The following is a 144,179-nucleotide window of genomic DNA, read 5'->3' on the forward strand; positions in this document are numbered from 1 at the left end:
AAGCATAGACATAGTGAGCATTTCATTATAATAGATTACTAATGAGCATAGCAAGAGTGCTTGGATGGAGAGAGCAACAAAAAGAATAACACCTAATTAGATAGGCATGAACAATACTTCAATAGAGAGAGAAATTAAGCTATTGACAACCGTTGAGGACCGGATTTATGGAGCCGGTCCCCCCTCCAAAAGGCTTTGTATTATAGGTTTCCCCCATCAAGGGAGACATTTTACAATACAATTCTTTGTGTTCCTTCAATAGCTAGCTAGTGCAATGAAGATGGAAGCTTCAAGCACTAAGCAAACATTTGTAAAACACAACATCAATTCCCTCACGGTCTCACACCCAAGACCTCAAACACCTTCGAAGATGGTGAAAGCTAGCGGGGTATGAGAGTAGATTGAGAGGAAGAAGGAGTAGTCTTACGAGAAAGAAGTATATCTCCGCACATAATCACTCGTAATAGCTTAGCATAGATTAGTAATTATCATGGTAGAGGAGATGAGCATGCATTGAAGCTTGGCTCTTGATTGGATTTGCATCACAAAGCCAAGAGTTGTTGGTGTAGGCCTCCCTTCTCCAAGCTTGGAGTAGATGATGAGCTTTCCATTAAACCTTGAGAGAGAGAGAGAGAGAGAGAGAGAGAGAGAGAGAGAGTCTTCTTGCTTCACACATGATACCGTGTGAGTGTGTGTGTGTGTGTGTGTGTGTGTGTGTGTGTGTGATAATGCCTTGTCAAATTTAGCCCCCTCTATCTCTTGGTCGACCCCTCTTGGAATTTACTCTTGCTGGCACCCCATTGGACCCTGCAAAGTTTAGCCAATGAAAATTGAGAAGCATAAGCGATAGCCTTGTGACATGTGTCCCCCTTTCCCCTTTTGTGAGAGCTTTAGGTAATTAAATAAATCAACTAATCTATCATTGGACCCCTTTGTCTTCTGGCCAATAGGAATCAGGCAAGCTATTGGGCTGTTGAATGCTCATTGGATCCCTTGGGAGACTGGCCAATAGTCTTCTAGAGAGATTAATTATTATTGGTTCTTTTATTAAGTGTTTTTAAATGAATTAAACTAAAAGTACTCTAGCCTAATCCCATTGGTCCACCTCTATGGCCATCCAATAGGATTTGAATGCATCTTGGGGGCAACTGGGCTAGGGAGCTGACATGTGTCCACTATGTCCATTGTGTAAAGCGGCTTGCATGAGTGTGTGTGTGTGTGTGTGTTTGTTTCTCTCTCATCCCCTAGTAATAGGGCTCACCCCTCCTATTTAGGAGCTTGCAAAGACTTTTTGTACACTCTCAAGCATCCAATTTTCCTAATTTTCCTAAGCATTGACCATTGGACTTAACCTTTGGCTATTGGTAAAAATGTTTTGGAAGCTTTGCTTAGCATGTGTTTATGCTAAATGTGGTTTCCTATTGAAAGCACAAAATTCCCTCACATTTTTAGCACGAGTACTTAGATCTAAAAACGTTTTTCTCCCACCCACAATGTGGGCTCTCCATTACTACTCTCATCACCACAATTCCTAAGCATCAAGAGCACTTATCAACCCATTGCTCTCCTCATTTTGAAGTGCTCATTGCAAGGTTTCCATAGGTTTCCATAGAGCCTTCAAGCTCTACAATCCAAACACAAGAGCACCATTAATCCTATCTTCAATGTTACCTATTATTAGGTGTGTGTGTGTGTGTGTGTGTGTGTGTGTGTGTGGTGGGGGGGGGGGGGGGGGGGGGGGGGGAACCTACTAACTTACGTTTGACATTTTATTTTTAGGAGCTCCTACAAGCAAACAAGCTTGCTTTGTTGGCTAGCACGCTATAAATAGTGTGTTGAATCGGTGGGATCTACGGCTCAAGTCGACTTCTCTATTTCAGGCAAGCTGGGTGGACCCAAATTTGCCATCAAATTCAAATTTTTAGAGGCTAGTCAGATCTGTAAGAGCCTGCTTCCGTGTGCACAGGAATTTTGGGCCACAATCGAACGCCAAATCATATGAAGAATGGGTAGTTAGCACTTTTGGGTCTATAGGTGATTTTCTTGCATTGTCGCACATTGCAAGGGATACCCAACACGCCTCTTGCCTATTGGCCCCACTTCCCACGGGCCTCAAGTGATCCAAGTAAGCAGCCAGTCCCACGAGCAGCTTTAAGCATCCCATCAAGGGAGGTTTCCCACCTGCAGAAAGAGCTAAAAGAGCACTAAAAGGTGGCCTTGCCACTCCTTGGCGGCCTGTCACACCCGCGAAGCGCACTAAAGATGTAAAGAATGAGGATGCAAGAGAGATACACAAGACAAGCACAAAGCACACAGAGATGGAAAGCTTCTTCTTCTTCATAGAAAAGAGAGTACAAAATGACTAAGTGCTAAAGCTGAAAAGTAGCACATATGTACATGCGGTCACTAAGTGTGAACTCGCTAGAAGCATACTAGGCTGGCACTATAAGTGTAGTCCAACTGTAGAATCACCGGCAGAGATCCTCCGTGTCAGTCACCTAACGCGCCAGTGAGTAAATGCCGTAAGCAGCCAAGACGCGTAGTGGATGCCAGCTCAAGGTGTAGAGCTCGACATCTCAACAAAAGAGCGGTAGAAGATCACAAAGGCTATCAAAGTCTCTTCAAGGACATTTTAAAATGGCTTCCTTTGAGCCTCAAAGTAGCATCATAATTCTAAGAGCCTCTGACTTCAATTCTCATACAGGAATTCAAAGGCAACTTTGGGCTTCAACCTGGAAAAGCATCAATAGCTTCAAGCATCCAAGAGAGACAATTTCAAACCTCAAAAAGCTTCCCCAAGCAAATCAAAGATGATATGTTATAAAATCTTTATCTAACCAACTCAAACGATTTCTCATATTAAATTGATCATTTAATGTGGGAGAATAAACGGGAACAAGGGTTAGGATATAGACATGTGCTTACATATCTCTCTCAACACGGGGCCAATGGTAAAGAGGCCCAAATGAGAAATGGTATGTCAAAGAGCAAGGCTAACCAATGGAACTTAAAGACCTTAGGGTTATCTTCATTGAAGACCTCCAATAGTTAGTGTTAAAATTCCTTTGACCCTAGGTAACCTAGGGTTGTGCTTGAGGTGTGAACCCGGCCCAAGCTTGAGGTGCATGTCATGCCTGATGACTGAGATTCATGAAATTCTTGACGTGCTTGATGATTGAGATACTTGAGGTGTCATAAAATTCAAATCATATCCCTACAAAGAGGAGGCAAGCCATGCAAGTAGGGGGGTGGTTGCTTGACCACTCTCTCCCAAAGGGCACCTACTCTCTCCCAAAGGGCACCTCTTGGTCAAGAGCAAGTGGGACACATGTCAAGCCCCTAGCTAGGCTACCCTCAAGGAGTATCCAACGCCTATTGGTTGGCCTCCCAAGGGGTCCAATGATACTTAAGTAGATTTAATTAATTTCTTTTGCATTTATCCATCCCTCTCTCTCAAAGGGAAATGGGGGACACTTCTCCCAAGGCTAGCATGCTTGCTTGATATGAACCCTACATCTGATTGGTCAGGCTTGCAGAGGTCCAATGAGCTTCAAGCTTGTGCTAGAAGAGGGGGTCAACCAAATCAAGTAGGGGGCATTCTTGAGGGGTATACTCTCCCACACACACTCTCATGGTGTGAAGTGCAAACTACAAGAGATCCATCTCCTTCTCCAAGCTAGTCGAGAAGTTGAGAGCCTACACCAACACTCTTGGCTATGGAATGCAAATACAACCAAGAGCCATGCTTCAATGATTAAGCTTGCCATCTTATCCATCTTAATTACTATGCTATTATGTATGCTAGCAACAAGAGTGATGATAAGTGAGGAACTGTTTCTTTCTCCTATGGAATGTTTCTTCTTCCTCTTCCCTACCCTCATTCCCCACTAGCTCTATCCATCTTCGAAGGTGTTTGAGGCCTTGGGACTGAGGCTTGGTATAGTTAATGCTTTCTAAAAACTTTGTGTTATGCTGGTGATGCATGAAGCTTTTCATCTTCATTGCATCACCTAGGTCACAAGGAACACAAAGATAGTATTGTACCAAGTGTCTCTTAATGGGAGAAACATAATACAAATTCCTTTTGGAGGGGGGACCGGCTCCACATAAATCCGGTCCTCAACTGTTGTCATGTTCTCTAAATTCTCTCTCTTGAAAAAGTATTTTTAATTCCAAGTTAATAAATGCTATGTTTATGTTGCTGCCATCAATTAAGTTCACCCTCTATGCTCACAAAGTAATTTCACAAAAGTACTTTCTCTAATTTTCGCTACTCTCAAAGTTAATAGGCCATTTCCATTGCATCAGAGCATTTGGTTTCTCTTTTCTTGCTTAAGAAGAGAGGTCCTTAAGTAGCCTATATATGGTTGATTTTGTTAATTATATTAGGGCAAGTGGGACTGGGATCTATTATCGATTTTGTTGAGCCCACTATGTGAAATATGGTGCACACCTTGGGAGCTTTGGACTTAATAATGGGGTCTTTTAGACTTGCCTACGGCTTTACCATTATTGAGCCATAATAAGTCTAAAAGGAGCTAGCCCTCGGCAACTCTGTAATATTAGACTCACTCCACTACTCTCTATAATTAACCAATTTGAGCCGTGGGTGTAGATGAGGGCTTCAAGGAGTCGTCTAAGCTACGCCATGTAGTTGTGCACTTCCAAAAATCAGCTCGTCAATGGTGGGATATCCTTCGTGGCAACGGAGAAGCCCCAAAGACATGGAAAACTCTATGCGTTTCCATCATGAAGCAATTTCTTGCAAGCGATGCAAAGGACAAAGTCCTCACCGAATGGCGCAGTTTGAAGCTGCTCTCCCATGAGTCTATCCACAAATATGTAGACAAGTTTTGGGATTTACATCTCAAGGCTATTGTCTTTCAAAAGATAGACTTCGCCAAGCAAAAGCAACAATTTTTTGTGGGATTCCTTGAAGAGATAGCCGAATACGTCAACTCTCAACAGCCTGGCTCTATCACCAAAATAATCCACCACACTATGGTTGCTTCACACATCAATTTCCAACAAGGGGCTAGAAGGAATGTCAAGCCCATGGAAAACAAGGACAAAAATGATGCAAAGGGGAAACCCAATGCCCCAAGTTCTTCCCAAGGCAATTCCAACAATAACAACAACAATCGGTCCAAGGAGAAGGGAGTTTACAAAGGTATAAACAAACTCTCTCATGAAGATCTTGAAGCTCTTTGCAAGGACCTTAAGTGTTTTAAGTGTGGAGAGCAAGGACATGGCTATCGTTCTTGCCCCAAGAAAAATGCTCACAATGAGACTCCTAGGGATTCCACCATCGAAGCTCCAAAAGAGGATGCTCATTGCAAAGGTGCACCTCTCTCCTATGCTTGGGGTAAGATAAGGGAGCATGATGCCTTCATCTTGTTTCATCCTGGCTCTACTCACAACTTGGCATATCAATGGAGTTGGCCACCCAGTTGGGCATTCAAGCTTTCGAGATGGGAGATGATGTAACGACCGACACTGCTGTCAAGGGACAACAAGCCTCCGCTACTCCCTTGATTGGGAAGATGAGACTCCATGTTCAAATCTATGTCAACAAAGAATACTTTTTCATCTCTCCTCTCCAACATGAGGATGCTATCATAGTGGCACCATGGTTCAACCACATGGCTGCCAACATGAAGTTCCCTGAAAGGAGAATCTACTTCACCTACAGAGGAAAGAACATGTATATAGATGCTAGTGAATTTGTTCGTACTATACCACTTGTAAATTCACCTGCTTTTGATAAACCAATGAACAACTCAGTTTCTAGGTACATGATTTTTGTCAAAGAGTCCCTAAAAGGTCCTAATGTTTCATTAAATGTAAATGGTAGGAATCAAGAAGAGTTAGGCTTGTGTAATTTTCTAAAGGGATTCCAAGATGTGTTCATCCATGATATCCCTATGGACGTACCTCCAAAACGAGGGGACGACGACCATCAAATTGAGCTCCTACCAGGAGCTAACAAGCCTCCTTATCGAGTTTCTCAATCTCAACAAGAGGAGATCATGAGGCAAGTCCAAGAATTGGTAGACAAAGGTATGGTGAGCCTTACCTCCTCTCCCTTTTGTTCTCCAATCCTTTTAGCGCAAAAGAAATATAGTACATACCGTATGTGTGTGGACTATTGAGCACTAAACCATATCACTATCAAGAATAGATTTCTCACTATCAAAAATAGCTACAAGGCTCTACCTACTTCAGTAGGATTGACCTTAAAAGTGGCTATCAACAAATAAGGATAGTGGATGAAGATATCCTAAAGACCGCATTTCGCACAACATTTGGTCTTTGTCATAAATCTAATATCTAATATCTAACCAACCCAAATGATTCTCTCATATTAAACTGATCACTTAATGTGGGAGAGTAAACGGGAACAGGGGTTAAGATATAGACATGTGCTTATAGATCTATCTCAACATGGGGCAAATGGTAAAGGGGCCCAAATGAGAGATGGTCTATCAAAGAGCAAGGCTAACCAATGGAGCATAAGACCTTAGGGTTAGCTTCATTGAAGACCTCCAATAATGTGTGTAAAAGTCCTTTGACCTTAGGTAAGCTAGGGCTGACCTTGAGGCGCGGGAACCCGACCCAGCTTGAGGTGCTTGTCCTGCTTGTCATGCTTGATGACTAAGGTGCTTGAGATGCTTGAGGTGCTTGACATGCTTGAGATGCTAGGGTTGCATTTAAGGTGAGAACCTAGCCCAAGCTTAAAGTCCTTAACGGCCAAGCTTGAGGTGGGAACTGGGCCTATGTATGAGGGGCTTGTGGTGTCAAAAAGTCAAATATTAAATCCCTACAAGGAGGGGGCGATCCCTACATGAGGGGGGATGAGAGAGAACACCCACACACTCACACAAGGCAGGCATGGTATAAAGAAAGCAAGAGGGACACTTGTCAAGTTCCTCCTCATGTTGCCCTCATGGTGTGCCTGAAGCCTATCGGTTGGCCACCCAAGGGGTCCAATAATAATTTAGGAGATTTAATTAATTGATTTAGCATTTATCTAGCCCTCTCTCTCAAAGGGAAAAGGGGGACACTTGTCTCAAGGCTACCCTTGCTGCTTGTAATGCCTCCTGCTTGTGATTGGCTAGGCCTGGAGGGGTCCAATGAGCTTCAAGCATGAGCTACAAGGGGGGGTCGACCCAAGCAAGCTAGGGGGTTGCTTAGGGGGTATACTCACTCACACACACTCACAAACACTCTCATTGTGTGCTATGAATAGTGCAAGAGCTCTCTCTCCTTCTCCAAGCAAGTAGAGGTTGAGAGCCTACACCAACACTCTTGGATATGGAGTGCAAATTCAACCAAGAGCCATGCTTCAATGCTTAAGCTTGCCATCTTCTTCTTCTTCTTCATTACTATGCTATTATGTATGCTAGCAACAAGAGTTATGATAAGTGAGTAACTAATTCTTTCTCCTACGAAATGTTTCTTCTTCCTCTTCCCTACCCTCATTCCTTGCTAGCTCTCTCCACCTTCGAAGGTGTTTGAGGTCTTGGGACTGAGGCTTGGGATAGTTAAATCTTTCTTCAAGTTTATGTTATGTTTGTGATGCATGAAGCTTTCCATCTTCATTGCATCACCTAGGTCACAAGGAACACAAAGATTGTATTGTAACAAGTCTCTCTCAATGGGAGAAATCATAATACAAATGCCTATTGGAGGGGGGACCGGCTCCACATAAATCCGGTCCTCAACTATTGTCATGTTCTCTAAATTCTCTCTCTTGCAAAAGTATTGTTCATGCCAAGTTAACTAATTGCTATGATTATGTTGCTATCTTCAATTATGTTCACCCGCTATGCTCACAAAGTCATTTCTCAAAAGTACTCTCATTAGTTTCCGCTACTCTCAAATTAAATAGGCCAATTCTATTACATTGGTATCAAAGCATTTGGTTTCTCTTTTCTTGCTCAAGAAGAGAGGTCCTTAAGTAGCCTATAAATGGTTGATGTTGTTAATTATATTAGAGTAAGTGGAACTGGGATCTATTATCGGTTTTGTTGAGCCCACTATGTGGGGGATGGTGCACACCTCGGGAGCTTTGGACTTAATAATGGAGTCTTTTTAAACTTGCCTACGGCTTTACCATTATTGAGCCATAAGAAGTCTGAAAGGAGCTAGCCCTTGGCAACTCTTCTATGTTAGACCTACTCCTCTACTCTCTATAATTAACCACTTCGAGCCGTGGGTGTAGATACTTAAGAGACGATTTTCAAAGGCTAAGAGGAGTGGCAACTAAGGTTTTGAATTGCCAAAGCATACACTAAATACATACATAAATTTTGTTAACATGGCTGACAATAATCAAGAGAGTAGAATGAACATTGATAGCTTTGATTTTGCACATGAATGTGCTAATGATGATGCTCCCATGTTTGTGAATTATCTCGTCACTAGGTTGCAGCAAGCTATGGGCAACCCTGCTTTGCAAGCCGAAGTTACTCAACAACTTCGTGCTTATGGAATTTCCCTTCCTCTCCAAGAGGAGAGAGAGCTTAGGAGGCCTCTTGAAGAGACCCCCAAAAGAAGACTCTCTCCCATTCGAGAGGAGGAATCCAAAGAGCAAGAAAACAATGAAAGCTTAAGTTCCTTTGAAGATGTGGTTCCACGAAGACGGCGGTCTAGACGATCGCCCACTCCTCCCAAGAGGAAAAGATCAACACATAGTCCTTCTCCTCATCACTATGAAAGGCAAGAGAGGAAACAAAGGAAGAAAAGGGCTAGGAAGAGGTCACCCTCTTCTCCTTCTTCTTCACCTTCCTCCTCTTCCGATGAAAGTTATGGCTATTCTCCTAGAGAATACAAGAGGGCAGGACATCGCAAATCATTTCCTGCATGGCGAAGGTCACAAAAGCTAAAGAAGTTCAAGGAGGAGGAAAGAGTATCTCTTTTCTCACCTATTGAGGCGGTCCGGGGCGGGCAACAAGAAGAGTGGCCTCTAGACACCCTTCAAGGCTCCCGTGCTGCTCAATGGGGCTGGGGCACAACACAACACAAACCAAAACAACAAACCCACCGCCAAATCCCAACTACACAAGGGGCACCACCTAGTTTAAGAGCGAACTAGGACGCAAAAGAGGAGAATCGTTATAGCAACCCACAAACAAGCAAGGAATTTACACTAACCCTAACACCAATGGAATACTCTCACACACTAAAACACGAGAGAGAGAGAGAGAGAGAGAGAGAGAGAGAGAGAGAGAGAGAGAGAGAGAGAGAGAGATAGAGAGAGAGATAGTGCTCGGGCTGCTTTGAAACGTATCGGCAATGATCAAGCAAACACAACTATATATTTAAGAAAGGGAGAGAAAGGGGGAGGGGGTGCTTGTTGCATTAATACCTTCTTACAAATCTGTCATGACAAATCAAAGTGAGATTAGTACTTGTTCAACATAGCTTGCGTAAATTTCACCACAACACATCACAAGAAAAGCCACCCCAATCACTGTCTTAAGGCCAGGGGAGTCCTCTCCACCCTGTCGCCCTCTTACAGTATGTGGGATTTATGGCTAGATTGATGACAACACCAGAGACAAGCTATCAAGAACTTAACAAAAAAAACACCAAGACACTTACACATCATTGTTGTCCATTACTTCACGTTGGAAGGGAGACAAAGTATCCAAGCTTAGTCCAAATCCACCCTCCTTGATTCAGCGAATGTTGGGCTTACACTAGTAGGAGAAATGATAGATTTCCTACTCTCAATTGAATGATCACTCTCTCTCTTACAATGGCATAGATTTCCCTTGCTAATCCCCTATTACAATGCATGCACATGCATAAGACAATGAGCTTCCACTCAAGAGCTCCTTCTAGAGAGGTTGAGCTTGGCTTCTCAAGCTATAGCATAGTGCTCTTGCTTATGGCTCCCCCCTTTTATGCTAGCTACACCCTCCTTTTATAGCAATTTTGAAGGCTAGGGCTACTCCTCTAACCATGGTTGGGTTAGATTTTCAGCAATTTATCTAATTTCTTTTGCTTGGAATTATCAAGAAGTTGGTGGGGAAAGAGAGAGGAGAGAAATGGAGGTAATAGGACTTTTCATAGTGGGTTAGTGTTAGTAGAGTTAGTATTAATTTACAAATGGAATTGAATATTTACAATGGGAGTATCCATGTAGGATACAAATAAGGAAGAAAAAATCTTAAGAGGTAAGAGAAGGTGGATTTCTTACAAGGTTGATGCTCCAAGTGTTTTGAGTAGGGCCAATTTTGACGCTTGTTGACGGTCCACTAGCTTTGACGGTACATTTTTTCTCCACTCTTGACCTTCCTTGAGAGACAAGGTAATTGAAGCTGAGTAATCAACCACCATGATGCTGTCTTTTAAGAGAAGAGGCTGAATTTTGTGGTTTTTTGATAGATATGGGTAATTTGGAGGAGGAGAAATGAGACTAGGTGGTCAATTTTGGAATGGAATTGTGTGTGGGAGGTATGAGTTCACCATGGTTTCTCTTATTCTTCAAGGTTGAGGAGAAGGTGAGTAGTGTGCAGAGAGGAGTGGTGAGAGAGATGGGGATGATGAGTGGAGAAGTGTGTGTGAAAGAGGAAAATGATAAAGTGGAAGAGAGAGTGTGGCTGCATAGCATGGGAAAACTGGGGTCCACTAAAAAAATCATAGCTCACAGCTGGTAGCTCCAAAAATCATGAAAAAATTTGGGGTGATTATTCAGAGCGTGGGCTACATTTTCTCTTTTGACCACCGCTCCAAATTCGGAGTGGAGATAGGTGCCAAAATTCTCACCAAAAAGCCTGTTTTTTAGACCTGCAAAAGTCTTTTAGTGGTCCCCTCCTTTGTTGAATTTGTACAATGCATCCAAGAGTGAGCCCCTCCTTTGTCATATTATAATACAAAGCATTCAAGTTGCCCTTGACCCATGCATGGAGGAGGATTATTGGTGAAATAAGAAATATATACATGGTGGGACTAGTGTATGGACTATTCATGGACTTTAGCTCAATGAACACATGGTGTTAGAATAATGAGTAAAAATAATAATAAAAATATGGAGGAGTTATGGATATGGAAAGATATTGGAATCATATGATATGGTCTCTCCTTGAATTATTTTGGGTGAAAGAGGAAAATGTATGCAAGTAAATAATATAATAAAAGTAACCAATGAGTAGAAATCAATTTTTTGTTTTCACGAGGGTGAGGGTGAAAATGTGGGAGTGATTTGTATAAAGGAAAAAAATGAGGTTAGAATATGTACATATTGGCAAAAAATATACTTATGGTGTAAGAGGATGAAAGAAGGTGTACATAGGTTTAATAAAACACACACCTAAGTAGAAATATTTAAATAAAATACCAAAATAATTATAAAAAATCCCTATATTTAGGCCATATATACAATGAAATATTTACACACAAAGAGGCCATAATATACTTTTATTTTTTTATGTTTTTTATTTTTTTTGGCTCACCTAGCCCAGTGACTAGCTAGCTGAGGGTTTTTAAGAAGATATGGGAAAAGTCCCGTGACTCACGCACGCCTATGTACAGTGAAATGGTAGGGATAGCCACAGTGTTTGGGTGATTTTGGTAGGGTGAGGTAACTCACTGTGGCAATTACAAAGAGCCGAAAAAACGGCTATCATTAGCCCTCCCCCTGGATGATGGTATATTCATGTACCATCATAGAGCATCTTTTCCAAAGAGAGTGCTTCAGAGTCCTTGACGAGATCTTCATTGTTTAGCCCCTCAGAATTTTGGCTGGAGTTACACTCATGCTTCATGTAACAATACTTACATAAGACAGCGGCCTTTGGAAAGATCTTTGGTAGATCCTTTGGTAGAAGGCGACTCAAATAGGGCTTCAAGCGATACCCGTTTACTTTCCTGGAGTGCTCTTTACCATTCAAGTCCATAAGCTGATAGTAACTTGAATTGAAAGCCTTCTTGACTATGTATGGCCCTTGCCATCTTGTTTCAAACTTGGCATCAAAACGATTGTCAAGTCGATTGTCATACCTTAGCACAAGCTCTCCTTCCTTGATGCCTTTGTCCTTCAGTTTCTTGTCGTGCGTTTCTTTCGCTTGTGTGGCTTTCCTCTTGTAGCACTCATATGCTGCTTCTCTTTTCCACTCAAGCTCCACTAACGTAAGAAGTCGATCCATCCATACCTCTTGATCATCTTGTGCTCCTTTGCCATGAAGTCGCATTGTTGGAATGTTGAGCTCGATAGGCTGCAAAGCCTCTTGACCATAGACCAAGTGAAATGGTGTGAACTCCGTGGCTTCCCTATATGTGGTTCGATATGCCCACAAGGCACCATCCAAGAAGTCATCCCATAATTTTGTCTTGTTTTGCACCATCTTTCTAATGATTCCTGCAATGACACCATTAGCCTTCTCCACCAAACCATTTGACTGTGGGTAGTATGGTGTGCTATGACGATGTAGAATGTGAAGCTCTTCACAAACTTCTGTGAGCAAGCCCTTCCTAAACCCTGGACCATTATCAGAAACAATTCCAAAGGTGTGCCAAATCTGCAACAAATGTGAGTGTACACAAACTTGCTAACTGTCCTCTCATTCACTCTTGCCACACTTTGAGCTTCCACCCACCTAGTCATATAGTCTACAGCCACTAGAATGTAGAGTTTACCATTTTTTGTCCTAGGCAGAGGACCCATAGCATCAATGCCCCACTTTTCAAAGGGTCCATTTGCAAGCATTATTTGCCTCGGGCCATGCACCAACCTTCTATTTCCATTTATCTGACAATTGTGACAGCTTTTACACCAATGTTGAACATCCACATGCAAGCTTGGCCAAACATACCCCGCAAGCAAAATCTTCTTCACAGTTGATTCTTGGGAAAAATGACCACCACATGCCTCTTCATGCAAACCTTTTAGAATGGCTGGAATTTCCTCGATAGTTGGTACTCTTCTGCACACTTGATCCTTCCCTTTTGATAGAGGGAGCCTTCTAGGAAGAGATAGAAACTTGCCTTCTTCATGAGTCTCCTCTTCTGAGCCTTCGTGAAGTCTTGTGGAAACTCACCCTCCAAAATGTAGCCGATAATGGGAGCCAATGACTCCAATCCCTGGTATCTCGGTTGCTTGACAGCTGCTGCCACCATGATGACCTGCACTTCTCTCTCAACACATGTAACTGCTTGTTGTGCAAGTAAATCGGCATCTTCATTTTGTTTCCTCGGAATATGATATAGTTGCACTTCTTCAAACTGATTAAACATCTTACGAATGGCATGAACTTTTGTCCTTAAGCTTTCATTCTTGCATGCCCAAATGCCTAAAATCTGTTTAACAATGAGAAGTGCATCTCCCTTTACCATGAGACGTTTTATCCCTTGGCCAATGCACATCTTCAAACCATGAAGTAGTGTGTCGTATTCTGCTTCATTGTTGCTAGTTGAACCTGGTAGATTGACCTTCTCTTTCATGACCACCTCTCCACTTGGGTTGAGCAACACTAGCCCTCCCCCTGCTTTTCCTGTGGCTCGTCGAAAAGCTCCATCAAAGAACAAGGTAAAAGCATTGGGAATACTTTTTGGTGGTGGCAATGGTAGGGTCTTTACTTGAGGCACCTTAATTTCCTTCTCATGTACCCTATAAGTGAGAATCCCTGCCAATTGTGCACGCACACTATCTTCTACCTTGAAAGAGTATTGGAACTCTTGCAACTCCATAATCCACTTTGAGATCCTAGTACTAAGATTCATTTGAGATGACACCCAAGGGAACAAATTTTCTGCAGTGAGAATTACAAAAGGTTTTGGTAGTAAGTAGGATCTAAACTTTCTCACCGCAAACATGAGAGAAAGCATCATGAGTTCTGCTTCTGTGTAGTCTCTCTCCAAAGCATTCATGACCCTACTAGCAAAGTAGATGGGTCGCATCCTTGTACTGTGGGGATCTTGTTGTAGCAACACAGCACCAATTGTTTCCCTTCCAACACTAGAGCTAACAAAGAATGTGTACTCCCAACAAGGAGGCATGAGTGTTGGTAGCTCTGACAAAATGACTTTAATGTTACAAAAATACTCTTCAAGCTCATCAGACCATGCAAATTCTACTTGTTGTGTCAACTTTTGCAAAGGATGAAGCAACTCCGAGGCTAAGTGAATGAAGCGTGACATATACTTCACCTTCTAAATGAAAGAGATGACCTCCTTAAGACTCTTCGGTGATGGGAGCTCAATAAGAGCCTTTGCCTTTGAAGGATCCACCTCAATGCCTTTATAGGAAACCTTGTGACCAAGCAAGATCACTTCATCCTCAGCTATGTGACACTTGTCGGGGTTGAGTTGACCTCCCATGTCATAGAGCTTCTTTAAACATTCTTCTACCCTTTGTAGATGCAATGATTTTGAGCTATAAATGCAAAAATCATCAATAAAAACCCTAATGGACTTTCCAAGGAATGCTTGAAACACCATGTTCATGAAGCGTTGGAAAGTTGCAGGAGCATTTGTCAGACCAAATGGCATGACTCTAAAAGCATAACAACCCCAAGGAGTGATAAAGGTTGTTTTCAATTGATCCTCCAGTGCAATCCCTATTTGAAAGTAACCTGAGTAACCATCACACACAGTGTACTTCTCATGACCAGCTACCTCATTTAGTATCTCATCCTGGAATGGGAGGGGAAAGTGATCTCTCTTTGTTGCCTCATTGAGGGGACGGTAATCCACACACACCCTCCACTTGCCGTTCTTCTTAGGAGTGACAACAACAGGAGAGACCCACTCTGAATTCTCCACTGGATAAATGAACCCTGCTGCTAGAAGCTTTCTTACCTCCTTGAGTAAAGCCTGCTCCTTGATGACTCCTAGCCTTCGTAGCTTCTGAGCCTTAGGTGTGGCCTCTGGCTTCAACTCAATTTTGTGTTGAACAGCATCTACTCCACGCACATCGGTGTAGTCTTTAGCAAAAAGCCTAGGAAACTTCCTTAGCACACATTTGAACTCCTCTCTTTCATCCTTTGTAAGTGTTGTTGATAGCATACCTTCCAGCATCCCTTCATCTTGATCACCTTCGTTCTCTTGAGGACCTACCTCCTCCAAGCCTTGACAAGAGGTCTCTTGGTTGCTTGGCTTAAACCTTCCCCCATGACTTCGATGGAAGACTCCTCTTCAGTAATGCTGCCGCTACTTTCTTCTTCTGAAGTGCTATCGGTCCAACCTTCTTCCGTCTCACTTTGAGATGATTCTTCATGGAGCTCCTCTTGGCGTTGCTCCTTCATGTCAAAGACAACCTTCTTGTGATTGTCATTCCTGCAAATTAGCTTTCCACTCTCCCAATCCTGCAAAGCTCGCATTTTCATTAGCCATGGTCTTCCTAGGATAAATGGGTAACCATTTCCCTTGGTAGACATGACATAGAAATCCACTGCCTTCTTAATGCCAAAGGCCTCCACAAAAACATTTTTACAAATGCCTACGCACCTAGCCTTGCTATTGTTTGCCATCTTGACCCTAATTTCAGGTGTCTCATGGATGTGCATGCCTAGTCTTTCCATGAGCCCCTCTGTCATGATGCAAATTTCTGCACCCCCATCCACTAGACCTTTCCTAACCAATCTTCCTTTGATCTAACAATCTAGCACAGGTGTAATATCCTCGTTCATTTCAACATGTGAAATTTTTACGACAGGAACACTCTCTTTTACCTTTCTCCTAGTGCTAACTGCCCTTGTTAAATCCCTCCTAACTTGTGGACATAATGCAAGAAATTGAGGCCATGAAATATCAGGACCCTTACCTCTCATGTCTTCCAACAAGTTGTACGGAGCCATACCATGTCCAAGAGGGAAGTCTTGGAGATTGATACGACGTCGAGTCCTCTTAGCTTCCTTGGTCTCTTTTGCCTTCTTGCCTTGTCCATGGTCACTCTGTGATGTGACTCCTTCTTTCTCTTTACCTTTTCCTCGGCCACGCTTAATTCCATTGGCTTCCATGTCAACCTCATTTGAATTTTTCACCTCTACCACATGCACATTTGGATCTGGCAAAGGTGGAACTCCTTCTACCCCTTGTGGAGGTGGTCTTGGTCCATTTGGCCTTTGTAGAAGCCTTGGTTGTTGACCAGTTCCTTCACCTGCATTCATCACTGGGTAATTCAAGTTAGGCCTCCCTGGCTCCCCACGGGGCCAAGGACAATTATACATCCCATGTCCAGACTCTCCGCAATTCCAACATTGCAAGATTCTCCTAAGTCGTGGATCTCGCTCTTCAGACTTCTTTGCTTGTCCCTTTGGACCTACAGCTTGTGCAAGGTGAATTGACAGGCTGCTTAAAGATTCGTTTAACTTCTCAATTACTTCCGCCGTTACCTCAGGAAGCTCCCTCGATGTTGATGCTTGTGACTTACCTTTGGGTCTAAGACCTTCTATTGGAACCTCTCCCCTTAAGCACTTGAGTTTCCTATACTTCTCAGCAGCCCTAGTTTCAGCTGCATCAAAAGTAGCAGGTGCACCCGCTTCAACTTTTACCTTAAGGTCAGGAAAGAGTCCGGCTATGAACCTCTCCTTCTTTAAAAATTCTGCACCATCACCAGGGTTAGCAACATTTCGTATCCATAGAGCCCAAAGACGTAGAAACTCTTGCTTGTACAAGTAGTAGTCATCTAAGTCTTTTTGCTTATGAGAAACAATGTCTTGCCATAGTTTTTGAGTGTTTTGGGGATCAAAGAAGTATCTCTTAAAACGATTCAAAACTTCTGTGTAATTCCCCTTAACTTCCTCAGGCAAAGAGTCAAACCAAGTACTAGCATCTTTCCTAAGGACCACCTCAAACATTTCTACACGTTCTTGATCGGTTACTATCCTCTTGATACGGCAAGACATCTTGAAATTTGCTAAAAATAATTCTGCATCCTCTCCAGGCTCTCCAAAGAAAAGAGGATATCCAGACATTTGGCGTTGGCTCTCCATTATTATGAAAGATTACAATACGAGTTACAATAAGGGATACAATAGAGATCTAGAACCACTCGCCTGCAAATGAAGAAGTGAGAAAATACCACTCTAGGTTTTCTTCTTCAGCTATCCAAGCTTCAATAAGGTCTCGATTTGTTTGATCAAAACAAAAGGGTAGACTATTGATGAGCTCTAAGAAGGGTTGAAATTCTTCAAAGCTAAGGCGATAAACAGAAATCTCTAGAACTTCATTTTCTGGATCCAAAAGAGCAACCACGTCCCAAGTGATAAATTGCACTTGCTCTACAATTCCCAATGCACAAGCGGTTTGTATAAAAACTAGATCTTCATGCTCGTCGAAGGCCGTGAGAAAGTAGCAATTGACTAGGAGCTCCTTTCCTTCGAGTTCCACACAGTCGGAGTGAGGCAACCTTCTCACAATTTCATAAAGAACATCCTCATCAAGTCCAATCAAGTTTGCAAGATTTAAAGACTCCACTTGTGCTACAAAATTCCTGGACAAAAACTCCTTAGGATTATGGTTAAATCATTCAAAAGCATAAAGAGATTTACAATGTCTCTATGAACAAAGTGTCATAGAAAGTAGAGAAGGATGAGAATTTATACAAATTTGCAATCTTCTCTATGCTCTCTTTATTAAGACAAGCTCTGAATAGCTCCCTATCTCCTTTGTTGAAAGCGAAAGGAAGACTATTAATAAGACGCAAATGAGGGAAAAATTCACCAAATGTGAGTCTATGAAGCATGAACTCTGGCCGCAAGTTTCCTGAAGAGTCTTCCTCAATGGTGAAATGCACTCGCCAAACGCCAAATTTCACTCTATTTACCAATCTTAGGGCACACACTAGTTGGATGAATGCGCGGTCTTCCTTAGTGCCCAACAACAACAGGAAAATGGAATCCACGCGTAGGACCTTCCGTCTTAACTTCACCACCATCTTGTTATGAGGGAGACGCCTTACTACTTGCTCCTGCAACTCAATTGGTAATAGAACTAGATCTCTAAGGATTGAACTTTCACTGCACACACATTCCCAGTTAGAATAAATGATCGTTTTTTTGTTTCTTGTAACAACTTGGACAAAGAAAAAACAAACATACACACTACTTTGCCGGGCTGTACTTCATTTTAAAATAAAATGAACACATGTACATCAAAAGAAGTGTGGTAGTTGATGAGAGGTAGAATGACAGGGTTTGGTGATGCAAGAATTTCTCCTGCCCTTTGGGCACCAAACATGAACACCATTCGTTGTTGAAAATGGATCTTTCTACTAATTGCAACGTTTATTCTAATGTGTGGAGTAAAATGAAAGGGAAAAACCTCTATTCCTGGGCCATTATCCATGGCATATGCATGTCCTAATGCTTAAAACAAAACAAAAATATAGACGTCCAAACTAAGGTCGTACCTAATGAGAGGCAAAATAAAAAGATTTACTGAAGCGTTTATCTCGGCCAACCTAAGAGGACCTAAAATTCTACGAATGACACGTTGAAATTGCAACTTAGTACTAACAATTATGTGTACCTTTTGCCTTGCAATGGGAATGAAGGGATCATACAAAGCTTCGTGATTCATGCAAACTACTTGACTATGCTAAAGGTTGATTCTACACAAAAATACACAAGCCGTCCTCCGTGCAGGCACCAATTTGAGGTGGTCCGGGGCGGGCAACAAGAAGAGTGGCCTCTAGACACCCTTCAAGGCTCCCGTGCTGCTCAATGGGGCTGGGGCACAACACAACACAAACCAAAACAACAAACCCACCGCCAAATCCCAACTACACAAGGGGCACCACCTAGTTTAAGAGCGAACTAGGACGCAAAAGAGGAGAATCGTTAGAGCAACCCACAAACAAGCAAGGAATTTACACTAACCCTAACACCTATGGAATACTCTCACACACTAAAACACGAGAGAGAGAGAGAGAGAGAGAGAGAGAGATAGAGAGAGAGAGAGAGAGATAGTGCTCGGGCTGCTTTGAAACGTATCGGCAATGATCAAGCAAACACAACTATATATTTAAGAAAGGGAGAGAAAGGGGGAGGGGGTGCTTGTTGCATTAATACCTTCTTACAAATCTGTCATGACAAATCAAAGTGAGATTAGTACTTGTTCAACATAGCTTGCGTAAATTTCACCACAACACATCACAAGAAAAGCCACCCCAATCACTGTCTTAAGGCCAGGGGAGTCCTCTCCACCCTGTCGCCCTCTTACAGTATGTGGGATTTATGGCTAGATTGATGACAACACCACAGACAAGCTATCAAGAACTTAACAAAAAAAAACACCAAGACACTTACACATCATTGTTGTCCATTACTTCACGTTGGAAGGGAGACAAAGTATCCAAGCTTAGTCCAAATCCACCCTCCTTGATTCAGCAAATGTTGGGCTTACACTAGTAGGAGAAATGATAGATTTCCTACTCTCAATTGAATGATCACTCTCTCTCTTACAATGGCATAGATTTCCCTTGCTAATCCCCTATTACAACGCATGCACATGCATAAGACAATGAGCTTCCACTCAAGAGCTCCTTCTAGAGAGGTTGAGCTTGGCTTCTCAAGCTATAGCATAGTGCTCTTGCTTATGGCTCCCCCCTTTTATGCTAGCTACACCCTCCTTTTATAGCAATTTTGAAGGCTAGGGTTACTCCTCTAACCATGGTTGGGTTAGATTTTCAGCAATTTATCTAATTTCTTTTGCTTGGAATTATCAAGAAGTTGGTGGGGAAAGAGAGAGGAGAGAAATGGAGGTGATAGGACTTTTCATAGTGGGTTAGTGTTAGTAGAGTTAGTATTAATTTACAAATGGAATTGAATATTTACAATGGGAGTATCCATGTAGGATACAAATAAGGAAGAAAAACTCTTAAGAGGTAAGAGAAGGTGGATTTCTTACAAGGTTGATGCTCCAAGTGTCTTGAGTAGGGCCAATTTTGACTCTTGTTGACGGTCCACTAGCTTTGACGGTACATTTTTTCTCCACTCTTGACCTTCCTTGAGAGACAAGGTAATTGAAGCTGAGTAATCAACCACCATGATGCTGTCTTTTAAGAGAAGAGGCTGAATTTTGTGGTTTTTTGATAGATATGGGTAATTTGGAGGAGGAGAAATGAGACTAGGTGGTCAATTTTGGAATGGAATTGTGTGTGGGAGGTATGAGTTCACCATGGTTTCTCTTATTCTTCAAGGTTGAGGAGAAGGTGAGTAGTGTGCAGAGAGGAGTGGTGAGAGAGATGGGGATGATGAGTGGAGAAGTGTGTGTGAAAGAGGAAAATGATAAAGTGGAAGAGAGAGTGTGGCTGCATAGCATGGGAAAACTGGGGTCCACTAAAAAAATCATAGCTCACAGCTGGTAGCTCCAAAAATCATGAAAAAATTTGGGGTGATTATTCAGAGCGTGGGCTACATTTTCTCTTTTGACCACCGCTCCAAATTCGGAGTGGAGATAGGTGCCAAAATTCTCACCAAAAAGCATGTTTTTTAGGCCTGCAAAAGTCTTTTAGTGGTCCCCTCCTTTGTTGAATTTGTACAATGCATCCAAGAGTGAGCCCCTCCTTTGTCATAATATAATACAAAGCATTCAAGTTGCCCTTGACCCATGCATGGAGGAGGATTATTGGTGAAATAAGAAATATATACATGGTGGGACTAGTGTATGGACTATTCATGGACTTTAGCTCAATGAACACATGGTGTTAGAATAATGAGTAAAAATAATAATAAAAATATGGAGGAGTTATGGATATGGAAAGATATTGGAATCATATGATATGGTCCCTCCTTGAATTATTTTGGGTGAAAGAGGAAAATGTATGCAAGTAAATAATATAATAAAAGTAACCAATGAGTAGAAATCAATTTTTTGTTTTCACGAGGGTGAGGGTGAAAATGTGGGAGTGATTTGTATAAAGGAAAAAAATGAGGTTAGAATATGTACATATTGGCAAAAAATATACTTATGGTGTAAGAGGATGAAAGAAGGTGTACATAGGTTTAATAAAACACACACCTAAGTAGAAATATTTAAATAAAATACCAAAATAGTTATAAAAAATCCCTATATTTAGGCCATATATACAATGAAATATTTACACACAAAGAGGCCATAATATACTTTTATTTTTTTTATTTTTTTTGGCTCACCTAGCCCAGTGACTAGCTAGCTGAGGGTTTTTAAGAAGATATGGGAAAAGTCCCGTGACTCACGCACGCCTATGTACAGTGAAATGGTAGGGATAGCCACAGTGTTTGGGTGATTTTGGTAGGGTGAGGTAACTCACTGTGGCAATTACAAAGAGCCGAAAAAACGGCTATCACTATGATGGCACCTTTGGTGCTACGGACAAAGTGTTGGCCTTCATCCAACAATTTGATGCGGCCTTTGGAGATGAGGGCTTCACATTATCCTCCAAGCTACGCCATGTAGCTATGCACTTCCAAAAATCAGCTTGTCAATGGTGGGCTAGCCTTCGTGGAAATGGTGAAGCCCCAAAGACATGGAAAACTCTACGAGTTTCCATCATGAAGCAATTCCTTGCAAGCGATGCAAAGGACAAAGTGCTTACCGAATGGCGCATCTTGAAGCTCCTCTCCCATGAGTCTATCCACAAATATGTAGACAAGTTTTGTGATTTACATCTCAAGGCTACTGTCTTTCAAAAGATAGACTTTGCCGAGCAAAGGCATAAATTCTGTGTGGGATTACCTGAAGAGATGGCCGAATACATCAACTCTCAACGGCCCGGTACTATTAGCGAAGTAATCCATCACACCATGGTTGCTTCACGCATCAATTTCCATCAAGGGGCTAGACGTAATGTCAAGCCCATGGAAAACAAAGACAAAAATGATGCAAAGGGAAAAACCAATGTTGAAAATACTTCCCAAGTCAATTCCAACAACAACAACAATTGGTCCAAGGAGAAGGGAGTTTACAAAGGTAAAAAGAAACTCTCTCCTGAAGAGCTTGAAGCTTTTCGCAAGGACCATAAGTGTTTCAAGTGTGGGGAGCAAGGACATGGCTATCGTTCTTGCCCCAAGAAGAATACTCGCGATGAGACTCCTAGGGCTTCCACCATCAAAGCTCCAAAAGAGGATGCTCATTGCAAAGGATCATCACTTTCCTATGCTTGGGGAAAGGTAAGAGAGCATGATGCCTTCATCTTGTTTGACCCTGGCTCTACTCTCAATTTCATATCAATAGAGTTGGCCACCAAGTTGGGCATTCAAGCTTTTGAGATGGGAGATATAGTAGTGGCTGATGCAGCTTTCAAGGGACACAAGCCTCCGTTACTCCCTTGATTGGGAAGTTGAGGCTTCATGTCCAAAGCTATGTCGACAAAGAAGACTTCTTCATCTCTCCTCTCCAACATGAGGATGTTATCCTAGGGGCACCATGGTTTGATCGCATGGCTGCCAACATGAAGTTCCCTGAAAGGAAAATCTACTTCACCTACAAGGGAAAGAACATGTATATAGATGCTAGTGAGCGTGGTCGCACTATTCCACTTGTAAATCCTCTTGCTTTTGATAAGTCAATGAAGAGCTCAGTTTCTACGTACATGATTTTTTTCAAAGAGTCTCTAAAAGATACTAATGTTTCATCAAATGTAAATGGTAGGAATCAAGAAGAGTTAGAATTGTCTAATTTCCTAAAAGGATTCCAAGATGTGTTCATCGATGATATCTCTATGCACTTACCTCCAAAACAAGGGGATGATGACCATCGCATTGAGCTCCTTCCTGGAAGCTCACCACCTAACAAGCCTCCTTATCGAGTCTCACAAGCTCAACAAGAGGAGACGACATCCCTGTGTCCCAAGATTTGATTTCTATGCTTATTCTTGAGGAGAAGAACCTTGGTTTTGACACATCTTCTTCTCGTGGTAGAAATAGGTCTGAACAGGCCTTCTATTCTAACTCCAACAGAGGTAGAGGTCGTGGTCGAGGCCCAAGTGGTTGCAGGGGACAATCTCGAGAAGGTCAATCAAATCAAAACAATACAGGTGGCAGGGGAAGCCAGTCTCAAGGCAGGGGGAGCCAAAGAGGTCGTGGTGCAGGATCAAGCAGGAAACAACCTATTGTAGATAGTAGAGAATGTTGGACTTGTGGTGAAAAAGGTCACATGTCACGTGACTGTCCAAAGGGAAAAGCAAGTGAAAAGAGAGAACAGGGCAACTATGCATCTACTAGCAGAGATGCAGATGACAGCAGAAGCGAGCGCATGTTTTTTATGCAGCATGTAATGAATACAATGATTGCAGAGAATTCCACCGAAGATGATGTTTGGTATGTGGATTCAGGTGTCTCTAATCTCATGACGTCTCGTGGAGAGTGGTTTAGAGATATGCGCAAACCAGACGTGTCAGGCTATGTGCAGACAGGAGATGACACAGCTCACCCCATTGCTCATGTAGGGGACATACCTCTAAATACAAAGAATGGGAAATCAAAGTACTTAGCAGAGGTACTTCATGTCCCAAACATTACAAAGAATCTTGTTTCTGTTGGACAAATGGTTGAGCAGGGTTTGCAGGTTCGCTTCAATCCGAATGGCTGTTATGTAGAAGATTTCCAGAATGGCTGTAAGCTGATCACAGAGGGTAAATGTGTGGGCAGAATGTTTACGCTGAATGTAGACATGCCTGAGGTAAAAGCTGCATTATTTGCACAGGGCACAGGTGTTGTGGCTGATGTTGACATTTGGCACAAACGCATTGGCCATGTCAATGAACAGAGATTGCGCAGCATGCAATCAAAATAGATTGTAAAAGGTTTGCCCAAATTCAAGGTGGATGGTATGCATAAAGTGTGTGCAGCATGCCAGTTTGAAAAGCAATCAAAGGGCTCATTTCCACATGAGCACAATGTATGTAAAAAGCCACTTGAGGTAGTGCACACAGATGTTTGGGGTCCAACCTATACTGCAAGTATACATGGTTGCAGGTATTATGTCTCTTTCATTGATGACCATACAAGGAAAGTATGCGTCTACTTCATGCGTAACAAAAATGAAGTGTTTGGTCACTTTCAGGACTTCAAAGTCATGTTTGAGAAGGAGACAGATATGCAAATCAAGACATTGAGGTCAGATGGAGGGGGAGAGTACTTCTCCAATGATTTTTTGCGAAGGCATGGTATACGCAGACAGTTTACATGCAAATATACTCCACAGCAGAATGGGGTTGCTGAAAGGAAAAACAGGCACATTGCAGAGGTTGCACGTGCATTGATGAATGAGAAGATCATGACTCATCATTTCTGGGCTGAAGCTGTAAATACAGCTGTGTACATTATGAACAGGACACCTACAGCTGCGGTGCATGATGTAACACCTAGGAAAAGTTTACAGGTACACAGCTTGATTTGGCACACTTGAAAGTGTTTGGTTGCATAGCTTACGTGCATATACCAGATGAGTTGCGTAGGAAATTGGATCCTAAAGCAGAGAAATGTATTCTTGTGGGATATTCCCTTGAACAAAAGGGGTACATGTGCTACGATCCTACTACACGAGAATTACAAGTGAGCAGAGATGTAGTATTTGATGAGATGAGCAGTTGGCACAGTAATGCACATGGCACTATTGGGGCTGATGTAAAAGATGATGTGGTTGTACAAAATGTGAGGCCACAATCATAGGTTTTGAGTGGACCACAAGAGTCCTCTTCTCGTGTCTGTGTTGAGAAGCCATGGAATGGTAGACTATGTACGCAGGTTCCTCCACCAGCAGGTACAGAGAATGTATCACAAAAAGAAAAGGAAAAGGTTGATGAACCTCCCTTTATGGCTGATGCATCATCAGGTTTTTCACATATAGACACGGATTCAGATGGTTCTGAACAAAGTCTTGATGAGGAACTTGGAATTCCGGTTGTCAGGACACCTAGTGTAAGGAAAGTACAAGAAGATGCTAGAGGGCAAAGGAGTCACCCAAGACCGTGCAGATCTAACAGAGTCAGAAATCCAGTTCAGAAATTGACTTATGATGGGTATCTAGCGCATCACCAAGCCTACATGGCTAAGGTGATACAGGATGTGGAGCCCACATATTTTGAGGATGCAGTTGGAAATGTGCATTGGGATGATGCAATGAATGAAGAGATGGCTGCATTGGAAGCAAACGACACATGGGAGTTGGTGCCATTGCCAAGTGGCAAGAAAGCTATTGGCTGTAAATGGGTGTATAAAACCAAGCATAAGGCTGATGGTAACATTGAGCGTCACAAGGCAAGGCTGGTCGCAAAGGGTTATGCACAGACGTATGGCATAGACTATGAGGAGACCTTTGCTCCAGTGGCAAAGATGACGACTGTGAGAGCTGTCATAGTAGTGGCTTCATCTAGAGGATGGATTATGCATCAAATGGATGTAAAGAATGTCTTCTTGAATGGTGAGTTCAAGAGGAAGTGTATATGGATCAGCCACCTGGTTATGTCGATCCAGGTTACCCAGATTATGTATGCAGGCTTCTCAAAGCTTTGTATGGTTTGAAGCAGGGCTCTAGAGCATGGTATGACAGGATTGCCAAGTATCTTTTCAGTATTGGTTTTGGGAGAGCTCATGATGATCATTCACTCTATGTACGTGAGAGTGATATGGGGATTGTGGTCATTACCATATATGTAGATGACCTTATTATTGTGGGTGACAATGCTATGGAGATTGACTATGTGAAGGGTCTTCTCAAACAGGAGTTTGAAATGAAAGATTTGGGCGAGTTGCGCTACTTTCTTGGCATTGAGGTGATCATGACTCCAGAGGGTGTATGGCTGTCATAGAGACAATATGCTTTGGACATGTTGTCAAAGTATGGTATGGCTGATTGTAAGCCAATTTCTATTCCCTTGGATGTGAATGCAAAGCTGAGTGCAGAGAAGGGTGATGTTGTTGAGGATGTCAAGATGTACAGGAAGATTGTGGGTAGTCTCATCTACTTAACTATCACGAGGCCAGACTTGAGCTACACAGTAGGCTTGGAGAGTCAGTTCATGCAGCTTTCGAGAAAGCCACATTTGGATGGAGTACGACGCACACTTCGGTATGTGCAAGGGACTCTTGACTACACATTGTTCTATGTAGCAGATGCACCATTAGCATTGTATGGGTATACAGATGTAGATTGGGCAGGTAGCATTGTTGATAGGAGATCTACGAGTGGCTTCATGTTCTCTTTTGGGAGTGTTGCTATTATTTGGAGCAGTAAAAAGCAGCCTACGATTGCTTTATCAAGCACAGAGGCCGAGTACAGAGGTGCAGCAGTTGCGGCGTGCGAGGTAGCTTGGCTACACACATTACTTGAGGACTTGGGAGTGCAAGTGGACCAGCAGATTGTCATCCATTGTGACAACCTCAGCAGCATGCAGTTGGCAAGGAACCCAATGTTCCATGCCAGGACCAAGCACATAGAGGTCCATTACCACTACGTTCGAGAGCGAGTGTTGGCGGGCGACATCGACTTGGTCTACGTCAGCACAGAGGAGCAGATAGTGGATATCTTTACCAAGGCCCTCGGAGCTGAAAAGCTTCGACGTTTCCGGACTATGCTTGGACTCTGCGACATGCAGAGCTCGAGGGGGAGTGTTGAGATGTCGAGTTCTACATCTTGAGCTGGCATCCACTACGGGTCTTGGCTGCTTACGGCATTTACTCACTGGCGCGTTAGGTGACCGACACGGAGGATCTCTGCCAGTGATTCTACAGCTAGACTACACTTATAGTGCCAGCCTAGTACTCTTCTAGCGAGTTCACACTTAGTGACCGCATGTACATATGTGCTACTTTTCAGCTTTAGCACTTAGTCATTTTGTACTCTCTTTTCTGAGCGAAGAAGAAGAAGAAGCTTTCCATCTCTGTGTGCTTTGTGCTTGTCTTGTGTAGCTCTCTTGCATCCTCATTCTTTACAAGATAGAGACCCTAGAATGACCAACAATTTTTGGAAAGGTCTTTTTGAAAATCTAGGTACCAAATTGAATTTCTCTTCGGCCTATCACTCGTAAATGGATGGACAAAGTGAGATAGCCAATCTTACGATACTCAATCTACTAAAGACTTATGTTATCGAAGTAGATCAACGCTCACAATGGGAAAAGTATTTACCTCTTGTAGCGTATGCCTACATTAATACTGTACACACTTCTATGGGAAAAGCACCTTTTCAAATAATTGAGGGAAGACCTAAACGTCCCTTGCCCTTAAAGTACCATGAAAAGATCTTCGATGTCGATAGTATCGCCGTGACCTACAAGAATCTTTTCAAAAAGCTCTATTGCATGGTCATCATCCCCTCATTTTGGAGGTAGCTCACTCAGGATGTCGTTAATGAAAACATCTTGGAATCCACTTAGGAAATTAGAAAACTCTAATTCCTCTTGATTCCCTAAATATTGCTACTTGTGAAAACATTGGAATCATTTATAGATTCTCCAGCAAAAATCATAAAAATAGAGATTTTCATTGACTTATCAAAAGGAAGCATATTTACCAGGGATATGGTGTTCCTCAACTCATTAGCATCTATGTACATTCTATTTTTTATGTAGGTGAAGTAGATTCTCCTTTCAGGGAACTTCATGTTCGCAGCCATGCGGTTGAACTATGCTGTCCTGACGATGACATTCTCGTGTTTGAGAGGAGAGATGAAGAAATTCTCTTTGTCCACATAGCTTTGGACATTCAATTTTCCAATTAAGGGAGTAACTGAGACGTCTTGTCCCTTGATAGCTCCATCGGTTTTCAATGCATCTCCCATCTCGTGGGCTTGTATGCCTAGCTTGGTGATCAACTTTGTGGATATGAAGGTGTGAGTTGAACCAGGGTCAAACAAAATAAAGGCATCGTGCTGTTGCATCCTTTACCAAACATAGAAAAGAGGTGATCCTTTGCAATGAGAATCCTCTTCTGGAGCTTGAATCATGGAAGCTCTAGGAGTCTCATTGTGGGTATTTCTTTTGTGGCAACAATGGTAGCCATGTCCTTGCTCCCCACACTTAAAGCATTTGTGGTCCTTATGAAAATATTCTAGCTCTTTAGGAGAGAGTTTATATTTACCTTTGTAAACTCCCTTTTCCTTGGACCGATTGTTGTTGGAATTTCCTTGGGAAGAGTTTTGGGCATTGTTCTTTCCCTTTGCTTCATTTCGGTCCCTAGTTTTTGTGGACATAAAATTCCTTTTAGCCCCTTGTTGGAAATTGATTTGTGAAGTGACCATAATATGGTGAATCATTTCAATGATAGTCCTAGGCCTTGAGAGTTGACATACTTGGCCATATCTTCATATAGTCTTGCACAAAATTATTGATTTTGCTAAGCGAAGTATATCTTTTGAAAGACAGTAGGCTTGAGATGCAAATCCCAAAACTTGTCCACATATTTGTGGATAGACTCATGAGAGAGAAGCTTCAAAGTCCACCATTCAATAAGCCCTTTGTTCTTTGCATCACTTGCAAGGAATTGCTTCATGATGGAAACTCGTAGAGTTTTCCATGTCTTTGGGGCTTCGCCATTGCCACGAAGGCTAGCCCACCATTGAAGATTACATTTTTGGAAGTTCATAGCTACATGATGTAGCTTGGAGGAATTTGTGAAGCCCTCCTCTCCAATGGTCGCAATCCAATTGTTGGATGAAGGCCAATATTTTGTCGGTAGCACCATGGTTCCATCATAGGTAAGAAAAGAGATACTCTATCCTCCCTCTTTGAACTTCTTGAGATTTTGTGACCTCCTCCATGAAGGGTAAGATTTGCGATGTCCTTCCCTCTTGTATTGTCTAGGAGAATAGCCATAGCTTTTGTCGGAAGAGGAGGAAGGCGAAGAATTATAATAAGAGGGTGACCTCTTTCTTGCCCTTTTCTTCTTTTGTTTCCTCTCTTCCCTTTTGGAGTGACAAGGAGAAGGACAATGGGTTAACTATTTCTTCTTGGGAGGAGTTGGCGATCATCTAGACCGCCGCCTTCAAATCATGGAGCCACATCTGCTGAGGAACTTAGGGATTCATTACTTTCTTGTTCTTTGGATTCCTCCTCTCATATGGGAGAGAGTCTTGTTTTGGGGGTCTCATCAAGAGTCCTCCTAATCTCTCTCTCCTCTTGGAGAGGAATGGAAATACCATAAGCACGAATTTGTTGAGTAACTTCGGCTTGCAAAGTAGGGTTGCCCATAGCTTGTTGCAACCTAGTAACAAGATAATTAACAAACATGGATGCATCATCATTAGCACCTTATGTGCAAAATTAAAGTTGTCAATATTGATTCTTCTCTCTTGGTTATTGTCATCCATGCTAATTAAACTTAAAAATAATTTACTTTGTGCTTTGGTATCCTCAAAATTCTCAGTCACTACTCTTCTTTACCTTTGAAAATTAGTTTTCAAGCAGCGACACCCGTGGTTTAGACAATGTTGATTGCAAAGACTAGTGGAGAGGGTCTAACATTGCTCGGTTGATTATAGTTCCTACTGAGCTTGCTAGTAGCTCAATAATAGTTAAGCCAATGGCAAGCCCCAAGAGACTCCATTATTAAGACTATAGTTCCCAACGGTGTACCTCAAATTAAGTCTTTCTCAACCAAGATAATAGATCCCTGTCCCACTTACCTATTGCAATAAACAAGCCCAACCTTTCATGGACAACTTAAGGACCTCTCTTCTTAAGAAAGAAAAGAGAAACCAATAGCTCTAATACCAATGTAATGGAAATGGCTCATGAACTTCGAGAATAGCGGAATTAAGAGAAGTAGAGTGAGCATTTTTATGAGACTACTTTGAGAACATAGAGGGTGAACTTAATTAGCGGTGGTTCAGCAACATAACCATTATACTTAATTAACTTGGCATGAACAATACTTTTGCGAGAGAGAGAGAGAGAGAGAGAGAGAGAGAGAGAGAGAGAGAGAGAGAGAGAGAGAGAGAGAATTAGAGAACTTGACAACAATTGAGGAGCGGATTTATGTGAAGCTGGTCCCCCCTCCAATAGGCTTTTGTATTATAGATTCTCCCATAAAGAGAGACTTGGTATAATACAATCTTTGTGTTCCTTGTGACCTTGGTGATGCTATGAAGATGGAAATCTTGATGCATCACGAGCATAACGTAAACTTTGTAAAAGCATTAATTATCCCCGACCTCAGTCCCAAGGCCTCAAACACCTTCAAAGGTGGATAGAGCTTGAGGTGCTTGTCGTGACTAAGGTGCTTGAGGTGCTTGTCATGCTTGATGAGTAAGGTGCTTGAGGTGCTTGTCATGCTTGATGACACCTTACTCATCAAGCACGACAAGCACCTCAATCTTGGGCCGGGTTCCCACCTCAAGAAGAGCCCTAGCTTGCCTAAGGTCTAAGGAATTTTAACATTAACCTTTGGAGGTCTTTAATGAAGCTAACCCTAAGGTCTTTTAAGCTCCATTAGATCCTCATTACTCTTTGATAGTCTACCTCCTTTTGGACCCCTATTGAGATGTAACCATCATTCCTCTTGGTCCTCTTGCTGAGCTAAAGCTAGAATCACTTCTTGCACATTGCTCTTTGGTAGACCGTCTCCTTTTGAACCCCTATTGAGATGCAATCATTTCTCCTTTTGGTCCCCTGTTGAGATAGGTCTAGAAGCACATATCTATATCCTAAATCTTGTTCCCCTTTTATCTTCCCATATTAAATGATCAGTTTAAGATGAGAAAATCATTTGGTAAAGTTAGATATTATATTTTATGACATTTCAGTTTCAATGGGGAGGCCTTAACTTCTACAAATCAACTCCAAATTTATCGGAGTTTGGAAATTTAGAACCTAATTTCTAATATGTTTCCAATGACATGTTGGTTGATAGGGTTTTAAAAAAGCATCCATGGACTTCATCGGGTTGCTCATCACTTTGGACAAGAGAGACAAAGTCAAAAGTCCAAATTTTCCCTAATGCTTTTGGAGGTCTCACTAGGAGGCCTCACAAGAATTCTCTCCTCTTAAGTACTCGGGGAAAACTAGAGAGCTTGAATTTGACTTTGGACCTCCACTTGCAAAGTAGGATTTCCCATTACTTCCTATAGCTTCCCAACAAGGTAGTTGATAACCCTACAATCATCATCAGATGTTACAACATGTGCTAGATCTATGTCGTCAATATTAATTAGATTCTCTTAATTGTGTTGTGCCGTGATTAGATTTCTTTGTATATGCTAGCTCTTTCTTTAAAACTTCTAAAACTTTGGCTACAACTCCTCTTATCCCTAAATAATTAGCACTTGAGTAACTACAATCTTGGTTTAGAATATTGTTAATTGCAAACAAAGAGTAGTAGAGTGGGTTTAACAGTCCTAAGCTAGCACCAGTTCCTATTGGACGACTAATAGCTCAATAATGGTTAAACCGTAGGCAAGTCCCAAAAGACTCCATTATTAAAATCATAATTTCCGATGGTGTCCCTCATGCCCTACAAATAGGCATGCCAATTAAGATAATAAATCCCAATCCCACTTAACTTATTGCAATGAACAACTCCAACCTTTTATAGATTATTCAATGACCTCTCTTCTTAGGCAAGAAAGAGAAACCTCGACTCTGATACCGATGTCAAAGAATTTGACTGTTCATGAATTTCCATGCAATCACAACAAAAACTAGATAAGGATTTATAGATTTTTCCATTAAGCAAAAGCTATTTGGAGGAGGATTTTGACAAGCGTTGGTTGATTTGCAAGCATCATGCACACATACTTTTTACAATAACCATGCACAAAATCCAAAAGAAAATGAGCATTAACAAAGACAACCACAATGAGGACCAAATTGCTTGGAGCCGCCTCCCCCCCCCCCCCCCGCAAAGGAATCTTGTATTATAATTCTCTCAATTGAGAGACTCTTTACAATACATATGGTGCTCTTATGGAGCTCTCTTTGAACCAATGAACATGGAAAGCTTCATGATTCAAACTAGCACACTCAATAGTGTAACCCTCCCTCCCAAACCCTAGTGTTCTCCTTGGGGAGTCAGAGTTATGGGGATGAAGGTGAATGGCTATGGAGTAAGAGATGGAGCAAGTAGAAGCTTGTAAACCATAGGCTTGTTTATACATGAGCTCTTAGCATAGCATAGAGAAGAAGAGGAGAAAATGAACTTGCTTCATGTGTGTGCTTGCTTAGGATTTGCATCTATAGCCACAAGCTTGAGCAAGAAGACCACTCTGGGAGCTCCCATGAGAGTTAGAGAGAGAGAGAGAGAGAGAGAGAGAGAGAGAGGCTTCTTCCTTTTGCTCCTACATGAAAAGTGAGTTATGAATCAGAGAAAGTGTATATGCTTCAAAAATTTCCCCTCCTCATTCCTTAAAGAAAACGCCTCTCATGTCTCCTTTTTCCTAGACTTAAGAGATGCACTTGATAGGCCCCCCTTCAAATGTCATGTGCCTTGACTCAATCAAAAGGAAAATAAGTGAAGGGGTCATGATGGCTTTCTAAAACAAGAAGAAAGTGATAAAATCATTAAGTTGAGTTCAACTGGAACCAGTATTCGAGAAAGGATTGCCTCAGCTTAGCCGTAAGCTAGTTGAAAATCAAAACTAGCCGGTTGCAAACCATGGTAAAGGGAAAAAAAAAACGGGTGAAATATGTGAGAAAATAGTTCAAAAGTCATGCTAATTTTAAATTTCTGCTAGCATTTCCGGTTTTCTACTTTGATCGACGGTCGTTTAATAAAAGAGATTTTCTTGAATATTGATTAGAATTAAGTTATAGAATGCAAGAAAAAGTCAAGAATGTGAGACCGTGAAATAAAATGTGAAATAAAAAAATAACCTATACTATATATGAAGCAGCTTAAGTTTTTCAAGGAAGGAGAGACCCTTCATGTGTCACTCACCCGCTTCACTTAACAGAAAACCTTGCAAAACAAAAGTGAAGGGTTAGATTTAGAATGCAAAAGTAAAGAATAACATTGTAAGAAGTGACAAGCTTTTTAGAATGTAAAGTCAATAGACTTTCTATTTTCTACTTTTCGTAGAATAAATGTTTCAGTTTAAATGTACATAACAAAAAAGGAATAATTTTAGTGGATATTTTATTATTTAATAAGAATTTGATTTTTGAATATATATATTTGGCTTAATTTTTTCAAGGGATTTTTTTCAAGGCCAATATTGATATTTTGTAGAGATTTCTAAAAGTTTGTCTTTCTCAAAGAGATCAAGAAAAAAAAAAGCTCACCTCACGTCGACTTTGTGATGTCTTGCTTTGAGGAAATGCATGCAAATAAAGAGGTTGATCCGCGTTATTGGCTAAGAGAGAGAGAGAGAGAGAGAGAGAGAGAAGATTTTATCATTGAGCTCATATGCACTATATCTCACTAAGGGCATCCTTCAAGCCCTTCCAATTTTCAAGATTTGGTGGTTTTCTTTGCATTATAGTGTAATTTTAAAAGGATAGCTAATGGTTTACATCGAAAGAAAATGGATGAAATGCCTAATAAAAACCAACCCTCACATTCACACCCCAAATGAGGAGAGAGATTGCCCAGTTGATGGACCTTTTACCAGTTCTCATATATTTTGTCCTTTTTATTTTTAAGAGTTATAATGTGGGCCATGCTTAAAAACTTATAAATTCTCTAAATTTTGACACGCAAGGGTGTCTATTAAAAATCAACCTGAGAGAGAGAGAGAGAGAGAGAGAGGATAATTTTTGAGCGTCCAATGAATGTAGTTCCAAGGAGAAGTAGGGAGAGAGAAAGACATAGCAAAATGTGCAAGGGTGTAGGGACAATTTAAAAAGACATTAAAAGTTACACGAGTCTTCAACAAAAGCAAATATCTGTGGAGAGAGAGAGAGAGAGAGAGAGAGAGAGAGAGAGAGAGGTTTGTTGTTGGGGAGGGGGGGGAAGGAGGGGAGCATAGAAATTTTGAATGTCATAATTACTGTACTAGAACAATAGCAGGAGGCCTCAAGACCTATGTGACAAATCTTTGATTCAAGCATAATACACACACACACACACACACACACATATACATATATTTATGTATTTATTTACACACACAGTTACATATATTCATATGTACACACATACACATACATATATATATATATATATATATATATATACACACACACACACACACACACATAGACATATGTATATGTATATATGTATGTGTGTGTGTGTGTGTGTGTGTGTGTATATAGGAAAAACTACCAAAATACCCCTCTAATTTGTAGAAATTTCCAAAATATCCCTCAATTTTCAAGAAGCACAAAAATACCCCAAATCTTTTGTCATAAATTTTCAAAATTCCATTTACATTTTTCAAAATTTCCAAAATCCTCTTGGTTGTGAGATTAAATTTCTCTAGCGATAAAATTTTTTGTAGCTTTTCATAAGAAGACTGATTACCTTTTCATAAGAAGACTGATTATCCCCAATCTTTTGTCATAAATTTCCAAAATTCCATTTAAGTTTTTCAAAATTTCCAAAATCCCCTTGGTTGTGAGATTAAATTTCTCCAGTGATAATTTTTTTTGTAGCTTTTCATAAGAAGACTGATTACCTTTGAATACAAGAAGTTAATGGATGAAAGGCCTAATAAAAACCAACCCTCACAGTAGAAAATGGATGAAATGCCTGATCAAAACCAACTCTCACATTGGCATCCCAATTGAGGAGAGAGATTTCCGAGTTGACGAACCTTTTACCAGTTCTCGGATATTTTGTCCTTTTTATTTTTAAGAGTTAAAATGTGGGCCATGCTTAAAAACCTATAAATTCTCTAAATTTTGACACGCAAGGGTGTCTATTAAAAATCAACCTCAGAGAGAGAGAGAGAGAGAGAGAGAGAGAGAGAGAGAGAGGATAATTTTTGAGCACCCAATGAATGATGTGTCAAGGAGAAGTAGGGAGAGAGAAGATAAAGCAAAATGTTCAAGGGTGTAGGAACAAATTAAAAAGACACTAAAAGTTGCACGAGTCTTCAAAAAAGCGAATATCTATGGGGGGGGGGGGGGGGAGAGAGAGAGAGAGAGAGAGAGAGAGAGAGAGAGAGGTTTTGCTAGGGGGGGAAGCATATAAATTTTGAATGTCATGATTACTGTAGTAGAACAATAATAAGAGGCCTCAAGACCTATGTGGCAAATCTTTGATTCAAGCATAACACACACACACATACACATACCTATACATATACATACATATATATATATATATATATATATATATATATATATATATATATATATATATATATATATATATATATGTGTGTGTGTGTGTGTGTGTGTGTGTGTGTGTGTGTGTGTATACACACACACACATACACACAACACATAGAAACATGTGTGTGTGTGTGTGTGTGTGTGTGTGTGTGTAGGAAAAACTACCAAAATATCCCTCTAATTTGTCAAAATTTTCAAAATATCCCTCAATTTTCACAAAGCCCAAAATACACCAAATATTTTGTCATAAATTTCCAAAATTCCCTTCAAATTTTTCAAAATTCCCAAAATACCCTTGGTTGTGAGATTAAATTTCCCAATGATAAAAAACTTTGTAGCTTTTCATAAAAGAAGACTGATTATCTTTGAATACAAGAAGCTAAAACTAGAATTTGAGTTGGTTAGGTAGGTTTTGGAGATAAATTGCTTCATTATTTTTAGACATAATATGTATATGTATACATACATATGTATGTATGTACACACACAGACGCACACACACACACACACACACACATATATATATATATATATAAACATATATATACATAGATACACACACACACACACACACACACACACACACACACACACATATATATATATATATATATATATATATATAGAGAGAGAGAGAGAGAGAGAGCTTTACGTCTTAAAAAAAACCATAATTTCAATGTGTAAGAGAGAGAGAGTTATGTGTATCATTTCTATATCATTTCAATTTTATTTATTTATTTATATACATAGACACATGCATATGTATATATGTATGTGTATGTGTGTGCGCTTAAAAACAACCATAATTTCAATGAAATGTCGATTCATGAACTCAAGCACACATTGTGTGTGTGTGTGTGTGTGTGAGAGAGAGAGAGAGAGAGAGAGAGAGAGAGAGAGACTAATGTTTATCATTTCTATATCATTACAATTTTATTAGATGCTTCAAATCTTTGAAATAATTTGAGGTTTTTTCTATGATGTTAGAATATTCTATAGCTTCTTTATTGATGTCAATGGTGGTATCTTCTTTATTGGCGGCATCTTAAAGTTTCCATAAAGAAGATACTTCCCTACTATGAATATAATGGTGGCAACTAACAAATTGAGTCCATGAAGTTTCTAGAAGAGAAAGAAATGTAAGTCGTGATCCAGGATGAACTCTAAGAAATGTAAGAAATGTAGGAAAATAAATTTGACATGATCAAAAGTTGAACTCTAAAGTAGGGTATAATATTCATACTCTCAAATTTTCAAAGGATATAATGTGCACATAAAAAGATGCTCCCCTACATTGCCTCAATGTTTGGTCTCACATGTAAGGGAGCAAGAGCTAAGGAGCTAAGCCAAATGGTTGGTATGATATAGATTGTGCATAAGGGTGAATACAATATGCTCTCACAAAGAGGAACATGCTTTTGTAATTCACGGAGAGAGGGAAAGAAAGATCAATGGCATGCATGATTTCAAGTCATCAACTTCATTTTGCCCCACATCCTTCAGTTTAACATAATGGCCAAAACTCTTACAAAAATAAACAACTAAGCAACCTTATTCTACTTTCAGTTCTATCACATTTAAAGATGTAAATGACGTGAAAATGTAAATGAACAAATATTGTGAACCTTACTGTATTAAGGTTCTTATGCATTATTGTGATTAGGCGATGATTTAAACCATTACTATGCTTGTGCATAAAACATAGATAGAGATGCAAGCGAGTCATCTAGAGAGAAACATAGATGGAAGGGTGAATCACATTCTTAATATTAATAGAAAGACAAAACATCTCTTTGAAACTTGAAAATTTCTTAGTACATTGGAAACTATGAGCCCTACCTAATCTTTTTTTACACAATGTAGCAGTCGTTGGTCCTCATCTTTAACAACTTGCTAGCTCACCTAGTTTGTACTTCTTGACTTGGTAGCGCTTTTGTCAACCCTTGGTAGACCAAGGAAAAGACATCCTTCTTATTATATAGGCTGTTATGATGTGCACTTCTACCATGTCTTGCTTGTAAGAAAGACGCACGGATAGAAGCAAGTAAGAGAGTGGAGTAGAGACATTGAATCCAATTGTGTTCCTATCATTAAAACCAATCCTAGAACCCACTCCGTTTTCAAAAAAAAAAAAAATCACACTAACTTCTCTTAGCATTCATCTCTTCACACCTTGCTAACTTATCTAATCTCTATCATAAAATTTCGTAGCATTGCTAGATCAAGATAGACCAAAAAGAGGACTCTTCCTCTCTCTCTCTCTCTCTCTCTCCAATAGAAAAAGAGCACTTCTAAGTTTGTTGAACAAAGGCTAGCACCTCATGAAAGATAATGTCTATGAGAAGCTCCCAAGCTTGGTTCTAAAGTATGCTTTGCATCATCTTACATATAGACCAAAAGGAGGACTCTCTCTCTCTCTCTCTCTCTCTCTCTACCCACCCCAATAGAAGGAGAGCACTCCTAAATTTGTTGAACAAAGGCTAGCACCTCATGAAAGATAATGTTTATGAGAAGCTCCCAAGCTTGGTTTTAAAGAATGCTTTGCATCATCTTGCATTTATTCATGTTTGTTAAAATCTATCAAGAGGTTGTGTCATGCATCATTTTTAGAAAAAAAATAGACTATATATGTAGAAAGAGAGTATTGATAGTGTTCTAATTGGAACATAAGATAAGCCTATGAGAATGCATGCCACGTTTCCTTGACGGCAACAACACACGAGTCACATACTAGTAAATAAATAAATAAACAAAAATATATATATATATGTGTGTGTGTGTGTGTGTATGTATCTATAGAATTTATTAGAATTATACAAGGTAAAGTTTGACTTTAATATTCTAAAAGACCCTATAATGCAAGAGAAGTCAAGACATGTCACATGTGAAATGAAAGGTGAAATAAAAAGATCCATTTACTATTTTAAAATTGAAAAACATTTAAGAGAAGTCTCCATCATCATACTGCAAACATTGAAAGTATGCCTAATGCAACTCAACTCTAAGGCTTCTTTTAGAAAGCAAGTATCACATGCATGCCTATCAAGTGTGCAAGATTTTCCACATCAAGTGTCTGAGTTCTAGCTCGTCTCTTCCACCCTTAAATTCAACAAATAAACAAGCACATGCTGTTGTGCTCATTTGGACATGTGGTCTAATTAAATCCAAAAGAAGAAGACTATAGTGAACTTAAAATTAATAGAAGGGATGAGTCAACTTTAGTCCTTGGCTGTTTCCTTTCATTATTTAAAACCTTAGACGTGTCAATTTACGATTTAGCTCGGGGCAAAACCTTTGCACCTACATTTGAAGGTGATGCAAAGTTGTCCCTAGACTAGAGTCTATTTACTAATTTAGTACTCGTAAAATTAGAATAGACTCTGACTTTGGAGCTTCTACCCTCCTTCTCAACCCTTAGGAGGTACTTTGAAGAATTGCTAAATTTAGAACATGCTAATTTAGACCCACTCTTGGTAAATTTTTAATTACCCGAGTAATTATCCTTAGGATTTTCAAGACTTCATGCTTGGATTCTAAGTAAGTAAACTAATTAATTAAAATTCTTATTTTTTTTATTTTTTATTTTTTTTAAAGACTCCCATAAGTACACAAATAACTTCAAAAAGCTATGTCTTCTTTCTATTCACAAAGACTTTTAAGACCCCTTAGGGACATTTGTCTATCACAAATAAAATTGAACAACCTATTCAAAGATCCTCTATTAAGGAATTTAACCAAGAAAGCACTAGGTAAGCTCAGAAAAGATATCGATCACAACAAACATAATTTGTGGGACCTATTTGCTCGAAGTATTCAGAAAGCAATCAAAACCTCGAGCCCCCGGTTTAGAAAATCTAGGGAGGCGCACCTTCTTCATCTTACAGGTGAGGTACAACGTTTTACCTCCACAAAAGCCAACGGGCTTGCTACTGAGGCAGAGCACATGCAATGGCTTGAAGCCAAAGCTTGCCTGGCTAACGAGCAATTGGAAGATATAAAAAAGGCAAGGATTCTCTCCAAGGAAACATCCTTACAACCAGAAGCCTCTAATCAAGCTCATTTCTTTAGGGCTTTGAAAATCAAGAAGAGTCGGGGCCACATCCACTCGCTCTATGATGAGAAAGGGATAGCAGTTCATAACCAAGATGAGATGGCCGGTCTGATGTTGAACTATCTTAGCCAAATCATTAGACGATCGAAAATCCATTCCCGGGAAGTAGATGAAGCCAGAAGGACCTTACTTCAAAGTGTCGAGAAGAAGATTCCCCAGTCAGATGCTAAAATCCTGGAAGGGGCATGTGCCGAAGACGAATGCTCACTAGCATTGCAAGCCCTTGGCAAGGAGAAGTCCTGGTTCATGGGATAAATGAAAGAATTCTTTAACCAATTTTGGGAAACCTTAAAACCCAATTCACACGTTTGTGCCAAAAAAATGCCATTGTCGAAGGGTCGTGGAGCAAATGTAAAGAGAGGTTTTATCAAACCCATCCCCAAACAGTTTTGTTGTTCTCAACTAAAACATTGGCGGCCCATAACGATGATGACGGTGGCCTACAAAATTGTTGCCAAGGCAGTAGTCCTCAGACTAGACCCCTTACTTAACAAGATTATATCTCCCCACCAACATGGGTTCATCAAAGGAAGGTCCATATACGATAACATCTTGGCAGCAATGGTAGGTATTGAATACGCAACTTTCACAAAGCAAGAGTGCATTTTGCTGCAGCTTGACCTGGATAAAGCTTATGATAGAATAACATGGACATATATAGAAGCAGTCATGGAAGCTCTGGGCTTTGGGCCTCGCCTATGTCGTCTTATTCATGCACTAGGGGCTGGTAGCCAGTCAGAGCTCCTATTCAACGATAGAATAGTGGGCTCTTTTGAGGTCAAAAGGTCAATTAAGCAGGGATGCCCTCTAGCCCCCCCTGCTCTTTGACATAGGTTCACATCCTTTAATCACGACGCTCAAAGCTAGTGCTGAGCGTGGGGAGTTGCAAGGCCTAGCTCTTCCAGGAAACAACCAACTACTTGTATAAATGTTTACAGATGATTCTCTCCTCTTCTTGAGGGCGCGTCCCCAGGTCGTAAGGAAAGCTCTGGAGATTGTACAAATGTTCTCTATAGCTTCGGGGTCCCAATGCAATATAGAGAAGTCAAGGCTGCTCTCCTTGTCGGAAATGGACTCATTTGACCCTTCCGACTGGTCGGGGGAGATTGTTACAAAAGGGAATATTTTCAAACATCTAGGGCCCCCCTTGGGGGTGGACGTAACCCACAAACAAAGATTTCAGTGGGTCCTGGAAAAAATCAAAAAAAAAAAAGAGTAGGTGGGAGTATGTTCTTCTCCCATTCGCAAGCCGGATAAAAGTGATCAATGCCTTTATGCTCCCGTATATTGCCTTCACTAGCCCGATTCTCAAGATGGCTAAATGTCATTGGAAAGAGTTCTTAAAACCAGTAAAAAGGTTTTTATGGAAAAATAACACAAAATCCTCCAAGCCATGGCAATGGGCCTGTTGGGAGTGGCCCATGCAGAAGCTTGCTGTGCCAAATTTGTAGTCTCCTTGGCTAAACAAGACCAGGCTTGGGCTATCATGATCAGAGATATGCTAGAAGCAGCTAAACTTGGTTCAAACAGAGGAAAGTGGAAAGGGGTAGAGTTTCATGACAAGCTGTTAGCCCCGACGTGGGCTACACTAAGTCTGGGGGGCGGCTCAGGGGAATTGGTAAGAAAATGCAACAGAGCAGCGGAACTCCTAAAGTGGGGGGAAGAAACTAGATACTTCAAGAACTCCATTTTGCATTGGTCCCCTTGGCTTTCCAAAGTTGTGGATCTGCCGCAAAATCCGTATTGGATAGAAGCAGCCAGGAAACTGAATAATAAGGGTCTGAACGGATTGGGGCACTTCTGGGACAGTAACAACAAGAGTTGGAAAACCACTGAACTTCCGGGAACCCATTTCCAACTTAATAGCTTGGAGGTTTTGCTAGTCAACAAAGTGATGAAAGAGCTTGACAGTGCAGTGATGCCAATCTATGACTCGGAGTTTGACTAGAATGTCTGGAAATGGCCAGGAAGCAGCCACTTATGGAAACCCTATTTTAAAGGCATTTACGATACAGTGATGCTAAAGAAGAATTGGTTTAACCCCCTTAACAAGATATGGAAAAAACAATGGTCGAAGGAAAGGTGGGAGCAAGTAATGGAGAACATCTGGGCGCCAAAGGTTCCGCATCACATGAAGGTATTTCTATGGAAAGTAATGAGGGGTGCTCTTCCGACGGGGGTGAAGATTCAGGAGAGAGGGATAGGGACAGATCGATGCCTGGGGTGCAGGATGGCTAGTGAAGATATAACCCACCTTTTTATGCCCAGCTATCAGAGGTCTTGCAGGAAAAATTTGCAAATGGGTCCAAAGAACATGGAAAATTGGTTTTTTCAAGACTGATTTACTCCTTGGAGGTAAGAACTTGGGTAGCCCTGCCATCCTCATTTGCACTCAAATTATCAGGTTTTGCTTTTTACATAAGTATGGCAAACAAGTGTGTTCGAAGGAGTTCCTGAGGTGGCAAGCTTCGCAGAAATTATACAAGAAAGCAGAGTGCTAATATGGACGCTCGGACGCAAGCAAAACTCGGATGATTGGTCTAGGGTTACCTGTGCCTTGTTGTCAACGGAATGATTAGGTAAGGGGAAAATCATGAAACCAAAAGATTAGTGAAGTACATGATCATGAACCTGGTGTATCAAGGGCATGGGGACAGGTCGTTAGGGGTGGCTCCCCAAATAGCTGATGTGAGTTTGGTCTCTGGATGGTGTCATGGCTCGGCACGAGCATGGCAAGTTCTTGAGATGATCAATATAATTCACTCACAATTGTGAATTTTGCTTTTTTTTTTTAAATAAAAAAATTTGAACAACCTTCACCCATGGGGTACTAGGACCTTCAGAGTCCAAAAAGTAAATGGAGCTTTGGAGAATAACTTTCTAGTCACAAGACTTTTGAGGCCAGGCAGTTGTCTTGCAAACAAAGTTGAACACCTTCACCCTTTGGGTGCTAAGGCCTCTAGCAAGCCAATAGTGAATTAATCATATTCTACCAATCACTTGCACAATCACTTGTTAAATCTCCAGCACTATTTGTGTGCACCAGTTTAGAAAAGTCCTTGAAAACGTGAATGTGTAGAAGACGCTTATGAAAAATCGAAAGGAGACTTAGAGTGGTGGCAACAGGTGGCGGCGAGGTAAGAAGAGAGAGGTTGGCACGCGGTTCTCTCTCTCTCTCTCTCTCTCTCTCTCAACCTATGCGAGGTCGATGGTCGCTCCGGATCAAGTTGCTACACGATCATGCGAGAGAGGGAAGGTGGTGTAGGCGGGGTGTGCAAGGTGTTGGCTAGGGAGACAATGGGGTGCTCTATAGGGTGCATCAACTCTTGACGAGAAGCGAGATCAAGAGTAAGGGGGCCAATAAAAATTTATTAAAAAAAAAAAAGAGTAAGGGGGCCAATTGTGCGAGAGAGTGCTTGACCAAATTAGTTGTTTGCATTTGGCTCTAGAGCACGCCGAAGCTGTGCCTCTTGGGCTGCAGTGTCACATCCATTTAAAAATAGTGAACCAATCATATACTACCAAGTGGTAGTGCCTCATGACTAATTGACACCACTTCTGTCAGGTGGGATCTACGGTCCCTATTAATTGGGGGCAACGGGATCGATTTTGCACCGTCCGATGACGGTTTAATCTTCAAGTGATCACCATGTGATCACAATTAAAGTGAACACCAAGTAAATTTGATGTGAACATCAAGTGACCGCCAAATGATCCCCATGTGAATCCCAATCGACATGTGATCACCTTGTGACCCCACCCATTACCAAGTGATTACAGTGTGACCCCGACTATCCCAAAGTGATTGCAGTGTGACCCCGTCCATCCCAAAGTGATCTCCAAGTGACCACCATGTGATCTCCACCCCGTCACTTTTGCTATATGATTTTATGTACACACCTCCATTTCAAGTGGAGCGCGATAGCTTAATGGGAGAATTGTGGCCTCCGATTGTGTAGGCGGTGGGTTCGAATCGTAGGGGCCAAAATCTTGACAATAAATGGACGGTCCACATCGTTCGAAGTTGCTGAACCGTAGATCCCACCTGACAAAGTGGTGTCAAATAGTCCCGTGGGTGGTCGTGCTCTCCTTTCTCATTTTGTAAGTCTCTATTACACAATCAGGGTAAGAAACTCCACAGAAGGGAAAATTGTGTAGAACCTTCCTTCTACCGACACATGATGAAGGCTTTATAAAGAAACACATGAAACGCAAGAGTGGGAGAGCGGAGATGAGCTCTGAGGAGAGTGTAAAGGTTATGAACACATGGGTCAGCATGTTCGGGCTGAGGGTGCTCATCGCCCTCAAGCACAAGGGCCTGCACTATGAGTACCAGGAAGAGGACCTCGCCAACAAGAGCCAGCTGCTGCTTGAGAGCAACCCCATCCACAAGAAAATACCTGTGCTCATTCACAATGGCAAGCCCATCTGCGAGTCCCTCATCATTGTGCAGTACATCGACGAGACATGGCTCTCTTCTGACAAGCCCATCCTGCCCAAGGACCCCTACAATCGTGCCATGGCGAGGTTCTGGGCCGACTATGTGGATAAGAAGGTAGCGCTCTCTCTCTCTCTCTCTCTCTCTCTCTCTCTCTCTCTCGGGATAGTTTCCCACGACGTTAAAAATTCTCTTCTTCTTCTCTTCTTCTCTCTCTCTCTCTCTCTCTCTCTCTCACTCTCTCTCTCACACACACACACACACACACACACACACACACACACACACACACACTCTGCGGTGAGTCCAAGCTTTCTGGCTCCACTAGGGTTTTGGAGCTTTTCTTATTGTTTGCCTGCTTCTGATTTAGGGTTTTAGCTTTTACCCCTATGGTGTCAGATGTTTACCTTTTAGTATCTACGCTACTTTACAAGCTGAATTGTGATCATGTTGCCGCTGCTGCTCTTCTCGAACAAAACGTGTGCTGAAAGGGTACATCATGAACTCTCGTGGATATGTCCTCATCAAGGAATGTTTTTTGTGAGTGCAGGTTTATGACGCAGGAATGCGAATAATCAGGAGCCCTGAAGGGGAGCTGCGAGAGCAGGCCAAGAAAGAGATGATAGAATATTTGACAACATTGGACGGAGCTTTACGAGATCTGTGTGGTGGCGGGCCTTATTTCGGAGGGTACAACATAGGCTTTGTGGATATTGCTCTGGCTCCTTTTCTCTGTTGGTTTGAGGCCTATGAGACAATGGGTGCATTCAAGCTTTTGGATGAGGGCCAATGCCCACATCTTTTCAAGTGGGCGAAGGATGTTCTACAGCACCCGAGCGTGAAAGAGGCCGTTAAGATCGCACCCTCTGATAAACTTGTGGACGTTGCAGGCATACTTAGACAAAAGGCTCTAGGCGCTTGAATAGCCTTTTGTCTTTCAAGCCTTTTGTCACTTCTGGGAATGAGGATATGCAGGACTACTTGCAGGAATGTGTAGACTACGTAATAAATCTATTAGATCGAACTTACTCTCTACATGAGTTTATATGTCAGTCCGAAGCAAATGCGATGTAATTTGAGCGTCACAACAACGAAACGATATGCTTTGCCGTATTGTGACTACGATGATGATGAGATGTTAAACCTCTCTAGCCAACTGTGATTTATCCACAAGACCACATAATGTGGCATTATTCAATTGAAAGAATCCCTCACTTCACCAAGGCACCCACACTTAGCATACTTATATATTAGGGAAATCCCTAGTGAAAGCTCTTTATCATAGCCATAGAAGACCATAAAATTTGTGAATATTTTGCCCTTTGAGATCAAAGAGGCAAGTACAAACATCAAGTGCGTGCAGAAGTGTCGTTGGTGAAGCAACCATAATACCTTGCAAATGCATTTGAAACTGAAGATTCAAAGCTTTCAGGTTGTGGTTATTGAGCACATAGGTTGCAATCATTGCAGTCCAAGCCACAACATCCCCATTTAGTAGTTTTCTCCAAGGGATCTACTTTAAAATATGTAATTGTAGCCCATGAGTTCATCAAGAGGGTTTTTCAATTTTAAGAAAGTTAGGTTTACATCGGTATAAAGGGGGTTAAAAAATCTTTTTTGAAAAAAAATCTATATTGTGTAAAGGAAGATGGGTCATTTAATTTATGAAAATATGTATGTGAAGAGAGGTCATTTAAATGTTGGTTAAACACAAGTGAGGGAGGATCCCCTAGCATAAGAAACGGTATCATAAGATATGTAGGCTAAAAGGGTCTTTTTATTTTATTTTTCCTTTGCAAACTTGCTACTTCTAATGCATGCCATGTTGAGATCCATCTCATTTGCTTAGCTTTTCTAGAAAAGATGAAGCGTCTTTTTTCTCTGCTACTTTTGCACATAGGCTGAAACCATAGTGTAATAAGACATAATATCTAGAGTAGGTATTTGAGTAAGCACGTGACTTGCTTTGTCTAACTTTTCATTAAGAGCATTACCTTTGATAAGTATAATCCACGAATATGACTTTGGTTGAGGAGTCTTTTCGGGCATTCTCCATGCTTTCACACTGTGCATCCACAACGACAAGATAGTTATTGCAAAAAATATTATGATGTAGCCTTTGCCTCTTGATGTGTTCATGAATGAGCATACCATTGAACAATGATTTGGATGTTACAAACTAGCGTAGGATAGAAGCCAAATTGGCAATACTTGGTTGGATTGCTAGCACATGCCGAAGGCTACATGGAGATAATGGGGATACATCTTGATTTTGCTCATACGAATGTATAACGATGGAAGATCAAATCGTTCGTCCAACAAAATTTTCTCTTTTTGTGAACCCACCAAGTCTTTGCCATTGCAACACAATCAGTCCTCTAGAGGTGGAAATCATGCGTGGAGCAACAGAACCAGAATTCCACCATGAATAAACTTGTATGATGTGTTTATATATGCTCTTTCTAGAAAAGATCCTTTATAATCGAGAGCTTGGTAGCAAACTTGTCGTTATAAAGATCTAAAAAACAACATTTGCTAAGAGTCTCTTTGGTGTAATTCATTAGAAGAGCTCTACTCAATAGAAAGTGGGGCATTACGTTATAAATAATGTCAAGGCTATAGTTTTTCTTTTACTCCACAAGGAAGTGCACATGGAAAGTTTATCAGGATGTCTCCAAAACACATTCCATCCAACTCTAGCTAGTGCTTTATGTAGGACTCTATGTTCTCAAATCTAAGAATGTCTTCCCGTATCTGAGAAACAAGCATATCAATTTGTTATGTGAGCATACCATGAGAGGAAATTTGAAGATTCAATGCCTTCAAATCTTAACTTCTAAAGAACCTCCATGAGGCTAGGTTACTGACTCGGTCATATAGTTTAAGCAGTGTGATGGTGGTATTGCATTGTGCAGACAAGTTACATAGAGACATTGCTTTGTAAGTTTGGACTTGAGGATGACAAACCTATTGCCACTCCCATGGAAACATGTTTGAAATTCAGTCTTCATGATGATGGTGATCCTACCGATGTCGCTCTCTACCAAACTGATGCTGGCTGCCCTATATATGTATTCGACACGGGGCAGAATATTTAGTGTGCAATTTCACAGGTCAACACATTCATGCATAGCCCAGGGTTTTAGCATTGGCAGGTTGTCAAGAGGATTTTTTGCTACTTGAGTGGTAGCTCTATGTACTAGAAACTACCTTTAATCACTCTGTGAGAATGACACTTAGTAGGCTAGTTTGGTATGTCTAAACACTACACAAAAATAGAGATAGATTATGATGAAATTTCATAATCTATCTCGATTATTGTATGGAGTTTAGAACAAGCCTACATATATTCCAAAGAGCTCAAACTCTTTTCTGTTTTTAATTTATGTAGACTCATTCTCAAATACTACACAAAATAGAAGGAACTCAAGCTCTTTTTTATTTGTAAAATATGTAGGTTTAGAGTCAAACATCAAATTACTACTTTTGATACTATCAAAGCACCAACAGTAGTTTTTTTTTTTCAAACAATCAAAACAATTTTTCTCTACCTTGCATAGCTTGGGGTTAGCCTTGCAGTTTGTGTGAAGGGAGTTGTAGTCTAGAGGCAAAAACTTCTACTTTTATAGCATGTATATATCGATCGATAAAGTATTGATTGATATACATATCGATCAATATGTAAGTAAGTATATGCAGATTTAAAAAAAGTTAACATGTCATTGAATAATATGGGTAAATGAATTATATGCACATTATCATGTATAAAATGTTTGTGATGAGTAACGCATCATGAAACCTAGTAGATTGCATTCCAAGTGGAAAATTGTGTAGATAATGCCCTTGGTGTACATCCCTCACTTCAAGATCATTGAAACCTACACTCATGGGCTAGCAGCCAATGTGAGGATAATGTGAAGGCTCCTAATGGTGCATTATTTCCTCTCCCAACCAACCGATGCTTGCATTCATGGGCTACCATCCATGTTGAAAGTGGTGAAGACCCAAATTCTTGGTTGCAACTTCTCCATACCAGTGCCCTCTTTTATATTCTTCCTAGCAATGTTTCTCAATGCTAGGACTTCAGAGATAGGGCTAGAGAGAGGTAGAAACATTGACATCATGCATGTAGAGAGAGAGGTAGAAACATGCACATCATGCATGTAGAGAGAGAGAGAGAGCCCATCTATGGTGCAGTCAATGTGAGACGGTGAAAGGCAGACAAAGAGCCACCAAGAGACGAAATCAAGAACCCATTAGAGTAGTTGAATAATTTTTTTCAACGCTAGCAAAAATATTTGCTTGCAAGAAGTTCCTAAAAAAGTGTGTTAAAACACTATCCACAAGTTCCTCATAAGAATTATCAAGGTGTTGGACGGGCGACTCACACACCCATGAAGTGCATGCAAACACTACCTAGATCAACATAATGTCAATTGAGGACACAGATGACATGATAGACACATGGAGGAAATCTCTTTAGCTTGTCAGGCTGAGACCATCCTACACATACAACACTCTAGAAGGCCAACTAAACCACAATCAAGAACCTCACTGCTCTCAACTACACCACCTAGCCACATACACACATACGGAAGGTAACTCACCTAATCATGCTAGATTCATACGAAACTTAAGGAACACCATCCCCTCACTAGGATACACCTGTCCCTAAGCTTCTACACTCAAAACCCTCACTCTAAACCCATCTGCGGAAAACGCGTAGGATGACAGAGCAGAATCTTGAAAGTGCCTGAAATTGAAATTTATGAGTACCTATGCGTAGCTTATGTCGCCACGATTCTATAGACTACTAGCACGCAAAAAACAGACATCGTTTGATACACTTACGACCACAAATAGCTCGTAGATGCGTTGGCGTGTGCGCTTCGTCTCACGTGGAATGCTTGGCGTTGTCGCGTAGCTCTCCTTGAGCCTACAACAATGGTGCAGTCGGATCTCCAATGTGTTGAGCGAGCCGGGCGTAGCGAGACGATGAAGCTCACGCTCACTCTCTTTCTCTCTCACACACAGTAGACAGTAGCGCTAAGTTTTGATTATGATTAAAAGTCTCCCTCTACAAAATGACCTAGGCACCTTATATACTAAGGCTACCTTAGGTTTAACCAAAAATGGGGTTGAATGGGTCAAATGGATTTGTATTTACAATCTGGAAGTGCCATTGCACCCCGGCTTCTGAAACTAGAATAACTACTCATTACAAATGACGTTTATAGCCATAACCCGCAGCATTTCATAACTCGCAAAAGATAAGACTTTGGTACGAAACTTGAGTTATGTTGTGTTGTTGACCCAACGGTCAACACATCCCCCTTCCGCATTCATGTCGTCCCCGACATGACCTGATTGTCGATGGCGATGTGGTCTTTGCTGTCGTTTTGGCTTCATCTGTTGCACTGCTTGTAACTTTGTCGAACCACAACAAGAACTATGATCCATTAGAGCGGACATCTATCATCATAACCATTCATCTTTTGAGATCCTCTGATTACTTTTATGTCTGCTCTTCTTCATTGGGGACTTCTTTGTTTCTATGCAATCATGTTGTTAGTGTTGTCTGCAGCTTTGTCATTGTAGGCCATTCTTCGACTCGCCATTGAGGAGAAGTATGCTATGATCTGAAATTGGTGCTCCAATTCATTTGTCAATTGATTTGAGTAGCATTTTCTTATTGTTGATGTAGAAGGAATATGTACAAGAGGATGGTGATAGGTGTCTTTAGATTAGGGTCTAAAACTTGGATGACCAAAGGGAAAAAACCCGGTGGGGAAAAAATGCCTTTGGTATATGCTCTTATTGGAGTTGAGCAGTTGAACGTGAAGTACATGTTCATGAAAGGTGAGTGCTTGGGTGAAACACGGAAAGAGTGCCTGATGCAAGTGCCAATTATGGGACACTCTATATGCATATGAGAAATTTGTCAACAAAAGCATGCAATGCGAAAGAAGGAGATGATGGGTGTTTCGAGGAATAAATGTAGCGCATGTGACATCAAAAGATGTCTCAATAGCTTCCACCTTTCTAAGAAGGGTTTTCGATGTAGAAGTTTCTCCACTCGTATCTCACTGTGCTCAGTACGTGAGTGTCTTTTGGACCTTCTCCTTCACTTCACCTGACTTAAGTACTTAGACTTCAACTCTTTTGCTCACTTATACCAGCATGAGCGACACAACGTAAATATGCTCAACTCTTCCAGCTTGAGCAGTACCTAGAATAGCTAAGACGCTTAGACCACAGAGAATATTACTTGAAGCTTTGGGACTAACACCTCACTCATTTTGTGGCTTAGCTACTCGACTTTGACTTGTATGACTTGTCGGTTGCATGTTGACACTGCTTTGTGACAAGTTCTTCGGCTGTTGTAGGGGCTGTTGAGACATACTTCGTGAAGTTTCATCGTTTCCTTGTACCTTCTTCTCTTTGTAGTGCTCAGGCCTCTCGTCAGTCTTTTCTTCATGTGGATTATGGATTTCTTTATTTTTTCTTAATAATAAACAAAGAAAATCTATAAAAAACTTAACAAAAGAAAAATCATTCAAATAGAAATCTAACTGCTATGTATACTATACACATGTCCCTAGGGGCTCATATATGGACTTTGCCCCCATACTCCTCTGTAACACTACTATGAGGGCATATACTCTAAATTTCGTCAAAAAATTATCACAATAAAACGCAAAAATTCAATGCCTCTCACAAAACATTGCCCTATAATAGTCATAATGTTAGGTCCACATTCAGAATGCCTCCCCCCTTCCTATTTGGAGTCATCCTTTACGACAGGGTATCACAAAGGGTATGTGTTGTGCTTGGGCAATTAAAAGTTGTGCCTATGCAAGCCTTGTAATGTAGCCCTATTATGCATACACAGTCAATGCATGGAAAAGATTTATGTTGTGCAAGATGTGGGTATAAGCAATTTTCTTATTGGCATTTTTTGGCGAGGCTTCCTATTCTAAGCAATGTAATGGTCTTTGAAGCTCCTGTATCGTTGCTTGATTGAAGCGACTTGCTCTCTTCTAACTGTACTGTAATCGTAGGAAGAATTGTAAGAATTCAAGCGGCGATGCACTGACAGCAGTTTTGTTGTTCTTCTTTGGGACCTATTTCTTTGCGATTATTGGTTGTTTTGTTGCTGGCTCTCGTTTGGGAACCCATACTTGCCCGTGCTTCGTTTGTGTTTGAAGAGACTTCTTTGGGATCCACCTTTTTGTTGTGTGAGTTGACAGTGGTCTTTGCTTCAGCCCTTGTACGCTTGGTTGGGGACGGGATTTAGGCTTTGAAAGTTGATACCGTGGTTGTTTTGGAATCCAAATGAATTCTTGACTTTTTTGTGCTTGAATCAACTTCTTTGGAGCCCAAACCTGAGTTGTGAAAGCTTGTGACTTTGTGATATTCTTACCCGTTCGTGCACGCTTTCTTTGTTTTTGTTTTGGTGTTGGATCTTGTGATTTGTCATTAGAGATCTTTGTCTTCTTGATCCATATCTGTTTTTGGCTTATCTGGCTTTTTGGTATCCAGATTTGTCGAGTTTTTTGGTTTTGACTTTTTGTCCTGTTCTTTTGACCTGTCATGGTTGTTGCTGAAGGGGTTGGTGATAGTGATGGACTGAGTTGATGATAGGGGATGTCGTAAGATTCATCACTATCGCTACTATCCTGAGCAAGGTTGACTTCTTGTACTTTCCCTTGATTTTTTGGTTGGTAGTGGAAAGTTACTGTCTGTTTGCTCGTGGGTGGTAGTTTCTTGGAGGACTTTTCTAGCCCATTGATTAGAGCATTGTTAGCTCGTTGCTCTGGTTGTATTCCTCCTAGCTGAGTCTTTGCATCCTTATTAGGATCCATGTACGAGGATGCTTGTGGTGGTTGTGTCTTCATCGAGGACTTTGGAATCCACTTTTGATGCATGTAGCAATGACATTGATTCCCGGGTCGTTGATCTTCTGGAAGCTCGAAGTGTTCTACAGAGTCATAGAACTCGTCGTCTTCTTCATCTTTTGATTCTCCACATTTCTTTGTTTGCTCCTTATTTCGAGAGCTTGTTGATGTTTGGTTCTCTTCATTTTCCTGGATTACACTCACTGCAAAATAAGGAACGACATCATAGCCATTTTCATCACAAAACTTTGTTGTGGGAGCATCCTCCACGGCGCACACGTCAAGAGTAGCGAAGATGTGTTCCCATCCAAAAGGCTCTAATTCTTCTTCAGGAAATGGTTCTACGATATAGTCGCTATCCTCTATAACCTGCTCTAGGATACATTCCTCACGTTTCAAGCTACCACATTGTGAAGCTCCACACATCCACAGTTCTTTAGGCTTACCTAACCAAGCTGGAAGTTCTGATCCTGCTACTGTGGCGGAATCAAACTCCTCAATCGGTGTTCTCGTCACATCCTTATAGCTATGGTCCCTCAAGTTTATCTTTGTTATGGTTTCCATATGTCTCAGGTATATATGGTCATAACCCCAATCTTGGACCATTTTCAATTGTCGCATGAATGGTCCTCCCAGAATGATGTGATAGTTGTTCTTCTTGCCAAAGTCAACAACAGCAAAAGTGTGTTCATATTCAATGCCACAAGAAGTAACAAGTACTTTTTCTAGCAGCCTAGGGGCTTTTCCTTGTGTCCGTCTACAAGATGCAGGGTCATTCATGTGGATATCAAGGCAGGTTTTCCCCATTTTTTCCAAACCTCTTTGGTTGCAATGGCCACACCAGCTCCACTGTCAAGGATTGCCATGGTTTTTACATTATTGAATTCCACAGGAAGGGTGGTGTTTCCATCTTCTCCCTCGTAATACTCGCCTACCTTGTTTAATGGCACTGGCCTAGTATTTAGTTGAGGCATTTCAAGCTCTTTGATGCCTTCCTCGATTTGAGTCATTGGGGTTTTTACACCAAATTTCTCTAGACATTTACCCACATTAGCCCACATGTTTGGTCTTATTCTGAGCAACTCGGCTAACATTATTGTACATGTGGCTGGGGTAGATAGAATATCTACTAGCCCCTTTGAATCGATGGCCTTGTTGGGAGAAGTCTCTGTGATGGGACTGCAACCATATCTGACTTGGTCTCATACTCTCCCATGTAGGACGGTAGTGTTCTTAGCGAATGGGGTTGACTATCCATAGATTGTACAGATCCTTTGTCGCCCCAATACGATCGCACGTCTAGATTCGTTTGAGATCCAATCTCAAATTCCTCTATTGGTGGTAGAAACACTCCTCGTTCATCACCAGTCTTGTCTACTCGTCTTCTTAGGTCATCGGCTTCATTGGCCTCTCTGACTTGTTTCCACAATTCGTCAAGACCATCTATCTCTTTACAATCCTTAGGTATAGCTTGGTGAAATCCCTCGGAAGAGTTATCCGTGGTATTCAGTACTATCCTTGGTTCTAATGCTGGGTCTTTGAGGTTTGGTCTGTGCTTATGACTAGAATCTGTCTCTTTTAGTTCCCGGTTTGGTGGGATTACTTGTGTAGGCATGACACGGATCACGTCCTCAGGTTTTGCAACTGGTGGTTCTAGTAAAGCTTAGGCTATTTGAATCATTTTCTGACACATTTCAAACCTTTGCTTTTCTAGTTCCGCATTGGGATATGTCATCCACATGTGTTCTTGGGTTTGGTTGTTTTTGAGCCTCACATCATAGGCTTTCAAGAGGGTATCTAATATCTCATTAACCTTCTCTGCCAACACAGATCCTCCTGAACTAGCACTTCTCGGTTTCTCATCCGTGGATGGTTCTTCCAGAGGTTTAACCATCTGTGTAAGAGAAGGTGCCTCCTTTTCCTCATGTTCTTTTATCTTCTTTTCAACTTCGGTAAGCTTCTCAGCTAGGGATTTTTGCTCTCGTTCCCTGCGTGCTTTCATCCTAGTCTTTCTAGCTTTCCAACTATTTCGTTTGCTCTTGGTTTTTTGACTAGGTGCGTTTGTCTTTGGTCCATCATCTGTCTTTGGACTCGTGTCACTTTCCGTGTTCTTTGTCTCTGGATTCTCATCAGCTTTCTTTTGATCTTGTGCTCTCGTAACCACTTGAACTGGTACGACATTTCATTTTCTGAGCTACTAGGTAGTTGAACAATCCTTGATACATTTGTCGTGATTTTCTTGATTTGGTTTGGTTTTTTCGGGCAATCGGGGATCAAGTGAGTGATGCCACACTCAAGACAATAGGCATTTACTTCAATGATCTCCGTATGAGGACATTGTTTGACCAAGTGGTTGTCACGACTTTTGTGACAATCTGTCTCTGGTTGAGGAGATTCTTTTAGTATTTCCTCTTGGCTATAAGCAAGCTTTGACCTAGATAAGCCGCTATTTGCAATGAATCGCAATGTCCTTTCGTCCATTTCATACCTTCTTTTTTTCGACTGAAACCCAGGAGGTGGAGGTTGTACCGGCCTCACCACTCCATGTGTTTCTCTCACATTTTGTTGCTCCGAAGGGTAGTACTCACTTTGGTTGCTATACCACATTGTAGCTGGTACTGGCGTTGGTTTATTTGATGCTTCCATCATTGGCATGTATCTCATGTCTACTGGAATTCTAGCACCTGGCAGCGGAGGTTGTTGTCCTAAGACAATATGTGGCCTTAGAACTCCTACTGGTCCTGGCGCATTCCCCGTAATGTATCTAGGTGGAGTAGGTGCTTCTGGAACAGGTTGTACATACCTCTCCCTAACATTTTCCATGCTGTAATAGCACTCTTCCTCCGTATGGTTCGTCCATTTTCTCTCAATGTCACACCACTTTGGCTCTCCCGAATCAGACCTTACAAGAGGAATCAAACTCTTGACCAAGTCGTCGATAAGCTTTTCTTGATCAATAGGTGCCGTTGGCTTGTCAATGGACTCACTTATTTGTGAAAAACTGTGCTGAGAGGATGTGTCATCTCCTTGAGTCTTTAAGTCCTTTTCTTTGTATGCCTCACAGTTATCCACTAGATAAAGAGCTTCTTTGATCAACTCGTTTAGCGTCATCCTCCTTATCATATGCAGATCCTTCTGAAGGACCGCATGTCCCATTCCCTGGATAAAGATCAGCATCAGTCATGCTTGCGTAGGTAATTCCGCTCTCAGACAGAGCTTAACATATTTCTTGAGTTGTAATGATGCTTTGCGTACTGATTCATTCTCTTTCTGTTTGAATCTATGGATTTGCGAGACCGTGTTGTGAGCAATGCCTTTTGGCGAGAATTCTTCAATAAAATATTCAAACAGCTCATCTAGGGTCTCAAATCCCATTTTTCCACCGAGTCGAACCATGTAGTTGCATCATCTTCTAGAGTCAATCCAAATCCCACAAACTATGTCGCAAAATCTGAAACTTCCTCTGCTCTAATCACTCTTCTAAAAGCCGTTACGTGATCTCTCGGATCTTTATCTCCAAAGCATTTTCTGTTTAACCATTTCTGGACTTGGGATGGTCTAACTCGTCGATTGTCTACAAGTCTAACCAGAGACTCTCCCAATCCTTCTCTCGTTATCGCTCTTGAAGGGAATCCTGGTGGCTCTCTTCTTGGAATTCCTATAGGAATTCCTATAGGAATTCTCGTGTCTGGTGGAGGCATTTGTGGTCCTTCATTGACCAAATATCCACCTCTTTCTAGTACAGTCTGTGAATTTGTGCTTTCTACAACTCTGTATTCTCGTCCATACTTGTCGGCAACTATAGATCTCCATTGACAGTCGACTCCATATGTGTAGACATATAAGAGCTTGTAATCCGTTATCTCTTCTAGGTATGGATCTGAGCACCTATAAAGATTGACCTCATTGTCATCAATGTATCTATATAGTCCTTCACTCTCATGACCAATCATCCAAACTCTCTCAACAAGATGGATCTTTATCAATTGCAAGTTTGGAAGATCCATTGTGGGAGGATATTCCTCTATCGTCGGGATCTCCAAGCTTATGTAAGCTGCGTTTGAATCTAGGGTAGACATGATTTCTCGGCTTAAGAGCTTTTGCTTGGTTCAAGTAGACTTAGTCCACTGTGTTCAAGTGCTTTGGTTAGGGAAAAGTCAAAACTATGTCCAAAACTGCAACCGTTTCGTCACAATTCTCGCAAATTGTCGCTTTTAGACACCCCTAACTTGCGGATGCATTTTGAGGCCTTAAACGATGTTTTTTTCAAAGTTGAACTAAACGGTTTCCGAAGACATTCATTTAGTTCAGGTTTTGCTATAAGATCTATAGAGTCTCTCTCAGGCTACGTTTTGATATAAAAACTTTTTCAATCCGATACCGTTTGTGAAAGTTATGGCCAAAACAATGAAATGCAGTTTAGACTGGTCAAAATGAGTCCAAATTCAATTTTAAAAGAAGAATTGGGATCTCTGTGACACTGCGAACACTCCTGTATGGTCAAAAGTACAGTTGGACCCTAAAATTGGCCTAGAGACATCCTACGCATAGGATGTGTATATGCTCAGAATTTAACAAAATTTGGTCCAAAGACTCCCCTTGAGTCTAGCAACACAATGGTATGCTCAGAATTTCATTTGGACCTAGAAATTTCCTTGAGACATCCTACGCGTAGGATGTCTTTTTGCTCAGAATGACTTGAAATTTTCACCCCAGCTTCTCCTTGATGTCCTGATCACAGCGGTGTGCTCATATGTTGATTTGGAGTCCTAAATCAAGCTGGAAACATCCTACGCGTAGGATGTCTTTTTTCTCTAGTTCAGCTCAAACTTGCATGGTAGCTTCCCTTTGATGTGCTTAACTCACAACTATTTTTACTTTTTGATCCTGACACCTATAGGTTGGTCAAATGATCAAGAATCTGTTCCAAAAGCATGATGTCTGTTCTGATGAATTCCTAAGTCAAATCAACTCCAAATTGGACCAAATTTGACTAGGAGGCTTGCCTAAGGCTATACAACACCCTGCTATGTCCACAGTTTGAATTTGACCTCTAAATTATGCCTTAGACATCCTACGCGTAGGATGTCTAACTGCTCAGAATTGCCCCAAATTTGAACCACAGACTCTCCTTAAGGTTCTGATCACTGTGGTATGCTCAGAGGTTGATTTGGACTGCTAAATCATGGTGAATACATCCTACGCGTAGGATGTCTAACTGCTCAGATTTTGTCCCAAACTTGAGCAACAACTTTCCCTTGTATGCTTAGATTTGAGTTTGGATGTCAAAAGACCCCAAAACTAGCTATCCTTGCCTTTTTCAGTCAAAAATGCTAAATTCTGTTCAATCTTCACTATCACTGACCCAAATGAGATGAAATTGATCACATGCACTCAATAAAACATTTAGAACATGCCTATGGAGTCATCCTATGGTTTGGTCTCAAAATTAGGCCTTGGACACAATTTGGGTAGGATGTCTGGCAATTCTCGTCTTTTGGCTTTGATCTATCAAAATTTGGTCTAATTCCACTTTCCAGGTGAAAATAGGGTAAAACCTACCTTCTGAACACACTGGTCAACTCAGAATTTCAAAATTTTTCACCAGATCACCCTGTAGTTATCCTACGTGTAGGATGTCTACTGCTGATTTTTTGAGACTGAAGGGTCCCTGATGCTTCCTTATGCTCTCAGCAAGTGCAAGTATGCTTCACAATTGCAAAAACATGCAAAAATCACTCAATTAAGCCTTTGCTGAAATTTAACGTTTTCTGACTCCGCCTTTTGGCTTTTGGTCAACAAAAATAGGGAAAAACACCCAAGTCAATATGTTACTAGGCTAAAACCTACCCTTTGAACCCACTCGTGCAGTCAGAATTTTCAAATTTGGTCTCCAGAACCCCCTTGAGACATCCTACGTGTAGGATGTCTATGTTTACAGAATTGCAGGTTTTCTTCACAGAACCCTTGCAAATGCTCTTTTATATGCACAGCATCAGTCAGTCATACAAAAATATCCACAAAAGCTTGTTTAATGCATTTTTACCCTCAAAAGCACACTTTTCCGTGATTTCAAATGCAATCAAGCACTTTAGCAAATAATTCAGTGATGAATAGCTCTAGATCAGAATCGGATCACTTACCTAAAGCTACTCCTACAAATCATATGGGGTTTTGCATCTATGAGTAGAAAAACACTTCACTGCCACACACGGACTAGTAAACGCTTTTATCACCTCACAAATCACTCGACCACCATCAACTAATCTAATCCACATATCCTAACTAAACCTATCTAGTCGCACACCCTCGGCAAGACACACGCTTCCTGGCTATCCACTTGATCGCGGAATATCCTCTTCCGGATCCAATTAAGAAAAACGCTTTCTTTAGCCGAAACTAAATCAAGCAACCATCACACGAGTGTTAGTAGGAAACCTACTTAGGTCCTTGTGTCCCCGGCGACGGCGCCAATGTTGGACGGGTGACTCACACACCCATGAAGTGCATGCAAACACTACCTAGATCAACATAATGCCAATTGAGGACACAGATGACACGATAGGCACACGGAGGAAATCTCTTTAGCTTGTCAGGCTGAGACCATCCTACACATACAACATTCTGGAAGGCCAACTAAACCACAATCAAGAACCTCACTGCTCTCAACTACACCACCTAGCCACATACACACATACGGAAGGTAACTCACCTAATCATGCCAGATTCATATGAAACTTAAGGAACACCATCCCCTCACTAGAATACACATGTCCCTAAGCTTCTACACTCAAAGCCCTCACTCTAAACCCATCTGCGAAAAACGTGTAGATGACAAAGCAGAATTTTGAAAGTGCCCGAAACTGAAATTTATGAGTACCTATGCGTAACTTATGTCGTCACGATTCTATAGACTACTAGCACGCAGAAAATAGACATCGTTTGATACACTTACGACCACAAATAGCTCGTAGATGCGTTGGCGTGTGCGCTTCGTCTCGCGTGGAATGCTTGGCGTTGTCGCGTAGCTCTCCTCGAGCCTACAGTAATGGTGCAGTCGAATCTCCAATGTGTTGAGCGAGCCGGGCGTAGCGAGAGGATGAAGCTCACGCTCACTCTCTTTCTCTCTCACACACAGTAGACAGCAGCGATAAGTTTTGATTATGATTAAAAGTCTCCCTCTACAAAATGACCTAGGTACCTTATATACTAAGGCTACCTTAGGTTTAACCAAAAATGGGGTTGAATGGGTCAAATGGCTTTGTATTTACAATCTAGAAGTGCCATTGCACCCCGGCTTCTGAAACTAGAATAACTACTCATTACAAATGACATTTATAGCCATAATCCGCAGCATTTCATAACTCGCAAAAGATAAGACTTTGGTACGAAACTTGAGTTATGTTGTGTTGTTGACCCAGCGGTCAACACAAGGACACTATGTTTTGTACCACCAACCTATGCTTTCATCCTATTGTTACTTGACCACCTTGCCACTTGCTAGTGCCACTGCCAATGCTCAATTGCATACACACATTCCCCGTGTTGTACACACTCAAATGCATGCATGTAGGTGGAGAAGGAGAGGAGGAGCAAGAGCACATGAATTAGCACTTGAGGAGAATGAGAGAGCTAAGTCTACAAATTCTTTTATATGGGCTAGCCATTTCACACACATGTGTCCACACTTGGGTGGCCAACAATGAACCTTATCTGCTAGAGTTGCGGTGCACCCTTCATATATGATCGGTGATCACCCAATCACCCACTATCCCATGTGGAACCGACAAGCCCACCCCATGACTCAAAAGGATGTAGTCCAAAAGGTTTGCATCCATTCCTCATGGGTGAACAAGAACCTTCAAAAAAATGGGCACCATTAGGAGCACCTGAAAGCATTTCTTTAATTTAGGGAGGCCAAGAATTTATACACAAGACTGTGGCACACTTGGTAATCACGGTATTTCCACAAATTTCCTATCGCCCCATTCATGGCATGTACATTTTCTTTTATGATCACTCAGAAATAGAACTGTAAATTTTTTGTGTATTTTTCATTATCAAAAAGAGAAGTGAACTCTAGGCTCAATCTAGGGTCTTTGCCCTTTTGGAAGGCCAAATACATCCCAAAAACATTTTTGCACCTATCTCTAAGGCAGGAACTATGGGAGAAAAAACTCTTTCCATGTTCATATGGGTTTGCCCAAATAAAAATTAGTGTTTGAGGGTTTTGTGTTTTTCTCTAGTGCATGCATAATATTTGTTATTCTTGTATATGTGCTTTGTGTTTTTGTTTCTTTTGAGTGGACTGTGTGAGAAGCTTTAGTTGGTATCTTTCTCTCTCTTTCCACAAAGACCACTCTTTGTCTTTCGACAATAGGCAAATGTGTTTTCTTTCGCTCTCTTTCGCTTTGTCCCTCTTTGCAAGGCAAAGTATTATCACACACATAGAGAGTCATCCATACAACAATATCTTGTGTTCACAACTTGTCAAAGGCTTTTCAAGCTTCTGATAAGAGGCCACAAATCATGCAGAATTTGAGAAAAGCACTGCCTGATCGTATGGTGTACCTATTTGGTCTTGTATATAGTATGTATTTTGGGAAAGGTTGTATGTAGCACTTGTTTCTAGATATGCATCTCGCTTTTCATGCTTGGGGCGTGTGCAAGTGTCTCTCCCATGCTGTTATGGCGTACGCACCTTCTAGATAAGTTTTATCCTTTCTACTTTATATGGACATCATTCAATTCTCAAGGTCTCCTCACTTGCATGCTATCGCTTCTATGGTGCTTTGTTCCACTTGAAAAATGATCGTGCTTAGCATAGTGTTGAATTTGACTAGCATCATATAGGACCTCAAAGGTCATGTTGTAGTGCAGATGAGAGACCTTGAAAAGACATATGATTTTACCTCTTCAATAGGCTTGAAAATATTTGATTGTTTAGTGCATATAATTTATTTTTGAAATATCTTCCTAATTAAAAATGTATCAATTGTTAAGCTTACAATTGATTAGGTTATTGATCAATGTAGGCAATATTATTCAAAAAATCATGAATTATTTGAGTATTTGTGAATATACCATATTATTTTCATTATTCAAAATTTTTTATGCAACTCAAAAACTTGACTACTATGGAACCAAAGATTGGATAACAACCTCCAAACATGTTGCACTTATATGTTGGAGAGCGTATATGTACCATAAGTAAGATTCTAGTTGTTTGGAAGGGGAAATTGGTCATTAGTATCAACCCTCTCATGGAGCACTCAATCACAATTCTCCAAGGAAACCACACATAGGATGCAACAATATTGGGCAATGATGAAAAGAGAGAGCCGTAGAAGGAAAAGAGAACATAACCCATCATGTTTGTCATTATAAGAATATATGAGTAAGGATTGACAAAAAATGGTGGTTTTGGCAAGAAGCTATAAAGGGCATGAATTGTGAAGAGAAGAAATCCACCTTTCAAATGTTTCTCTAATAGCTAGATTTTGAACGATTACACCATGCATCGGGAAATTCTATACTATCCAACATTCAAAGATTAATTACTAAAGTCAAAGCATCCCTATTTGAAGAGGAACCGAAGCTTAAAAGAGCTTTATGTATGATGTTGGCCAATAAAAAAGGGGATCCATCAATGTTGGCCAATAGCGAAGGGGATCCATCAAATTCTATAAGCAATTCAAAGATGGCATGGAAAATAGGATTGCATCAACGAACCTTTGTAGCAGCCAATTTACATTAAAAGAAGCTAATGTTGAAGAATTTCCATTGCAATTATGTAAGCATCAACAACCTCAATTCACTGCATCACACTCGAGATACAAGACATTGTTTTCTCCTTTTGACAGATGGAGATATGAGTGTGGTCAAACAAGAAGGATATGTTCCAGAATTGATTGGGTAGCCAAGTCTACATAAAGCATCCAATACATTTTCTTAAGGAGTCACATGTATGATCTAAAAGTGTTACATATAAGAAGTACTTAATCAGCATCATGCATAGAGTCTAAACTAGATAGACTTGGTACTTTTGTACTGTCGATCTTGTACATAAAGCACCCAGCTAACCATAAATACTATTGTTCTACCATGGAAGGTACCTGCTAGACATCAATATAGTCCCAGGTGGGGACGTGATAGGTGGAAAGATCCAAACACTTCTACTTTAGGTAGAAGCTAGATCTTTGGGTAAAACAAGTAACTCATACACACATGGCACAATCTCAAGCTTTAATAAGATCACCTACACTAAGTACATGAGGAACAAATAGAACTAACTTAGTCATAGGATTTGTGTGAACAAACCACTAGTGTTTACTTAGAAGTTGTTTTAAGGTACTCTAAAAACACCAATTTCTACCTAAAATTTTCTTTAGGATTGGGGTGAACAAACCACCAATGTTTTCGCATAATTTGTTTTAAGGTAATATAACATCACTAATTTGTACCTAAAGGTAGTGTGAAACCACCTTGGTAAACACATAGGTACTTAATATAGGTACTCTAGAGCCACCAACGTGCACTCAAAGGTCTCCTAAGGTACTTGCATGCATCAAGAGTACCTTTGCAATAGTTGAAAGCCTGCATGAGACTAAATAAGTACTTTAAGTAAACAAAAAAGCACCCAAAGATACTTTGGTGAAAGTGCATAGGCTAGGTTTTCCATACCGCCAATCTTCATGCTAAATGTACTTTGTGGGTAATTATTGCTTTCAAGATATATAATTATCCAAAGGGAACATTTTTGCTCATAAACACTAATGTAAACTCATAAGTATTATTAAGGTACTCTTAGACCACCATTGTATACTCAAAGGTAGTTTAAAACCACCATTGTATAATCATAAGCACTATTAAGGTACCAATGTATTCTCAAAGGTAGTTAAAACCATCATTGTAAACATGTAAGTACTATACATAGGTATTGTACAACCACCAATGTATACTCATAGGCTCTCTTGAGGTGATTGGAAGCATGGAATTTACCTTGACACTTGGAAAAATCTAGCATGAGACCAAAAATGTACTTCCATAATACAAACTCTAAGCCTATAGCTACTTCATACGTAGCTTTTTAGGTACCAATTTTGTGGTCTTTAGTACCTTGGGGATATCTAAAAGCCACCATAGAACTACTAATGAGATACTTGCAGGTTAATGAGTACAGTGGCTTTCAGGATGTTGCCAAAAAAAATATTCCATCATGGAAAGTAGGCATATACATGGCTTTATATGACATGTTCGCTTACAAAAAGTTATTTTTAATGACATGTTTTCTTATACAAGGGTTTGTTACAAATCTTACTGCCCAAAAATTACATTAGTTTTTTGCAAATGTCTCTCCCATGACATTGCAAGGATACTATTGCTTGAATGGCATTGGCATTAGTCGTGGCGTTGTCATGTATTCTTATAACATGTCTTCTTTCCACCTTGTGGTAGTGCATGTGCCTCATACTTGTCCTCCGATGTAGATTTCACATTCTTGAAGGTGATAGCAAAGGCTGATTGATCCTTAACATCATGCCACTTCGTAAGAACCTCCTTCAAATCTCTAGACAAAGAACTCACTAGGCCAGTCCTCTATGACGGGTACAATGATGTGCTTACGTGGAGGATTGAAATAGAATTTATAATGGCTATTATGAACCAATAACACATTTCCTTTATTGCACAACTGCACCAACACTAAGACAATCTGGCACAATATTGAAAAAGACTAGTTAGAAATCATAGTCATCCTCCACAATGGAGTAAGAAAAATAATGTCATATTTAGTCCTTTTACTTCGGGTAGAGTATCCCTTTTTACTCGTCGACAATCTTCCACAATGGTGACTAATCCCACATGGTACTTGAGAGACTTAGCTTCCGCAAGTATGTCTAAACTTAGTCCTTACAAGTTCCAAATTAGGTTGACTAAGTCTACTTGGTGCTTGTGAAGCATAACCGCCACAAGCTTGTCGCTTTAGTTAGCCCTAATCACTTCCATAGTATATTGGAAAAATCTACTTGGTGCTTGAGAAAAATAATTTTGCTGCAAGCATACTCATCTATCATAGAAGATAGATCATTGTGAGTAGCTATTGATAAAGCATTTACCCTTGGTCTTCATGAAAGAGCATTGGCCACTTGATTGTGTTTATCAACTATGTGAGCAATATGAAAGTTAAATTGTGAAAGAGTGTTTGTCCACCTCATTTTTTAATCACTTAATTTAGTTTGTGTTAAAAAGTACTTAAGACTTTGGTGATCTGTGTGCAAAAAAAAAGGAGTTCCTAGGAGATAATGCTTCCATGTATTTAAGGTAGGCAAAATAGCTAACAACTCTTTTTCATAGATGCCTAGATTTTTTTCTTGGTCATCCAATCTCCTACTTTTGTATGCTATGGCATGCCCTTCTTGAAGCAAAGCAGCTCCAAGACATTGCCCACAAGAATCACACTGGACTTCAAAACTCTTTTGTGAGCTCTGGTAATATTAACACTGGTTGAGAGACAAGTTTGGTCTTTAAATTTTCAAAAGATCCATTCTCTTTTTTACTCCATACAAATTTAACATTCTTTTAGTCAAATCGTACAATGGTCCTACTATGCATGAGAATTTTCCAATGAAGCGTCTATAGTATGCACATATTCCTATAAAGCTTCTCAATTCACGTAGATTCATTCGTATAGGCCATCCTTCTCTTACCTCCAACTTTTTAGGATCCATTTGGATCCCTGCTTTGGAGATAATATGACCTAAATATTGAATCTCCTCCAAAAAAAAACTCACTTTTCTTTTGATTAATTTAAAGAAAATTATCTCTCAAACTTGAAATATTACCTGGGGATGCTGTATATATTCCTCAATAGACTTGGAGTAAATGATAGTTTTGTCAACGAACACCCCTATGAATTTTTGATGAGGTCTAAAGAGCCTTTCCACCATCATTTGATTACAAGTAGCCGATGCATTGGTAGGCCCAAAAGGGAGTACCACGAATTCATATAGGCCAAATGTTGTACAAAAGCCCTTTTGATGAATATCTTCAGGCACAATCCTTATCTATAATAACCACTTTTGAGATCTACTCTACTAAAGTAGGTAGACCCTTGTAGCTTATCAAATAGATATTTTATATTGAAAACAAGAAATCTATTCTTTCTGGTTATGCGATAAGCACCTTGGAGTAAATGATAGTTTCGTCAAAGAACACCCCTATGAACTTTTGATGAGGTCTAAAGAGCCTTTCCACCATCATTTGATTACAAGTAGCCGGTGCATTGGTAGGCCCAAAAGGGAGAACCATGAATTCATATAGTCCAAATGTTGTACAAAAGGCCGTCTTATGAATATCTTCAGGCACAATCCTTATCTAGTGATGTAATGGAATTTGCCTATTCAATTTGAGAATAGCGGAATTTAATGAGAGTACTTTCAAGAAATGATTTTGTGAGCATAGCGGGTAGACATAATTGAAGATAGCAACATAATCATAGCAATTAGTTAACTTGGCATAGACAATACTTTTGCAAGAGGGAGAGTTTAGAGAACATGACAACAATTGAGGACCGGATTTATGTGGAGCCGGTCCCCCCTCCAATAGGCATTTGTATTATGATTTCTCCCATAAAGAGAGACTTGTTACAATACAGTCTTTGTGTTCCTTGTGACCTAGGTGATGCCATGAAGATGGAAGGCTTCATGCACCACAAACATAACATAAACTTGAAGAAAGCTTTAACTATCCCAAGCCTCAGTCCCAAGACCTCAAACACCTTCGAAGGTGGAGAGAGCTAGCAGGGAATGAGGGTAGGGAAGAGGAAGAAGAAACATTTCGTAGGAGAAAGAATTAGTTCCTCACTTATCATATTCTTGTTGCTAGCATACATAATAGCATAGTAATGAAGAAGAAGGAGATGGCAAGCTTAAGCATTGAAGCATGGCTCTTGGTTGGATTTGCACTCCATAGCCAAGAGTGTTGGTGTAGGCTCTCAACCTCTACTTGCTTGGAGAGGGAGCTCTTGCACTTTGCATATCACACAATGAGAGTGCTTGTGAGTGTGTGTGGGTGAGTATACCCCCTAGGCACCCCCCTAGCTTTCTTGGGTCGACCCCCCCTTGTAGCTCATGCCTGAAGCTCATTGGACCCCTCCAGGCCTAGCCAATCACAAGCAGGAGCCATTACAAGCAACATGGGTAGCCTTGGGACAAGTGTCCCCCTTTCCCCTTTGAGAGAGAGGACTTGATAAATGCTAAAACAATTAGATAATTCATGTAATTTATCATTGGACCCCTTTGAAGCCTAGCCAATAGGCTTCAAGCAACACATGAAGGTAACATGGGTAGGGGCCTGACATGTGTCCTTGCTGCCTCTTCAAGATGGGCTTCCCTTGTGTGTGTGAGTGGGTGTTCTCTCTCTAGGCCCTAGGAAAAGGGCTCGCCCCCCCTCTTGTAGGAATGCTTTTGACTTTTAGGTGATCAAGCACCTTACTCACCAAGCATGACAAAGCACTTGAACTAGGGGGGTTCCCACAAACATCTCAGGCAAGCTTCTCAAGGCACCTCAAGTACTTTAATCATGCAGCAAGTCAAGCACCTCAAGCATGGAGCCAGTCAAGCACCTCAAGCATCTTAATCAAGCACCTCAAGCATGAAAAACACCTCAAGCATGACAAGCACCTCAAGCAGGACAAGTACCTCGAGCTTGGGCCGGGTTCCCAACCCTAGCTTACTTAAGGTCAAAAGGACTTTTACACACATTTATTGGAGGTCTTCAATGAAGCTAACCCTAAGGTCTTATGCTCCATTGGTTAGCCTTTCTTTTTGATAGACCATCTCCCTTTTGGGCCCCTTTACATTGGCCCCGTGTTGAGATAGATCTAAAAGCACATACCTATATCTTAACACTTGTTCCCGTTTATTCTCCTACATTAAGTGATCAATTTAATATGAGAAAATCATTTGGGTTAGTTAGATATTAGATTTTATGACAAGTGATAGCCACTTTTGAGATCTATTCTACTAAAGTAGGTAGACCCTTGTAGCTTATCAAATAGATCTTTTATATTGGGAACAAGAAATCTATTCTTTCTGGTTATGCGATAAGCGCATGATAGTCCACACACATTCTATAAGTACCATCTTTCTTTTGTACTAGTAGAACTCGTAAAAAAAATGGAGATGAACAAGGCCTGACCATCCCTTTTTCCACAAGCTCGTTCACTTGCCTCATAATCTCCTCTTGTTGATCTGGTGAGACCCAATATGGAGGGTACTTGGTAACCTTAACTTGTAATTTGTTTATTAATAGGATTAAGGATTTGAAATGGTCCATATATCAGTATGGCTTAGGCATGCTTTTGGAAACTTGAGCAATACCCAATCATTTTTTTTGTAGGTCAAGGTTCGTCTATGTTGATTAGTAGCAGCCTTTTGCATCTATTGCGTGATGGATGTAATTTTCTATTGCATGAAAGAATGCATTTTTGAATGATGATCCACATGAGGATGTGTATGTAGTGCATGCTCATGGTTTTGTTCAAAAAGGGGAGGAAAACAAGGCTTATAGACTTAGAATGGCTTGGTATAAGTTGAAGCAAGCTCAAGTGTTTGGTATGATATGATATATGCTTAATTTGGTTGTGTTAAGAATGGGATTGTTCTAGCTAGGGTGGATGAAAGAGAAACATAATGCAAGTGTGTGGGTGTGTGTGTAAGCAAGATTATCATTCAAGTGAATTAGGTTCCAAGATAGAATTGGCTTGGACTCATAAACACAATCTTGGGTATTGACTTAGCTTAGCACAGGCTCACCATACACAAGCATGTGGTGCAAAATAGGGTTTTGTTTATTCATTCATTCATGAAATGAGCTTTAAGTAGCTATATAGCCTTGCTCCACAACATGTGGGATAATTCCACTCTTCTCTCCTTGACTCATACTTTAGGACAAAGCTCACAGTTTAAAATCCTCCCCTTGAGGTTTGGACTAAGACAAAATACGGAAGATGAAATATGCACACAGGATGATAAGTTGGTATCCACACAGGATGGTAATATCCACACATGCTTACAAAATTCACAAAGGGTGATAATATCCACACAGGAAAAATAAAAGTTCTCCCCTACAAGTAGAGAGTCTCCATCTTCAAAGTACGTCTTTGTAAAAGACAAGGTTGTTCTCGACTTCGTCTTCTTTGTCTTCTAACATGTGAGTTGACCCTTTGATAGGTCTCTTCCCTTCATAGCTGCTGCTGTTACTTCTACTACTATTGCTTTCTCCACTGCTACTGCCTCCATTTGAGTAGCATCGAGAAGGAGGGTGTCCCTTCTTACCGCATTTGTTGCAAGGGTTGTTTTTGTAGCAGCCTTTCACTACGTGTCCCATTCTTCCACATTCATAGCACTTTCTTCCAGTCACGCTGACGTTGATGGGGAATATCTTCCCCTTGAGAATGTCATGAGAGAAAAGCCCCTCCCAATGATGTTAATGAAATGGAGGCAGTAAGCAATGGAGAAACCAGTAGTAGTAGAAGAAACACCATAAGCTATGAAGGGAAGAGACCTATCAAAGGGTCATCTCACATGGTAGAAGACAAAGAAGACGAAGGCGAGAACAACCTTGTCTTTTACAAAGACGTATTTTGAAGATGCAAACTCTCTACTTGTAGGGGAGGCTTTTATTTTTCCTGTGTGGATATTATCATTCTGTGTGGATTTTGTCAGCCTGTGTGTATATTACCATCCTGTGTGGATACCAATTTATCATCCTATGTGGATATTGCATCTTTCGTATTTTGTCTTAGTCCAAACCTCAAGGGGAGGATTGTAAAGTGTGAGCTTTGTCCTAAAGTATGAGTCAAGGAGAGAAGAGTGGAATTATCCCACATGCTATGGAGCAAGGATGTAGACTTACTTAACACTAGTTTTGTAATTGGACACTTAAATTTCCTGAGACACTAAAGTCCCCTGTTCTCCTACCAAGTTTTGGCAATTTATTTGTCAAGCTAGAAAGAACTTTTTTACACCTTGCTTCTACCATAGGTTTGTTATGAGGGAAAGAAAACAATGGGTTTTTCTTCATGTCAAAATGCAATCCGTATGGAGAGAATTATGGTAAGTTCGAAGTCATAAGTTTTAGTAAAATTTCAAGCTGTTTTGCCAAAAAATCATAAAATTCTTATATCTTTTTATAGAGATGGCCTTTTTTATGTTTATAAAAGCCAAGTGTTAGCACTTAGTGGTACAAAAAAATGGAATGCACTTCAAATACAAGTTTTCAAGTCACACGCAAGTTATAGACGTAGTTTCATACTTGAGCATGTGCTGAATAAGAGCATAATTTTGGTCTTACAAAGGTCCCCTCGTGAAATTGATCGTATTCTAGAGCAGTTTGACTACTACAAATGACTTTATATGTTTAAACCAAGAAAGTACGTGTTTTTTGGGCTCCCTAACTCAATTAAATCTTGTTGCTTGAACTCTATGTTGAAATTTTTATCGTGCAAAAACTCTTGAAATTCTTGAGTTCTCCATAATAACATTGGAACCAAGGTTTTAGGCACCCCAATTGTGTATGTACCGCGTACTTTGATACATTTAATTGATCTACATAGAATGTTTGATATTATTTGAGTTTTTGAATGCTTATGTCTCAAGAATGAAAATATCAAAGTTTTCTCTTCTGCAGTTTTGAATATTTAAAATGATCCAAGAATTGTTGCATACCAAAGCCCTTCTACTTGCCACCTTGAGTCCTCAATGGAAAGGGCAATCAATATATCACCTTCTAAAACTCACAAATACATCAAAAACATGTTTTTGTTTGTATACAATGATATGCTTGAAATGGTCATATCAAACACATGGAACTTTCCATTATTTTATATATTCCAAAGTCATTATTTTTGCAAATGAAACTTTCAATTATGTCTAGCAAAATTATGAAAAAGTCTCCTGAACAACGTCGCTTCATTTTTTGTTGAGCTTATAAAATCAATTTCGTCAAAGCATCAATCATAGTCTTACGAGGGTCAACTTGATGAGTATAGTTATTGATCATGGTAGATTCTAAAATGCAAGGTTATATTTTTAAAAGACCCTCTAGCTAACATATTTAAGCATATCAAGAGGGTTTTTCTTGAATAAACCGTCTAATGCAAGTACCATTTAATTTAAATTGTAAATAACGGACATTTAAGTGTCTTGTTTTGCTACCAAACTAGTGTTAAAGCTCATTTCATGAATGAATAAACACAACTCTATTTTGCACTACATACTTGTCTAGTGTGAGCCCTGCTAAGCTAAGTTAATACTCAAGATTGTGTTTATGAGTCCAAGCTAATTCTATCTTGGAACCTAATTCACTTGAGTGAAAATCTTGCTTATACACACACTTTCTTAGTTTCAAACTGCAGGGATTACACAGACCAGGAACACACTTAATGGAGCAAAAATTGATCAAACGATTGAGTGCATTAACGGAGCCGTATTTGAGCAAGGAGATAGTCGATAGAAAGCTTTTGAGACAGGCTACGCAACACATGAATTACAAATGCTAATTTTACTAAAATTAGGAGCAACTTTTGAATGCAAATTGCAAGTTCCTAATGGCAAATTAATGAACTCTGATGCTAATTAAGATTCCATTTAGCCAATGAGTAGTGGTCCAAGAGTCTTTAACTTAAGAATATGCTCATTCTAGCCAATGGAGTACTAATTAGGCATGCGATATTCAATAGAAGGGAAAACCTAATGGAACTAGCTAATGGCGATTAAGGAATACTAATCGTACAAACATGCAAATGCATAATAGCAAACTTAGCTAGTATACCCATGGCTATGATACCACTTGTTAAGAATAGGATCGTGATAGCTAGGGTGGATGAAAGAGAAACATAGTTCAAGTGTGTGAGTGTGTGTAAGCAAGATTATCAATCAAGTGAACTAGGTTCAAGATAGAATTAGCTTGGACTCATAAACACAATCTTGAGTATTGATTTAGCTTAGCATAGGCTCACCATAGACAAGCATGTAGTGCAAAATAGAGTTGTGTTGATTCATTCATGAAATGAGCTTTAAGTAGCTTTACAGCCTTGCTCCATAGCATGTGGGATAATTCCACTCTTCTCTCCTTGACTCATTCTTTAAGACAAAGCTCACACTTTACAAGTTGCACATGGTTTTTAGCGTAGTTTAGTTGCTCATAGCACTTTGTATGAACACAAGTGAAATTATTTGATATGAACATAGCTACTTGAAGCTCATCAAGGAGCTTAAGTATCTTGTTCAAGTACCCAACTTGGGAACACTTTCAGAATAGCATTCTAAGTGGCCACATCCTTTTGATGCATCATGGTAAAACACGGATCTTGAGTTATCCACAAATCCACACTTACCATAGACAAGAGCAATCCCAACAAGTTTCTCACCTTCATGTGCATTGTACAACACAACAACATTGATAAAAAGCCCTTGAAGGGTGGGGTTCACTATATATAGATCCTATGTAGCACGTGCGTCTCAAGAATTATCTATAAACCTTCATACTCTACAAGTTTCTATACACAGAGACCCTTTATGTACCACTTGTCTTGATAAAATAATCCTTTATGTACCAAAATTCTTACTATTCCAATTTAAAATTCCCTTATGTATGTAAATTATTTGTAGCTTCATAAGAGAAATTGAACTCACATGCTATAGTACATTTTTTGAGTGACTCCCCTCCCAAACGGCCTCCATAGGTGAGGGAAAGCTCTGCTTCCAGGGAGCCAAACTAGTACAAGCAGTCAAAGCACAAGTTAAAGTTACCTCATTGGGGTGAAAACCACGTTTTGCATACAAAAAAACCATATCATGCTTCTTCATCTAGAATTCCATCCACACATGCAATTATCAAACCTATCCACACAATACCACACTATGTGGCATTATTCAATTGAAAGAATCCCTCACTTCACTAAGGCACCCACATCGACCATACTTACATATTAGGGAAATCCCTAGTGAAGCCCTTTATCATAGCCATAGAAGACCATAAAATTTGTGAATATTTTGCCCTTTGAGATCAAAGAGGCAAGTACAAACATCAAGTGCGTGCAGAAGTGTCGTTGGTGAAGCAACCATAATACCTTGCAAATGCATTTGAAACTAAAGATTCAAAGCTTTCAGGTTGTGGTTATTGTGCACATAGGTTGCGGTTATTGCAGTCCAAGCCACAACATCCCCATTTAGTAGGTTTCTCCAAGGGATCCACCTTAAAATATGTAATTGTAGCCCATGAGTTCATCAAGAGGGATTTTCAATTTTAAGAAAGTTATAGGTTTACATCGGTATAAAGGGGGTTAAAAAATCTTTTTTGAAAAAAAAAATCTATACGTTTTAAAGGAAGAGGGGTCATTTAATTCATGAAAATATGTATTTGACGAGGGGCCATTTAAATGTTGGTTAAACACATGTGAGGGCAGATCCCCTAGCATAAGGGTCATTTTCATTGCTTTTTCCTTTGCAAAGTGTTACTTCTAATGCATGCCATTTTGAGATCCATCCCATTTGCTTACGTTTTCTAGAAAAGATGAAGTGTCTTTTTTCTCTGCTACTTTTGCACATAGGCTGAAATCGTACTGTAATAAGCCATAATATTTAATTTAGGTATTTGAGTAAACACATGCCTAGCTTTTTCTAGCTTTTCATCAAGAGCATTCTCCATGCTTTCACATTGTGCATTCACAAAGACAAGATAATTATCACAAAAAAATATTATGATGTAGCCCTTGCCTCTTGATGTGTTCATGAATGAGCATACCATCGAGCAATGATTTGAATGTACCAAACTAGCGTAGGATAGAAGCCAAATTGGCAATACTTGGTTGGATCGCTAGCACATGTCAAAGACCACATGGAGATAGTGGGGATACATCTTGATTTTGATCATATGAATGTATAATTATCCATGGAAGATCAAATCGTCTGTCCAGCAAAATTTTCGCTTTTTGTGAACCCACCAAGTCTTTGCCATCTCAACACAATCAATCCTCTAGAGGTGGGAATCCTGCATGGAGTGACAGAACAAGAATTCTACATTGTATAAACATGTATGCTATGTTATCTGCTTTTTTTAGAAAAGATCCTATATAATTGAGAGCTTGGTAGAAAACTTTTCGTCATAAAGATCTACAAATCAACATTTGCTAAGAGTCTCTTTGGTGTAATTCATTAGAAGAAAGCTACTCAATAGCAAGTGAGGCATTAGGTAAGAAATAAGGTCAAGGCTATAGTTTTTCTTTTACTCCACAAGGATATGCGTAGGGAAAGTTTATCAAGATGTCCCCAAAACACATTCCATCCCCCTCTAGCTAGTGCTTTATGTAGGACTCTATGTTCTCAAATATGAGAATGTCTTCCCATATATGAGAAACAAGAAGATCAATTTGTTATGTGAGCATACCATGAGAGGAAATTTGAAGATTCAATGCCTTCCAAATCTTCATTCCTAAAGAGCCTCAATGAGGCTAGGTTGCTGACTTGGGCATACAATTTAAGCAGTGTGATGGTGGTATTGCCTTGTGTTAGACAAGTTACATAGAGACATTGCTTTGTAAGTTTTTACTTGAGGATGGAAAACTTATTGCCACTCCCATGGAAACAGTTTTGAAATTGAGTCTTCATGATGCTGGTGATCCTGCCAATATCACTCTCTACCAAACTGCCTTATTTATGTGTTCAACACGAGGACAAATATTCAATGTGCAGTCTCATAGGTCAGTAGATTCATGCATAGCCCAGGGTCTAAGCATTGGCAAGTTGTCAAGAGGATTTTTCTCTAGTTGAGTGGTAGCTCTATGTACTAAAAACTACCTTCAATCACTCTATGATAATGACACTTAGTAGGCTAGTTTGGTATCACTCTATGATAATGACACTTAGTATGTTAGTTTGGTATGTCTAAACACTACACAGAAATAAAGATCATAATGAAATTTCATAATCTATCTCTATTATTGTGTGGTGTTTAGAACAAGCCTACATATATTCCAAAGAGCTCAAACTCTTTTCTATTTCAAGTTTATGTAGGCTCATTCTCAAATACAAGCTCTTGCTTATTTTTAACATATGAAGGTTTAGAGCCAACCATCAAATTACTACTCTTGATACTTTCAAAGAGCCAAAAGTAAATTTTTTTTTCAAGCAATCAAAACAATTTTTCTCTACCTTGCTTTGCTTGTGGTTAGCCTTACAGTTTATGTGAAGGGAGTCGTATTCTAGAGGCAAAAAATTCTACTTTTATAGCATTTATATATTGATCAATAAAGTATTGATTGATATACATATCGATCAATATGTAAGTAAGTATATGCAGATTAAAACAAAGTTAGCATGTCATTGAATAATATGGGTAAACAAATTAGATGCACATTATCACGTATAAAACGTTTTGTGGGTAATGTATCATACAACCTAGTCGCTTGCATTCCAAGTGGAAAATTGTGTAGATAATGCCCTTGTTGTACAGTCCTCGCTTCTAGACCATTGAAACCTACACTCATGGGCTAGCATCCAATGTGACGATAATGTGAAGGCTCCTGATGGTGCATAATTTCCTCTCCCAACCAGTTGATGCTTGCATGCATGGGCTACCATCCATGTTGAAAGTGGTGAAGACCACTCTTCTCTCTCTCTCTATAATATATATATGTCCTCCTATCTTGCTCTCACTATCCCTTCCCCCCCCCCCTCTCTCTCTCTCTCTCTCTCTCTCTCTCTCTCTCTCTCTCTCTCTCTCTCTCTCTCTCCCCCCCCTTGCCACCCCTCTCTGCACCCCCTATTCCTTTCTCACTATAAGGATTCTAGTTTCTAATCCTTCAGTAAGTACTTAAACTCATGATTAAGACTTAAGAGTCTTGAAATCAACTTAGAAACAAGACTTAGAAGACTCTATGTTTGATTGATTGAATGATTGCTTGAAACTGAGTACAATAGGCTCCTTATATAGAAGAAGAGACACAAATGAAAAGACATGTCTCTTGGTGAAGAGACATGACTTTAGACATAAAGACACATCCTTTCGGCGAAGAGCTACAACCATTAGGTGAAGAGTCGCAGCCGTAGAGCAAAGGGGCGTGACCAATCGTCGAAGGAGTGTGGATTTTGGTGAAGAGGCATGTCTCTTGAGCGAAGGGTCTTGACCATCCAAGCATAGGGGTTCTCCTTGGCATGGCACTTCACGTATCTGCAATTAGGAGTAGATGTAATGATGCAACATAGTCACAATCGTAAAACCCAGGGTAGTTGTAGAAGACTCCGGGAGAAGGAAATGTATTGTTGTTGTGCTTTTGCATCCAAAGCTCTTTCTGTTAAGTCCCATGTCATGGCATTGCTATTGACCATGACTATTTTGCCAAACTGAAAGCTGATCATATCTGCAACTTGATAAGTGCCTTTTTCAAAGTCATTTGTAACTTCGAGCTTTGTCCAATAAAAGATTGAATCTTTATCTGCTTCAAGTGAAATTATTGGTAGATTGAGTTGAGTTTTCTTTTGTTCCACATATCACTGGTTGGAAATTTGTAAGGTATTCTGTTGGTTAGTCTAGAATAATAAAATCCTTTTGAAGGGATGTTGTAGACTGAGACATAGTAGTGTTTGGAGGTATATCCATTTGTAAAGGTTTATCTCTGGAACAAGTTGTGTCCATAGATTCAATTGCATCGATTGAAGTCGTGCTACAAGATTCTGCATTTGTTTTATCATTTTCACCATTGAAGGTAAGGATTGGTATCTTCAGGTTTGAAGAATTATCATTCACCATAGCATCTAGTATCTATTTAGAGACAAAGACTGTATTTTGCAAGGGCGGTGTGACGAGCCAAATTTTCCAGCGTGGATCATGGCCATAGAAGGGGTTTTGTGCTTCTCTGTTGTCACACAAGAACCAAAATTGTTTGAATCTTCAGATTTCTCAGCGAGTATTAAGGCTTCCAATTGAGAAGGGGGAGGTCGATGGAGTTGTTGCCTCTTAGACCTCTGAAGGATCCTCTTGCACAAGGAAAGGATCAATAAATCTTTGATTTGTTGACCACCATCAGATAAGAAAGACTTAAATGTAGGTCATGGCTTGCGAGGGGAAACTTGTCTAGTGTCGCAAAATTCACAACCAAGTACTTGACTAGGGTCCACTATATGTGCCACTAAATAAGCCAATCTTGTATTGCCGATGATCCATTGCAAGCTTAGTGTTGCTGCTTTTGTTGTTGATGATTCCAATAAGAAGTTGGTTGCCAAGAACTGTAACGTTTCCAAGAATATTCATGCAAAGGCTTTGGTTGCTCGCACAAAAGTACTTTAAGTCTGGTTGTCTCTAAGAAACCATGCTTTGGGTGAGAAAATTTTGGCTATGAAGCCTCTGATTTGGTCGGTTCAAAAGTTAGCATCTATAACTTGTCCAAACAAGTGTTGATGGAAGCAAGACTTGCTGAGAAATTCTACTGCATAGCTTCCATTTGAGCTTTGAGAAGGGCAAGCATCTGCGTCTATTGACCATCTTCTTCTTGGGATGTCGACATGGAGATCTCGACCTCGTCAATGGGAGATGTATCCTCTAGAGCCGTAGATGACAAAGGTGTGTATCCAGGATAGAAGCTTGCTGTGAACATGCAACATGGCTGGAGCAAGATTATGTTGTTAACTACGTCTCTTCTGCACTCTGTCAAGGAGTAGGGTACCGCCTAAGGATATACTCATAATGCTGAAGATACTAAGACTCGCAAAGGAGGAAAATATGCCACACCACCCAAGTCTAGAACTGTGTCAAGTGGCCAAGGGTGACGTATAGCAAGTACTCTTGCGGAGCTGGTACAACCTGGGGTACTAGAACAAGAACCGCTACTAGAAAGGGAGCACATTCAGGAACTAGAGCGCGCATTGGAGTAGGGTTGGGTTTCGGCGAATCAGGAATGACAATAATTTTGGGTTCTGGAGTATCGGGTATGACGATCACTTCTCGTTCCGGCAAAATTGCATCGGGAATCTTGTCTATGTACAAGAGAAAGTGAATTGGAACATCAAAGGCGTCGTCGACCATGATGGCAAAAATTTTCGCACACTGAGAGAGTAGCAAGAGCCAGCGCACTAGGAGAAAGAGCAGCATACAAAAAATCGGCTCGCTGGCTTTGGCCCTTTTTTTTACGTGAATTAAAGTTGAAAGGGTAAGTTCACATTAGGGGTAAATAATGTGAGGCTGGTCGGTCACTTAACCTTTGAAATTGAGGCCATTTTAATAGCATAGAACTTGCTGGCTGCAATTGTAAAAGACTGCCTAACGTAAAAAGTCCAGCGTAAAAAATTGCCGACATAAAGAATCCAGCGTAAGGAATTTTCTGGCGCTTGAAAATTTTGATGTCGCTTGGTGGATTTGCTACTCCTTGGTGAAGCAGCGCTTGGGGAAAATTCATGCCGCTTGGAAGAAGTGACCCTTGGGAAAGGAACGCCACGCAAGAAGGGGAGCCAACGATTGTATGGGCATGAAGGGGTGCAAGTAAGATTGGCCATGCTCCAACACAAAATCCCAACATATGTTTCTGGTACTCCCAACCTCTGTGTTTAGTTGTAACAAATAGTATAAATTCGAGTTACCTCATCATACAGCTTACCCTTCATGTGTGCAACCAAACGTCGGCCTCCATACAACTCCGGGAAGGGGGTAGAGTGTAGTGGCGAGGGTGAGAGGCTCACAATCTTAGGGTCCCGGGAATTTTTTTTGCTCTGTACCACTGTTCAAAATGGCCCGGATTTCTTTGAAGCCATAAGACATTGGCGTTGTATAAAAGCTTCATTCACTTGGGAGTCTACTGAGGCATCATGTAGCAAGTGTAATGTATCTCATCTTCCAAACCACTTCTTATATCTTGCTTTGGGGGTTTGGGGGGGGGGGGGGGGGGAGACTCTCAGAGGGGGAGAGTGGAGTGTAGTTTCCTTGTTTTTAAAAATAGGGAAAGAAAAGGAGTGCAAGGTGAAAAAAAAAAAGTAATCCAAAAGCACTAGGATATGCTAGTGCTTTTGGATGACGTTTCTTTTTTTTTTTTGGGCCTAAGGCTCCCTTGCACTCCCTTTCTTTACCTCTTAAAAGAAAAGAAAAGAAAGACACTACAAACCCCCCCCCCCCCCCCCCCCCCCCCCCCCCCCCCTCTCATTTTATTTTGTAGCTAGATATTGGATTAGATCCACCAAGATTGTATCCGTTTGGTCTCATGGGTCATTTTGGCCTTTTGAAGACATTTAATAATATAGCATTTCATTCCATTTCTCTTTGGGATTGGGGGGACTCAAGTGACGCTGTGACAGGAGGCAAAGAAAGAAAAAAGGAAGAGGTAGTGGGAGAAAGACCAATAAGGGGAGATAGAGAAGGGGAAGGGGTCGGGGGAGAGAGAGAGAGAGAGAGAGAGAGAGAGAGAGAGAGAAGGGGCCCGCAAAAAATATGAGGGAAAGAGGGAAAGTGTATTGTTTTTTTATTATTAAAAAAACGGACTCGCTCTCTCCAAACCCCTCTCTCTCTCTCTCTCTCTCTCTCTCCCCTCCCCTCCCCCCATGTGCTCCCTCTCTTTCTCTCTCCTTGTCTCCTCCCCCCACCCCTCTTCCCTTTATCTCTCTCTCTCCCTCCCAATTGCCCCCTCTCTCTCTCCCCCTCTTGCTATCACTCTCTCTTTCTCTCTCCCTCTCTCCCTCTTTTACAAAAAAAGGAAGGCACTAGCAATACTACTAGTGCTTTGTTTTTTTTTAAATAGACTGCTCCACCCCCCCCCCCCCCCCCCCCAACTCTCTCTCCATCTCTCTCTTGCACGCGCGCGTACACACACACACACACACACACACACACACTAGGATGGGAGGGAAGGACATGGTGGCAAGGGCAGAGAGAGAGAGAGGGGTGGTGCGAGAGAGAGAGACACACACAGAGGGAAGAAAACAAAAGAGAGGGGTAGTGGGGAAGAGAGATAAGAGGGAGAGGGGGAGAGAGACAGAGATAGATAGAGAGAGAGGGGGACAGAAATAGGGGTTATAGAGTGACAAGAAAAGAGAGAGGAAGAAGGGAGTAGGAGAGAGGAGGACTTTGGGGAAGGGATGGTAGAGGAAGGGAAGGTGGTTAGAGGAGTAGATGGAGAGAGGAGGTGGAGGAGAGGAAGGATGTTGAAGGAGGAGGAGGAAGGGAAGAGGAGGAAGTGCATGGGCGGCAAGAGGAGGAAGGAGATACGGAGGGTGGCTGTCAAAAAAAAAACTCGCTCCGTTGAGCTCGCTTGAAGACCTAACTCGTTTGAGAAAAACCTTCCTAATTAAAAAATGTATTGATCGATAAGCTTATTGATTGATTAGGTTGTTGATTAATGAATGCAATAATTTTGAGTATTTGTGAATAATACCAAATTATTTTCATTATTCTAAATGTTTTATGCAATCGTAGAAGGAAAAGAGAACATAACCCATCATGTTTGTCATTATAAGAAGATATGAATAGGGTTTGGCAAAAAATGGTTGTTTTGGCAAGAAGCTATAAAGGGCATGAATTGTGAAGAGAAGAAATCCATCTTTCATATGTTTCTCTAATAGCAAGCTTTTGGACGATTACACCATGCATCTGGAAAGTCTATACTATCCAACATTCAAAGAACAATTACTAAAGTCAAAGCATCCCTATTTGAAGAGGAACTGAAGCTTAAAAGAGCTTTCTGTATGATGTTGGCCAATAACAAAGGGGATCCATCAATGTTGGCCAATAGCGAAGGGGATCCATCAATTCTATAAGCAATTATGAGATGGCATGGCTCATAGGATTGCATCAACGAACCTTTGTAGCAGTCAATTCACATTAAAAGAAGCTAATCTTGAAGCATTTCCATTGCAATTATGTAGGCATCAACAACCTCGATTCACTACATCACACACTAGAGATACAAGACATTGTTTTTTCCTTTTGATAGACAGAGATACGGGTGTGGCAAAACAAAAAGGATATGTTCCAAAAATAATTAGGTAGCTAAGTCTACATAAAGCATCCAATACATTTTCTTAATAACTTACATGTATGATCTAAGAGTGCTACATATAAGAAGTACTTAATCAAGTATGATGCATAGAGTCTAAACTAGATAGACTTGGTACTTTTGTAATATCAATCTTGTACATAAAGCACCCAACTAACCATAAATACTATTGTTCTATCATTGAAGGTACCTGCAAGACATCAATTAATCCCAAGTGGAGATCTGGTAGGTGGAAAGATCCAAATACTTCTACTTTAGGTAGAAGCTAGATCCTTGGAGAGACCAAGTACCCCATACACACATAGCATAATCTCAAGCTTTAATAAGATCACCTACACTAAGTACATGAGTTATAGATAGAACTAACTTAGTCATAGGATTTGTGTGAACAAACCACCGATGTTTACTCAAAAGTTGTTTTAAGGTACTCTAACAACACTAATGTCTACCTAAAATTCTCTTTAGGATTAGTGTGAACAAACCACCAATGTTTTCTCAGAGTTTGTTCTAAGGTAAACTAACTGCACTAATGTCTACCTAAAGTTAGTTTGAAACCACCTTGGTAAACACATACCTGTACTAAATATATGTAATCTAGAGCCACCAACATGCACTCATAGGTCTCCTAAGGTACTTGCATGCATCAAGAGTACCTTTGCACTAGTTGAAAGCCTTCATGAGACTAAATAAGTGATTTAAGTATACAAAGAAGCATTCAAAGATACTTTGGTGAAAGTGCATAAGCTAGGTATTTCAATACCACCAATCTTCAGGCTAAATGTACTTTGTGGGTAAATATTGGTTTCAAGATATATAATTATCCAAAGGGAATATTTTTTCTCAACAAACACTAATGTAAACTCATAAGCATTATTAAGGTACTCTCATACCACCATTGTATACTCAAAGGTAGTTTAAAACCACCATTGTAAAATCATAAGCACTATTAAGGTACCAATGTATTCTCAAAGGTAGTTAAAACCATCATTGTAAACACATAAGTGCTATACATAGGTATTGTACAACCACCAACGTATACTCATAGGCTCTCTTGAGGTGATTGGAAGCTTGGAAAGTACCTTGACACTGGGAAAAATCTAGCATAAGACCAAGCATGTACTTTCACAATAGAAACTCTAAGCGTATAGGTACTTCATAGTTAGCTTTTTAGGTACCAATTTTGTGGTCTTTAGTAGTTTGGGGATATCTAAAAGCCACCATAGCACTACTAACAAGATACTTGTAGGTTAATGAGTACAATGGCTTTTAAAAGTTTCCCAAAAAACATATTCCATCAAGGAAAGTAGGCATATACATGGCTTTATATGATGTGTTAGCTTACAAAAGGTTATTTTATGACATGTTTTCTTAAACAAGGGTTTGTTACAAAGATTACTATCCAAAAATTACATTAGTTTTTTGGAAAATTATCTCCCATGACATTGCAAGGATACTACCGCCTGAATAGCATTGGCATCAGTCGTGGCCTTGTCATGTATTCTTATAACATGTCTTATTTCCACCTTGTTGTAGTGCTTGTGCCACATACTTGCCATTCAATGCAGATTTCACGTTCTTGAAGGTGAGAGAAAAGGCCAATTGATCCTTAACATCATGCACTTCGTGAGAACCTCCTTCAAATCTTCAGACAAGAACTCACTAGGCCGGTCCTCTATGCCGAGTATAATGATGTACTTACTGGGAGCATTGAAATGGAATTTAAAATGGCTATTATCAACCAATAACACATTTTCTTTATTGTACAACTGCACCAATGCTAAGACAATTTTCCACAGTATTGAAAGACCAGTATTCCACCTACCATGCGAGATATATCTACATCGCAAAGCTATTGTTCAGCCCATCCACTGAAGTAGTCACATATCCCCATAAAACCTCTCTAGACCTCTCTTTTCCCTGTGTCCAACATAGTTGGACTCTAGATATATATGCTTTCCCAGGTCACATCCCAAGCAAGGAACTCTTGTGCATCCTTTGAAACAAGGAGGTACGTAAAAAGTACTGGCTTGGTGGACATGCACAAGATACACATACAAACAATTTTGGGAAAAGGGCTCATTTAACCTACCGCTTGACTCCTTGACCTTTTCAAATGGTGTGGTATCTAGATCAAGAACTTGTGCATCTCTATCAGATGCATTCCATGGAGCACAAATGACACCATTAAGATCAAAAGATCTGTTAGCAGCGGCTAACAGTTTCACCAAGCATGCACCAAGCAGGGGATATGCTATGGATGTACACAATATTTTCTATTCACGTTGTATAAGATCTTGGGCTCATTTGGGAGTTCCAAAGTTGTATATGCTAGCCAGAAAGGTCAAGGTAATCCCATAGTAGGAGGGATTGTGGTGCATGCCTTTATAAGGAACCCTTTTATGCAAAGAAGTCATTCTGGAGTGGTCCTTTTGAGAACTCTCTCCCTAGAGTAGGTCTTGATGGCCTAGCCTTTGAGCTAAATGCCCATGCTTAGAAGGCTAGTGCTAATCACATGTAATTAGTGTAATCTTATCTTAATTAATCTAGTTTTCATTATGTTGTCAATCATGTTTCTCTACTTTCCGTCATTGTTTTGAAGTGTTGATCTTTTCTAATCTAACTCTTACTTATGCTAAGCTACTCCGATTAGTGGAGTCCTTATCTAACCCCCTCGATTAAGTGGAGTGGGCGTACTCGTGATTGAGGGATTAGAGTTGTCCTCTAATGGTGTGCTTGTGTGTGTATAGGTTTAAGAAGCCTTGAGCTTACTTTGATTATGTGTGACTTGATTTGGACACCATGATTGGCATGGTTGGGGTGGCCGACTTGAATGCGATCTTGTGTGCTTAATCGTCAATGCATGTAATTAGAGTTGTGCTTGAGAGACTCCAAGATTAGTGTGTTTCACTTCGTTGGTTGATATGTGTAGATGATCGTTTGTATTGATGCTTGATGTGCGATTAGTATTAGTTGATTTGGGATGATTTCTATTTGCATTGGAGGATGCATGCTCTTGAATCCTCTCAATCTTTGCATCCGATGACGCTCTCGCACATTCTTTGTGTGATGCCTCCAAGCCCTAGCCGGGTCATGCTCTCTCTCTCTCCGGATTGATAGATCTTGTGGGAGATTGTCTATGCTATGGCGAGCCTCCAACATTGGCGCCGCTGCCGGGGAACGGGTTGCCTACGCTAGTGGAGTTGAGGTTGCAAAAGATAAGAGTAATTTGATTACCAGTTTCTTGTAATTAGGTAGGATTTGATTTGTGTGTAGTGTAATTAGGTTTAATTAGATGTGTATAGAGTCATTTCATCCCAAAAACCCCTAAATTCTCTTTTGATTTTGCTAATTTTTCACTAACCTTCACTAATTTTGCATCCCATTCATACTAATTTCGTGCTAATTGTACTAATTCCATGCTAATTTCATGCTAATTGTGCTAACCTAACCACTAATTTTGATTTGGAATGTATGCTAAATCCCCTTAATTGGGGAGGATCATCACTCTTAATTGCTCTAATCTATGCCTAATCATGTGATTGAGTATTGATTTTGGTCAATTTTTTGATCAATTTTGGACCGAATTGGAGTTGCACAGCAATGGAGTGTCTACGCGAGGAGCAAGGACTAAGCGAGCAAGCAATCAATTGTAAGTGGATTGACCTACTAAGTTCAATTTTTGATTGATTAAGTTGATCCCATTGAGTTGCTAAATCATTGCTAAAATTAGGTGTGTGTGCCTAATTGATGGAATTTATGCTTAATTTGATGAAATTGGAATGAAATTGTAATCAAATAGGATGCCAAGATGCTTGTGGAATGGTCGTTTTGCATAAATTGTGTGTGCAAATCACTAAATTGATGTGTATGTGAGGCTATTCCGGTCATGGAGTAGGCCTAATTGCCAAAATTAGGGCAAGATTTGAATGTGTGTGCCCATTTTAAATAACTTTGATGAGAAGATTTATGGTCAAATTGAACACCTAAATGCTTGTAGATTGATGATTTTGCAAGAAATGTGTGTGCAAACATTAGGAATTGGCCTAATTTTGTTGCTAATTGAGCAAAAAATTGGATTTGTGCACCTAATTTTGTGTGTGTGCAATGCTAAATTGAGTTAAAATTTGATCAATTTTTGATTAAAATTGAGTTAATTTAGCATGTATATACTCATGTATGTGTGATCAAGTGTGCAATTGATGAAATGCAATGAGTGTTTAATGAAATTTTTGCACAAATCGACAGCCTAAATTTAGGTATGTGTGCCTAATTAATGGCCAATTATGCCTAAATTGTGAATGATTAATTGGTATTTTACCAATTATGATGATTAAATTGGATAAAGGTTAGTAGATGCACCACAAATTTGACAAAACGGTTGAAGCTGATTGCTCAATTGATGCACAATTGTGGACAAATTGTTTGGATGCCATTGTTATGATTGAAAATTTGTATAAACATGGCAATGTGGTATTGAATTTGGGAATTTTCGAAGATGAAATGAGCAATAATGTGGAGCTCATGTATGAATTTTGATTTTATGCTCCTCACCAATCCAAACACAAACTCACACACCCTCTAATTTTCAGTAGGAACCTTCTCTTAAGAGGTAAATCAATTTTTTTATAAAAAAAAGCCTTTGCATGCCAACTGGTCGCCTTGGTGCGTTACTATTCTTGGCTTGACTGCAAAGGCTACGGAGTCTCGGATTTTGTCTCCTACCCCACCCACTTGCCATTTTTTGGCTCGCTACCCACACACACACACACACACACATACACTGCTGCAACGATATCCCTTTATGGTTTCATGCTGCCTGCCAATGAGCCGCTACCCACTTTCTTCGATTGCAACTGCTCGCCACATATTCTCGGCCTCGCAGTTTGGCTTGGCTGAGGCTTTCAAGATCCCACGCCATCACACACACACACACACACATGATCTCTCCCGCTACTTCAGGCCGAGACCCACAATTGCCAGTTTTGGCGCATTACGAATACACACACTACTCACACAATTTTTGCCACTTGTATGTCGTATGTCTTGCAGCGCTAGAAACCCACGCGCACGCTGCAGCTGGCCCCACACACTTGCAGACCTGTTGACCCGGAGCCGACCCCACCCGCTTTGGCTTGACATATATACACACACACACACACGTTTTTGGTCCGACCCTGGCTCATAGCCTGCAAACACACACACACACACCCTCTCATGCTGCTTTGCTCTGTTGATCCCGAGTCTTGCAACATGCTAACGTCCCCATACCTGCAGCTCGCATCAGCAGGGTTTTTTCATGGAATTTAAAATAAAAATAAAAATGTAAGCAAGTGTTCCCACCCTTCTCCTTGCCCTCGAGCTCATAAGGCTAAAGCCCTCAGAGCCCCTACCTTTGCACTGATATATACTGCTCGCACGTTCAACAAATCCTAGAACATGAATTTCATGCTTGCATGGGTTTGAGAATTGGATCAAAAATGTGGGATTATTGTGCATGGCTTTAAGCTTGATCGAACATTTTTTCAAGTTGTCATCACAATTAAAACTGATTGAAATTCTCTAATGAGGTCGGCTTATGGGGATTTGAGAGCATATTCATGTACATTTATTAAGAGGTTCATAACATTTTTGCATAGATTGCATTTAAAAATGCATGTGACATTGTAATTTAAGATGCAATTTTTGTTTTGAACCACTTGAGAGAGAATTTTGAATGAAGTTATGATAGGTGCAATCTTTGGCCAATGCCATGCTGTCTCTTTTGTTGCTTTGTATGTCAAAATATGCTACATAAGAGCATGAGAAGCAAATGCATTGATTTATTGTGCGATGGGTGAACAATTGTTCATAGAGTTACATAAAAATTGCCAAGTTTGTGGTGGAATGTGATAGATTTTGGAGCTTGGCTTGAATAAAAACTTCCTACAATTACTAATCAATGATCTTTTTTGAAGGTATGGTGGCCAATAATACAAAACAAGGTTTTGATGCTTCAAGAGAGCTCAATTGACACTTCATCATTTGCTCTAAATTCCATATGTGCTATATGAGCATGATGTATACATCGGTTGTGTGTTTTGATTGTGTGATAACTTCTATGCACAAATGATCGTATTTTGCACTAATGGTTTGCTAATGCAGAACGTGGTTTAGTGCTTGGCTTGATTGACATGCATGGAGTTTGAGAGTTACATTGATGATATGTTCATGCTTGATCAAGACAGGTTGTGCTTGGACTTGGTTTGCTTGTACATTTTAGTGCTTAAATTGAATGAAAAATCATTGAAAAGCACTAAAATTTGGGTTTCTTGAATAACCAAAAGAGAGCATTTTGGGGTTGTGATCGATTGTGCATTTTTTAGTGCTTACTTTAAATGTTCAAATGCTTAAGAGCACTCATGATTTGAATCATTTTGAAGGGTGTGGCAGGTGTGCGGTTTCATTGATCCAAAGAGGGGTCATCATTGCAATGTATTGCAACAATTTGGCTAATTAGAGCCATTCCAAATTTTTTGGATTAAAAGTTGTGTACATGCTAGCTCATAGCTTGGTCAACAATTAAATTTTTTCGTTTTGAGCTAGTGTTTACCCAGCTTTTTTAAGAGCTTTCAAGTACAAAATTTGGCTATTGAGAGCCATTCACTTTCATTCCATTAAGAGTTGCAGTCATCTCTAGCTCATAGATTACACTAAAAATTTTTGAAAACTTAATGTGAGCTAGTTGTTAGCCAACTTTTTGAAAAGTTTAAAATGTAAAATTCGGCTATCAAGAGCCGCTTCAAATTCATTCAAAGTTGCATTATTTTCAGCTCTTGGCTTGTTTTTAATTCCATATTTCACTGAGCTAGAAACTAATCAACTTTGAACCATACATGAGAGGTTGTAAAAATTGTAAAATGTGCTTATGTAGAAGCGTATTTTATCTCTCATTGTTGATATGTATGCATAAATTTTCTATCAAAGAGCATCATGTGCATAACCAAAGGCATTTTTTTCCCTTGGGTTTTTTTCCTTTGGCAAATCTAGGTTCCAAGACCTTAGATTAGGATTCAATAAAAGTTTTTTGCTTGTTGCTTTCAATAAAGGGTTTCTTTGCATGATGTGTTATGCACTAACCTTTAATGTAAGAACCAAGGATTTCAATAAAAATAAATAAGGCCTACAAGGATACCACTTGCCAAGATGATCCAAATTGGCAAAAGGTGAACTCCTTCCATGCTTTGCAATTGCTCTTTACACATTCATTGCTTGGTTAAGTAAATTTGCTTCAAATTTTGGTTTTGTAACGGCCAAATTTAAATTATCATTAAAGTTTCAACATTAGGCTTTGTCAATATTAATCCGTTAAGAATTTGAGTTTATTTTTGTTAGCATGCGTGAAGGTAATGACCTAGCTTAATGTTAGCTCATGTTTTGCTAGTCTAGATATCCTAATGCCTACCTTAAATGTAGCATTCTCACACCACTTGTTCTAGGTTAGATTAAACTTCCCTATCTCTTAGTCCAAATGCTATACGAACTTATTAAATGGTGGAAGAATGTGCTAACAAAACAAAAATCATACGGACAAATTGCAAATGTGTCTAAAAGAAGTGACCAAAAATGGCCACCAAGACACTTGAACTAAACATGTTGTGACGTGTCTAAATGTGGCCTAGTGCCTTATTAGTCTTTGGTAGGTGGGGGGGACCACCTTGGCATGCGTTGTTGAGGCCCTAAACCGATGCCCTAGATTGATAGGGGTTAGTTGTCGCCTTGGTAGGCTAGTAGACTTTTGGAGAAGGCCTTGTGGATAACAAGGAACTGAAAGTCGTAGCTTGACCTGCCATGGGATGGTCGCCTTGTGTTGTGAATTAATTTTTTCAATGATATACAATTCAATCGTCCATGAGCTTTCAAAAGAGTGCCTAAATGACATTGTACTAATTGTAAGTAACTCTAATAATAGCCAGAACATGTCTAGGTGTAGGAAGTTGCATTAAGCATAAAACATTTAGGTTTTAGATTAGCATAATTTTGAGTTTGCATTAATCTAGGTTCATAATTTTACTGCTTGTGTTAGCATTCATAAACTTGCAATTTTTGAAGGGTTAATCTTTACAATAGTCTAAGTGTTTTTTTTCTTTATGATACTTTAAATTTGGCCATACATTAAACTCTAAATTTTACAGCAAATTACCTTGCATGCTCAATGTACTTCATATTGAATCTCCATGACTCAGCTTGTGGTGCTTAATCAAATGCTTTCTCTTTTTGACAGACCTACCTCCAGGACATATGATTACATGCCTTCGTGGCTGCCTTGACGGCACACGAGGACGTGTGCCAAATTAGGAAGGGGGGAGTGTTAGCAGCGGCTAACAGTTGCACCAAGCATGCACCAAGCAAGGGATATGCTATGGATGTACACAATATTTTCTATTCACATTGTATAATATCTTGGGCTCATTTGGGAGTTCCAAAGTTGTATATGCTAGCCAGAAAGCTCAACTTAATTTCATAGTAGGAGGGATTGTGGTGCATGCTTTTATAAGGAACCCTTGTATGCAAAGAGGTCATTCTGGAGTGGTCCTTTTGAGAACTCTCTCCCTAGAAGAGGTCTTGATGGCCTAGCCTTTGAGCTAAATTCCCATGCTTAGAAGGCTAGTGCTAATCACATGTAATTAGTGTAATCTTCTCTTAATTAATCTAGTTTTCATTATGTTGTCAATCATGTTTCTCTACTTTCCGTCATTGTTTTGAAGTGTTGATCTTTTCTAATCTAACTCTTACTTATGCTAAGCTACTCCGATTAGTGGAGTCCTTATCTAACTCCCTCGATTAAGTGGAGTGGGCGTACTCGTGATTGAGGGATTAGAGTTTTCCTCTAATGGTGTGCTTGTGTGTGTATAGGTTTAAGAAGCCTTGAGCTTACTTTGATTATGTGTGACTTGATTTGGTTGGGGTGGCCGACTTGAATGCGATCTTGTGTGCTTAATCGTCAATGCATGTAATTAGAGTTGTGCTTGAGAGACTCCAAGATTAGTGTGTTTCACTTCGTTGGTTGATATGTGTAGATGATCGTTTGTATTGATGCTTGATGTGCGATTAGTATTAGTTGATTTGGGATGATTTCTATTTGCATTGGAGGATGCATGCTCTTGAATCCTCTCAATCTTTGCATCCGATGACGCTCTCGCACATTCTTTGTGTGATGCCTCCAAGCCCTAGCCGGGTCATGCTCTCTCTCTCTCCGGATTGATAGATCTTGTGGGAGATTGCCTATGCTATGGTGAGCCTCCAACAAGATCACATTGGTCGTGCAGGAATATCAAAGGGCAGTGATGTGATGGTGAGAGGAATATATGAAGGTTGATCTCTAATGATTATTGTTTCATTACAAGAAACTGAAGATACTATGTGTCGTCAATGTCAAAGTGTATGCATGAAGATATTGTGTCTTCAATGTCAAAGTTCTTGCATACACGAGGATTTGGGGGGTTGGAAACAATACAAGAATTTGGGGGGATTTGGGGGGTTGGAAACAATACAAGATTTTGAGTCTCACAAGATGGTGAGCGAGTTTTTTTTAGTGACAAAAAAACGAGCAGGTCCCTCAATAAATTTATTTGTGAATTAGAGAGATGTTTATAAAGGATGGTGTTCATTAGCCTAAAGTACAAGCTGGACAACTGCAAGAACATTTCGTTTATTGTTGATTGCTATGTCAATATCGGAAAGTTCCCTTCCCACACATAAAATATTTTTCCTAATAGTGACTCTAATTATGGTTTTCAAGGCATCCCATGCATGGGATCCCATGTCTCCATAATTTAATCTATGTAAAACAATGCATAATAACAAAACAAGATGTTATCAAGAAAGCTATGGTGAAATATTCATAGAATACTTCTATTTGCTTTACTAATTACCTGTCCATGAGGTTTCCTCCTTTCGATATGTGTGAACTGAAACTATAAAATCTCCTTTCTCTTTAATGCAATTTTTCATGGAAAAAGCTACCTTCGTACCCAAAACATCTTAGCTAAGATTGCAAACACTTACATACGAAATAAGTCTGCATAAAGGCATAGCCGGACACTCAAATCATTTGAAGACCCTTGTGGTCTTTAGGATGTCCTCACCTTTGTCCACATGTATTTGGCTATCATCCACCTTAGCCACACAACGCCGGCTCAGTCGGCATAAAGGCAAAACTAGACGCTCAAAGCAATTGAAGACCCTTGTGGTCTTTAGGATGTCCTCACCTATAAGTGGATATCATGCCCCTCATCCACACATGGAGAGACTTGGAGTGCTATGTTAAAATGTATAAGCTCCAAAGTAGATTCTTGCCTATCTGTCTCTAGATCTTCAACCACGAAACCCAACCCAATGTCTCTACTCTTACTCTCATCAATATGATTATCAGAATCATCAAATTGTTTGGTGATAGACATTGAAATGACTTGATTATTGTAGAGAAGATCACGAGTCAAGAAATCCCTTCCCCATGTTTGAGAACCACAATCAGTTGTTGGACTACAAAATTAAATGCCCTCACTGTTTTAGAATTTAATTTTTATGTGTATAAGACATACACTTTCAAGTGGCCAATAATGTGAACACATTTATGTAAATGTATTGATAATCAATGAATGTATGACCCTTGATCATATTCACATGAAAAAAAAGCCCTCCTATCTCTGATGCTTGTGCCTTTTTGGAATGTTTAGCTGGATCATAAACAATCACAATCACTTACTTCCTATAAGGTGCAGGTCGTGTAGCCAAAACCACTTACCATCCTCGAGTTTCTTGTGCCAAGTTTGAGTTTTTCATCATGTCACCAAGGACAATAGGGGAATCTTGGATCTCCCTCTTTGTGAAGCATGTGTTGCACCACATTCAAACCCTTTTGTGCAATAGACTCCATCATCTTGACATCAACATTCCATTGGTTCACCTTCCTTTGCCTTGGGCTGCACTTCAAGCTTTACAAAGGGCTCCACCTCAACAGAAGTGCTCTCACTTGGCACATGCAAGTCTTCCCTTCCAGCAAGAGATGTATGATCATCAAAGTGGGTGTTAGTGTCCATAGTGTGGACATCTGGAGTAGCATCAACAAACACATTTGGCACCTTAATTGGTAATGGTATGGAACATGGCATATTACCAGAAGCTACAACTACACCACAAAAGCTACAAAAATCCAAAAAAAAATTAACATTCTAAACAAACTCAAATGATAAAAAAATAACTAACCAAACACTATGCAAGAGCATCACCTTCATTGAGTTTGGAATACTCTGCTTACAAGAGGGATGGATTGGCAGATTTTTCCTTTAGGTGCTTGCACATTTTTTCCCCATTTTTTGTGTTTGCCTACTCTAGTTTGACTCCGCTAGATGTGTAGCTTCCTCCCTCTTCTGAAAGTATTATATCCAATAAGAATTGATCTCTCCCCTTGATTTAACTACGTGAATTTATTTAATTATTGTCTCCATTTTTCCTCCGCTAGAAGAAGTGCATTCAGATCTATTTCAGCTATGGAAAAGTTATTTATTGATGCTAACATTTTCTCCACCTTTTGATAAAATTGGCCACTTTAGGTAACTTCCTTTTGATATCGTTGAATTCAACAGTTAGATTTTGGAGTCTTTCACATACTTTGATATATATCTCATCTTGTTTGTTTCTAGAACTACTATGTGAATTGGATGACCTTCCCTCTAAAAAATTATCTTCACAATGCCATGTCTCTGCTAGCCTCCTGTGTCTCTTAGCTAATGGAGATTCAGATTGTTGTTGTTGAAGATTTTTTGTTCATGAATCCTTGCTATTATCTTTGGCCACGTCTTCCTTGACTTGCCTACGTCCTTTTTAGGATGCTCCTCAAATCCTTTGGCTGGTTTCTTAGTTTCTATCTCGCTTCTTACCAAATTCAAAAGCTTGAATTTTCACTTTCAAATCTTTTGAAGCAATCGATGAAAGCCTTTGAATGGTTTAGGCCTCTTTGGATTCATTTGATCCAATCTTGAGTGATACAAGCAACCAGTGCCCTTTGGTCCTACCACTCATCCACTTCCTTGGCCTTTCCCTTAGCTTTCCAAACAACCCTTTGTTTCTCCCACTTTTGAGCCTCTTTGATTTGATTTACTTGATTGGATGGCTCATATAGTAATTCATCGAGGACAATGCTAGCACCCCTAGTGATCAGTCCTCACACACACTAGAACTAATTATGCCACCTTCCCCTTGGACACTTTAGCTTTCACATTGTCTGGATATTGCATTTCATATGTGATTTCCACATGTGTAACAATTGAAATTACATTTGGTAAAGTCAACTTTACCTCTACATCTACCAAATAATTTTTGATAGCATCCTCTTCTTACCAAATTGCTGATACTAGCTCCATTGTTGATGTTCTTAGTAGGTAGCCCCTCCTATTTAACTAGTTTTGGGTTTATTATTTCTATCATGGAAACATCTTTTCCTTCCCTAAATTGATGCAATTTGATTTTACGATTATTCTGCATGTGCCCAAAAGCTTTGCGATAAGTGCACTTGCAATTTGTATCAGATTGATGCTCTTTGGATTTATATTTTATACACTAGAGCTCTATTTTTCTAATAGATACAAAAGTTCTAATCCCCTAAAATGGAATTAATGGGTCCTATTTATAGGTATTCGTACTAGGCTTTGACTGGCCACACATTCATATAGGGCCAGGTAACTACTGGTAACTCCACAAGGTAACTTGTTGAAGTAGCCCCCAGTGTAAAAGGTATCCTAGATCCAGTTCTCACCTTTTGCACACACAAACACATTCTTCTAAGATGGACTCTACCAAAAATATGTCCTACATATGGTGTTTAAATTAAATATCATGCTAATAAAAAGGACCTATATAGAGCAACAAAAGGTGGGGATAGATGTTTATTAAAATGATGCAGAAAAAGAAACTTATATTGTATCAATGATATACCTCACAAGTCCACCTCATAGGAAATTGAGTTGCCAAAGGAGAAATCCAAATTACATGGACATGTAGTGACATCAAACCCCAACTTGATACAATGCATCATATATAAATGATCGATATAGAAGACTAAAGAGTAGAAAAGAAAGACACAATATGAATATGGTACCCACTTGGTGGTTTGGAGTCCATCAATATGTCTCTTTTGAGATGCACATCTATGTATGGTTTTTAGAAGATTAAATGGTTCAATGGACCACCGCCACAAATATAGTGTTTGGATATGCGTCTATTTGTTAAATAGTACCAAGCCAACACACATGAAGCATATCAAGGTAATCATTTTTAAGTCAGAACATGATCACCACAAATACAATAAGCCCTTTTTCTGAGTAGTCACCAACTAACATATTGAAGTTTGAAGGGCGCCATGTTTATATCTAGCATAAGACACTGGCCTTATATTCTACCCATTAATAATGTTTTTTTATAGACAATTATGAGTAATAGCATGACCATACTATTTTATAGACCAAGTTGAGTGGAGATAAACCTAATAATGATTTTTCTAAATGTAAAACTAAAATGGACTTGCTTTGCTTGACACCCCCCCTCCCCCCTTCTCTCTCTCTCTCTCTCTCTCTCTCTCTCTCTCTCTCTCTCTCTCTCTCTCTCTCTCTCTCTCTCTCCTACCTAAAAGAATTCTTTGCCATACATCATGTCCATGGTATCAAAAAATGTAGATTGTACATAAGGTGGTTTGATAAAGGATGTCAAGATGTTCACAACTCCTTGATAAAGCTAGATGTAACTATGGACAAAGATAACTATCAAAGGTAGTGTAGATCTTTTTGACCTAATAGACAACAATTCACTCTTTTGATCACAACTTCTTCATTTGAACACTCTAATTTGGGTGACTTATATCCTCAATTGATTTATTCTCTCTCCACACCGATGTAAAAAAAAAAAAGACAAATGGAAGGGCTTTTTGCAATAGCATTTTTGAAATGAACAAGTCCAAGAAATTTTACTCTCATCTCTTATTTTACATGCAATGTTTTTTGGCACTTGCAAGGGTTCTTCTTGCTCAACAAGGTCCACACCCATTGCAAAAAATGATCCAAAATCTCCTATGTATGGAGACATCAACACAACCACTCCACCAATAACATTTAAAAAAATGATTTGGTGTACTTGTTATCGTTGCAAGAAACAGTAAACAAGCAATATGAAGACTTACTTACATGCACTTGCAATGGAGAATGGAATGCTAAGGGTTTTTTGTTGAGAATGAGCATCTCAAGAGGAAACTTGAGATGCAACAACACGTTTGATGCAACTTGAAGAGTAAGTTATAGAATGTAAACGCTATCTTGTGGACTTGAATTCTTTGAAGGAGCACATGAGAAAAGGGGAGTATGACCATGTATTGAAAGAGGAAAAATATGACATCATGAGCCATAATTTAGGTGAAATGAAAAATATCTGCACAAATAAGAAGTGAGATGATGTATGTGAATGCAATGTGGCTGTTTGTAATCTCTCTCTCTCTCTCTCTCTCTCTCTCTCTCTCTCTCTCTCTCTCTCTCTCTCTCTCATAGGCTATGACTAAACAAATAATGGTTAGAATATGGACGTAGCGGAGTTGAAGGAACGAGAGCAATGTTCCAAGTACATTATTATTCATGGAATTTTCAAAGAGAAGTTAGAGAACCCTCCTTCTCTTCCCATTGTTATCAAAGATATCTTAAAAACCCTCTTTGGCATGTCAGGAGTTATGGTTTATGGAGCACATAGAGTTGTTAAGCAAGGAGATCCTTACTCGTTGGAAAAACCAATTCTATGCACCATGCCAGGTGAGGCCAAACAACAGATTATCCTTGATTATAGTGAATTTATTGGAGGGATACAAAATGTTTTGTATGTGAAGATCACACTGTTAAGCAACAAAATGTGCATCGCAAGGCCTATGAACATAGAAGTACAAAAAGGAAGGAGATCTCTCATGAAGAAAACATACTCAAGGAGGAGGCAAGTCCCTTAAGAAAATAGGAAGGCATGACCTATGAGGCCGAGTTACAATTGAAATTATACTTTTGGAATTGCAATGGATGTCCATGGAATGTGGGGGTTGGCATAGATGAACTACCAAGAAAAGCTGATGTTGTACTTCTTGTTGAAACTTGGGAGCATGAAGCACAAACAATTAACGAGTTGGAGGATTACAATGTACATTGATTGATGTGGTCAATGAATCTCAATCAACAAAAAAAGAAATGAGAGGTAGCATGTATGATTTAAAAAAAACAAAAGATTTTATATCAATTGTGAAAGATGACAAGCACAAACATTATGTAAGATTAAAAATTATGACACAAAAAAGGGAGTCCATTTTTATATAGCTGATTGCTACATTCCTCATCATGATTCCCCCTTTTATGATTACATGAATAGAGATCATCCATTTGTTGATTTAGAGGAGGACATTGCTTATTTTAAAGGCAAAGGTAATGTTATTGTCTTTGGGGAAATGAATGCTTGCACAAAAAAAATACAAATAATACTTTTCCATAAAGCACGTCCATGTGATCAACAAATGTAGATTACACAAAAGGTGGTTTGATAAAGAATGTCAAGATGCTCAAAAGTCCTTAATAAAATTAGATGCAACTATGGATAAAGATAACTATAAATTTGCATGCATACAAGGCATTGATTCTAAAGAAGAGTAGAACATGGAAAGTCAAGCATCAATTTTTTCAAGTCCAAGAAAAGACAATCGCACGTGAAAGATTTTGGATAAACTTGAATGGAAAGCAGACTGAGAGTTTTGGTAACTTGAGCCTTATGGATATATACATGCATTGTAGGCAACTGTATGAGCAACCAAATGCTAGAATGATGCCATTTTATGATTCATTCCCATGTATGCTCTCTTTTTTTACTATTGAGTATGTGTGGGACGGGCTTGAAATGTTGGCCACTCACAAACCGGGAGATCTTTATTATATCAAACCAAAAATGATTAAATGGATGGGATGTTTTATACATGATTAGATGTGTGACATAATCAACCTTGCACTTCAACATGGTATGCCTTGTGATTGGAGCACTAATTGGGTCAAACATTTGCATACAGGAGGGGATGTAAAGAATGTAAATAACTATCAAACTATAATGATTATGTCTCTTATGGAAAAGTTTTTTGGGTGCATAATACATATAGAATTGAGTGAATGGGCTAAAAATAATGGCAAGCATGCAAAATGACAAGCGGATTTTGGTTGGCTCCATACATGTAAAGAGAAATTTCAAAAAAACATTGTAATCACTATTGGGATTAAACAAGGATTTTTGTTCTCACCAACTCTTTTTGTTCTATGCATCAATTTCAATTGGAACAAATGGTACTTGACTTTTTGCAAGAGGAAAGCATTGAAGATGTTACTATATGCAATGTGGTAATATGATTTTGTTGTATGCAGATGATATAGTTCTTCTAGCACACACTTTAAAGGATGCAAAAAAGTTTATAATTGTCCTTGAGAACTTTTGCTTGCATAGTGAGTTGATTCTGAATGAATCCAAAACAAAGGTTATGCTTGTGAAAACCAACCATAAGGAGAAGCCATGCATTGTGTACAACATCGAGACACTTAAAGTTATTGAGAGATTTAAGTATCTTGGTCTTGGGGTTGTTAGGAAATAGGGCATAGATAAGTAGATACTAGAGTAGTTTACTTAATGGAGAGAAATAATTTTCACATAAGAGATTAGAGAGAGAGAGAGAGAGAGAGAGAACATGATATATGTGGCTCACCCAATGTGGCTATGTGCACAGGAAAGCAACCACTTAATGGCTTTAGTAATTCAAAACTAGAACTAGGTTACAAATGGATTATACCCTTAATGGAACTCTCACCTTGCTTTACTCTCACCACCTCATACACACCCTGTTTCATCAACTTCATACATTTTGTGTGTGGAAGAGGCCAAAAGGGCTGCCTTCTCTCATGAGAGACAGTCGTGTGTAGCCGCCCTTGTGTAGACAAGTTCGGGATGAATTCTCCCATGTGCTCATGTGTGGCCACCCTTGAGAAGACAAGTCCCTCTAGAAATTGGACACCAGCCATTGAATTTGACCACTGACCAAAGCCCACCAACCCCACTGGCCATTAACTACCAAAATTGGCCAATCGGACAATCGATCGATCATTTTCCAATCACTTGTAGGACGTTGTTTGGTCATAATATTATGACGAAAAGGGAAAATTTTGATGAGCCCTAGGTTGGGCGTGAATTTTGGTTTTCCAACGAGCGAGTGATTTTTCTTACGCATGATGGCTTCTCCTCTTAATGGGGGCCTTACAAATGTGCGTTTTTTAAGACTAAAAATAGGGGTGAATTGGGCTCCATACTTAACAATCTTCCACTTGGAGACTGATCTCCACACAAACCTCTGACTTCTTTCCATCTTGGTTTCTTATCCTTGAATGCCGATTGAAGATGAGTTAAAAGCTCAACTTCTCCTTGTTAACTACCTTTGTTAACATGTCCATAGGATTTTCACTTGTGTGCACCTTTCCTAGCTTTAGCTGTCCCTCTTCCAAAAGAGTACGTATGAGGTGATATCTCACCTTAGTTTTCTTTGTCCTTGAGTGAAAGGCTGAATTCTTCACAAGATGATTGGCGCTTTGACTGTCACTATACAAGACACAATTTTCTTGCTTGTATCCAAGCTCCTCCAAGAATCTGTGAAGCCACATAATTTCCTTCCTTGTCTCCATCATTGCTACATATTCTACTTCCGTGGTAGAAAGTGAGACCACTTTCTATAGCTTTTGTTGACTAGATATTATATATTCAGGCTAAATATTGTTGGGTCTGAAATTGGAATGCTGCTCTGAATATTGCTGACTCTAAATATTGCAGAATGTGAATATTGCTGACTCTGAATATTAATGAGTCTGATATTTGGTGAGTCAAATATTAGCTAAGTCTGATTATTTGCTGACTTTGATTATTGATGAGTCTGATGTTTGTTGAGTTTGAATGTTTGCTAAGTCTGATTATTTGCTGACTTTGATTATTGATGAGTATGATGTTTGTTGAGTCTGATGTTTGCTAAGTTTGATTATTTGTTGACTTTGATTATTGATGAGTCTGATGTTTGTTGAGTTTGAATATTTGCTGGGTTGGAATATTGCTAGGTCGGATTTTTACCAGGTCAAATTTTGGTTAGGTTGAATTTTGTTGAGTCTGATATTTTAGGCCAAGAACATTTTTGGGTTGGACAGTTATAACCATAAGTTAGTACTTGTATTGGGACGAGTTCTACGAGAGAATCTTTAGCCATGGTATTATTTGCTTTGTCTGATCTTTTCTCTATGTTTTGGTTGCTAACTATGAAGTTATCTGAATGTGTCTTTTGCTGAGTCTGATCATGAAGTGAATATTTATTCTCTATTTAAGAGCATGTGTGAGAGAGAGATTCTTGTGTTGATTGAACCCCAACACATTTGGCGATCCCATTGGGCCATTGAAGGTTTTTCCAACACATTTGGTGAACCTACTGCAATTGTTTTTGTGTTGTGTCTGACATTCTTGTCTTGTTGATTACCTATTGTAATGGTATGTCTGCTGGGTCTGATTACCTTCTCTGTCAGCATTCGAGGTCAGTGTTTGTGTTTCACAAGAGTAATGATGCCATGAAAAAACCTATCTCGAAGGAGAAATTGTTAGACTGAGGAGTGAAAATTCAAGAGCAGCAGATCATGTTTGATTAGAAGCGTTGTTGCAGATCCAAAATTCAGATTTTGCTGCTATAAGTGCTGCAGATTCTGGTTGCACAGATTCAGCAAGGTGTTGTAGATTCACGCTGCACAGATTCAACAAGGTGTTGGAGATTTAGACTGTGCAAAATGGCAAAAATTTGGATGATTTTGCAGAGATAAAAGAACAATTTCTTAAATCAAACAGAGAAATCTGATGTTGAATCTGATGTTGATAATCAGATATCTTGAAGCAAACAAACTCAAGAATGGTATCTTTTACTGAATTTTTCCAAACATATAAATACATCACTGAACTAAAATATCCCAATCAATTCAAGCAACCAATTAAATGGACTATGTGGATCCCTGTATAGCATCCGTGGCTCTTCATTTAGCGAATTTAATGGGTCTCGGATTGGTGTCGTGCACCGATCTTAAGGGCTAAACATCATTGTTGTATTTTAATGAGGTGAATGTTATGGGGGGTAAAAGGAAGAAAGAGAAATGTGAGGTTTGCATGAGTAAGAAGCATAAGGTGGATGATTGTCCATGTGTAGTGGATGAGTGCTCAAGAGATGCTTGTAGGAAGTGGTGCATGGTGGATTTTTGCACATAACTTCATAACATTAGCCGCAAATTGCAAAAGGAAACTTCCTATAACAAAATGGAAAGAGCCTTAGAGAAGCTAAATGATTTTGAAGATGACTTGGAGAATGCAAATGAATGGCTAGATGATCATAAAGCGGATAGGAAAAAATCATGTTCTAGTAGAAATAAAGTTTTCAAGTTGCAAAAAGTATGTGAGAAGCTGAGGGATGCATATGAGAATGAGTTTGAAGGGGATTTGAGTCATGATGACAATGATGGATGGAGCATGGAGCCTATAATCCACCAAGTAGGGATACCAAAGATGGAGGAGAAGGAGGTGCAAAAGGAGGTTGGCCAAAAGAGACTAGAAGAGCCCCTAGATACCCCTAACCTACTACTAGAGTATACCATAGAGTGGAAGAGGGATATCCATTGCTTAAACTTATGTTTTTTTCATATGGAAAATGTTGTTACCCTATTTGTGGGGAGAAGCATGTCATACATAACCGTGATGTTGTTCATGTTATTCAAAGCCCACTTGAAGAGGTGGAGAGTGAGATGAATGCATTGGAGGAATTGCTAAAAATCAGATTTCTTGAAATCAGATTTTTTGACAAGGAATTTCTGAAAACCATATCAGTTCAGGAGGAGTCTCCCCACCAAAAATATCCATGCAGGTGAAAGTGTTACAAAAAGGTGCTAAAGGAACATTGAAGGAGTTTACAGATGCTGATTTTGATGATCGACAGATTCAGACAAAAAATCATACCATTATGCCAAATGTTGCGGGGATAATCAAGCGAATCAAAATTTTGGTTTTGAATGTTTTGAATGACAGATTTTGATATCACAGGTCGATATCAAGCAAGGATATGCTTCAATTGCAGAGAATTTGAAGAATTAGATTGATTTTTGTTCAAATCTAAACAAGGATGAATCAGGAAAAGGTCTCGTATATCAGATTGAGCATGAGGAATGTCAAGAGCAAGCTGAGATGCATGGTGTTGATTCACAATTTTTTGAAGTGTTTATGGAGTTCCTTGCAACTGAAAATGATCTTGAAAGTGCTCAGATTGAGGAGGAGTTTATTGATTTATTTGTTTTGCAGTCAAACTCATATTTTTATGATGTTGAGCAAACTAATGTGGGTCTACAAAATTTGTGTGAAGATGATGTTGATACTCTGTTTTATAGCTATGAATCAATTCAAATTGAACCAAAGGAAGATCAGATTGATTGTTTCTTGAATTTGCAAAATCAAGAAAGTGGGTTTTGGAGCCTAAATCAGATTTTGGAGCAAAGTATCCATGTCCTAAGATGTTGCAGATGCTGAAGAAGCATTGCTTAATGGTTGCAAAGAGGTTTTCTCATCTTGAACCAATTCTAGGTCATTATCAAGTGAAATCTGATTTGTTTGAAGTGTTATTTGCTTCAAATTGGTGGCTAAAGTTGATTATGGAGATGCATATTACTTGTATGATCTTATTCTCAAATTCAAAAGTTGCAAATATTCAAAATTTTGGAGTTTTTTGGGATCAGATTTCTATGCCTAAAGTGCATATTGCTGATTTTCTCAATGCAAAAAAAGTTGCAGATGCAAAATGTTGCATTCGCTGACTCAGTGATCCAGATTTCATATTGTTTAAATCCGATTTTGCAGATTGATGATCACGCAAAGAGGGTTCTAATTTCTGATTTTGCAAAAGTCAAGTGGAAATCGAAGGGATATAATATTTTGGATGTTTTTCATGACAAAATTACAGAGTTTGCTGAGTGGAATGATTGTTTCATATGGAAATAGTTTTTCTGTCTCAGATTTACCTAAACTGCTTGATTTTGAAGAACAAATATTTATGGATCATGTGGATCATCCTTTATTTGGATGTTGGGAGCATTATCTCTTTATGCACATGTTCTTGAAGGCTGAATATGCAGATTTTCAAATTCAAGAAGGTTTGAAGATACAAGAGGATATTCAGGGTTTGGTGCTTGGATTACAAAAACCTAATTTTTAGAGTCAGATTCTCATGTTTCAGAGGTTGCAAAGGCTGATTCTGCTATTGTTTACTTCATACTCTTGGAGGATCGACATACTGATTTAGTTTTGGTTTCGTAAGTTCATTTTTGATGAGCTCTCATGTGATATAATCCTTTGGGAAATTTTGGGTGATGTTTAGTTTCTCTCTATGATGTATTTGGTGTACCTTGGATTAAGTACCAGGCACTACACTTTGCTTCATATGAAGATCCTAGCATTGAGTTTGTCATAGTGTTGTATGGTGTATTTGTATATCTTGGATTAGGTTTCAGGCACTATACTTTATGCTATATAGTAACTAGGGATTTTTGGGAAAATAGGATAAGGCATTTGACCTTGATCAAGGGATGTGTGGATCCGAGTCGGATTTCTATGAAATCCACCACCGGGATGTGTGGATCCAAGTCGGATTTCTATGAAATCCACCACCGGGATGTGCCATGTGCTGATTGGATATTATATATTGAGTCTGAATATTGTTGGGTCTAAAATTGGAATGCTACTCTGAATATTCTTGACTCTAAATATTGCAGATTGTGAATATTGCTGACTCTAAATATTATTGATTCTGATATTGGTGAGTCGGATATTTGCTAAGTTTGAACATTTGCTGACTCTGATTATTAATGAGTTTGATGTTTACTGAGTCTGAATATTTGCTGGATTGAAATACTGCTAGGTCGGATTTCTGCCAGGTTGGAATTTGGTTAGGTCGGATTTTGCTGAGTCTGTTATTTTATGCCAAGAATATTTTTGGGTCAGACAATTATAACCATCATTTAGTACTTGTATTGGGACGAGTTCTGAGTAGGGGAATGCGAGAGAAGCTTTAGCCATGGTGTTCTTTGATCTGTCTGATCTTTTCTCTATGTTCTGTTTGCTAACGCTGAAGTTATCTGAATGTGTCTTTTGCTGAGTCTAATCATGAAGTGAGTATTTATTCTCTGTTTGAGAGCATACATGTGTGAGAGAGAGATTCTTGTGTTGATTGAACCCCAACAGCTTTCAAGCCCAGCTTAGTGTTGTGTCTCTAGCTATGAAGATGTAGCTAGTAGTGCTCCTTCAAGTGTTTTTGTCACCTGCCATATCTGCATCAGCATACCCTTGCAAGAACGTGTTAGTGCCTCCAAAATACAAAGAATTTTTTTTTATCTCTTTTAGATATTTAAGTATCCACTTCATAGCTTGATAGTGCTCTTTACCTCAATTGTCCACGAATCTACTCAAAACTCCCACTCTATGTGCAATGTCTGGCCTTGTGTAAACCATAAAATACATTAGAGAACCTAGCACTATAGCATTTGAAACTTTAGACATATAGTCTATCTGCTCTTGTATCTTTGGGCACATATCCTTGGTTAGTTTAAAGTGACTAGCCAGAGGTGTAGAAACCAATTTTGCATCTTGCATTGCAAACCTTTCTAGTACCTTCTTGATGTAATCCTCTTGAGATAGCTTTGTTCTCTTCTTTGTCGTGTCCCTTCATATCTTCATACCGAGTATCCGCATTACAACACCTAAATCTTTCATCAAAAAATATTTAGACAACTCCTCTTTTAGGTATTTGTTGATATCCTGCATGTTAGCACTTGCAATCAGCTGATGAACTTCCCATCTCCCAAATTCTTTGTGTAGACGCAGTGATCTCAGTTGCATATTCTAAATCTGTGATCCAGCATCCATTGATCAAACTTCAAGTACCACTATCTTGATGGTTGCTTTAGACCATACAAGTTCTTCTTCCGTTTTCTCCTTACCCTTTACTTCACATCCCTTTGGTTGAAGCATGTAAATTACCTCCTCCAAGTCACCATGAGGGAATGTTGTATTTACATCCATTTGCTCAAAACTTAACTCATGAGTAGCCACAAGGCTTAAGACAAACCTAATTGAGTTCATTTTTACAACAATTGAAAATATATCATTAAAGTCAATACCTTTCTTTTGAGAAAATCCTTTTACCACAAGCGTGGACTTGTACCTTTTCTTCCCACCTTCTTCTTCCTTAAGCTTGTACACTCATTTGTTATGCACTGCATGTAGGATTTTTAGTGACTAAGGAAATGGAAATAGACAGATACTAAAATGAACTCCATTCACAATGCTTAATTTTTCTTCATATGTGTGCGCCTCATATAGAGGCTTTCAAACTTGCATCCATTGCCTAGAAGCATTGCACCTCTTTTCTATTAATTTAACTAATCATTTCATCTCTTCAAGGTGGCTAGAGGGGTTTCCCACATGCTCATACTCATCAAGTTAACCTTATCCCCCCCAAAAAACGGCCCCTTAAGCCAAACTTGGGAAGATTTTTACAATGATTGATATAATGCTTGTGGATCATGGTTTTTGTGGGTAATTTTACTTCTAGGATACTACTGATACATCTAAGCATGGAAAACACTAATTCATCATGGTGGTTTTGCATAGATTCACCTATACTATTATAAAAAGGGGAGGGATTCCGGCTCCTTCTCCTGACACGTGGCAACGTTTCCTTCAACCAGAGAGCTTTGATGGTGTGTGCCCTGCAGTTTTATCATGGAGAGAGAGAGAGAGAGAGAGAGAGAGAGAGAGAGAGAGAGAGAGAGAGAGAGAGAGAGAAAGCGCCTTTATGCCTAATCATTGGGTGATAGAACCCAAATTGCTTGGCTTATTTACTTTGCACAAGGCTCGCTTCAATTAGTCATGAGTCATGTGTGTGTCATGTGTTTGTGTGAGAGAGAGAACTCTTGAGAGTTGAACCACGTGACTCCCTTCAAGTCGTGAGTGAGTGAGAGAGAGAGAGAGAGAGAGAGAGAGAGAGAGAGAGAGAGAGAGAGAGAGAAATAGAGAGAACTCCTAAGAGTTGAGAGTTGAACACCAGGGGGAGCTAGAAGAGCCTACGGATACACACACACACACACACACACATACACACAGAGGGGGTGGCAAAAATTGTCTGCAGTATCTCCACACACACACACACACACACACACACACACGCACATGTAGAGGCCCCACAACAACTCGCTTCTCGCATTTCGTGATGCGTTGCAGCCTGTGTGTGTGTGTGTGTGTGTGTGTGTGTGGGGGGGGGGGGGGGGGGGGGGGGGGGGGGGGGGGGGCTGCGTGTATTGTTCAAGTACAGCTTTGCGCCAATATTGCATCACTGGGGGTCCCAAACAGTCCTTGAGATTCTTGATGGTGGCTGGATTTGGCACCCTACGGGCTAATTAACACCTTCCAAGGACCAAAAGTGATCAATGGTCCAACCGTCCAACTGATCAATGCTCATCTCCACCGCTTGCTGCTTGCCTGAGTAACTTTGTGGACTATGTGCCCTCCAACATCAAAATTGGCAGGAGCGTGCACCTGGAGAGATTGCGGACAAGAGCATGCATGCAAGCTGACTGTGTAATTGCAGCACTGATCAGCCTTCACCCCTGCTATGTTACATGATCATGGAATGGAATTGACTACACCAGACCGCATGTCATAAGCTGCCTTGCGATCTGCATAGTTGACAAGATGAAAGAGAGAGAGAGAGAGAGAGAGAGAGAGAGAGTCACAGTCTAATTAGCGTCGTGGGTTCAGCTTAATTGTCAAAGCTAGATGATTAGTAGCACCACTAAGTGCATGTAGAATGAGAATAGTCAAAGTCTGATATGCCGAAGCTGGCTGATTAGTAGCACCACGTCCAAAATAAGTGCGTGCAATAAGAGAATCTCTCTCTCTCTCTCTCTCTCTCTCTCTCTCTCTCTCTCTCTCTCTCTCTCTCTCTCTCTCTCTCTCTCTCTCTCTCTCTCACACACACACACACACACACACACACACACACACACACACACACACACACATGCAGGGGCCCTGCAACAGCTTGTCTCTCGCATTTTGTGATGCTTTGGATCTGTGTGTGTGTGTGTGTGTGTGTGTGTGTGTGTGTGTGTGTGTGTGTGTGTGTGTGTGTGTGTGTGTGTGTGTGTGGGTGTATTGTTCAAGTACAGCTCTGCACAAATATTGTGTCACTGGGGGGTCCCAAACAATCCTTGAGATTCTTGAGGGCTAGCTTTGGCACCCTAAGGGCTAATTAACACCTTCCAAAAGTGATCGATGGTCCAACCGTCGAGCTGATCAATGCTCATCTCCACCGCCTGCCGCTCACCTGAGTAACTTTGTGGACTATGTGCCCTCCAACATCAAAATTGGCAGGAGCATGCACCTGGAGAGATTTCCGACAAGAGCATGCATGCAAGCTGAATGTGGAATCGTAGCACTGATCACCTTTCACCCCTGGTATGCTACATGATCATGGAATGGAATTGACTACACCAAATGGCATGTCATAAGTTGCCTTGTGACCTCCATAGTTGACAAGATGAAAGAGAGAGAGAGAGAGAGAGAGAGAGAGTCATAGTCTGATTAGCACCGTGGGTTTAGCTTAATTTCTAAAGCTGGCTAATTAGTAGCACCATGTCCATTATAAGTGCGTGAAGTAATTAGCATCGTGGGTTCAGCTTAATTGCCAAAGCTGGCTGATTAGTAGCACCACGTCCAATATAAGTGCGTGCAGTAAGAGAATCTCTCTCTCTCTCTCGCTCGCTCGCTCTCGCTCTCTCTCTCTCTCTCTCTCTCTCTCTCTCTCTCTCTCTCTCTCTCTCTCTCTCTCTCTCTCTCTCTCTCTCTCTCTCTCTCTCTCTCACACACACACACACACACACACACACACACACACACACATACACACAATATATGGAACACAGGATGCATGCTGACAAACACTCTGTGATATTGCACACATCTACACCCATTCAATTCCCACCCCACCCACCCATGCCTATAAGGTTGACCCCTTGCTCTATGTTCGACACTTCATGCCCTAGTTTTTTGGATCTACTCCTTGCTTGCCATACTCAGCTCATTAGTTGCATATTTGAAGTGTAAACACATCTTTTGACACACACACACACACACAATATATGGAACACAGGATGCATGCTAATAAACACTTTGTGATATTATAGACACACAACACACACGTGCTCATATAGTACCATAGAAAAAACGAAGTAATTTTTGTTAACAAGCTTCCACTAAACATGCCACAGGCAAAAACATCATTGGCGGAAGAGTGATAGAAGGACGGATACCTCCAAAGCAGGATGCGATGATGGATTTCAAAGCCAGAGGCCCCCCTTTTCTTTCTTCTTTTCTGACATATACAAGCCCTTTATTTTGTAATCGGTTTGGAATTCTCCAGAAGCATGTACGCACCCTTGAATTTATCAGGATTATTTACCCGACATTGAGTAAATAATTGGCATTTATCAGGTTTTCCTGGCAGTTATCAGGTTTACCTACCATTAGCAAATAATTGGTTTGTATTCACATAACTGATGGGTATGTAGCCGAAAATCCTATCAGATGAGATCAGATAAAACACAGTGTTTTTATCTATGGACGTACTCTCCCCGAAAAAAAAACGGTCTAAACTATTACACAATGGGGGTTTTTTCGACATTTGGTTTTTTCGACAATAGGTATGTATAAAAATGGTCTGGTAATCCAAATAATGTACCATACCCATAGGATCTATTACCTAAGGCTTTTCAATAATAGTGTAGCCTTTAAAGAACTAAATCGTTGGCAAGGTCAAGCAACCACATTAATAAAATATGGTGCAACTTGCTACTGCAAGACAGTATGGCACAGTTAAGGCTCAGTGTGGTGCACCATGCTATAAAAAAGCATATGTTGTAAGCCAACGCAGCAAAACTCTCTCTGCAGCGCATCGCCTAAGCCTCTGAAACCCACACCAAGCAGCACTATCACACACACACCAATAACGCAATTGCCATAGCCAAGTAAGGAAGCAACTCACCACACACATACACACACACACACACACACACCCAGTTGCGCAAGAAGGAAGGCGCAGCCACCATAAACGAGTTGTAGACAAAAAAGCTTCGACGCTTCCTCAATGTACAACCAAAGGCGTGCTCTCCAGCTTGAAGCATAACAGAAGGTAAAAACAAGTGCTTCGTAATTTGTTTTTTATGCTATTTGTATACAAATCAAGTATTAAACTCAAGTGCCTTGTATAGCTACACATACACAACACGGTTTCGTAGCATATTGACAATTTCCCTATCTCAAAACACCACACACTGGCAGTAACATAGGAAAAGGGGTCTTCAGATATATTTACACACATAAAGGGAGAAATAAATGGGACATATACACTAGTTAATCTACTTTTTGTCGCAAAAGTAGGACGTATCTACGGTAATAAAGTACATAAGTAGCGGATGCACATGAAAATTAGTGGATTTGCACTTACATATACATTCATGGAGTCAAATTAGAGAATCTCATATACGGTTGGGTTACAAAAATAGGAAGTTCCACATAAATAGACATGCATGTAGAAGGTTCAAGCAATAGGTTATAAATAACCGACACAAGAATAACACATCGACATGAACGAGGTTGAGTATTGGCATACGTATACATACGGAAGGCTAGGTTTGGCATTTATGTACAAAGACATATATATAAGCACGTAAACACATTTAGAAAGCATGCATAATTTTAAAAAAAATGTATCATAGGACTAATAACTCTGCAAAAAATTATGTGACATTTGAAGGAAACAGCAGCCAAGTGATACATTTCCTTGGACACTAAGTGGAAAAGAGGAGCAATACAAATGTCTACTGCAAGCAATAACCAGGTGAATTGGTACAGAGAGCTTCGAATACAATGGTTATTAAACAATGATGTAAAGAGAGGTTTTCTTAGTATCGTCTTTCCTTTATGATTTCTACATAGCATAAAAATGTATTGAGATTTGAAAGAGGGTATATGACAACCTCCTGTGAGGACATATGTCACTATGTAAGACTGGTTTTTTTTAAGAAAGGTTTTACAAACAAAATGCTGCCAGAATTTTCACAAATTAAATATACTTAGAATAAATAAATTAGTGTTTGGCGGACAAAGCGACAAGCGGCCATTTCCAGAGAAGGATCATATTTTTATGAGAAACCTTTGTAAAATTCTTTTGTAAGGAAGCATCTCTAAGCCGAGAACTTGTCAAAGGATTTATGATTATTCTTCTGGGAGCAAATTGTATATTAGAGAGTCAGTTAGAAGTTTAGGAGCTTTTGGCCAGACAAACCATTTGTAAAGACCTAAACTATAAAGGTCATTTTTTGTAAGTTTAAACATTATCTTTTTAATGGAAAACTGAGAAGACAGCGTACGTTTGAGAGCTCCTTCCTGCTCCAACTTGTAATCTTCGCCATTGTGGCTACGGTAAGATTTGTTTATTGTATTGTGTTCCTCTTACCTTGCTCTTCCATTCAAGTGTAATCATTCAAAATTCGGTGTAGGTTTTCAACGATGAGTTTGAGACCTTAATTCGCTGTTTTGAGTGTCTATATGCATGTTTTATGTTGTTTTGACCCTAGAAGGGGCATTAGGGACCCTAAAACGACCCATTAGGATCACCTGTTCGCTGTTTTTGCTGACTTTGGGATGAACGATCGCGATCTTTGTACCTTTTCAGAATGTTGTGACAGTGATAGGATACAATCCTGATAGTCCCCTGTAACTTCCCTTCAAGTTTCGTGCGATTTCGAATAAGTTTGCATGGTAAACAGGCATGACGACTGTAGAGCTGTGTAGAAGGACATAGTCAAATTACTTGGCGGTAATGCATTTGATTTGCTTGTAGAGTGAGTAGATGCATCTCATCGAGTTCACTTCATTAGGAGTGACACCCTAGCGAGTTTCAATGCCTCATCCTAGTCGCTTCCCTTGTATTGATAAATATGTTGATGCTTGAGAGCTATGCTATGGACGTCCGTCACGGCGACCCGCAAACATTGGCGCCATTGCCGGGGAATGAAGCTTGGGTGATGAGTGGCCGAGTGCGTATTCAGAGTTTTCTTATTGTTCCAAAAGATAATTTCCATTCCATTTACATTTCAGTGAAGCATCTAGACAGGGGTTTAGTGCTTAGTGGAGTCTAGGGTCGGTGGACTGGCTAGATCTACTCTTGAGATATAAGGAGTTGTGAGTGAGGTTGCTTTAAGCATTTTTTCTCTTCAAATTTCTTTGTAATGATTGTAATGATCCATCATCCGTTTTTTATCCTGTTTGTTTTGTTTGATTCATTTTCTTATGTTCTTTCATTTCTGTACTTAGGAGTAGGATAAGTAAATCACATTCCAGTCATATTTGGGGCAAAAGATAGAGTCAAAAACACCAAAAAACCATAACTTTGGCAAAAGGGCCATAAGACTCTGAAATTAGAATCTGACCAAACAGAGCTGAAATTGATTCAAATCACAAAGTGGTAGCACCAAACACTGGGAAATACTTGTCAGAGAGAGACTGTAAAATTTCATCAGATTTAGCTCTGGTACTACGATCGCGATCGGTGTACCTTAGTGTCAAAATTGTACAAGATTTGACATGTGCCTTCTTGATAAGATTCTAAACAAGTTTGTCTAAAGCAACCACACCCAAAAACATCAAAAATCAAGGAAATCATGCCACTTGGGTAAAACTAGCCTGACAGACCCAAAAACTGTAAAATCTTGGCTTTTGGTGATCCAAATGCAAAAAGACTTAGGGGATAGCCTTAAAACATCAGTGTCTACAAGTATGCCAAATTTGGTCTAATTTGGGCTCAGAACTACGATCGCGATCGGTGTACCTAAGTGCCAGATTTTGACCAGATTTCATATGTAGGATCCTCAGGTGTATACAAACATAAAAGTCTAAAGGACCTAGAGCCAGAAACCTCAAAATACCTGTCAAACCATCTAAATACAGATCCAAGTCAAAAACTGCTAAAGTGGCTTAGAAATTGACTTTCAGTAGACCAAAACACATCAAAACTGGGAAGGAACCATACAGAGGGATAGCCTGTACACAGGACAACCCCAGATAGCTTCCAAATCCCAAATCAAGCACTAAAATCAGATCAAACTGATAGATTCTGAGAAACAGACACTTCCAACCAAGAACTGGTAAAAGCTTGACTTTTTAGAGTCTGATTACAAAAGTATCAGAGGTAGCCTTAAAATAGCCTAGTGAACAAGCTGATGAAGTTTGGTCAAATTTGTGGGCCCAGAAGTACGATCGCGATCGGTGTACCTCTGGCCCAGATCTAACTCATTTTTGACTTGTTCATAGACCTAGACTATTTAAGATATCAAGAGTTGTCAAAACTCAAATTGGACATATTGTCAATAATCTGCAAGCAAAATCGTGTTGAAATCATTGTGAAAGTGTTGAATCTGCTGACAGTTGGAATGATACAGTGATCTCATAGCCATCAAGTGTATTCATTTGCAGAGACCGATCAAGTAACAATCCATGCAGTCGCAGGAGTTGGAAGATCACTCCCTCTCCAGGTAAGAGGTTTGGATTCAGTCAGTAAATCCCACTTTCTTCATGTCATTGAGATCGGGAAAACAAATCAACATCCGACACTGAAATTTAGCGGATCAAGCAAGTGTTGTATCAACGGAGGAGAGTGTAAACCAAGGGGTAGTACAACTGTTAGAGCCGATCCTTGAAGAAGGCATCTCCGATACTTCTTCAGAGAGATCTTACGAGTATTTCACAGAACACTTGGGACAATTAAAACTAAATGGAAGAGAAAACATGGCAGCAGGACCATCAGACCCCTCGGACACAATAAATCTATTGTTCATCAAGTATCAATATGACAACAAGAAAGGTGCCAAGATATACAAAGATGGTATGGACCGCTACTGTGTGAAAATAGAAGATAGACCAAGTGAGTTGAGGGACTTAGTGCCTGTGAGCTATAGCGGAGATAGGTACCTAGATGATGAGGGTATCATGTACTTGGTAGTCCTAAATCCTAACATTGCAGACAAGTGGGGATTGATGGGCACGAAAGCCAAAATAGATGAGGAACATGGGGAAAAGGCACCAACAATGAGCTTACCTAATGCGAGGGTAAGGCGAGAAAATGAAACATTGAGAGTCAACACGGATAATGTCTACTTGGGGTTATACAAGTATAATAATGGAGAGCAAGATCTCTATTATAGATGCAAGGAATCCTACGTCGGAGATATGACTGAGCGGAAAAGACTTTATGTCTTCACCTACACAGAGAGAGCACAAACAAAAATCGCCGCATACGACAAGTATGGAAGACGATACGTAGCAATCGATAAAAAGGAGTTGGAAGGATATACATACTTTGGGGGACCACTTCACCAGTATTATGTCACTCCAAGCCCACTAAGACCAGCAACTACAATTGTTGTGCCAAACCCGATGACCACAGGTGGAGAGAGGACTCATGTAGCTGATTCTTTTAGTCGACCTCGTTATTCGATGCCAAGCCCCATGGGAATGTTACATTCCAGAGAATCAATGGCTACGAATCGAGGTAGTGCGGTTCCTATCTCTACACATACGGCAGTAGGTCCGACATTTGCAGCCACCCCATCACATTTTCCTCCTAGTAGTAGATTCGGGGCAGGGGAGCCAACGAGAGCAACCCACGACATCCATGATGCCCAAGAACGATTAAGCCAAGACACGGGAGCAATGAGACTGATCGCAGACCATAGACGGATTAGGCCATCCCAAGTACCGAAGTGCATGCCGAAGAAGTATAGCGGATCAGGGGATCCATATGCCCATGTATCGCTCTTCAAGCAAGTCTTAAGAGAAGAACAGATCACTGATTTCCATACTCAATACGAGGGATTCGGGCTGACCTTGGAAGGGACGGCCTTGACATGGTTTCAACCTTTGAACCCTGAAACTTGTTCAAATATTGAACATGTATTACGCGAGTTCGCGGAAGAATTCTCAAAATGGGGTATAAATCATAATATTGTATCACATATATATGCTTTTAAACAAAGGGAGAATGAAAAAGTGAAGGAAGCGACCTTGAGATTCAAGCAATACATTGAGAGGTGCCCGAGGAGGGAATTACCGCAGGACGAGAGATTGTCTGTGCTCTTCGTTGAAGGACTTAGGAACGAAACCTTGAAAAAGGACCTTCACTTGAAGGCATGTAGCACATTTCAACAGGTTACAAGGGAAGTGTTATATCTTGTTGATAACTGCAAAGCATATGGGGAAGTGTCAGAGGATACTGATTCAGTAACCAGTGGCTCTTCATCTATTAAGAGCAAACCCTCTACCAAGAAAGATGCTCAAGCGTCCTTGATGTCGACAGCTGACCAAATGATAGAGGAGGTAACGAAGAGAATGCAGCAACATATATGCCTCATCCTGGTCGCTTCCCTTGTATTGATAAATATGTTGATGCTTGAGAGCTATGATATGGACGTCCGTCGCGGCGACTCGCAAACAATTGGAAAAGATGACTTACACACCATAGAGATAGGGATGCCCTTAAGGAAACATTTAGTATAGTATGTAAGAATATTAAACTCATATGTGTGACCATTGTTGACAAACAGGGTATAGGCAGACATCTAGGATGAGCATCACTCGATATATATTTAAGCTACAACAAATTCGGGACAAGCTCATGGCAGCACATAAAGGGAAAACCATGCCAATAGCAATAAGAGATCCTATCTCCAAACCATGTAAACCCATAAAATATTTCACCGACCGTAATCGACCCTACTTACATAGACGAGGAAAAGAAAACATAACATATGATTAGGAGTATGGTTGGGGTCCAGGGTGTGACAGCAATAACAAGCAGTGGGGATTGCTTGATATACCTATCACCCCTTTAGTGCAAATTAATTCTAATTAGTTGTACTTGTGGTTGGTTGGTAGGTAAAGATCCCTGCTTTCATCTGATAGGAGTTACGGCTTAAAGCTCCTACTTTTTTATGTATCGAAGTATTTTGTAATAAGTTTTATATCAAAAAGTTCTACTTTGCTTTGTTCTTTTCACAATATGGTAAGTGCAAACGGTATTTAAGTTCTCTCAGTATATGATTCTAAATGATGGGATTTTACAATCAAACACACACACACACAATTTTCCCGGGATACCTTTGGTTTGGTATCCATCATATACTGAGGAAACTTAATACTGATATAAAAATAAATTTTGGTTTAATACTTGTATCGTGATTTATTCAGGCTTTTTGGATTCCATCTCTCATCCGTCTAGGATATGGAATAGAAGAAGGCATTCCTATTCCACATGTTGGTACCCAATGCATAATTTCTTGTTTCAAAGGTGTGGAATTTCACCCAAAAAAATTGGACTTTGAGAAACAAGCTATAAACACCCACTCTATATCGGTATTAAACACTGCTTCTATAAATGACTGGCTCTCCTTATTGATTCTTTCTAGAAAAGATAAGGATAAGATTCTAGAGGCCTTTAATACCTTCTTAGCTAAGTTACCCATTATTGATGCACAAGATAGTGCAGATCTTGTTTTTTATTTTACTTCTCTACCCACTATTGTGAACAAGTTATATTTTATCAATAACCTTCCAGCGGTACCTATAGAAATCAAGCACTCAGAAAAGGTTATTAATCCCCTTCTTGATCTAGACCTTCTGGAGGAAGAAGAGAAGGAAGCCCTCAACTTTTTAGCAGATGCAAACTATTTATCCCCCAAAAGAGCAGTTTCTAAACTCTTTTCAGAGGTGATCCCTTTACTACCACCCAGGCAAGTTGAGTTGGATGCTATTCGACTTGAACATAAGCTCTGGGATTATGAAATTTTGAACCATCGGGCACCTTTTACAATTTCCTCTCTAGGGTTGTTGTGTAGTATTCCCACGGACATTGTTTAGCAATGTAGAACCTTAGCCTTACATTCCAAACATCTTTTGGCACAAGATGTTCTCTTCGAGCTTAAACAAGTCAAATTATCATATGTCGATGGTAAAAAATGTCCAAGCTCTTCAATCATTGCTCCCACCAAAGGACTCTCTCTTATGGACAAGGCAAAGGATCAAAAATGGTTTCTGAGAAACTGCAGTGGAATTCCTATATACCCTTCCTTAAATGCCAATGCAAAAGGGTGGATCCAAACTCCAGTTGCTCCTCTTCAATCATTTGGTTTGATCAGTTTTTGTGGTGCGTATTCCAGAATTTACCAAAGTTTTTTCAATTTTCATCTGGACCTGCCCAGGTTTATGCCTTTATTGCATGAGTGGCCTCATTTCCAACTGAATTAAGGCATGCGGTAATCATCTATCATCAGTTTCATGAACACATGCTAGAAGCAGCTAAGAAACTGGTTTTTCCTATCTTTTGAAAATTTACCCTCTTTTGTTTACCATAAACCCAATCTTCAGAGAACTCTAAGTCCACTTCTTATTAACCTGGTAGAAGTTTCTTTGATTGAAGGATTTGTATTCCTTTGGCACTCATATGCCCAAGCCGATAGTACCACACAGCATTGTTGACTTTGGTAAATGTTGCACAAGTTGAACATTGGATGTTGACAGTACACAAGTAAAGTGTTTCCTGTCTTTTGAAAAATTACCCTCTTTTGTTTACCATAAACACAATCTTCAGAGAACTCTAAGTCCACTTCTTATTGACCTGGTAGAAGTTTCTTTGATTGAAGGATTTGCATTCCTTTGGCACTCATATGACCAAGCCGATAGTACCACACAGCATCGTTGACTTTTGTAGAGCTGTTGCACAAGTTGAAGATTGGATGATGACAGACACAAGGTTGGTACACAAGTAAAGTGTACCAACCTTTTCTCCTTTGGCAACCACCAAATATCCCTTTGAGATCTTCCAACATTTGTTTCTAAATGTAATGTTGTGGCCTTCATCGTTCAATTGTCATATAGAGATCAAATTTTTGTGAAGAGAAGTAACATGCCTAACATCCTTAAGCTTCTATTAATTTCCATCAGTAGTCTTTTGACAAAAATTGTATCTTTGCCGACAATTTTACAAGCTTCATCATCTCCCAAGTACACATACCCAAAATCACCTTTGGTGTAATCTTGGAAATGTTGCTTGTATGGTGCTGCATGAAATGAAGCCTCGGAGTCTACTATTTAAAAACTAGACACATTGTCTAATGAGAGAATTAAAGCATCTTGCACTACTTTACCTACCACATTGGCCTTTGATGTTGGCTTGTTGTCTTGAGAGTCTGAATCCTTCTTCTCCTTGTACTAGAAATCCTTCTTAATGTGGCCCTTCTTTCCGTAGTTCCAACATTCAAGAACTCACTTTGTGCTTGACTTTCTCCGCCTTGAGAAATCATGACCCTTTTGACTTTTAAACCTCTCCTTAGGCCTTCCTCTTGTTTCCATTGATAGTGCAACACTTGATTATTCACCTGTGCATCTCCTTCACATTTCCTTGCTTAGGAGGACACACACAACATCATCAAACTTAAGGTGCCAGAGATAGTGCTACTTACAACCACCACAAGGTTGTCCCAACTATTCGGTAGAGAGGATAGTAAACGAAGAGCCCATACTTCATTGTTGAAATTAATCTTTACCGATAAAAGTTGATTTATGTTGGTGTTAAAGTTGTTTAGGTGCTCTACAACTAAACAACTCATTGTTAGATTGAACAAGAGTTTTATGAGAAATACCTTATTGGATGCGGATGGTTTCTTGTAGAGGCCTTCAAGGGACTTCATCAAGTCCTCCGTGGTTTTCATCTCCAAAACATTGAATGCAACTGCTGATTCCAAGCTTAGCCAAATCGTTCCTGATGACTTTCTGTCAAGGACAATCCATGCTTCATCTTCCATTGTTGCAGTGAGTGTTGCGGGTTTCTTTGCAAGACTTCCACCTAGTGGAAAATAAAGGTCCTTTTGGTAGAGATAGTCTTCAATCTGCATCTTCCAATGTTGGTAGTTTTTTCCATTGAACTTCTCAATCTTGAGCTTACCTTCCTCTGTCATTACTCCCACTCAGTTCAAGAAATTCTTTCCTTCATATACTTTAGCTACGAGAAAATCTTGCTCTGATGCCAATTGTTAGGAAATAGAGCATAGCTAAGTAGATATTAGAGTAGTTTACTGAATGGAGAGAGATAATTTTCACACATGAGGAATTATAGATGAGAGAGAGAGAGAGAGAGCATGATATACATGGTTCACCCACTGTGAGCCACATCCATGGGAAAGCAGCCACCCAATGAATTTAGTATTGCAAACTAGAACTAGGTTACAAAGGGATTATACCCTTAATGGAACTCCCACCTTGATACCTCACACACACCTTGTTTCATCAATGTCACATTACATTTTGTGTGTAGAAGAGGTCTCCTTTTATAGGAAAAAAGGGCCACCCTCTCTCATCAAAGGCAACCGTGTGTAGTCACCTTCATGTAGACAAGTTGGAGTTGAATTCTCCCATGCATCCATGTGTGGTCGCCCTTGAGAAGACAAGTCCACCTAGAAATCATCCACTGGCCATTGAATTTGGCCACCAGCCAAAGACTTCCGCTCACCGGCTATTGACTATCAGCCACAAAAAACTGGCAAACCGATCGGCCATTTTTTGATCACTTTTTGGCCTTCACCCAGCCATAATATTCCGACAAAGGAAAATTCTGGTGAACCTGAGACTAGGCATGAATTTTGGTTTTCCAACGAGTGATTTTTCTTACGCACGATGGTTTCTCCTCATAATGGGGGCCTTACAAATGTGTGTTTTTTAAGACTAAAAAAACAAAGGGTGAATCAGGCTCCATACTTTACAGAGGTTTTGGCCAATTACAAGTGGCATGAATGTGCTATGCACAATTTGGAAGCTAGGAAGAGAAAGTATGATGCATTTTAGAACATGTGTACTACAGGAAATGTCAATGCTGGGTTCTCAAGAATTAGAAACATTGGTGACAGTGGTTCTTCTATATGGAGTTGAAGTGTGGGGCAAGAGCATCTCAAAATTTACCAGGAAAGAGTTTGAGAATGCCCAAAAGTGTTTTCTTGTAAACTTTCTTCAACTGAAGACATAGACACAATATATGTTCCTCCTTCTTGAGTCTAGATCTCTTCCAATTGGGGTTTTGGTCTTGGAAAGGGTTGTGGAGTACACGATAAAGATGTGTCAAAGACCCTCACATTGACTTCCTACAATTGCATGGGAAGCAAGCAAAAAGCAAGATCTTGAGCATGACATGGATGCAAGGCATAAAAACGTGGTTTGGGAGATGCGATTCATTATACTTGGTACATGATGCCTTTATAGAGGCCCAATTGAATGAAGCTTTTCTACAATGCCAATGTATTACAACTTGGGAGGAATCTAGTGGGTCACACTTCATACATCACACCACCCATATTGGGAGCTTCCATACTCCCAATAGAATGAATATTTTCTACAACTCTAATGTATCACGACTTGGGAGGAATCCACTAGGTCATGCTTCATACATTACACCACCCATATTGCTCCAAACTAAAAAACCATGTTCTTTGTTGAAAGAGGAAACCATACTCACCCTCATATGCTTGAACCATGTTCTTTGCTAAAACAAGAAACCATACTCACACTTATATGCTTGATCCTATCCCCTTGTCAGCGATACACACTATTGCAATCATTCAGCTTAGCTCCCACTCCCTTTGATGCAAGACAGAGCATTGGGATAATGAAGAAGTGTCAAATTGATTGTGTACATTATGCTCATTACAAGGTTGAGAGTATGATTTCCACACACTACTATAGTGCTTAGCTTTTGTTCACATTCTAACCTGCTTCCCTCTCATTTTTAGCATGAGTACTTAGACCTACAAACTTTTCTTTCCCAACCAGAATGTGAGCGCTCAACGATACAAAAATCTATCTGTCTATCAATCTATCTCTCTCTCTTACTTGAAAGCCCAAAATTTTTTGAAGACACATCAGGACTATAATGCAAGAGACTAAGACAATTTGAGGTTACAATGCATTTATGATTTCAAAGTGAAGTTGGTTGTCACCTTCCATGGAAGTGCTCTTGGATTCTCTTACTACCTTTCTTTTGAACAAGGAAGTTTTTGAAAAGGTCTCTTTAGATGACCATACAACCAATAGGGTGAAAGTCCCTCCTTAAGAACATCAAAATGTCTCTCTCACCAAGCATGAATTTCACCTCATTTGAATCACCTTTCCAAGAAAATTTAACAGATACAGGTATTGACAAGGGCATTGTAATGTGTGCAACATTGTGGATTGTTTTTGCAAATTGTGTGTAAAAACATTGGTTGTGTAAATCAGTCGAGCACCTTGGGCCCAAAGAGGGATACGTGTGCCACGAGGGCTTGAACCCTCACATAGACAAATCATCAACCTTGAATTTGAATTTCATAGTGGTTTCACGCTTGCTTGATAAGCTCAGATCCTTACCCAAAATTGTCCTTATACATGTACGTGATAATCTTGTTTGTGTGTGTGACTATTCGGGAAAGTCTTTTCCTAGACGATTGGGTTTCCTCCTTTCCACGATGCAAACTAGAAGCACTACTAGAATTATCTAAATTTTTAGGATCTTTAAACTATTTTCTTATAAATTTTATTGGTTTCTTCTCCCTTTGTCTTGGTTTGCAACCAGCTAATCTTGATTTTTAACTGGCTCAAAACTAAGCTGAGTCAAACCTTTCTCGAACACTGGTGTGTATTTGTGTGTGTAAAAGAGAGAACGTGCTAAACTTGATCTTTCACAAATGTCTTTGTGAGGCAGGCTGCTTGACTTCATCACTTGTTTTTGTTGCTTGTATTTTAAAAACCTGGCCCGCTGAAATTGAGAAACAAGGATGGGTTTAATGATCGAAACAACAACTACTACCAAAAAATTGTGTAGAACCTTCCTTCTACCTACATACAACAAAGGCAAACGCATACTACATGAAACGCAGGAGCGAGAGAGAGCAATAATGAGCTCTAATGAAAGTGTGAAGGTTTAAAACACATAAGTCAACATGTTTGAACTGAGGGTGCTCATCACCCTCAAGCACATGGACATGCACTATGAGTACCAAGAAGAGGACATCTCCAACAAAAGCCAATTGTTTCTCGAGAGCAACCGCATTCACAAGAAAATACATGTGCTCATTCACAATGGCAAGCCCATCTACGAGTCCCTCATCATCGTGCAGTACATCAAAGAGACCTAGCTCTCCTCTAACAAGGGAGTGCATATTTATGACACAGGAGTGAAACTAATCAGAAGCCTTGAAGGAGAGATGCAAGAGCAAGCCAAGAAAGAGATGATAGAGTACTTCAAAACATTGGATTGAGCTTTACGTGATCTGTGCAGGCATGCCTTATTTTGGAGGTCAAAACATATGCTTTGTGGATATATCTATGTCTCCTTTTCTGTTCTTGTTTGAGGCGTATGAGACTATGGGTGCATTCAAGCTTTTGGATGACAGCCAATGCCCACATCTTTTCAAGTAGGCGAAGGATTTTCCCAAAGCACCCAAGTGTGAAACAGGCCATTACGATTGCACCCTCTGATAAGGTTGTGGACCTTGCAGATGAGCTTAGGAAAAAGGCTCTAGGCATTTGAATAGCCGTTTGCCGCTTCTGGGAATGAAGATATGTAGGCCTTCTTCTTGCAGGCATGTGAATGATGCTTGCAAGGAGGCAAATGGTGATTTTGTTCTTGTAGATTGCATTATTATTATTCGTATACAATCAAACTTACTCTAACTCTGGTATGCTTTACCCAATTGTCACTATGGTGAAGATGAGGTGTAACCTTTCTAGCCAACTGTGATTGATCTTGAAACCATGCTTGTGATAATGAGAGTTTGGCTCTTGATATGTGGATCTTGTAATGATGATTATACCAATATATATACAAAGCCCCTTTATTTACCACTTTTTTAGATATAAAAGATGAAAACTTCATGATGGCCTCAAGAAGGTAACATTTTTTGATGTAATGAGTTGAACGCTTCTTAGAACACATTTGACATGTTAATGGAGAGAGATTAGAGAGAGAGAGAGAGAGACAGAGACAGAGAGAGAGAGAGATGCATGTGACACACACACACAAACCCCACGGGGGATTCACTAATACTAGGGAGGGGATGCCACCAACATGTATCCCACTAGGTAAAAACACCTTATAAACGGTCCCTTACATGGTAGCCCAACCCCCTATCTACAGAGATTTAAATGCTTAGATAACCCCCTACATACAGATTCTGTAGTATTAGCATGAGACCCCTACCTTATATGTACAAAAAAATTTATAGCTTAGAAAAAGTTTTTAGAGCTTCATGAAAAAAATTTGTGAGAGTTTCACCCTATAAAAAGACCAATTTTTCAAATTCACATATGCCACCTACTTTGTAAGATTCCCCCCCCCCCCCCCCTCTCTCCCCTCCCTTGAACATACGGCATGTGTATGCAAGTTTTGGGGTGCTATCCCTATTGTATATGCTTATGCATACTTTTAAAGAAAACCCAATTTTACACTCACATGGTACCATATGGAACGGATTAGTGAATCCCTCGTGACACACACACAATCACTTTCTTAATGAAAATGTTCAAATGAGTATAGTAAGAATTCATTACAAAGAAAACTTAAAGGATCATGATTGCCAACACATTTGTAAGGTTCTTTCTCTGAAACAGTATTTAACATTGCATACCAACAATTCAATTCTATTATTAACGGGTCAATGCATGTTAAGGTGGTACACTTTTTGTGGTTAAAACCAAATCTTGAATGTTTGTTCTTTTTAGCACTTATAAACCTTATAAATTTTAAATCTCAAGGGGACAATGATGAAGTGGAGAGGGAATGTGGCCCAAATTATCTACCACAAGCGAGCATGCGCACGCATGCACGTGTGTGTGTGTGTGTGTTGCTATTTTAAATACATATATACGCAAACGAACACAAGTGTTCATGGACAACCAAAGACAAGTATAAGGGTTATGCACAAAAATTTATTTGCATGTTTGGAAATAAATTATGTACATGGTATCAGTAACCGAGAATACATCATAGGAAATTACAATCCCAAACAATGGTAATAGAGCTGCTCCCCATTCGAACGAGCATCAATTTCAAAACATAAAGAATAGCCTGTTTTACTCAAAGAAGGTAGCCCTCACTTGCATCCATAGTAAATAAGAAAACGCTCGGTTAGCAATTGTTTACCGTATACAGGTGAAGCATGGGCATCCCAGTTGTTATCCATGTCACAATGATAAAACAAACAATCCTTAAGTGTATTTTTTTCTTTTTTTTAAAATTGATTCTATTTTTATATGGATCCAAAGGTACCACATAGATAACTATGCAGTAAAAATACTCATTTTTTGACGTGATAGAAGAGAGTTATTTTTTTATAAATACAAGTTTAGTATTTTGATCTTTCATTTATACTCCCTTAAGGCTTTGTTAATTTGAAAACCCAATATCAATCACTATGGTTATAATCCGCCCAAGTAGACGATCTAGATATCATATCAAATAAGCAACCAAATCCCAGAATCATCAAACCTTGAAGTAATATACAGTTTTCGGATCATCATCCATTTGTCTTGTTCAAAAAAAAGTGCCCCTAATCATGAAAGTAAAGCCTATTTTACAATTTTTTTAAACATTTATGAACCAAGTTACATAGTCGGAGATATCATATTGCAAACTATCAATGAATATCCCGATCCTAGGTCTTTTTGGTTTAAAGAGAAATATAGCACCTATCCATGAAATTAATACCCCCCCCCCCCCTTTTTTTAGTTAAATACATGGTGAGCAACCCACTCCAAAAAAAACCACTTCATTAATTCTAGTAGACAAAATATGTACAGCTAGCATACATGCTACGCCATTTAGATAAGTGTTTACTGTAGATTTTCAGAAGCCAAAAAGAACACGGCACATTATGATTTGAAGTGGAGATACTTCCTTTACCCAGGAATTTCAACAGGCATTGAAGAATCATAATACGGTGTGTTTTTCGGAACCACATCACCAAGGTTTGTTGCCAAAACCAAAAAGTATGCCCATAATTATGAGAATTGAGGTAGTTTTTTTACAGCTTTTACCTGTCACAAACCATTCATATGCCAGGAGTTATACCATTTGTACACATATGTACCACAGGGCACCATATGTAGAATTTATTTAGCAGCCAGTTAGACTTGAACGACCAGTATGGAAAGATCTTTCCCGCCCAGAACAACCCATAGTATCAAAAACAAATACATAATATCAAAGGATACCAACTATTTAGTTTACCAATCAAACTAAACATGGTCATAGAAATATGACCAGAGGTAGAGATACCATTCTACCACTAGTCAACCAGTCGCAGCCATATACGACCAATACTAGAGATATACTCTCTATACCGGATTTACATCAGGCCAAGAAGTACTACATTAGTATCCGGATCATCATTCCCCAGGCCTGTACTCAAACCAGACACCCAGCCATGCACATGAGACACAGCATCTTTTTACATTTTATTATACTCACGAACCAGTAACAAGCCATGGGATATTCCCCCTACAGTCACAAATTACCATAGGGTACCATTTTTTACCAACTATTTCTCATAGTTTTTGCTGGTTAGCAACCAAATTATAAAGAGATCAAATCCGCATCAGAATAGAACCTGTCACATGTCAGAGGATATTCCCACTACAAAAAAGTATCACAGGGTACCATATTTAACTATCATGTCACTTAGTTTTGCAGGTTTTAGCAAAAATAGATATAAAGAGATCATTCCACTTCAGAACAAAACATAGTACCAAAGAAAATATATACTTTCATCGTATACAGATATTTAACTATTCGACCTGTGAACTCGGAGCAGTAGGCAGAATAGCCCCCACAACGACTTCCTTCCCATTCTTCATGACAGTAGAAGACCGTTTCAACAGAGTGCAGAACCCTCCTCACCACTCAATGTAAAAAAGTTTGTACAAATTCCATTACCTCATACAGTAACAATATGCCAAGTGAGTAATACTACTCACAGGTTAATATAGGCTCGGTGTCCTCCCTACGCGTACTATTATAATCAGATTCGTCCAGAACAAAGATCCCCCAGGATATGCAAACCGTCACACCATTGAGAGAGGATGATATAGGTGTATACCACCCAACCAAAGCAGATGAATGCGGCCAATCGCCGCCGAGGTCTGGCGTGTAGAGCCAGGCAGCCGTGTAAGGAAAGGTTTGTCAGAAACAGGTGTTATGAAGGCAGATGATAACACCTACCACCAGTTAGATCGAAACTTGCCTGAGGAAGTAATAGTCCTATTTCAACTTAAGAAGGATACATTATGCCAAGCCCTCAATCCCACGGGTCAGTGGTTCCGAGAGGTAGACAAGGGGTGCTATAGCCAGGCAGGAAAACATATTGTAAAGGCACTAATAGGTATTAAGAGCCGATTAGTCAATTCCAACCCTAGGCTATTAAGGAGTAATGTACTCTTTTCTAGGTACCCTTTATATATAGGCAAAAAAATTCCATATCGCCCATGTTTTAGGTGTTTTTTCTAGGTTGAAAAAAAGCTTTAAAGTATTTTCACAATTTGTACAACAAAGCTTAGCCTGGAGTGGTATTAGTACATCCGTACAAGATGAAGGGGGTTTTTTTTATATGCTAGATTATACTATTTCATAAGCAACTATATGCATGGTATTCAGAGAACTAAAACCATTATTCCTTATATTTATCATGGATAGGTCCTATTCTCCATATACCAACTGTTTGGTGTTTAGACCTGAGCTGGATCATAGCCACAGTACCATCCCTTTTAGTATAAGAGTAAGGAAGCCTTGGAGTGGCAATAGTATACGAAGTTTAGTGTGTGTTATACACTAATCCCTTATGGCTTTAAACACCGATCTGATATTAGCTATTGCAGTCCAACACCTGCAGCAGACTCCTGAGTTAGTTCGTAGATCATTTGTCAAAAAATATGCCAGCCTTCTCTTTCCGAACCAGGGGACAACTGTAGCCCAAACACAGTGGTGGACATATCAAGATAAACTCACCAGAGTAACATTATGGGGTCGAGAGCATTTCAAGAAGAACATTAGTCTAGAAATGGTAAAAGAGGCCATGGGTTTAGGTCCGAAGTACTATTATGTTAAGCAGTCTATGAAGCAAGGATTCTCAGAGCGATTATTCCTACTAGCACAATTTATTCCTCATCACAAGCTCTTCCTAAGTCCTCATTTTGGTCCCTACTTACGAGGATACTTTGATTATTCTCCCCGAACCATAGGTTTAAGCATGGCATTAGCTAATCGTATCCTGCCCCATACAGAATGACCACCCATATGTTTCTATTGCGATAGTTGTTTGTGTGATCATGTAACGGACGGCTTAACCGTGATGTAAGAGGAACCAAGGCGGTTTTATCTGCTCTTATTTATGATAGACCCTCTTTTTTTTGTAAGCAATACTTTTGAACACGTATGTGTGTGTGTGTGTGTGTGTGTGTGTGTGTGTGTGTGTGTGTGTGTGTGTGTGTGTGTGTGTGTGTGTGTGTGTGTGTGTGTGTGTGTGTGTGTGTGTGTGTGTGTGTGTGTGTGTGTGTGTGTGTGTGTGTGTGTGTGTGTGTGTGTGTGTGTGTGTGTGAGAGAGAGAGAGAGAGAGAAAGAGAGAGTTTGTAGATGCTCAAAAAAGACGAGAACAAAAGCACCATGGACGCTAAGAAGTATGTTGCCTCAAGAACTAGGCATTGAGGGGCACAAAACAGTAGGACCTTGAATAGTAGGGGAGGCAAGGTTTAGGATTGAGTGCACATTGCACTCTCATGGGAAAGAAGAGCATTACACCGACATGTACTTGACTCATTATGTGACTTTGCCATGTAGGTTTATGGGATGCATGTGAGGTATTTTGCGTGTGAAGCAGGTGGTCGTTGGCATGCCCCCAAAATTGAATATCCAAGCCAAGGAAAGTTTTGTTGCAGTAAGGAGGATTTCCATCAAGAATATGGACTTAGCCTCATGGGTGAGATTCCATGACAGCTGAGTGACAATGATGTACCCAAAGTCATGTGGATCACCATGCTCAAAGAGCCCAAAAGAGGAAGTCCAAAGGTACACTGTAAAACAGTGAAGCCAAAGTTTTATGAGTCATGCATGCTGCAACACCATAAGGTACCCCAAGAGCCTCCCATAAATTATATTGTTTCTATTGCCTATGCTCATGCTTTTGTTCTAGAAAATTGCACAACTGGTAGCACAACTTGGAAGAGCCCAACAAAGAAGAAATAATGGGAAAAAAAACCTATTGCTTGGGCCGTGTTTGCTGAAGAATTTGTGGCCAATGTCATTAAAAAATGCACTTATGCCCATAAAGTTGATAGGTGGAGAGAGGTCAATGGGGCCACACGAGTTGCGGCATCACCTCTACCCAATGTGAAACTTGAAGCGAAGCATGAGGTAGAGGAAACAGCCGCTATAAATGTGAATTTCAAGATCATATATTGACAGCAAAGAAAATGGTTAGCACCTTCAGCGAGAGGGTTCATGAGAAGAAAGAGCTGCTGCAGAGAATGAATGTAGACTTGGAAGCAGCAAAGGCAGACATTCACAAACAAGAAGGTCTCTCGGATGGTGTAGGTATATTTTGAAAGAAGCTAGCAAAGTCTTAGTGCCAATTGGAAGCAATAGAGGCAACAGGTGAAATTGCAAACACAGAGGAAATCATAAGACTCCATGCTGACATTAAAGCTGCAAAGGAAATTTTACAGTTTCTAGGAGCTTCACAGTTTCCTGACAATGAGAAGCATGCAACAACTTGCCATGCAGAGAGGGATAGGATGCAAGAATTTCTTGACCAGGATGTTTGCAAGCTGGAGTTCTACAAAGACATACTTAAAATGCTAGGGAAAAGTCATGTGTACACAATTCATTTCCCCCGTGTGATAGTCATAAATCAATTTGTCTCATCATCAAAGACGTTTTTGTATCCTGTGGCTTGGGATTTCCTGATAATGAGATAGTGGGTGTTTGTATGCTCCAATGCAAACCACCGCTACCATCTCTTATGATTTTCATATCTGTGTGGAAGTTGCAATACGTGCATGTACAATGGATGCAATCAAGTAACTGTCAATGTTGCACAACGAATGTGCCCACTGTTAGTTTTCAAGAAGTCTCTGCTAGCTAGTATGTACAGTTGCAAACCTAGAGTAGATTGCACCTAGACATTGGTGGGGGGAGCACCTAGTGACATAGAAATGATCTTATACTTGGTAGAAACCTCCCATAGAGTGGTAAAACCGTTCTGGTACTGGTGGAATAATCCACATTGGACTTGCTAGAAATGATCCTTGGAATGATAAAACCATAAGATTGGGATAAGTAGAAAGCACCATCAGACCTACTAGAAACCTCAATTGCCTACACTAGTTGTGCAATGCAAAGGCCCTCACCGCACAGTGTGTACTAGCATGCAAGCATGAACTATGTGTTGTAATATCACTGCACAATTTTGTACGCCATTGTGCAACTGAAAAACCTTGTAATTCTAATGTGCAATAGCCTTATAATTCCTTTTGGAACTAAATAGAGCAACTATTGTTTGTCCATTTCCTTTGTTTGACTGAAGGGTTGTTGTTAAATTGGTTTGAGGAATTAATTTTGAGCAGATGGGATGTGCTTATTCAGGTGTTCACAATCCTGCTCAAGGGGTAAGCTCCAATGCAAGAAATGATGCCATTGCAAACAAGGAGAAACTTGCATTATTTTGCTTGCAAGATATGAACTATGCCATTGCAAAGGAGGATAAACTTGCACTGTTTCCCTTGCATGATATGAATTATGCCATTGCAACATTATGCACTTGAGGAAAATTGAAGTGTACTCCAATTACATACAACCCATTGAGCATGTCATTTTTGATGAGTAGTATCCTCTACTAGACCCAATATGGGTGCCATTTTGAAGGGATGCACTTGTTGGAATTAGGGTTGCAGAGAAACACACACAGCTTGGAGAAGACGAAGGAAGCTCAAGGCACACAATAGAGAGTGTGTTACTTAGTGTGCAATGGAAAGATAGATAGCCCTAGAGTGATGGGCGTATATACAATGCACGGGGGAAAAAACCTCCTAAAGAGGGAAAAAATGCCCCGGCGGTCCTAGTGTGTTCACACACATCACTACCACAAGTATATGGTAACAAATCCCCCCTGGAGTGATGCGGTGAACGAGAGCTGGCACATGAGTAAACGGAAGTTCCATGCACTGAGGACAAGATCAGTCCACAAAGGGGAGTAAGCCCAAAGCTTTGCAAAAAGCTTCAAGCTTCTCACGAGTTAATGCCTTTGTGAAAAGATCTGCAAGGTTGTCCTGTGTTGGCACATAAGCCAAGCTGATCTCTCCTGCTGAGAGCCTCTCCCTAACATAGTGGTAATGCACCTCAATGTGCTTTGTGCGAGCATGAAAAATTGGGTTCCTCGCAACTGCCAATGCGCTCTGACTATCAGTGTAGATAGTGTTGGCAGTGTCCTGTCCAACACCCAAATCAGCCATAAGTCATCTGAGCCATACACACTCAACCATAGCTGTGAAGACTGCCCTGTACTCGGCCTCACAACTCGAAGTGGCCACAGTAGGTTGCTTCTTGCTCAACCATGATATACATGAACTGCCAAGCATGAAACAAAAACCACTTGTGGACACTCGCGTGTCAAAACAACCAGCCCAATCTGAGTCCGAAAAAGCATGTAAGTCTGGCGGCAATGATCTCCCCTTGGGATAAAACAAGCCAAGATGTAAAATTCCACTCAGGTAGCGACAAATCCTCTTGACAGCCTGCCAATGCTTAGACCCTGGGCTATGCATAAATCTGCTGACCTGTGAGACTGCAAACTGAATATCCGGCCTCGTGTTGCATACATAAATGAGGCAGCCAACAGCAGTTTGGTAAAGACTGACATCAGCAGGATCACCAGCATCATGTAGACTCAACTTCAAACCTGTTTCCATGGGAGAGGCAATAGGTTTGCAATCCTCAAGTCCAAACTTACATAGCAATGTCTCTATGTAACTTTTCTGACACAAGGCAATACCACCATCACACTGCTTAAACTGTATACCCAAATAATGATGCAACAACCCCAAATCTTTCATCTTGAAAGTAGCATTCAAATCAGCCTTAAATTCAGCAATATGTCTCTCATTTGGTCCAGTGATCAGCAAATCATCAACATAAAGAACCACGATGAGAAATACATCACCCTCACGCTTTACATACAATGTGCTTTCTGTTGGACTGTTACGAAAGCCTTGTTTGACCAAATGAGTGTCAGCTTTCTCATACCAAGCACGAGGAGATTGCTTCAACCCATACAAAGCCTTGTTACATTTGCACACTTTGTCCTCTTGTCCTTTTATGACAAAACCGCCAGGCTGCGTTACATAAACTTCCTCAAATATGTCACCATTCAAGAAAGCAGTAACAATGTCTGATTGATGTACATCCCAACCAAAATGAGCTGCCAATGCACATAGAAAACGCACAGTATTCATATGACAAGTGGGAGCAAAAGTCTCTTCATAATATATGCCTTTTTGTTGTGCATAACCCTTTGCAACAAGTCGAGCCTTATGGCGATAGATCTCACCATCCGGCTTGCATTTCAACTTGTAAACCCACTTTGTACCAATGGCCTTTTTGCCAGGAGGCAAATCACATAAAGTCCATGTGTCATTCTCTATAAGTGCATCATATTCTGATTGCATGGCATCCATCCAATGTTTTGAATTCTGTGCTTCATCAAAAGATAGAGGCTCCTCAACATCATGTAAACTAGACACAGCCAAAGGATAACAATCTGATGCATAAGATGCATGGCGAGAGCCTGAACGAGTACGACTAGACAAAGGTGCATCCAATTTACTGTCACTTAAGGTGTGCACCAGCCATTTTCGCATACCTCTAGCCTACTCATTTTCAGCCCTTTCCTCATCAAGTACATCATGTACATCTGCATCAGTAATAGGCTGATCTAGAACATTTTCAGAAACCCCCATAGGCTGTACATTTGCCTCATTGGAACTTACATTCGTATTTCCACCACTGAAAAGAGGCAACAAAGTGTCATAAATGTCCTGTGAGCTTACATTACTGTCTCTAGTACATGACAGCAAGGGCTGAACAGAATCTTCCACAAACACTACATCCCGTGAAACCAGAATACGTTTTGTTTGCGGATGATACAACCTGTAACCTTTGCTTTCAGCACTATAACCAACAAAAATACATTTGACAGCCTTATCATCCAATTTTTTGCGCTGCACTTGTGGCACCAAAGCATATGCCAAACAGCCAAAAACACGCATGTGCTCAATAGAAGGCTTTCTATCATGCCATGCTTCATATGGATTAATAGACTGCAAAGCTTTCGTAGGACACCTGTTAAGTACATAAGTGGCACACATAATGGCCTCAAGCCAAAAAGAATGCGGCAAAGCTTGACTTTTGACCATACATCATGCCATTTCCGTCAGTGACCTGTTTTTCCTCTTAGCAACACCATTTTGCTGAGGTGTATAAGGCACTGTACATTGGTGTTTTATCCCACGACTAGCCAGAAATGCATTAAATTCATGAGACATATACTCCCCCCCTCGATCGGGACGGAGGGTGCCCATAGTACATTTTGAGACATTTTCAGCCATAGCCAGAAATTGTTTGAAGCACATAAAAACTTCGGACTTCGCTTTAAGCGGAAATACCCATGCATGCCTGGAGTAATCATCAATGAAAGTCACAAAGTACAGGTAATTTCCCAAGGAAGGAGTTTGCATGGGCCCACAAACATCACTATGCACAAGCTGCAACCTGCATGTGGCCCGAACTGAACCATCCTTTGGAAATTTAGAACGCTGCATCTTACCCAAAATACAGCCTTCACAAGAATGTTTGACAGGTGCTTCAAGAGGGGGCAAAGAAGCAACCATATCAGATTTCTGCAAACGCAGCAAACTGGCAAAATTCAGATGACCAAAACGTGCATGCCAAAGTTTTGCATCTGAAATAGCCCTTGAATCTGCAACAGCATTTGCAAAATTTTGTCCACACTTGTCATACAAAGTGAGCTTATACAGCCCACGGCACAAAAGGCCAGATGCAACAATTTCATCACCAAAACTGAGATCATGAACTGTACATCTGTCATCCACAAATTTGACTACAAGTCCAAGTCTAGCAAGTGCGGATACAGACAAGAGATTCTTCTTGATCCCAGGTACATAAAGTGCATCAACAAGTGTGAAGGAACTGCCATTAGCAGCAGTGAGCACAATCTTTCCAACTCCCTGAACTGGATAAGAGGCGTTGTTGGCACAAGTGACTGAATTCCCATGAGGGACAGACTCGAGAGAGGTAAACAATTCACGATGTGAGGTAATGTGCGTTGTAGCACCACTGTCGAAATACCACACATGTGAATCTGCAGCAACTAACAAGCATGCATCATGGACAGCAGGATTGTAAGTGCACTCTGCCCTAAAAGCCCATTCTGCATCAACATCAGCATTACAATCTCCTTTCAAAGAAGACTCAACAATGGCTGCATTTGTAGTGGAACCAGCATTTGCAGTGGAACCACCCTCTTTCTTCTTAGCCTCTTTGGCCTTCAACTTAGGACACGACTTGATCAAGTGATCATTGGCTTTACAATAATGGCAACGCATCTTCTTTTTGCCCTTATCACCAGAATTGCCAGACGAAGTACTACTAGAAGAAGCATTAGGAACAGAATTTTTGCCACTCACAGCAGAACCATAAGAAGTGGCTGCATTACTGTTACCACCCTTTCTTTGAGAAGCAATAAAAGCCTATTCAACTGCACGCTGCCTAGTCTTGTTTTTTCTAGAAAGTGACTCTTGCAACAGCAATGTGCATAATGCATCAAACTTGACAACTTCGGGATTTCCTTGGGTCATCAGTCTCCAAGTACTAGCAAAAGTCTGGTAGGAATCTGGTAAGGCATCAAGAACAGTCTGCACAAGGGAACTGTCCGAAATGACTTCACTTGTATAAATAAGCTGCTCATTGATATCCTTGACACTAGCAAGGAAAGTGTCCATATCATCTTCCTCATGCATAATCTTCGACTCCAGCTCTTTACGCAGCAAACCAATTTTAGCCTCATTGCGGCTTGCATAAAGACCTGCTAGAATATCCCAAGCCTGTTTTGCAGATTTTGCTGAACGGATGTGAGGAACAATGGTGCACTTCACAGACAACACAATCAATGCATGAGCCTGCGCATCCTTAACATCCCAACGAGCTTGTTCTGTCGTAGGAAAAACAACTCTAACAGCTGCAATCCTTGCAGCAAGACCTGCAACATCCTCAACATTGCCTACATCCTCAGAACCAGGACGTACATCAATGCCCTGCACAATGTTCCAGACACCCTTTGACACAAGAACATGTTGCATCATATAAGCCCACATAGGGTAGTTGTCCCCATCCAACTTGTCCTCAGCAGCAAACATCTTGAACACATCTGTGTTGTTGTTGTCAGCCATGGTAAATGCTGCACCTGATGTGAAAACTGCCTGAAAATAGGAGAAACGGATCGAGAACAACCTGTGCTATATAGCACAAACTGTAGAAGACTATAAGACACCTGTTATGCAGAAAACGGCACTGACAAAAATTTTGCACAAAATGACGAAATAGCCTGTGCAGTACTGCCTGTAGTGGAAACGGAGGCCGAAATGAGCCCAAATCAAAATTATGAGCAGACCTAGCTCTTTGAGCTTGCCCAAAATATTTGTTGACCTGCGAACGCTCGCCAAAGCTCACTGAAATCGGAGAAAGTGAGCAGGCGTGTGCTGGAGCAGCTGGCGACTAAGCCTGGGAGGACGTGACCTGCTCTGATACCAATTGTTGGAATTAGGGTTGCAAAGAAACACACACAGCTTGGAGAAGACGAAGGAAGCTCAAGGCACACAATAGAGAGTGTGTTACTTAGTGTGCAATGGAAAGATAGATAGCGCTAGAGTGATGGGCGTATATACAATGCACGGGGGAAAAAACCTCCTAAAGAGGGAACAAATGCCCTGGCGGTCCTAGTGTGTTCACACACATCACTACCACAAGTATATGGGAACAACAATAAATAGGTGCTCATACTTGATCTGAATGGCCTTTTAGTTACCATTGTAGAGACCCGCTTTGGTGAAAAGATGAATCCACCCTAATAAGATGAACTTGAGATGTTAATCTCTCTAGCCCAGCTGTGATTGATTGTCTAGCTCTTGAGATGTAGAGCTTAATATCTACTAAAAAGACAAGACTTTGGTCCATGTGGTTCCAAATGCTTGCAACCATGAGAATTAAAAACCTTGTCTTTCTTGAGTGTAGCCAACATGGCCCATACCATGCATGCATAGATAGCAAGGTTGCCACCTTGATTTGTAGGCGTTGGAGAAGGGGAATGGGGAAACACCCCTAAAACACAACACAAGGTCTCTCTATAGCTTAGGGCATTCAAAACACCCCTATCTTCTCAAAAAACACCTTCAAAAGATACAATTTGTAGTGTATAGACCACCGTCTATACACTTCCCAATGCTCACACACTTGGCAAGACCACCGCACATCACACATCCACCATTGTAGTCTGTTTCAACCCTTATACACACACGGCCTCTCAATATCACTCTCCTACACAAAACACGGCCAGTTTATCAGGCGGGGGGGGGGGGACCGACATTAAACTCAACAACAATGGATTGATCTTGCTTTACCATAACTCTTACAATGCTTGCAATGCCAAAACCATGGCCACTTTCATGAGAAGACACTACAAGGGCTTGACAAGCACACACCTCTGTCAAAAAACCTCTCTCTATCGACTCAAAAACGGACCATTAGAATGATTAGAAAAAACCTTTTATAATGGTCCCCTATCTAGCTATGGAATCCGCTTCCCTATTGGTCCATGTGGCACTTGGATTTGAAAATTTTGGGGAGGGTGTGCTCTAATTGCTCTCTTTTATTTGAGCCGAGGGGAGCACTAGCAATGTTCCTAGTGCCTCCCTTGGGCCTTCCCAAGCATTACATTTCATTTCTCTCTCTCTCTCTCTCTCTCTCTCTCTCTCTCTCTCTCTCTCTCTCTCTCTCTCTCTCTCTCTCTCTCTCTCTCTCCCACTTGGAACTCACTTTTAACTCATGATGTCCCTTCCTAGCACTAGCAAGGTGGCTTGGGGATTGGGGGCTACCCTCAAAAATATTGGGGCCCTTACTATCGTGTGAACCCAGCTCTAGATGGTCCTACCACATTATAATTGTCCATGGAGCCGTTTTTTGATAATGCATTAACATCATTTGCCTCAATCTTACACCCAAAGAGGGAGAAATTGTCAAAATATCCCTAAAAAGGAGATTTTGCCTCACGGCGCGCGCAGGGGCATCTGAAAAATTCCAAATGGGCCTCTGCACGCCGTGAGGCAAAAAAAAAAATGTTGGATCACGGTGCACAGAGGTTCATTTAGAATTCTTCAGACGGTCTCTCGCGCGCCATGATCCAAAATCTCCTTTTTAGGGGTTTTTTGGTGATTTCTCTCTCTCCGGGTGTCAGATTGAGGCAAGTAGATAGGCTTTTTTAAGGTATTTGGACGTTCCGGACGCATTGGTGGTGTCAAAAGCTTCAAATTTCAACACCAATTGATAGTTTTTTATGATTTTTTAAATTTCAATAATGACGAAAGCCATATTAAATGAGTGTCGCCTACCTCATGAAAAAGACATTCACATTGAATGAAAAGGCGTCCCTTTTCAAGGACCATTGACGCCTTTTTTATATTTTTCTTGATATCAATCTATTTTTCCATGTAACATAGGCTCTTGTTTCATTGGAGGAGCGCTTTTTCCTCTCTCTTCTAAAAGGCCCTCCAAAAGACCTCCCAAATCTCCTAATGTCCACTAGACCATTAGACTCGGGGTGATAGGGTGAAAAAAGCCGATGTAGAATGCCAATTTCTTGACCAATTCATACATTAGCTTGCTTAAAAAAGCCGATGTAGAATGCCCAATTTCTTGACCAATTCATCATTAGCTTGCTTCTAAACCCCTGATCTCAATAAAAAATGAGCACCCAAGGCACTCCGAAATGGAAACAAATGCAATCAAATACAAATTGAGCCACAATCGGAATCAAATGCAATCAAATAAAAATTGAGCCACAATATAAGCATTTACCTCCTTAACTTCTTTGGACTCAACCCACCTGGTAAGGTAGTCAATGGATACTACAATGTACTTCTTACCACTTGTCAACTTAGGGAGTGGAATGATGGCATTCAACCCCCACTTCTCAAAAGCACGCCCCCTATGACTCGGCTACCAGTCATATTTCACCCATGGTTTGGCACTCATGACAGGTCTTGCACCAATAATGCACATCTTGTACTATAGAAGGCCACCAAAACCTACTCTTAGAACTTGAAATAGCACATGGTCTTTACCTTGATTCTCGCTCTCTTTATGACATTTCTCTAATACCATGCCAATATCTTCTTTGTAAAGAGCACCCTCCTTAGCACTCCATCTCGACCATAGGTCATGAGATCCGCACCAATCAATGTGAATCTATGGGCCTTTTGCACAATCCTTGTCCTCTTCAGCTTGGACAAACCTTCTAGATAGTAGCCTGTGCTAAAAAAATCTTATATCTCCTTTCGAGTCTCCCTAACTATGTAAGTGGTTGGGTTCACATATAAACCTGCAACATCTACATGTACACAACTACTTGCTAGCTAGTATGTCTTCTGATTTTTCTCTCTCTTTGGGACCATTTTCAAAAGCTTCAACATCTTAAAACCCAATGCTTTAGGGAATCTCGCTTTACCTTCCATTGACCTAAAATTTGCTTGATGACTAGCAATGCATCACCTTTCACTTTCAGCTGTGAAATGCCAAACTTCCCGCATTGCTTCAAACCCATATGAATAGTGAGGTACTCTGCTTCATTGTTGGTGTGGACATCTTCCAAATTGTAAGCCTTTGAAAAGATAACATTGCCATGTGAGTCTTGTATCACAACACCACCTCCTTCCTTCTGCACTACTCTTTGATACACTCCATAGCACTACCTAGTAAAAGCAGCTCCAAATCTAGCTCCTCTTTAGCTTCATCTTGTACCACCCTTCTATAAAATAGCAAACCAACACTCTTATTACCCAAAACATCGGCTAAGTGGGACTGGCTAGTATGGTCAATTTTGAACTTGATGAACTCATGTAGCTCTAGCACCCACATCATAATGCGCTTCATGGCTTCAATTGTAGCACCACTTTTAGCAACAGATTATAAGACATCAACACATAAAACTTGTGCACAACTAGATGAATTTTAAAATTCCACCCACTGCTCCGCTTCAGCATAAATCTCCCCATGACTTCTCACCCTGCTCTCAAAATAGACAGGCTTGTAAGCTTATCCCTACCTTCTACAACAACAACGCTCCAATAGCCATTGTACCCATTGTCATAACAACATAGAAGTTGTCCTCACGGTTTGGAGGACACGCCATTAGTAGCTGACACAAAATATCCTTTACCCTATCAAAAGCTTCTTCTACCTCTTCAACTCACTGAAAACCATGCACTTTTTGGGACCCTCTTCTAAAGAAATACTTTAGTTTATGCACAAATGAAGCTAAACCTTGAGCTTTTAAAGATGGCTACATCAACACCAAAGATTTCACCTTCTTCGAATCACTCTCTATCCTATTCTGCAACACCACATGACCTAGCAATCGAGCTCCAAGTTGTGCCAGCTTGCACTTTTTAGGGTTCAATAAACCACCTTTCTCATCAAGCATTTGGAAACATCACTGCAGCTTTGATAGATGATTTGATCTAGAATTGTAGCATCTAGGGATTTCAAAATGGCGTGATCACACTATAATTTCAGGTTAATAACAATAGAAATGCAAAATAACAAATATTTTGTTAATTGGCATTCATCTTTTTTGACCTCCAGGGAGACTTGGAGACCGGCTCGTAGCCCGCCGAGCTAATTAGTTGGCCCGCCAGGCTAGTGAATTTTCCCGACGGTCACGTCGGGTAAAGCTATTTGCCCGCCGGGCCCGCCGTGGGTATATAAAGGTGACGCCGGTGCTTGTCTTTTCACAAAAGGGGTACATTGAAAAGTCTTCACCAAACTTTCTGGCAGCTTTCCACAGTCTCAAAGCAGTGTAGCAGTAATTTTTTAAACCCTTCCTTATTTTATTGATGTTTTTTTGAGTTTTTTGCGTTAACTTAAAGGTTTAAAATTTCTTTTATCAAATCATCGTACGTGGATGCATTGGTACATGGTTGCAATTGCGGCTAGGTGTGTCATTGCAAAAGCGTACGATGATTATGTTTTATATTGCTCCCAGTCATTCATGCTTCGGCACATGGTTGCAATTGCGACTAGGTGTGTTGCTGCTAGAATGATAGGAGCATTTGTTTGAAAGAAGTAACCGTGCGTGAATGCACTGGCACATGGTTGCAATTGCGGCTAGGTGTGTCATTGCAAAAGCGTAGGGTGATTATGTTTTATGTTGCTCCCAATCATTCATGCTTCGGCACATGGTTGCAATTGCAACTAGGTGTGTTGCTGCTAGAATGACAGGAGCATCTGTTTGAAAGAAGTCACCGTGCGTGGATGCACTAGCACATGGTTGCAATTGCGGCTAGGTGTGTCATTGCAAAGACGCAAGATGACTATGTTTTATGTTGCTTCCCGTCATTCATGCTTCGGCACATGGTTGCAATTGCGACTAGGTGTGTTGTTGCTAGATTGACGGTAGTATCTAATGCATGAATGTGTGCTCAAATAATTTCATAATGCTTCATATGCTTGAATCTTGAAAGAAGACATCGTGCGTGGATGCACTGGCACATGGTTGCAATTGCAACTAGGTGTGTCATTGCAAAAGTGTAGGATGAGTATGTTTTATATTGCTCCCAGTCATTCATGCTTCGGCACATGGTTGCAATTGCGACTAGGTGTGTTGCTGCTAGAATGACAGGAGCATCTGTTTGAAAGAAGTCACCGTGCATGGATGCACTGGCACATGGTTGCAATTGTGGCTAGGTGTGTCATTGCAAAAGCGTAGGATGACTATGTTTTATGTTGCTCCCAGTCATTCATGCTTCGGCACATGGTTGCAATTGCGACTAGGTGTGTTGCTGCTAGAATGACAGGAGCATCTGTTTGAAAGAAGTCACAGTGCGTGGATGCACTGGCACATGGTTGCAATTGTGGCTAGGTGTGTCATTGCAAAAGCGTAGGGTGACTATGTTTTATGTTGCTCCCAGTCATTCATGCTTCGGCACATGGTTGCAATTGCGACTAGGTGTGTTGCTGATAGAATGATAGGAGAATCTGTTTCTAAGTTGTCGTACGGTGAGGCATTGGTACATGTTTGCAATTGCGATTAGGTGTGTCACTGCAAAAGCGTACGAGATCTATGGTCTATATTGCACTTTTTCTTTCACGTAGAAAAGATCCAAATGCAGTGGCACATAGTTATATTTCACAATGTGTTGTTTGCAATAATACCATTGCAAGAAAAATGGATCCTTCTGCTACTTCAATGATAGAGTTCAAAAAGAAAATTAGACAATTGTTGATTACGATCGTCAGTGCACTAGATCCCGACGATATAGCGCAGATTGTTGCAGATGAGTCTAGATTGCAATCATTATACAGTGACATTGCCCGCAAAATGTTGTTGTTATATCTAGACAAAACAACCGAATCAATAAACTCATTACTGAGCAGTTGGGTGGGCAATTTTCCCAAGGTGGCCTCTGATTTGAAAGAGGAATTCCCTCAAGAAGTAGACAAGGGTAAGCTAGAGCATTGGAACACTAGATGGAGAGCTGAAAAGGAGAGGTCAAGGTGAGCATCCCACATAGACACACAGTTTGGCCTAAGCAAGAAAATGCGAATGGCTGTCAGCAGAAGTTGTGGGGAGCAGCCAAGTTGGAGAACTGTTTATTGAGGAGGCTGCCATTGAGGGAACATCGGGTTCTACTGCTTCTGCCAGTCACCTGGAGAGCAGTATATACAATTATGAATGTAGTATGACTCTGGGCATTCCAAATAAGTCCATTAAGAAGATCAAGAAACTTGGGTCAGGGGCTTATGGCACAGGGTGGCAAGTTCAAATCAAAGGGATCAGTTTCCTTCCTGCAACGAATACTTATTGTGCCAAGGAGTATCACAAAGCCAAAAAATCCAGCCACAAAATGCCACTCTTAAGCCATAGCAAAGCCTTCACCAAACTCCACTCTGTTGGAGAGTATTGCCCACTCTGTAACGTTGCCATGGTTTCTGATATTCCCCTACTTCAATGGAAGAACTTTAGGTGATTTTATGGAGACAGTGCCCCATCCACATGGCTCTTTCACGACGCTTGTAGCGCATCAAGAGGGGAAAGGAAAGATCCCTGAAGACTTTAAATGGGAGCAGCCCTCTGAAGACCAGAAAACACGTATCAAGAGCCTGTGCAATCATGCTCCCTCGTTGATCCATGCCTTGGTGAAGACATTGTGATTCGCACATGACGAGGGAGTGATCCACAATGATCTCCATCCATGGAACATCATGTTGGACTTTACCAAGGATCTCACTCCCCGTATTGGAATAATTGATTTGGGATTGTCTCTGCGTGTTGGCTTAGAGACACAAAAGACCAACAATACCGATGAAAACTGGCAAAAGCTTCATCCTTGGCGAGCTCCTGAGTTACTAGATGGCAATCACCCGTGCCCATGGACCAAGGCCACAGATGTGTACACCATAGGATGGGTGATATGGCAATTTTGTAAGTTTTGTGGAGAGTTCTCTGACTACTATAGCACAAATTGGTTCAAACATAAGGCTTCGTTTATTATTAAGAAAATGTCTAAACCTTAAACTAAATATTAAAAAAAGCTTATAAGATAAACAGTTTCTGAACTTAAACAGAAGTCACTCAATGGATTCGATAATCTATTAATTAAACCACCGTCACTTGCTGCGACGGGTCAAAGTTGGTTCAATTTCCAAATTCTCTTCGATCTCTTCTAAAGTACATGTAGTTTCTACTTCATGAGATTCTCCTTGCAGCTCACTGTCTTCGTCCACCTCATCATTGGTTACATCATAAGTCTAGCGCGGCATCTCCTCTTTGTAGTTCTCAGCTTGCACTCTTGCCAATAGCCGATGGTTGCAGTACATATACACCAATTTTTTAGCTCTTGAATTTAGAAGGCATTTTCTGATGGTGGAATGTACATATTTATATGTACTCCAGTTTCTCTTAGAACTTGAATTGGATGCACATTGGGCTAGGATTCTAACAGCTAAGCGTTTAAGGGTGGGTGCACTACCACTATTCATCATCCACCACTTCCACGCTGGTTGCTCCGTGGCAAGTTTCTGCACAAATTCTGTACCAAACTTACCCTCTTTGAGTTTAAACTTCGTAAGATCAGTAACAGTTGATGCATGCTCATCAGAATCAGCATAAAACCTGGCTATCACATCATAAAAGTCTTCCAGCACCTCCTCATCAAGTTTGTCTATTTCCATTGCCCAATACTCTGGATCCAATAAGAAAGCTACGTTGTGTAGTGGACTATGTGCTCCAACCCATCGACCATGCACATACTTTCTCAAAATTTCTCTCCTCTTTTGAGTGAATGGTGTCTTCCAAGGCTTCACAATTGGCTCCTGGGGCTCCTCTAGATTTGCAAGGATTTCTTGAACACTCCACCAAGCCATCCACACCTTACCTATGTTAGGCAAGGCAGAAACCAGTTGGCGTAATGTGAGCATAATTGGCATCATGACATTGTGCACATCCACCACATCATCTCAGAAGTGGCGATTAGCTAGTAGATCTCTGATCACCCCTATTTTGCTTTTTATCTTCTCCCTTTGACCGGCCTCCCATTCTGAAAAAGTGGCACAAACAAATGTCTCCATCACAGCATTCTTATTTTTTATTAGTGATTCTACCGTATAGTAGTTGGTGCAAAATCTAGTTTCGCACAGCAGTTTTAACATAGTAGACATCCTCTGACGGTACATGTCAAGAACCCTCTGACGCTTCAAAACAAACTTGACTATTAAGCAAGCATTGTCTACTATCCATTTGAACCACTCTGTGTCATTACTCTTGTACCAATCTTGCAATACCAAGTTCAAGTTGTGTGTACTGCAACCAGCACTATATAGGTGACAGAAGCGACTTTCAAGTATCCTACCTGCAGCCCTGCAATTTTTGGCATTGTCTATGATTACTTGGACAACATTTTCTTTTCCAAGTTCCTCAACTGCGTCGCCAATGATGTCAGCTATAAAACTGCCACACTTTATTTGACCAGAGCTATCCACAGCTTTGATAAAACATTCGCCACGAGGACATACAAGCATGATGTTGATCAATGGCCACCTTTGAACGTTGGACCAACCATCACTAAATATGGTGTATCCAAATTGTTTTGTTGCATTTAATATTACCCTTTGAATATCCTGTTGTGTGCTTGTGTAACATTTATCCAACAGTTGGTTTCTCATATGGTGATATGTTGGAGGGGTAAATCCAGCACCATACTCCCCAATGCGTTTCCAAGCTGACTTCCATGCATCACGGGTGACAATGGCCAATGATCCCCTAGTGAAATAGACGGCTTTAGCTAGTGCAAGTTGTGCTTCTTCTAAGGCAAGCGTTTTGAAGCTCGTCTGTAAGCTAACCTGTCTACTTTTTGACGATCCTACCTGGAAGTCAGGAGATCCATGGTTTGGAGGTGTAGTTCCATCGATATGAGAAGTTGGTTCCTTGCTTTGAGTGCTTCCATTGGTGGGCGTTACACCCAATGATCCCTTGTCCTGGTTTGATCTTATCGATACCGGGGTGTGATGGTCGAAAGTAGAGAGTTTTGATCTTTTGCTCTTGGAAATTAGCTTACCAATTAAAGCTTTTAAGCGCATAGTTGCTTCTTCTGCACCTAAGCCCTTGCACTTTCCTCCTTGGATTCTGGTATTGCCACCTAGCAAATGATCCCTTATTCTTGGTGCTCCTCCAGATTTCTCTTCGCCACAAAAGTTACATTTCCAATCTTGATACTTATTTAAGTTTGTGGCAAAATTCCACTCGGGTCCTGGAATTTTTCCACCTGCCTTTCGCTTGCCCTGTGAAGTGGTGGTGCCCTGTGAAGGAGGACCTGGCATCGAGGTAGGAGGTCTCCTCAAGGAAGCCAAGCTTGAGACACCAACATCACCGCTCACATTCCCGGTGGAAGACATACTTATTGGATGCCTACAATACCAATAAACATAGCTCAGTATGCTATCTCTTCTTTCAAGTATTATTCAAACCAAACATTAGTGTTATAATCAATATCACACACAAGCGTAGTAGTGAAGCTTGAAGGGAATAAACCTCAATCTACTCAAACATGAGCAAGCAAATACAACGGTGAATCAAATATGTGATCAGTCCATCCCAAAAGTAGAGATATCGACCCAAAGATTCACCTTCCTACCTCCTTTCATGAATCAGTCCAGTCCAAAAAAGAACTAATGACCCATGATTGGAACTCTAATCGAAGTAGCAAGCAAATATAGCGGTGAATCAAACATGTGATCAGTCCATCCCAAAAGTAGAGATATCGACCCAAAGATTCACCTTCCTACCTCCTTTCATGAATCAGTCCAGTCCAAAAAAGAACTAATGACCCATGATTGGAGCTCTAATCGGAATAGCAAGCAAATACAGCGGTGAATCAAACATGTGATCAGTCCATCCCAAAAGTAGAGATATTGACCCAAAGATTCACCTTTCTACCTCCTTTCATGAAGCAGTCCAGTCCAAAAAAGAACTAATGACCCATGATTGGAGCTCTAATCGGAATAGCAAGCAAATACAGCAGCGGTGAATCAAACATGTGATCAGTCCATCCCAAAAGTAGAGATATCGACCCAAAGATTCACCTTTCTATCTCTTTTCAAGAATCCGTTCAGTCCAAAAAAGAACTAATGACCCATGATAGAAGTTCTAATCAATATAGCAATCAATTTAGCAAATATAACGGTGAACCAAACATGAGATCAGTCCATCCCAAATGTAGAGATACCGACCCAAAGATTCACCTTTCTACCTCCTTTCAAGAATCAGTTCAGTCCAAAAAAGAACTAATGATCCATGATCAGAGTTACATTAAGTTTTAAATTTTTTTTAAGACTATTCATTTTTTTACCTTTAGTTTTTCTTCTAAATTTTAAAGGATGACCAAATTTAGAGGAAGAGGTGATGTGATGTGATGTCTATAAAAGGGTTATATAGAGCCGCCAAATATAGACGGGATACACGACGGGCCCAACGGGATTCTTGCTTGTCCCGTCGGGCCCGCTGGGTTTCATATTAAGCTCGTCGGGCCTGTCGGGATTGTTGGTTGTCCCGCCGGTTCTACGTTTTCTACCGGTTTTCGTAGGTCATGACATTAGATATGTTATTAACATGAAAAAAATAGTGATAATAACAACAATAATTAACATTTAACAAAATGCGTCATCGGGTAATTAAAATCCCTGAATATCATCCATGAAAACCTTGATGAACTGGCCCAAGAATGGCTCAAATACCATGTTTCATCCAATCTTGAAAGGTACCATACACATTCATCAACCCGAACGGCATCCTACGGTAGGAAAAACGTCCCCATGGAGAAATGAAGATCGTCTTCAAGCATGATCCCTATACCTAGAAATACCCTGACAATCCATCCATAGTTGAATACCTTTCATGATCTTCTACTTAATTCAAGATCTCATCCTAAAATAGTAAAGGGTAGTGGTTTTTCTTGCTAGTTGCATTCAATGGCTTGTAGTCAACACACACTCTCCATTCCCCATTCTTCTTTGGAGTAATGAACACTAGTGAGACCACTCAAACTCCTTCATAGGATAAATGATACCTATATCCAACAACCTATTAATCTCTTGCCAAAGGGCTTCCTTTTGAATCTCCCCTAGCTTTCTCAACTTCTTCTCTTTTGGATTGTACCCCTCTTTGAGTACAATTTTGTGCTCTACACCTTTTGCCCCTCGCAAATCTTTGTACTCCATTGCAAAAAAATTAGAGAGGAGGCACACAATTCAATTGAACTCTCCTTCTCTTTCTCGGTGATATCTTCACTCAGCACGCTAGGTAGCTACTTCTTCTACACCTAGACTATGAATTTGAGGCTGCATATATCTTCTTTTGCATGAGAGTTATCTATGGTGACACCAAATAGATCAGCATCAAACAATATCATCGTGAATTTTGTTTGCCAATATCAGCATCTTGTATAATGCCACATGCTTCAAGATGCTAGTGTAGGTGATTGCACTTTGAGAGGGACCCTCAACTTCGCATCTGCTTAAGCCATAGCCATGTTGGGCATTTCCCACTATCAACAGCCTCCAATGCACAACAGGGCCCCCTTTTAGTTAACATCCCATCAAGAACTTACTGCTCTACTAACTGCATGATATTCTAGAACATGGTTGAAGCCCAAAAATTCTCAAATGGCACTTTGACTGAGGCAACCAAATCGATACAGAACTGGTCCCCACTAAAACTTAATCTGCTAATATCTTGGCAACCAGAGCTCTAATTGCCGATTTAAAAAATCGACATGCTTCACAAAGTGAACATTTCAAGCCCATGCATTCATTTCATTTATGTCCCCTCAGCTGCAATTGCCCAATTCGGTACAGATCTGCAATTGACTAAAACTTCAAATTGCCATAACTTTTTCACCGTAGCTCCAACCGATTAGCATTAAGGACACACCGATAGAGCACTTCAAGCACTACAGTTCTAGATCATAAACGCCCATCCGTGTCTACTTTAAGCATACTCTTTTTTAGCATCATCAAGGTATTTGTTGGCCCTTTGAAGCCGCATCTAGCACACATAAATCTTAAAACTAGCTTGTTATCAAACCATGATCACTGATAAATAACCAAGTAGACTTCAATCAAGCACAATGTGCATCCTTCTGATAATTTTCCCATCATTGAAGTGGAGCTACACGACATCCACCCCCATTGAACCTATACAGCCTCCAGTCTGTGCCAACTGCACTTCAATCTGCATTTGCTATAGGTACCTTTAGCTTTTGTCCATCATTAAACTTACATAATTGGTAAACATATGAAAAATAATATAAGTCTTATACCCTATCATCAATGTTCTAGCTTAATCATTAGG

At 40.2% G+C, this 144,179-nt stretch overlaps 1 protein-coding gene and 5 pseudogenes across 1 annotated transcript; 5 read left to right on the forward strand and 1 right to left on the reverse strand.

Moving 5' to 3' along the window:
- The first annotated feature begins 43,460 nt into the window (after positions 1–43,460).
- On the forward strand, positions 43,461–44,805 carry LOC147421940 (putative glutathione S-transferase parC). Its single transcript, XM_086503780.1, has 2 exons — positions 43,461–43,809; positions 44,243–44,805. Exons 1-2 carry the CDS (start codon positions 43,486–43,488, stop codon positions 44,612–44,614), a joined length of 696 nt encoding a protein of 231 aa, XP_086359906.1. The 5' UTR covers positions 43,461–43,485; the 3' UTR covers positions 44,615–44,805.
- A 669-nt stretch (positions 44,806–45,474) lies between these two features.
- On the reverse strand, positions 45,475–76,673 carry LOC147421941 (uncharacterized; annotated as a pseudogene).
- Positions 76,674–99,033: 22,360 nt separating this feature from the next.
- Positions 99,034–99,638, forward strand: LOC147421942 (uncharacterized; annotated as a pseudogene).
- Positions 99,639–100,418: 780 nt separating this feature from the next.
- LOC147421943 (uncharacterized) lies at positions 100,419–101,059 on the forward strand (annotated as a pseudogene).
- A 17,782-nt stretch (positions 101,060–118,841) lies between these two features.
- LOC147421944 (putative glutathione S-transferase parC pseudogene) lies at positions 118,842–119,476 on the forward strand (annotated as a pseudogene).
- Positions 119,477–123,061: 3,585 nt separating this feature from the next.
- LOC147421945 (uncharacterized) lies at positions 123,062–125,910 on the forward strand (annotated as a pseudogene).
- Positions 125,911–144,179: the final 18,269 nt, after the last annotated feature.

The sequence above is a fragment of the Adiantum capillus-veneris genome, chromosome 27 (assembly GCF_014529385.1).
Source record: "Adiantum capillus-veneris isolate H3 chromosome 27, ASM1452938v2, whole genome shotgun sequence".
Classification (NCBI taxonomy): Eukaryota; Viridiplantae; Streptophyta; class Polypodiopsida; order Polypodiales; family Pteridaceae; genus Adiantum; species Adiantum capillus-veneris.

Excerpts from the sequence above, each read along its gene's own strand:
- LOC147421940 (XM_086503780.1), top strand. The coding sequence starts at position 43,486 with ATGAGCTCTGAGGAGAGTGTAAAGGTTATGAACACATGGGTCAGCATG. Across the intron at positions 43,810-44,242 it reads CCGACTATGTGGATAAGAAG|GTTTATGACGCAGGAATGCG; the intron begins GTAGCGCTCTCT and ends TTGTGAGTGCAG.